We start from the raw sequence: 144,179 nt of genomic DNA on the forward strand, positions 1-144,179 counted from the left end.
CACTTAGTTATTTTTGTTTTTGTTGCCTGGGCTTTGGGGGTCAAGTATTAAAAAAAAATTGTCCAGACAAATGTATGATAGTTTTTCTTTTAGGTTTTCTTCAAATAGTTCTAAAGTTTCAGCTTTTATGTTTAAGTCTTTAATCAATTTTAAGTTAATTTTCTTATGTTGTGTGAGATGAGTCCAATTTTATTCTTTTGCATATGGATATCCAGTTTTTCCAGCCCCACTTCTTGAGAAGACTATTCTTTTCCCATTTGTATATTCTTGGCACCTTTGTGGGAGATCAATTAACTGAAGATGTGTGACTGTAGATGTGTGGGTTTATTTCTGAGTTCCCTATTTTGTTGTATTGGTTGATGTGTTGGTTTTTAGGCCAGTAGCATGCTGTTTCAACTACTATCACTTTATAGTATAGTTTGAAATATGGTAGTGTAATGCCTTCAGCTTTGTTCTTTTTGCTCATGATTGCCTTGCCTATTTGCATTTTTATGGTTCCATATGAATTTTAGAATTTTTTTTCTTAATCTTTAAAAAAGATATTGGAATTTTTATAGGGATTATATTGAATATGTAGTATGGAAATTTTAACAATATTTATTTTTCCAGTCTATGAACAGATATATCTTTCTATTTATGTTTATCTTCTTCCATTTCTTTAATGGCTAACAGATATTAAAAATTCTTGACATTGTTAATCATTAGGGAAATGAAAAATTAAAACCACAGTGAGATAGTGCCTCATACCTATTAGAATGACTCTCATCAGAAAGAGGAAAGAAAACAAGTGTTGGCAAGCAAGTGGATCAAAGGGAATCCTTGTACAATGTTGCTGGAAATGTAAATTAATATAACTGTTGTGGAAAAGAGTGTGGAGATCCCTGAAAAAAACTAAAAATAGAAGTACCTATGATCCCTTGATCCCACTTCTGTCTGGGAATTTAATACCCCCAAAATTTGAAATCAATATGTGGAAGACATGTCTGCAATCCAGTGTTCATTGCACAGTATTCACAGTAGCCATATTATGGACTCAGGCATCCATCAAAGGATAAATGCGTAAATATGTGGTATATATGCAAAATGTCATACTATTAAACCTCAAAGACCTAAAGACAGAAATATCATTTGACCTAGAAATCCCATTACCGGGTATATACCCAAAGGAATATAAATCAACTTTAAAATAAGGAAAAAATTCTGCCATTTGCAACAATATCGATGGAGTTGGAGAACATTCTGCTAAGTGAAATATGACAAACACAGCGAGAAAAATACCACATGTTCTCCCTGATATTGGAGTCAAGACAGTCAAAACTGTCTTGACCTCATACAAGCAAAGACTGGAAGGTGGTTATCAAAGGCTAGGAGGTGGGGAGAATAGGGAGATGATAGTCAAAGAGTAAAAAGCCTCAGTTAGGAGGAATATATTTAATTTTTTAGATCAATATCACAGTATGTTAAATATAGCTGGACATTTCAATATTGCTAAACTACAACTTGTCTATATTCAGTAAAAAAACAGATCTGTGTTTGAGATTGAATCTTGCCAAATAGCCTCTTGAGATTTCATCCCCCGCCCCTGCCTTTGTTTTTTTTTTTTTTCCATCCACAACATAGTTCTTGACTCTTCCTGCCCTAGGACACCTAGTTTAACCCTTTGGATTGGTAAATAGAAACAAACACAGCGTAACCTCTTACTGGTCTGAGCAAGAACACTAAATCAGGAAAAAATCATTTAGGCCAGGCTAACAAGAACAATTAGGACATACGCTTAATCCCTGGAATATTGAATGTCTTACCATCCTAGAGAAACTTTTCTTCCTTCCCCTCATGCTGAGGCACATGCAATAATTTCATAACATGGTTTAAGTTCATTTACATTAATTATTTTGAGTCTGAAAAATAATGTAAACTTCGTTCTAACACATTTATTGTCAAGCAATGGAGGATAACTTTGCTTGAGTAGCTTTTGTCTCTTTTTTCTTAATTGATTGAAGTGAAAAAAAAAAAAACAAACTTGTTTTTCAGACTTCCCACTACTTAGCGTGTTCAATGGAAAAAACAATCTACAGGACAAAACCAAGAGTCAAATGTTACCTCATTCTGAATTTTTTACTCTTCATGCTTTTATATTGAAGAGTCATGGCTTGGACAAGTATACCCATAGCATCAGGGGTACTGGAAGTAAAATAAATTGTCAGGAGATGCTGAATGCTAATGTTCTCTGCTGTTGAGACTTTATATAGGTTATTTCTCAGAATACTAGGTATCATAGCAGAGTTGGGTTTGCGGGGTCAGTACTGAGTACTTGAGGGTTAATCTGGTAGCTCCATGATTTCTAGGTATAAAATGATTCTATCTTAAATCATGTAACCAAGGACTGCATAATTATTTCAATATAATGATATTTAAGACATGAGTTTATTATACTATACTTATTGTTCAGCTGGTAAAACAAATTTAACATCTTCTCTAAATAATAATTTGAAAATGTCTTTCTAATAAATCAAACTAAACCATATCAACATTTTGTGAAAATTTATATTTATATGTATTCCATCAAAGTAGCATCCCTAATTAGATGAATGATGGACTGAATAACCAATTTTATTGTTAATGTTTCATTTTGACATCCCATTCCATTTATTTCAATTATGATATTTTATGTATATTGTGAATTATTTGTATGATATATTAGCTCATGCATTTTTAACAAGACAAATTGTGCTGAAAAGAGCAAGTATTTTATAAAAATTTCCTAAAATAAGGGCAGAAATTCTGACATAAATATACATTTTTTTTTTGAGGAAAATCAACACTTTTAATTTTGGTTTGTAATTCTTAAGACAATGTTTGTATTAGCTGTTAAGAGATCAAAACAACATTTAAGAATTACCCAATGTAATTGAATACAGTAGTCAGATATTTATAGAATACATTAATTTTTATTGGTAACATGAAATTTGCCAACTGGGAAGTCAAACACAAACAATTTGTTAAAATTATAAATATTTAAATAAGGCATTAAAGTGTGAAATAAAAGAAAGAAAGAAGTGATTGTATTTCTCATATGATTGTCTTTTTGGTTTGTAAAATTGTATTTCTCTTTTTCACGAATTTTAGCTTTTCATACAAAGAAAATATGAATAAAAAATAAATCAATTCTTTTGAAATGAAAATATTCTCAATAAGTGGCTTGGTCATTTCATATATGATATTTGCATGTGTAGGTATATGTATTATTAACAAAGTAAATAATTTATGCTATTATCATTATTAGTTAACATTATCTTGTTAAGAACAGTGCATTAAAAGAATAAAAGTAAATATGAGCTATAATAATAGAACAAAGTTTGTATAAATATTACTTTTTATATAGGTAATTATTACCAGAATTTTTAAAAAGAGAGTCTATCATAAATTTATTTAAATTACTAAGGAAGCAATCTATCACAAATCTGTCCAAATTGCAAGACAAGTTTGAAATTGTGATATATCGTTAAAAAGACCACAATTTTTGCTATCCCTGTCGGAATATCCTTTGCAATGTGACTTTGCAGCTTCTTCCTTGAATAGGTGGGGTCTGTTTTCTTACCCTTTCTGTCAGGGCTTTGTTAGATGACTAGATTTAACCAATGATTTATGAGCAAATGCGACACATGCAAAAGACTTGAAAAGCGTTTCACATTGTATCAGTTCTCTCTTGCTGCTTTTGTGATAGCCTGCTGGATGGTGGGAGGTACTAGGCAAAGTTAGCCCTGTTGACCGTCTGATATTTGTTACCAGGGATATAAGTTAGGACATCCTCAAAAATTCAGTCTCATCAGCTGAGCTTGGAGGCCCCAAAAATTGGCCTAATCCAAAATTTAGTATTGCCAGTGTTCTGAATTTTGGAGATTCTCATAGGCTTGTAGTGGTATCCCTTTGTTTTAAATTACATTTTCCTGAATGACATATAATGTGAAGCATTTTTTTCATATGCTTATTTGTCATCAGCAAATCTTCTTTGGTGACATGTCTGTTGTGATCTTTCATTCATTTTTAAGTCAGGTTTTCTGTTTTCTTACCATTTAGTTTTGATCATTTTTTATATATTTTGCATAATAGTCCTTTATCAGGGTCTTTTGCTTCTCTGTATAAACTTTGCAATCAGTGTCTCAATATCCAAAAAACAACTTGATGGAATTTTAAATGGTGTTACATTGAATCTGTAGATCATGTTGGAAGGAACTGACATCTTGACAATATTGAGTCTTTCCATAAATGCAGAATATCTCTCCCTGTATTTAGTTCCTTTTAATTTCTTTTTTTTTTTTTTTTTTTTTTTTTTTGAGACGGAGTCTCGCTCTGTCACCCAGGCTGGAGTGCAGTGGCCTGATCTCAGCTCACTGCAAGCTCCGCCTCCCGGGTTCACGCCATTCTCCTGCCTCAGCCTCCCGAGTAGCTGGGACTACAGGCGCCCGCCACCTCGCCCAGCTAGTTTTTTGTAGTTTTAGTAGAGACGGGGTTTCACTGTGTTCACCAGGATGGTCTCGATCTCCTGACCTCGTGATCCACCTGTCTCGGCCTCCCAAAGTGCTGGGATTACAGGCTTGAGCCACCGCGCCCGGCCTAATTTCATTTGTCACAGTTTTGTAGATTTTCTCATACAAACCTTATACCAATTTTGTTAGATTTATACATATGTATTTAATTTTAAGGGATGCTAAAATAAATGGTAGTATGTTTTTAATTTCAAGTTCAATTTGTTTATGGGTGGCATAAAGGAAAGCCATTAACAATTATATATTAACCTTCTATCCTGAAAACTTGTTATAACCCCTTACTAGCTTCAGGAGTTTCGGGTGTTTTTTTTTTGGTCAGTTCTTTCAGATTTTCTACATAGGTGACCATATTATCTGAAACGGTAAAAGTTTTCTTTCTTCCCAATTTATATACTTTTTATTTATTTTACGTTTCTTATTGCATTAGCCAGGACATCCAGCATTGTGTTGAAAGGAGTAGTGAGAGGGGATATCCTTGCTTTGTTCCTGATCTTAGCAGGAAAGTTTCTAGTTTCTCATCATTAAGTGTGATGTGTTCTTTTTTATTTGTTTGTTTTTTCTAAATGTTCATCAGTTGAAAAAGTTCTCCTCTATTCCTAGTTTGCTAATAGTTTGTCATAAATAGGTATTAGATATTGTCACATGCTTTTTCTGCAACTACTGATATGATTGTGAGCTTTTCTTCACTTTAGCTTGTTGATCTGATGTATTACATGGACTGATATTTGAATGTTGAACCTGCCTTGCACACTTGGGATAAATCGCAGTTGGTTGTGATGTGTAATTCTTTCTATACATTGTTGGATTGCATGTGTTAATATTTTTCAGGGATTTTGCTTCTATGATTATGAGAAATATTGGTGTATATTTTTATTTTCTTGTATTTCTCTGGTTTGGGTATTAGGATTATGTTGGTCTTATAGAATGCGTTAGGAAGTATTGCCTCTGCTTCTATCTTCTGAAAGACATGGTAGAAATTGGTATTACTTCTTACTTAAATGTTGATTAGAATTCACCAGTGAAATGGCCTCATGCTCGCTTGGGCAGTTATCAATTACAGATTCAATTGCTGCAACAGATACAGGCCTATTCATGTTTTTTATTTCTTGTTATGTATATTTTGGCAGACTGTCTTTCAAGGAATTGGTCCACTTGATCTAAATTATTAAATATAGGGGCATAAAGTTGTTTAAAGTATTATTACCCTTGTGATGTCCATGAGATCTTAATTGTACCCCCTTTTTTATTACTGATATTAGTAATATGTGTGATCTTAGTTTTTTTCTCAGTATGGCTAGAGGCTAATTGAGATTAGTGATCTTTGTAAATTGCCATTGTTTGGTTTTGTTGGTATTCTCCATTGACTTACTTTTATAGTTATTGGTTTTTAGTTGATATATTTAGATCATTGGGGTTTAATGTGATTGTGGATATAGTAGGATGCTATTATATTTGTTATTTTTCAATCCATTGCTTTTGTTGTTTGCTCATAATTTTTTTTGTTTTCCACTTATTTTTGCCATTGGTGGTTTATTAAGCATTTTAAAATATAATTACACTTTTTCCTTTTTTAGCATATCATTTATCCTACCTCATTTATGTATTTATTTATTTTGAATAAATTTAAAAGGTACAAGTGCAATTTTGTTACATGCATATACTGCATAGTAATAAAGTCTGAGATTTTAGTGTATCCATCACCTTAATAATATACATCATATTCATTAAGTAATTTCTCATTACCTACCTACCTTTGAACTCCCCACCCTTTCAAGTTTCCAGTGTCTATCACTCCACACTCTATGTCCATATATACACATTATTTTGCCCCCACTTATCAGTGAGAACATGCAGTATTCGCTTTTCAGTTTCTGTGTTATTTCTACAGAAAAATATGTGCAATTAATCTAAATCTTCTTTTAAATAACACTACACTCTTTCGTGGGTAGTGTGAGTACCCTGTAATAGCAAAATATTCCTAATTTCCCCTCTGTTCTCTTTTACTATTGCTGTTATTAATTTTACTTACACTAAAGTATCCATAAATATTATTTTATAGATATATGTATGCATTTTTATGCATAAGCATACAAAATCAAAAACGGTATTGCTATCATTATTTTGAACAAACTGTTAACAACTTTATTAATTAAGAATCATACAAATAAAAGAGTTTTATTTATTTCCATCTATTTCTTTTCTAGATTATTATTCTTTCTTCATGTAAATATATGTTTTGACCTATATCAATTTCCTACTCTCTCAAGAACTTCTTTTAATATTTCTTTCTAGCTATGATTACTGGCAACAAATTCTCTCATTTTGGGGGGTCTGAGGAAGTCTTTATTTCTCCTTCACTTTTGAAAGATAATTTCACAGGACACAGAATTCTGGGTTGATTTTTTTTCCTCTTAACATTAAATACTTCATTTCATTTTGTGTTGTTTACATGTTTTCTAAGGAAAAGTCAGAGCTAATTCTTACTTTGCTCCTTATAGGTAAGATTAATTCTCCCTTTTGGCTTCTTTAAATGTGTGTGTATATATACATATATATTATATTTATATGTATTTATTTTTTTATATATATATGTTACTTTTGAGTCTCTGCAGTTTGAATAGGAATATGTGTTCAAGTGGCTTTGTTGTTGTTTTTTGTTTGTTTGTTTTTACATTTATTCTCCTTGATGTTCCCTGAGATGCCTGTATCTGTGGTTTGCTGTCTTGCATTAATTAGGGAATTCTCAGTCGGTATTGATTCACATATTTCTTCTTTTCCTTTTTCTTTCTTCTTCTTCTGGTATTTTATTACATATGTTATGCATTGTGTTGTTAATCCACCATTCTTGGATATGTATTTGCTCACTTTTTTCTCTTTGCTTTCCAGTTTTGAATGTTTCCATTCTTTTCTTTATTTTTCTTTTTTTTGTTTGTTTTTACCTTAAGTTACAGGATACAAGTGCAGAATGTGTAGGTTTGTTTCTATTCTTATAACCTGTATCTCAGAGATTCTTCAGTCATGTATGGTCTATTAATGAATCTATCATAGGTACTCTTCCTTTCATTACAATGTTTTGATCTCTAGAAATTTTATTATTCTTTCTTCTATTTTTATTTTCTTCATGTACCTTGCCCATTTGTTCTTATATGCTGTCTACATCATTCTTTAGCACCCTTAATAGATAAATTATAGCTGTTTTCAATTTCCAGTCTGATAATTTCAATAACTGTCATATTCAAGTCTAAATCTGATACTTGCTGTGTCTCTTCAAACTGTGTGTGTGTGTGTGTGTGTGTGTGTGTGTGTTTCAATGCCTTGTAATTTTTTCTTAGTAGTCGGACATGATAAGGAACTGTGATAAGTAGGCCTTTTATAATGTGGCAAAATATGGGAGGACAGGAAGCATTTTATAGTCCTGTGAATAGGTCTAAGTCTTTTAGTGTATTTGTTCCCTTGGCTGTGAACCTCACAAGTGTCTCTGTGTGTTTCTCCCACCTTAGGTGGGACAGATAGACTGGTGTGGGCTGATATTAGGTATTTCCTTCCCTTGTGTGGCAGGCTAGCATCATCTAGGGTTGGGTATTTCTTTTCCCACGTGTCTGTTAGGTTGAAACAACCCCAGTACATTAGACTCTGGTAATATAATTTCTCTTGAGGGCAGATCTGGTTACAAACAAAAATCAGAATGTTCCAGCATATTTCTAAATGGTTGTTTTCCCTGTCCCTTTGTGGAAAGAATGAGGAGATTTTTCATCTCAATTTCACTGTGAGAATCTAGTAGAGCCTTAGGAGATGAAATTTACAAAAATGGGGAAAACTTCTGTTTTTTTTTTTTTTTTTTTTTTTGTGCAGACTTGTTCACAAGGAACATCCCACAGTTCCTCGATGACAGTTGAGCTTTTTCTACTGCATTACTGAGCTACCATGGAGGTTTCTGCTGGGAATTTTCTGCCTTTGTAAAGTGTGATTTATTCTGTGTCTGCCTGTCTGCCTGTCAACTCAGGAGAGGACAGTGGTTTGCCCTATAACTTCACTTCTCTGAAGGACCTAAGAAGAGACATTTATTTTTTAATTTGTTCAGCATTATACTTGTGGTTAGAAAAGAATGGTGACTTCCAATATAATTACATGCTGGGCTGGAAACTAGAAAACCCACACACCATTTTTTTTTTTTACCAGTTCAGAAGCTATACCTTTAAACAAAGTTTTAAAACGAGTTTTAATACTTGGATAAGTTTGCCTTGATATCATTTCAATTCAGTGAATGTAAGAGCCATGTAAATAATGAAATCAATCATTTTCAAATTTATACAGACACATTTAGGTAAAAGAGACATGATCAACCTTGACAAGTCACTTTCATAAATTCATTCTAAAACACAAGTTAAATAAATAAGTTGCTCTATATGTATTTCCATTGATGAAAGCTTTTGATAAAACATAATAAATACTTTAATATCCTTGGGTGGCTCCTATTTTGTGGCAAATGTAAAATATATTTGAGAAATGTTCCTTTGTGTACCACTATAACTTCTGTTGGTTAAAGTTTTTTAAAAAATCATTGAGTTTACATAAATCGACATTTCAAGTTCACAATTCTCTTTGCAGTCTTATCTGTGTGATTAATTACCACATGTTAAAACAGAACTATTTGCAGTTAAAAGTGATACAATGCTTTTATATTTTTAAATAGTAGTTCCTATGTTTAGCCTGTATGAGGAAGACTGAGTTAGTGACATTTAAATACATGCTCACCTTACTCACCTTCTTTGAAAATTGGTCATTGTCTGCATAGAAATTTGATAATTATTAGTCACTGGGGAATCTGGGCAGCCTTGAGTCACTCTCCCACTCCCAACGTTAGCTTCCAGAGTGATTCTCTCCTGAGTAGCAGAATCCACCCTTTCATTATATTTATTTTAAGAATATGGCATCTATTCCTGTTGGTTTTTATTGGAAATTCTTAGGAAGACATAATAAAATATAATATGACAATAAAAATACTACAACAAAAAAATACAAAATAAATTTCAGTATAAGAACTATTTACAAACCATTTTACATTGTATTAGGTATTGCATATAATCTAGAAAAGTTTTAAAGTATACAGGAGGATATATGTAGGTTATATGCAAATACTATGCCATTTTACATGAGGGACTTGAGCATCTATGAATTGTTGTATCCGTGGGTGGTTCTCAAACCATTTATCTGCATATACCAAGGGAAGAGTGTACCATGAAATTTTATAAAGATATTAACTAGAGAAACAACCAAACAAAAAGAACTTAAGCTCTTTGTGTGATTTCTTTAAGAATCTTTCTCTAGGCCGGGCGCGGTGGCTCAAGCCTGTAATCCCAGCACTTTGGGAGGCCGAGACGGGCGGATCACTAGGTCAGGAGATCGAGACCATCCTGGTTAACACGGTGAAACCCCGTCTCTACTAAAAAAAAAAAAAAAAAAAAAAAATACAAAATACTAGCCGGGCGAGGTGGCGGGCGCCTGTAGTCCCAGCTACTCAGGAGGCTGAGACAGGAGAATGGCCCGAACCCGGGAGGCGGAGCTTGCAGTGAGCTGAGATCCGGCCACTGCACTCCAGCCTGGGCGACAGAGCAAGACTCCGTCTCAAAAAAAAAAAAAAAAGAATCTTTCTCTAAGATAAAAGGCATACAAATATTGTTCAATAGACTTTCGATATTGCAGACAAATATTGCCATGTAAGTTATTAAGTTTTATATATATATATTCAAAATATGTGAATTCATAAAATATAATTTTATATAATGTATAAATGTAGCTCAATGGTTGTATTTAACATCATTTCAAAAGACAAACAGTAATTTTAAAACATCTTTTTTAAATAGTTCATTGTATATTTCAATGCAATGTCACATTTCATACTCTGGCCAATGCTATGAACCAACAGGCATTATGAAATCCCTTTTTTCTCTTAAATTAAAATAATATCTGACATTGTAGAGAATATTATAAATAATAAAACAAATGTCTATTTTAAATACTAATTTTTTGTAATACTCTCCATTCACTACACTTCAATTTTATGCATAGCATAACATTTAAAAGCAAACCTCAAAATGCATAATGTAATATTAATTCTATAAAATATTTATACTAATACAATTGCTGTAGATATTTATGTATTTCTTTTACTTTTGCAGGTTTTTTTCCAATTTTCAGATATGTTTTTAAATAACATAATTTATCTCATTGTTCTGAAAAACATAATCACAAGCTATTTAGTTTTTTAGAAACATACACAATATCTTCGTTCATAAAAATTTACTTAATGTTTGTTGTATAAAGTTTCACTGATACAGAGCTGTGCTTTAACAGGAAATTGTTTCATACATTTTAATATTTCAGGCAATTCTTAAGTCTAAGGAAAGTGTATATATATATTTATTTCTTGCAGTCACACGTGAGTCTTTAAAAATACATTGAGAAATATAGTTATGAGTAATATCTAGTTTATCTTGAAGCAAATCAGTTTATTAAAAATATAAATTTCTATTTACATCATATTTCTAACATGCTGGAAATAACAAACTATTCTTAAAGTAATTTTCAACCACAAAACCTATCATTTATTTTATTAAATTCTTAATGACTAAATAACTGTTATTACAGAAATCTCAATGAATATTACTGATACATTATTAATGAATTTACCAACAGTGAAAGGAATTTTGTAATTTGATCATATCATGACATTAGAGAAATAAAGTCGGACTTTTTCCTAGAGAGAGAGAACAAGATAAAGAACAAAAGAGAGAGAAACCTCCTTACCTTAATTACCCTCAGCCCAGCTTTTTCCAAACACATTTATAAGTCTATATTTACCAAACCATTCTTTTTGACACACTTAGAAAAATATAAATCTTCATTTTCCTCTTGCCTGATTTATAAAAGAAAACAAAAATACAGCTTCATGCTTCTATTATATTATCAACATTTAGTAATTTAACTTATTGTAAGAGGAATTACCCATGGTGCATCTACACCGTCTTTATAAATTTTTTCAGCCGTGTTTATCCTTCAACAGACAATCAACTAGCAGCTTTAAACTAACTGGGGATTTGTCATCCACCAATAGCCACCATTCATTTTAAATAAGAGAAGCTTCCCTTTGGTCTGAATTGCGTTTCTTCTTCCACAGAGATGACATTTTTCCACATACTAGATAGATTGCTCAGGTTGTATCAAAGAGAAGCAATTCATCTGTGACAAGCCAAGATCCACAATACAGTTAAGAATCTCACCACTTGCCTCCAATCCAGTAAGAAATGTTGGGTTTATCCTTCATGGATGGAGAACAAAGAAAGTAACTGACCCATGAAATAAGAAACATAGCTGAATAACTTCGGATGGCAAAGGACAAAAGTTGTCTACTGGGTATCACAGAACTTTGAAACATATAACGGTATAGTGCAGTGAGGGAGGCGGGACATCCAAGATGCATGAATCAATCCAAAAAGTATGGTCTAATTTTTACATAAGAGTAGTATAATTAAAATGAAAATGGTTGTCACTAAGATTCTTTTAAAATAATAATTTATTTTTATGAATTTATTTTAAATTTTTACACATACTTTTTTTTTTTTTTTTTTTTGAGACGGAGTCTCGCTCTGTCGCCCAGACTGGAGTGCAGTGGCGCGATCTCGGCTCACTGCAAGCCCCGCCTCCCGGGTTCACGCCATTCTCCTGCCTCAGCCTCCGGAGTAGCTGGGACTACAGGCGCCCGCCACCACGCCCGGCTAATTTCTTTTTGTATTTTTAGTAGAGACAGGGTTTCACCGTGTTAGCCAGGATGGTCTCGATCTCCTGACCTCGTGATCCGCCCGCCTCGGCCTCCCAAAGTGCTGGGATTACAGGCTTGAGCCACCGCGCCCGGCCAACACATACTTTCATCTGAACTAGAACAAATATACATTTACCTGTGTAGCATTATGAATATGAAAATAAGTATTCTTGAAATTTTTAAATATGTGACCTGTCTGTGTATTTAATTACCTGCCTAAACAAAATAAGAAACATTAATATTATTTACAGTGTTAACATATCTGATGCTTTTGAAGTAGCGAGGAATACCTCAATGGTTTTATTTATAAAATGTTTAATTTTTAGAAAAACATTATTCAGTAGTTACCATTTTATCCATATTTGACAGTTGAGGAAACTGAGAGATAGAATATTGGATTAAATTTGCCAGGTCACTAAGCCAGTACACTGTGGAGACAGAGATTTCAAATTCTGAGAGACTGAAACCACAACACATACATTTAACACTCTAATATGTCACACCTTAGTTTGACTATTGACAAAAATTCATTTCTTGGCCAAATTTTAAACTTCTGAGATGTCTTCTAGACCCATCTGTGTGCTTCCTTATAAAATCTAGTTTTAACAAAGAACCTCACTAAATCAGTTTAACAAGAACTCCCCACCTTTAATATCTGATCATCTGAATATCTGATCAGGTTCATCATCCTCCGCTGTCCTCTAGGCGCTTTCTGATCCCCTGGCTGGTTTTCGACAAGAATTCCGTAAGTCAGTTTAGCCAGAAACCCCTTGCCCTCGATATTTTCTCTCTGCAATTTTCCCTCTAATGAATCCCAATCTGCTCCTTGGCTATAATTTTTTACCTGCCCAAGCTGTATTCAGAGTTAAACCCAATCCCTATCCTCCTCTGCAGGACCCCTTTAGAGTGGTCTTTGTTGATCCTAAAGAAAATCTGCCTTCCTTTACTAGGATAATGGAATATTTAATTATATTTAATATATGTTCAAGTATAATTGAATATATTTTCTTAACACAACCATCTATTCTCGAGTTAAAACAAATAATAAAAAATATTACTTAGTCTACATTTGTGCCGATAAAAAAAATCCAGTATACAGGATACTCTTAGAAAAATATGTAGCACCAACGAATTCTCAGTAAGTAAGTGTTGCAAGGAAATGAAATAAAACAAAAGAAAATAAATGACTGGATAAAAACTCAGAAAAATTAAGATTAACTATTTTTAATAAGTTTGATGATTTTGGTGGCTCATGTATCAAGGTGATATTTTATTCAATTTCTGAACAGCTCTGGTAGCTAGAATTGCTTATTTTGAAACAAATCTGGTTTCTGTAATTTACCTCAATAATCATAGTTCTGTCCTCTATTTTCATGCAAGCCTTTCCTGAAATTTGAAGAAGGATGTTGTTTTTATTTCCAATATGGATTTGTTTAGGGTACCTCATTCCACTCTTACTTGTAATTTGCTGCATTTTGACCATGTACATTTACTTCCACTTGTCAAAAGATATTAACTTTCTGATGTGTATTCATGCATTTATGTAGCTATGAACTTTGATTACATTTTATATGCAATCAGATTATATATTGAAATCTTCCATATTAAGAAATAAATATTACCGGCTTTCCAGAAAGCCCCCTTATGCACCATTTTAATCATCAGCCTATTCCAAAAATAAACACTATTAAAAAAAAAAAAATAGTGACAGGATCCCATTCTATTGCCCAAGCTGTACTGTAGTGTGGTGCAAGCAAAACTCACTCCTGGGCTCAAGCGATCCTCCCACCTCAGCCTCCTGAGGGCTACAGGTGTGTGCCACCATGCCTAGCTAATTTTTATTTTTATTTTTAATTTAAGAGCTGCAGTATCACTATGTTAACCAGGTTGTTCTTGAACTCCTGGTTTCAAGTGAGCCTCTCCCACTTAGGGCTCCCAAAGCACTGGGATTATAGGTGTGAGCCACCATGCATGGTCATAAACACTTTAAATTCCAACACCATAGATTTATCTTTTGCCTGTTTTTTAACTCTGTGTGTGTGTGTGTGTGTGTGTGTGTGTGTGTGTGTGGTGTCACTATTTTGTGTCTGGTTTATTTAGCTAAACTTTTTAAGATTAAGTCGTTGTTAAATTGTTTTAGTTAGTAATAATTCACTTACTTTCATTGCCATATAATATTTCAATACATATATCATCATTAATGTAACCATTCTGCTGGTTGTGGGTACTGAATTTTCTCTTAATTGTGAGTATGAAAAATGGTTCCATTAATATTTTTGACTTGTCTTTTGCTGAATATGTGAATACATTATTTCGGAAGTTTTTCTGTTTTTTTTTTTTTTTTTTTTTTTTTTTTTTTGAGACAGAGTCTTACTCTGTAGCCCAGGCTGGAGTGCAGTGGCGTGATCTTGGCTCACTACAAGCTCCCACTCCCTGGTTCCTGCCATTCTCCTTTCTCAGCCTCCCAAGTAGCTGGGACTACAGGCGCCTGCCACCGCATCCGGGTAGTTTTGTTTTGTTTTGTTTTGTTTTATATTTTTAGTAGAGACGGGATTTCACCGTGTTAGCCAGGATGGTCTCAATCTCCTGACCTCGTGATCTGCCCATCTCAGCCTCCCAAAATGCTGGGATTATAAGCGTGAGCCACCATGCACAGTCAGATATTTTTCTTGATATAAACTAAACAGTTAAATTTCTGACTCATAGTGTTTGTATAAGTTCACCTTTTACCAACAGCAGAATATAACAGCTACGCTTGTTAGACATTCTCTTAAACACTTAGTTCCATTGTCTTATTTTTCATTATAGATGTTTTGCAGCATGAGTTATGATAGGTACCACATATAAGGTTTAATTTATTTTTTCCTAGTGGCTAATGGAGTTGAGTAACTTTTCATGTTTCTATTGAGCTTTTTGAAGCCCTGTTCTATAAAGGGTCATTTCAAATTTTTTACCAATTTTTATATGATTTTTTTTCCTCTTCTAGATTGGCAAAACTTTTTTTGTATATGTTGTATACATTTATCAAATGTATGTGTTACAAATGTCTCCTCTCTTTTAATGGTGTCTTTAAGGCAAACCGATTCTTAATCTGAATATAGTTTACTATTCATGTTTTTCCTGTAGAGGTAACAGTTATTTGTGTTCTATTAAAAATATTTGCCTATTTCACTTTAACTCATCAAAGGCAATATTCATGGATCCATATAGTTAAAAAATTATTATGCTTTATATGACTTTAAAGCAGAAATTGCAATTTGGTGGTGATATCAAGCTTCTTTATGAAACAGCATTGATTAGTTCCCTACTACTTACTAATTTCAAATTTTGAGCTAAGCGTAGGAACACAACACTTTATCTTTAAAAAGTTCGAGAAAATATTTCTTCCCTTTGATAGAGTATACATTTCAAATTAGCCAACCAATGAATTTTTTTTTTTTTTTTTCCAGACAGAGTCGGGCTCTGTCACCCAGGCTGAAGTGCAGTGACGCAATCTTGGCTCACTGCAAGCTTACCTCCCAGAGTCACACTATTCTCCTGCCTCAGTCTCCTGAGTAGCTGGGATTACAGGCATCCGCCACCAAGCCCAGCTAATCTTTTTATATTTTTATTAGAGATGGGGCTTCACCGTGTTAGCCAGGATGGTCTCGATCTCCTGACCTCATGATCCACCCATCTCGGCCTCCCAAAGTACTGGGTTTACAGGCGTGAGCCACCGTGCCCAGCCCCAACGACTTTTTAATATGTAACATTACAATGAAAGGTGAAGAAAGCCTTCAGAGAAATTAGAAGTAAGACGTTTACTTTCTATTCTATTTTACCCCCTAATTTTTGTGTTGCCTTCTTAAAATGTCTCAGTGTTTTTGCTTTTCAGTTCCCCATCAACAACCAAAGGAACTAAGCTAGTTAAGTTCACCTCTACACAAGTTTGATCAGATTGACTAGTTGGTAGACACAGAGCTCCTGTGTCCTCTACAGTATGTGACGTTTTACTGAATTTTGAGAAATGCAATTAGGAGCCAGTGTGGTTAATTTAAAAATATCTCATGGTAGCTCTAATGTTAAACTAAAGAGGTAATCTTAAAATCATGTGCTTGTAAAATCACATATGTAGTCCAATAATGCAATGTAGCCCCTTAAGCTTGTGCTTTTAGCAAGCTTGACCTTAGAGAGTAAGTAGATTTTATGAAAACTTGTGTATTTAGGCCGGGCGCGGTGGCTCAAGCCTGTAATCCCAGCACTTTGGGAGGCCGAGGCGGGTGGATCACGAGGTCAGGAGATCGAGACCATCCTGGCTAACATGGTGAAACCCCGTCTCTACTAAAAATACAAAAAACTAGCCGGGCGTGGTGGCGGGTGCCTGTAGTCCCAGCTACTCGGAGGCTGAGGCAGGAGAATGGCGTGAACCTGGGAGGCGGAGCTTGCAGTGAGCCGAGATCGCGCCACTGCACTCCAGCCTGGGTGACACAGCGCGAGACTCCGTCTCAAAAAAAAAAAAAAAAAGAAAACTTGTGTATTTAAATGAATATGTATATGAGTGCATTTATTTTTCAAAAAAGTCCATAAACTCCAATTATGAGAGTGTATGATTCATGCCATATACATTACAAGCAACTGTCCTTGAAGAATTGTTCTTTTAAAAATAACGTTAAAAACTGCACTGAGTAAATATGACATGCTGTTAGTTGTAGGAGGCTGTTTATGATCACTGTCCTGCTGATACAATTCTATCTTTTTCCATTTCTACTCTCAGACTGAACCATTTTTGTAGAGTGATAACAAATATTAAGAGATACCAAATAGCATTTCTTAATTGAATCTCCAGTATTTTAATATTTCAGCTTTGTGAGTTTCTGGTAACTGAAAGCAGTGTTTTTCCCAACAGTAACTATTATTAAACCCTTTGTTATATATTAAGTTTAAAGAAAATTATTAAATTGGAAAATGCAGAATATCCACCGATGCTGCTCAGATAATTACCTTTCTCTGTACTTCGGTTATCATTTTATGATGATTAACACTGAAATGCAAAGGTAAGGAGGGAAAGTAGTGACTCAGCCTGTTCCTGTCTTTGTTTATCCTAGGACTATACATTTGGTTTTAAAATATTAGTAATAAACACATGTATGATAGTAAAGTAAGACTTTAAAGTTGAGGACTCTGGGAGTAGGATTTATGGACATTCTGCAACTTTTATGTAAATCCAAAAGTATGCTTAAATTTAAAAAGATATATTACAAAAAAAAAAAATAGAACTATCGTCAAAGACAATCTCTTGTAAAACGTCATTGTGTAAAATTAAGATTCCATGGCTGAAGTTGTGCAAGGATATGGGAAATGGAAGGACCGGGGATGTTATCAGAACACATGATGAGAATTATCTCAAAACAACTTATGTGGATCTTTTCAATTCTCAAGTTAGAATATTCTATAGATGAAAGAAATGTTAAGAGAAAAAAATGGAATGATTTGCCTTATGCATGTGGTTCATTTGTTGTCTGATAGGATTTACTGTATTCATCTTTTTTCATAAATGTATAAAATGTATGTTGAACTCTTAGCATTTTGTGCAAGAAAGCCAGTGGTTAGATAAACCAAGCCCATCCCTGCTTTAAGGAACATAAAATTAGTGGGAACCTAGGAAATCATAAAGTAAGCATGTAACCACAGGTAAATTTGCATCATGGTGTGTATGAGAAGAATGTATTCAGGGAAATAAAAATGTATAGGTGGTATAGAAGAGATGGAGTTTTTCCTATTATAGAAGACCATAAAATTTCCTTTGAGGAAGGTTAATAAGGATCTTATTGTGTTACAGACAGCTTTGCTCAATGATGTGGAAAGAGTTGAAAGTGGACTTCCAAGGTGCCTCAATCCATTAAGGGCTGGCCCCAAACAGAGTAAAGAAAAAAATATCCTCTCAGTCAGCAGAGCATCGAGCAGTTCATTTCACTGCCTCTCTCTCCAACCCCCCTCCTTTTTTGAGACAGCCTGTAATCCCAGCACTTTGGGAGGCCGAGACAGGCGGATCACGAGGTCAGGAGATCGAGACCATCCTGGCTAACACGGTGAAACCCTGTCTCTACTAAAAAATACAAAAAACTAGCCGGGCGAGGTGGCAGGCGCCTGTAGTCCCAGCTACTCGGGAGGCTGAGGCAGGAGAATGGCCTAAACCCGGGAGGCGGAGCTTGCAGTGAGCTGAGATCCGACCACTGCACCCCAGCCTGGGCGACAGAGCAAGACTCTGTCTCAAAAAAAAAAAAAAAAAAAAGAGAGACAGTCTGAATATACGCTACAAAATAGTAATATCTTGGTAATAATTTAGGAAATAATCTGGAACTAAATATGGTAGATTTTTAAAAAAGGTATGTGAGTGGCTCTCTTGAAATTGATCCAAAGTCTTAAAATATGTGTACCAGTGTAAACTAGTGATACTTTGTATCACTTTCAGGGGAGGAGTCCTGCTCCTCCAGGAGCTACAGTCTCAAGGATGTCAGTCCACTCTGTGGTTCAAAGTCACCAAGAAAGACACCACTCACACAGGCATTGGATGGAAAGGGATTGGATGGAACAACATTCTACTCGAGGATGATCAGATCAAGATTAGCTACAATGGTATCTGTTGGTTTCCCACAGCCAGCGATTCTCATTCCACAGCTCACATAGAATGATAGTCTCCAAGCGCTGCCTCATTCTGCAGGTGAGGGACCCTACCTCCCGTCCAGAATGGTTGTAGTAGTGGGATTGGCCAGGAGCCATATGGCACACATGCTTAAGCAGAACAAAAGATACACATTGAGTCTGAAACAGGAAGAGATATTCCCACACATAAACTCAGCACAAGGTATGAGAGCTCTTCTTTACTGTGTAAGAATGTTCCAGGCTCAAGGCCCATTCTCATGTGTCCCAGCAGGGTTTGAATATCACTGCCTGCATGACTGCCTATCTGAGATTCATGTAAATGCGTTCCAAAGTCCTTACTGCAGAAGAGGTTCTTCATAATTTGTCTTATGTATATCAGTCAGCTTCTTTCTTTCACAATCCAAGGGGTTACTCAAAGGGTTCATGAACTCTGTGGACAGGTTTGCTGAAGGACTGTATATGAGCTCAATGTTTTGTACTTTCCTCCATAAAGTTTGGCCTGTGAATTTCCTATTCTAGGTGCCTATTACAGAACTCAATGTAAGACATCATAACCTAAAGGGGTTAGTCACTTTCTTGAAAGCAGTGCGTCGATGACATTGGGTAAATTCCGTTATAGAAGTAGGAAATGAGGGGATGAAAAAATAATCTGTATCACTGGTAATGCACATATTGTACATTTAATTTTCTTAATTTCATGTGTTGCTGCTTGCAGTCCCACCATCCGAGGCATTCCACCCATAAAGAGTAGAATTCAGAATGAAAAATGTAAAGCAATATGCTGATTCTCATGGGTTAAATGGTTTTACTGTTTTATGTCACAAACCAGAAGCAGCTGAATGTACAGAATGATAAGTGGTCTTCTGAAAACTTGGAGGTAGTGGCATCTAAAGAAAGAAGTATCTTTCAAGGTGAAAAGTGTTGAGTGGCGACTGAGTTATTGGCAGCCAATCTGTATGGATCTGCAGCAACCTCAATTCTTGCTTCCTCAGAAGAAAGAAATTGACCGATGGGCATAAGGCAGAAAAAGAGTCCAAAGCAAGTTTCAAAGCAGGCATGGACATTTATTTAAAAGCTTTAGGCCAGGAATGAAAGAAAAGAAGGTACCTACTTAGAAGCGACCCAAATGTGCACCTTGGAGGTCAAGTGTCCCATTTATCCTTGAACCTAGGACTTTATATGCCTGCCTACTTCCGGCATCTCAAGCCCTTTTCCCTTAATTCTTCCCTTAGGGTGAGCTGCTGGCCTGTGCGGTGCCCTCCTTGAACTTGGGAGGTGAGCATGCACAGTGTGTTGAAGAAGTTATACCCATGCTTACTGGAGGCTTTCTTCCTTTATCTGGTGGAATGCCCCTGGAAGTTCATGGGCTGCCATTTTGTCTCTTAATGCGCGTGCTCAAGCTCACTTGCCCTGAGAACTTGTTGGGAGCTGCTGATTACCAATTTCAAGTGTTTTTATCTTTTGGGAAATTGCATCTTCCTGGCACTGGCTGACATCAATTATCATTTTAGTGTGACAACTGCCAGACCATCAAGAAATGGTCTCTCCCTGGTGCCAGCTGTGACCAACTATCATTTTGGAGAGGCAATACAACAGCTGCTGAACCATCACCTGCTGGTCATCTGACATTCCTGGAGGGTGGGGGTGGGGGTGGGGGCAGGGGGCGGGGTGGGGGTGGGGGTGGGGGCGGGGGCGGGGGCGGGGTGGGGGGCCCTCCTGCCCGGCTCATGTCTGACTAGCTCCTAACATAACAAAAGTACTGTCCTGCAGGAAATTTCTTACACTCTTAAGTCAATATATTGTTCAATTACTTTCGTCACCAGAATGCAAAGAGATTGGAAGCAAGAGGATGGCACTACTCATAACTACGCTTCGTGATCTACTAGCACATTTTGGCATATTTCTCATTCTCATCAGGCCTGCTTATTTAGATTTTTTTAAATATCAAAACCAGAATTCGGAGATGGATAACACCAGATATTGCTACTTGTTTTTGCTGCCTTTTGTTGTTTTGTTGTAGTTATTGTTGCTTGGTTGTTTCACTTTTATTTTTACTGGAGAAGCCTTCATGCCAATGAGAAACCATTCAAAAATGGGTCATTGACCGGGCACAGTGGCTCACGCCTGTAACCCCAGCACTATGGGAGACTGAGGCAGGTGGATCACCTGAGGTTGAGAGTTTGAGACCAGCCTGGACAACATGGAGAAACGCCATCTCTACTAGAAATACAAAATTAGTTGGGTGGGGTGGCGCATGCCTGTAATCCCAGCTACTCAGGAGGCTAAGGCCGGAGAATCACTTGAACCCAGAATGCGCAGATTGCATGAGCTGAGATTCCACCATTGCACTACAGCCTGGGTGACAAGAGCGAAACTCTGTCTCAAAAAAAAAAAAAAAAAAATCCTAAAAATTATTACCCTGTGCTTCATAAGTCTACAACCTTTACCAAATATGCACTAACAGAATTCAATTAGAGTCCATGGTAGGAAGTCTATTTTTGCATGTAAAAGATGTGGTCATAATGTTCGTAAAATTTAAAATATCAGTAAACTAAATTAATCTCAGCTCAGAAAAGTTAAGCTAGGTTGAATTGGAGTCATTTCACAAACTGAAAAATTATGAATCTATCAGCCACACAGTATGTATGAGTTAACAACATGTTTAAGTGAAATCTTTTTCGGTAATAATATCCACCCTCAAGTAGGGCCACTGGTACTCAATGGGCCTCAATCGTTCCTTAATTAAGGCATTTGCAAACTTAATTTGGACTCGTGTAGATGAATTTGGCATTGTGGGAAATCTTCCTGAGAGTGGTATGAGAAATTGAATCTCCAGCCAAGAAAGACAAAACCTCTGTGATGGGTAATTAAAAAGTGAACCTGACAATGTGTTGAACAATATAGAAACAGTGGATCAGATAGCCTTCTGCATGAACATGGGCATGTCAACACACTGTTCTGTTTATTAGGCACTAAAGCCCAACGTGCCTCTGACAGCAAGAATGGAGGCCAGGCTTTTCTCTATAAATAAAATTCACAGAGCATAATGGAGAGCGAGATTCATGCCTAATAGCATAAAAAGTTCAGGCAATTTCAGAATAGTTACAGACTGAAATCTCTGGATCCTCCAGCAACTTGGATAGTGTGAATTTGGGCTGATTGACACTGAATGGGTAGACACGCCTGAGGAATAATGCAAAGGACTTCATTTAAAATTATGTAGATCTAATTATGGTTTATCCAGAGATATCTAAAGAGTGAGGATTCCATAGTGCTTGGTTATAAGTAGTGTTCTGTTGACCTCATGTTTTATTGCCTTTTCCAGGGTTTTTTTTCTGTCTCAGCTCTATTTTCATGACATGAAGAAAGCTATGATTAAGGTATTTTAAAATTTTATTATTTTATTATTCCCACACTTATGTATACAGCCAATAGTCTCTCTCTCTCTTTCTCTGTGTGTGTGTGTGTGTGTGTGTGTACCCAATTGATACTGATAAGTTCACTTCTGAATGGAATGTTCACTCTTTTGGGAAAGCCATTTGAAAATATAGAGTAACAGCCTGAAAAGAATAACTAAAATATTTTGATTTAACAATATATACTTCAAAAACTTTGCATGAGTTAGTGAGTTTCCTCCTTGTAACAATCCTGTGAAATGGGAACTACTTTATTCCATTTTATAGTAAAGATAAAGGTTGAGCTGTTTGTCCAAGCTCACACACTTAGCTGGCGGAGATAGAGTAAGGAATGACACCCTCCAACTGACTCCTTAGTGTGAATTTAACCTCCATGCTATACAGCTTTATGAATTTTGCAATAAACATTCACTTTTAGAAATCTTTCTTGTATTGAAATTCATTATAATATTAATTACGTAAGATATATTTATGACGTAATATATACTATTATCTCAAATACTAAAACAGAAAAAAATCCTGGAGATGTATTAACTATGACTGTTGCTGGGTGACTGTATTCTAGTGAATTTATTCTTTGTACTTTTGTGCACTTTCTATGTCTTCTCCTCTGGTACACGTATATTATTTCATAAGGGACAAAACACAAAAATGCTTTTACCTATTGCTTTATGACTTAGTTCAGTCTAGCTAAAATATTAATTACCTTTGATGGCTGTAGAGAGGATGGTGGGAACTTTTGACATCTTCTGTTGTTTTTAAGTAGTTTTATAATACCAAGAACAAAATGACTTATGTAACTAGGCTCTTAATAAATGCTAGCGAAAGGGATAATTTTGCTGTAATAGATAACTGTGGCCAGCTGTGCACTGTTTATTTTCAAGGTGAACCACATTGTGTAAGCCCAACTTGCCTAGTTGGTGAAAACATTATAAGTATAGAGTTATTGTTTGGGAGTGACTCTCATCAACCAGTTAAGAGACGGTCCTGAGGTTGTATTTGTAAGTATGATAATAACTTGAGTCTTTATCAGATAACAAATGCAGTGTTTTTGCTTCCATGATTTATTTTCCTGATAACATTATTAACATTTTTCATGCAGAAACAGAATTTGCAAGCACATTACATTTTGTAAGTTTTCCAGATTGTTATAAATATTCTATTAATTATTGTGAACTGATACAGTGCTATGTGAATCCATGAATAAAACATGCTTTAGGATAACGTAAAAGGATAAATTATGAGGAAATTTAAGTTGACATGTTCAAAATTAGATGCATAACACTCATCGTGTTTCAGTCAGCTATTTCTACTCAGCATATGTATAAATAATAATCTAAAGACAGTTGTAATCTTTTCTAGGAAACATTGCACTAGAAGTTTTATTGAAAAGTCTATACTAAATGTGTTAATAAACGTGTTTAAATTCAATTGAATTCTAATGATGTAAATATTGTGTTAATATGTACAGGAAATTATAATGAAATAGAATTTGTAGCTATCAAATTATAATTACAAAAACATCAAAAAATGTTATTAAATTGAACTAAGCTTAATTTTTCTTTCACCTAGAAAGTAACTAGTGACTAATGCATTCCATAAAAGTACACTCTGCCTTGAGAAATTTAAAGAGTTTTACTAAATGTCTGCCATACATAAAAAATATTTATTGAGGCCAGGCACGGAGGCTCACGTCTGTAATCACAACACTTTGGGAGGCCGAAGCGGGCAGATCATGAGGTCAGGAGATCAAGACCATCCTGGCTAACACAGTGAAACCCCGTCTCTACTAAAAATACAAAAATAAAATTAGCCTGGTGTGGTGGCAGGCGCCTGTAGTCCCAGCTACTCTGGAGGCTGAGGTGGGAGAATAGCATGAACCCAGGAGGTGGAGGTTGCAGTGAGCTGAGATCATGCCACTGCATTCCAGCCTGGGTGACAGAGAAAGACTCCGTCTCAAACAAAAAAAAAGAAAAGATTTTTTTTTGTCTCCACATTCCTGAAAATATTAGGTATAACTAAACACCAATTTTTAGCCGTCTCCCAGAAAAGAGACAAAAAATTACCCAGTATTTCATGGCTTTCTTTTTTTTCATTATTTATAATTGATTTATGTATTCAACTAAAAAAGGATTAAGCACTTACTGTGTAGTAGGCCAAATACTACATGTTGGAGACAAATCAGGATCCAAAATATGCAAACCCCTTATGTCAGTTCTTTGGCTTGGAGATGTGCTATTTTAAAATTGTTTCTTCTTTTATGAATAGATTTATTTTTAAAATAATATAGTTATGGTTTATAAATGGTTAAAAAATAGTTTCTAAACTTTATTTCTTTGTAAAGTCTTTACTTTCACTTAAATATTTAAAATGCCTAGAAAAACCCTTGGTAGAAATATTTCAGCATGTTAAATATATCATTATGTTAAAAATTATATATCTATTGGTACTTTATCAAAAATTTTTATCTTAATTTGGGTTTGTGTTTTATCAAAATGCCTTTTAACATGTAGGCATTTGGGCAAATCTTTATTTTATAAGGTATGATTATTAAACTATAGTTTTATTTTCTTCTCTAAACCCCTCTCAAGACTGCTATGTTGGCCAATACATTCACCAATTAATTTTTTTTTTTTTTTTTTTTTTGAGATAGAGTCTCTCTCTGTTGCCTGGCTGAAGTGCAGTGGTGCGATCTCAGCTCACTGCAACCTCTGCATCCCGGGTTCAAGCGATTCTTCTGTCTCAGCCTCCAGACTAGCTGGGACTACAGACACGCACCACCACTCCCAGCTAATTTTTGTATTTTTTTTTTTTAGTAGAGATGGGGTTTCACCATGTTGGCCAGGATGGTCTTGATCTCTTGACCTAGTGATCCACCTGCCTTGGCTTCCCAAAGTGCTGGAATTACAGGCGTGAGCCACCGCGCCCAGCCTCCCAATTAAATATTTATTACAGGCCTATTTTGTTTGTATTATTGTTGCTGATGATGTTGTTTTATTATGCATTAGCCTCTAATTTTAGGAACTTTTATTAAAGAATAAAAATGTTTTCAAAATGTTTCAATTTCAATAATGAATTAGCTAGCCATTGCTGTAAAACAAAGTCTCCTAAATATCAGTAACTTAAAACAATTCCTAACAATTACATATAAGTCAAAAGATCACATACACAGCTCTTGAAAATTTCTACTCAGTTCTCTTAGAAGCTGGCAATTAACTGTGGGTCATGTAAATGGTCCTGTTGATTTTGTCTGGACTCTCTTAAATTTTGTGTTGGTAAGCTGGCTGATCTGGAATAATCCCAGTTGAGGCTGCTGGATTCTTCACATAGTGCCAGACAGAATACTTTCCAGTTCATCTATGTTTTTGTATGAACAAAACAGGTACTGTTTTTCTCTCTTTGGGCACTGAGTTTCAGAAGTTTTGCTATGCAGCAACCACTGCATCAGAAATTGTTCTAGTGTGGGATGCTGCCATAACAAAACATCTAAAATATTTGGCATTCACTTCATAACTTTTAGTGGACAGAAGTTGAAAAATGCAGCAAAGTCTGTCAGTAGTGAAGGCTGTAAAACGGCAAGGGAAATGTTATTGGAGGATGATAAAATGGTAACCTCTGGCATGCAGTAGCAAAGCAACTGGCACAACTACAACCAGAAAAGTTGAAACATGGAAACTATATGAAATGAACATTTGAGTTTGACTATGGGAATGCCCATGTAAAATATTTAAAATGTCAGCTAATTGCTCCTAGCTGTGTCTGATAATTGCAAGAAAGAGATGAGCCTGAAGATGATGGCCAGTTTGTACTTACAATGTAAAAGAAATATAAAGAGGTCAGGTCTTATTAGGTTAGAAAATAGTTTCTCATTTGCAGCTTCTCAATCCCCCCTCAAGGGCAGAAAATATTTCTTAACATTTAATTTGAAAATCACTTAACATAGTGCCTTGTGTATACAGTAATAGAACCTCAGTTAGTAATTTTTAAAGAAATTAATGTAATGAGTCCAGACTTCAGTTTTTTAACTCCAAAAGGTGAAAATGGAAGCAAGACTGGAAGAGAATTTTTTCAAGTCTCTTCAAATATGTAAGACATAATTCTAGCTTGTGAATGCAAAAATGTCTTGGCTTTTCATTTTGGCTTTGTCTCTTCTGGAACTTCATTCATTCACTCATTCATGCACTTTTTCAATAGACGTTTATTAGGACTTTCTAGTATAAAGTGGTCAGGATAGAAAAACATGTAAAATTCAACAGCTTGGTATTATGCCTAGTGTATTCTAAAAGAGAGAGAGACAATCATGCTGTAAGAGCTCAGACAGAAAATTGAATCTCTAGCTGTGCTTCTGAGTGTCAGAGCAGAGCTAAATCATACATTCAGTGCAATCACTGAATCCCCCAAAGAGGACTATGTCAAGCTAGAATACTGTGTGCGTTTTCATCTTAAACTTTTATTCAACTTTGCCTTAGAATCCATACATAAATATACAAGTAGACTTTGCTATAAATATAATTTTTAAAATTAAAAAAAATAATTGTGACCGTTTTTAAGTCATAGCAGTGTGGAAAAACATGCAGAAAAAAATTTACTTTGGGAATAAATAAATATATCATGCAGGAAGTAATATCTGTGTTCAATTTTGTAGCATGTAGTAACATGCAGAAAGTAGAGCATAAATATATGTTAGTTACTGTAAGTACCATTGTATATGTTAGGAAGCTGAAGGAGAGAGAAGATAAGCATATAGTAGAAGAAAACAGAATAAAAGGTAGAGTCTGGATTTAAACTGGAAGTAAGATTCAGGAACCTTCTCATAAGGTATAAAGCTAAACTATTTTTTTTATTGATCAACAGAGTGTATTCATCTTGTATGCAATAAAAACCTATTCAAGATTTTGAGCTGGGATAGAACACAATTACATTTGCATTTAGAGCAGCTGAAAGATAAGAAAATCAATGAGAATAATTATGCAAAGTTAAAGAAAACAAACATGAGTATTTGTATCAAAGACAGATTTCACACAGTTTTCTTCCTTTTTTTTTTTTTTTTCTTTTTTAGAGGGGTGACAATTTGGGCAGTAAACAAAGATTTCTAGTCATAGGCTTCTATAAGACAGGTAAAGACTAGCACCACTCCCCAAATAGTGAAGCACAAGAGGACAAAGAGTTATGAAGAAAAGAAGGGCTCAGTTTTGGAGACACTGCATTTGAAAACTGAAAGTATCAGACCATGACTGAAGGAAAGACAAAAATACAGAGACATCAGCTTGGCATGTGACCACTTTGGCTCTAGTAGCATTTCATGCTTTGTAAGAGGTACAATGAGAGGCCAACTGAAACTACATATGTCTACACTTTAAAATGTAGGGTAGCCGGGCGCGGTGGCTCAAGCCTGTAATCCCAGCACTTTGGGAGGCCGAGACGGGCGGATCACGAGGTCAGGAGATCGAGACCATCCTAGCTAACACGGTGAAACCCCGTCTCTACTAAAAAATACAAAAAACTAGCTGGGCGAGGTGGCGGGTGCCTGTAGTCCCAGCTACTCGGGAGGCTGAGGCAGGAGAATGGCGTAAACCCGGGAGGCGGAGCTTGCAGTGAGCTGAGATCCGGCTACTGCACTCCAGCCTGGGCGACAGAGCGAGACTCCGTCTCAAAAAAAAAAAAAAAAAAAAAAAAAAAAAAAAGTAGGGTGAGCCAGAAGTAAAATATATCTGCTTTCAAAATCTCTAGCCATGTGTTTAGATTAAAATGATAATCTATTGTTAGTGACACGAAGTAAATGACAGAATAAAATAATTCTCTTAGGAGAGATTTTAAAAACCCTATACATCAAACATTGCTTTTCTAAAAATAAATTTAAACCATAATGTCTAGCATCCAGCCAAAATAATGAGGACCTTTAGTCTACAAGTCAACATAAATAGGAAACAAAAGACAGGATAAACAATAGAAGAATTCAACAGGAAAATTTTTACATTTATCAGACACATACTATAAAACAATCATGCTTTTATTTAGAGTGCGATAGAAGTCAAACTGCAAAATTTTGGCAGAAACCTGGAAACTCTGAAAATTGACAAAGACTTTGAAAAAAAAAGAGAAAATATACATCATTGGGAAATTACCTAAAATTTAAGGAAAATAAAAAGAACCATCTTCACAAATTTGTGTGTCACCTTTGTGCAGCAGGTCAGTTAATCTTCCCTGTGCATTGCAAATGTTACTGTGTGTGCTGTCAAAGCAAGTACAAAAGAATAATCTTAACATTAAGAGAGAGAGAAAAAATAGATTAACATCGTAGGAACAAGTCACTGAAAGCTGATTTTTCAACAGCAACAATGGAAACTGAGGAAGAGTTAAATATCTTCCATTTGTTGATATAACATAATAGCCAATTAAAAATTCTATGCTCACTAAATTTAATTAAGACTAACATGAAATAAAGGCATTTTTCTGACTTGTGAAATAGAGTTGTGTCTTTGCACTTACACAGTGCTGGAATTTTCTTTGAGGAAAGTGTTTAATAAAAATGTTAATTTATGTTACATACAAGATAATTTTTAGATTTTTTTTTCTTGGTAAATTTTAACTTTCAACTAATTTGTAAATTTCATCTGAAATTTCAAATTTATTGGCAAAAATTATTCATAATATCCATCAATGTTCTTTCATTAACTGTAAAACCTATATGGATATCTCCTATTTTGTTCAAGATATTGATAATTTGTTTTCTCTCTTTTGTTTCTAGATCGGTCTTGGGAGGTTGTGTAATATCATTCTACAGCTGCAAAATTTTACTTTACTGATATCCTCTACAGATTATTTGTTTTCTATCTCAATGCTTTCTCATTTAAAAATTTTTTTCCTGCTGTTTTTCTTTAAACTTGAACTTCTCATCTTATTTCTGACTTTTAAGCTGACATTATTGATATTCAAGCTTCACTTACTTCTAACATAGGCACTTAAAGCCACAAATTTCTATCACCTGTTTCTTTACTTAAAATAAAGATATTATTAAGTGCATACAAAATTTGATTATATCTTCTTGTTGAAATGACCGTTTTATAATTATGAAATAGTTCTCTTTAATGTTTGTCACATTTACTTTTCTGAAGGACCGCTTGGTCTTTTTTGTAATAAAGACATGTCAGTTGGTTTGTATATGTTTGCTTCCAACCTACAGCATTTCATTATTTAACAGGTATTCTTCAGGCAGTAAGTAGTTGCATTTATTTTTAATTCAATCTCATAATATGTGTTTTGGTTGAAGTAGTACTGAATCCATTTACATTTAATTCAATTATTTACGTATTTTGGTTTAGGTCGGCTATTTTATCACTTGTTTTCTCTATGTTCTGTTTTCTTCCTCTGTGGTTGATGCTGTTGTTTTTAGGTGTTGTTTTGTTGTTTTCTCCTTTCCTATCATTTTTTTCTCCTTCTGCATTAATCAGGTTTTGGTTATTCAACTTTCTCCTTTACTAATATTTATCATAATTGTTAGTATAACCATATTTAGCAAATGCCTTGTAAATTACCAAATGTATGTATATCTAATTTATCTTAAATGTATTATCTTATTATATTAAAAAATACAACAATTTCTATTTATTTCTCAGTGTTGCTATTTTTGTCATTTTACTTCTAAACGTATTATAAACTCTACGAGATATTTCTATTGTTTTGTTTATTTGTTTTTTGAGGTGGAGTCTTGGCTCTAGCTCTGTCACTCAGGCTGGAGAGAAGTGGCACCATCTGGGCCCTCTGCAACCTCTGCCTCCTGGGTTCAAACTATTTTCCTGCCTTGGTCTCCCGAGTAGCTGGGATTACAGGCATGAACCACCTCACCCAGTTAATTTTTGTATTTTTAGTAGAGACGGGGTTTCATCATGTTGGCCATGCTGCTCTTGAACACCTGACATTAAGTGATCCACCTGCCTTGGCCTCCCAAAGTGCTGGGATTAAAGGTGTGAGCCACCACACCCAGCCTTGCTGTTTTTTAAAATGTAAACAGCTAATATATTTTGATATTTACTCAATTATTTTATCCTTTCCAGAGTGGTGTATTTCTTTTTACCTCTCCATTCTTATACTAAATCATTATTTTTTAACTTGAAAACATGTTTACTATTTCTTGTAAAGGAAGAAAACTGTTTAATAATTTCCTCAGCTTTGTTAGAAAATATTCTTACTTTAAGTTTTGAAGATAATTCAAAATAATTCTCCCAGTTATAATTGTGAAGGCATCATTCTATTTTTTTGTGTCTTGCATTGTTTCTGTTAAAAGTTAGTGATTCTTACTGTTTTCTCTAGCTGCTTTTAGAGATTTTCTCATTGTCTTTGATGTTTGTTAGTATTGTAATAGTCATTTTGTTTGTAATTGTGATTGATATGGTTTGGCTCTGTGTCCCCACCCAAATCTCATCTGGAATTGTAATCCCCACGTGTGGAGGGAGGGAAATGATTGGATTACGGAGGCAGTTTCCCTTATGCTGTTCTCCTAATAGTGAGTGAATTCTCATGAGATCTGATGGTTTTAGAAATGGTAGTTTTCCCTGTGCTCTCACAGGTTCTCTTTCTCGCCTGCACCTTTTAAGACATGCCTGCTTCCTCTTTCCCCATTATTGTAAGTTTCCGGAGGCTCCCCTAGCCCTGTGGAATTGTGAGTCAATTAACCCTCTTTCCTTTATAAATTACCCAGTCTTGGGAAGATCTTTGTAACACTGTGATAACAAACTAATACAGTGATTTTATTTGTTTTTGAAATACACTGAACTTCTTGAATCTGTTGATTTTAAAAAATAAAATATAGAACTCTCTTGACTATTATTTCTCAAAATAATGCTCTGTCTCATTATCTTTGCTTCTCCTCTGGGAATCCAATTACAAGTAGATTTGATTTACTTCTTTTCTTTCTTTTATACTGTTTCATATTTTTCAATTTTTATTTTTGTATTTCCCATTCTTTTTTATTTATTTTGTATATTTTTGCAACTCACCACTTTCTTTCAACATTTCTTTTACTATTTCAATTTGCTATTTTTATTTTCTTTACCGAGTTTGTTTTTATATCCAGCAATAATATATTGACTTTTGTTTTTTAAATATATATTATACTTTATTATATATTCCATCTTATCATTTATTTTGTACATCTTTCCTTTCTTTTAAACATTATTGGCTAACTGTAATGTCTGGATCACCTCTGGGTTTCTTTATGTTTATTATTTTAAATTTTCATTATCAATCACTTTATTCTGATTTTCTGCATATGTTATAACTTATTAATCAACATTGTTGAAAATATATTTTAGAGGCCTTTCTATAAATATTTTTGGCTTATTTTTTCCTGGCAGATAAATTACTGGAAATTCTCATTAATTCTACCAATGCCTTGTTATGTATTTTTTTTTTTTTTTAAGGAAATATGAAAGAGTTTTTTATGTGATTGGTTTATGGTTTATTTGCTTTTTTAACCCCCAATAGAAAATAGCCTTTACTTCTAGGGTATAAATGTAATGCACCCTCAAATGAGTGTCTGGGGTGCTTGAGGGATCTCTGCTCTGGCTAAGACCAAACCCCTGCTATATTCCACTCTCTGTGCCATTGCTCAAATCTTCTCAGGTGCATTCCGACCAGCAGCTGCTCTCTACCAGTCTCTTCAAGTGTCACTATGTGCACATGTAGTTCAAAAGGCAAAAAAAAATCTGAAAATAAAAGGAAAATTATCTTAGTCTTCTGGATTTCCTTCTCCTTGGCTTCTCGCATCTGGTACCTGAACCCCAATCTGAAGCCACCTCAACTGTCTGAAATTTGATGTTTGCTTTCTTTGCGTGGGAAGATTATTTATATTTGCTCCTCTCTCCCTGCATTTAAGCCAGGAAATATTCCTTAGAGAAGCTGAGACAAATATTTGACTGACCCAAATTGCCTCGATTATTTCAAGGATACAACCTGGCATTTCTTACTCCCTAAAACTAACAAAAAGAATTTTCCTTTTATTTTTTTTTTATTTTTTATTATTTTTATTTTTTTTTTGAGATGGAGTCTCACTCTGTCACCAGGCTGGAGTGCAGTGGCACGATCTCAGCTCACTGCAATCTCTGCCTCCCGGGTTCAAGCAATTCCCCTGCCTTAGCCTCCTGAGTAGCGGGGACTATAGGGATGCAACACCACACCTAGCTAATTTTTTGTATTTTAGTAGAGGTGTTGTTTCACCATGTCGGCCAGATGGTCTCGATCACCTGACCTTGTGATCCGCCCGCCTCGGTCTCCCGAAGTGCTGGGATTACAGGCATAAGTCACCGCATCCAGCCAGAATTTTCCTTTTACTATATGCTCAATTTAAGTTTCATGTCTGTGTGAAGCAGAAAGATAAGTTTAAAATAGCTAGTCTATGACTAGAACAAAAATCTGTGAGGCTTTCTTTGGATTAATCGATCTCTAGTTTGGAAGTAACACAAGTACTTTTAATGACCTCACAAATACATTGCTATATTGTTTTAAATATTCTTATTAATGTTTTCTTTTTTAAAAATTTTTCTTTCTCTTATTTTGTTTCCAGTAGATTTCTAGCACTTTTAATCTTAATAAAATAGATCAGTTCAACACAAGTGTTTCAGTCTCTCAAAAAACAGGCTCCTCTACATTCTAGGCAGCGTCTGAAAAGCTAAATGTTTACTTTTCCTCTATAACTTCCCCTTTCTTCCATATCTAGACTTAAATTTCTACATGTAAGAATATTTTTAAAAAAGTAATTAACTTACTTTTTGAACTCTAATGGAACTTGGTCCTTAGTTATGCGTTCATTGTAAATATAGTGTCAGAGTTTGGGTCTCTCATGGCACTTTCATTTATTTCATTTATTTTTCACAAGAATCAAAACTTATTTGGTATTTTATGTTCCTGCTTTATTTGAATCCAAATAGGTTCATATATGTTTTTTGATTTAGACTTCACAATAGTTACCATAAAATTTAGTTATTTTTAAAAAAGAAATATGCCGGGCACAGTGGCTCATGCCTGTAATCCCAGCACTTTGGGAGACAGAGGCAGGTGGATCACTAAGTCAGGATTTTGAGCCCAGCCTGACCACAAGGGTGAAATCCTGTCTCTACTAAAAATACAAAAATTAGCCAGGTGTGGTGGTGCGCACCTGTAATCCCAGCTACTCAAGGGGCTGAGGCAGAATTGCTTAAACCCGGGAGGCAGAGGTTTCAGGGAGTCCAGATCGCGCAACTGCACTCCAGCCTGGGCGACAGAGCAAGACACCATCTAATATATATTCATATAAAATACCTTTTCCTATTTAAAAAAAAGTTATTATTTTTGTCTTCAAAAAATAAGACTTTATTAGACATCATACAGTATAAGACTTGTCCTATAAAAAGAAAAACTTCTCTACAGTTTAAAACTTTTTATGTATGTATTACCAACTAAACTCTACAATTTTTACATTTTTTAATTAAATACTTTTTTTTTTAATTTTGCTAGATCATTGAACTTTGATACTTTGTCTTTTTAAAACTTAGACTTGGCATAACATTTTGCAATAATATTGTTCTTTATTTGCTTTTTGGTTTTCAACTTATAGTAATTTATTGTTAATAGAGAACACGTAGTAAAATAATTAACTTATTAAAAATGTTCTTCCTAAAAAATATTACTGTACACATCCAATAAATTTTTATGTGCGATGGTCTCACTCCCAGAGAGAAGATTTTCTAGTCCAATATCCAGGTCTAAGAAGGTTTTACGTATGCTCTACTTACTGCCTAATTCTCTGGAACTATTGAAGAATGAAGCATACAATATATTCTAAATTTCAAACTGCATTATCATCATATTTGTTTTACTTAAACTCTAATAATAAGTTTCACCTTTGACGCCTGAAATTATTAAAATGGGCTTCCATCATGCCAATCTCAACCTCTCAATATGTCTGGCATTTGCAGTATTTTTCTGAGATATTTAAGAAGAATCATCTGGATAGTATTTTGTTTATCAGAGCCTCAATGAATATATACATAAATTTTTGGTTAATACAGGCCCTTAATCTCTAAATACAAGTACTAAAATATGGTTTTATTTTTTTGGCTCAACTTTTATAGTTCAGATAGCCCAGGATTGGAAAGACCTGTTGATGTTTATTACTGTTTTATTCTCTTAGTTCTTGCTTACTTGTTTTTTTTTTTTTTTCCCCAAACTGAACCTATGTTCTAAAATTCTGAAATGAATTTTTTTCATTCTAGTATGAAGAGGGTTTAATTTGAATTTTTTTTTTTTTGCATGTGATCAGGATATGTAAAAACACACTTCGAGTTTGTACATATAATCTCCAGCTAAAAATAAAAATTAAATATTAATAGTTTTAGTATTATTGTGTCGAATTTTCTGAAAGTATATATATCATCAATGTCTTCTATAAATCTATGATTTTTTATTTCCTCTTGTTTTTATTTCTATCAGCCACAATATATATTAATAAATTAGGCTGTATCTCTAACCTATTATCATATTCTGTTTTCCTTTTCTCCAAATAAATTATTAGTAAGTATATTTTCGCTTACTATTAAAAATGTTGGCCAGGCTCAGTGGCTCATGCCTATAATCCCAGCACTTCGGGAGGCCGAGGAGGACAGATCATGAGGTCAGGAGTTCGAGTCGAGACCAGCCTGACCAACATGGTGAAACACCATCTCTACTAAAAATACAAAAATTAGCCAGGCATGGTGGCACCTGCCTGTAATCCCAGCTACTCAGGAGGCTGAGGCAGGAGAATCACTTGAACCCAGGAGGTAGTGGTTGCAGTGAGGCGAGATTGCGCCACTGCACTCCAGTCTGGGTGACAGAGCAAGACTTTGTCTCAAACAAACAAACAAACAAACAAAAAAGTAAATAGTTTATCAGTTGTCCATTTTTACAATATTTCCCACTCTACATGTTACTAGTATAATACATGTTTACAAGGATTTTAGAGAATCTTTTTAATTGTCAATTTGAGCTATTATTTATTGGCTTTTTTTTCAAGTGGTTATAGATTTTGTATTTGCCCATGTTTAATAAGCTTTACAACACTGGCATCAGAGAACATGAGTTATTTAATTTTTCTTTTTATTTTTTACATTGACACCTAAAACATGTTTTTCTCATTTATAACATTGAGTTATCAATATATATTCTTTTCATTTACTTTATTAATTTTATTACTGATAACTTTACAACTTCTTATTTATATATATTTTATAATATATATACAAAACCTTTTCAGTTTCCCAAAGTAAATATATATTGAATGTATATTAACTATTACACCATTTTCTATTATTAAATAAATATTTTGGAAACAACTGAATAGTAAACACATTTTCATTCTAAATTATATATCTCAGTGTTACAAATAAACTAAATCAGGGCATTCTTAGATAGACATAAAGAAGAGTACAGTGTTTACTACTATAGCAAACAAGGAGATATTTAAAAACAACAAAAATATTTAAATTAATTATAATATCAAAATATTTAAAAGAAGTATTTGCTTTAAGCAACAACAGTTGAAGATAAAACAAAATTTGTTACATATGTTATCAGGATGTTGTTGTACCATCTAATAATTGCTGCATTAATTTAAGAGTAGTCGTTTTAGTTTTCAATCTTATAAATTGTATTCTTAATGCAAAATTTAGGTAAATATGTTTTCATGGAAATTACCTAGAAATTTTATAACAGATATTTTTCAAAATAGGATAGAGTTGTTCTTCATTAAATGTATAAACTTTACATGTGTAATTGAAATTAGACCAGAGTTCAGTAAAAATCAGTGCCAAATTATTAAAACATCAAGAATATTATTTTTAAAATTTCACTTTAAATTAAGATGAAATTAAACTACTGCCATAATTTTTAGAAATTAGTTTCTTATTTATTGTTTCTATAAACATAGATTTGTTGGACATCAATTTGTAACATGAATACATTAAATGTTTCTTTCCACCTCTACAAATTAAAGAGAAAATAATGTAGATAAATTATGCCAATAAAGTTAAATTAATATGCTAGTTGAATTTTAAAGAATATAACAAGGTGATTAAAATGTAAAATGAGATAAATTATGTTAACATAAAAAATATAAGTGCAATGCACGAATACTATAGAATATTGATATACCAAAATAAACACTAAGAAAGAGAGCTAAATTATTTATAACACTATAAAGCTATATTGGGCTCAAATATACGATGGAAAAATAATACTGTAATCCGTTATTGTGGAATTAAATGTCAGTGAAAACCATTAGATTGTAGCTTAATTTTTCTAGGTCATAATTCAAAACACAACAATTTTGCATATTAAGCCTACATAAATAACACTGTAGTTATTGGTCTGAAAATTATACCGTGTTACTAAATGGGTTTGATATTAAATTACCTACACAGTATGACCACACAAAACTAATCTACCACAAAAACTCAAGTTGCTATGATTCAGAGAAACTAAAAGGAAAAAGGTACTTTTTAAAGTCATTTTTGGCTCATTTTACAAATAAAGGAATAAAAAATCCACAAAAATATTTGATTAACATACATTGTAACTTGTTTGTAAAGATAACCTGATTTCTGCTTTTGTCCCTATTGTGAGGAAAAAAAAAAAAAAAGACAGGATTTACTCAGTATGCTGGTGCTCTCCACTGAGACCTCTTTTGTAAAAGTTTTACAACTTTTGGTCCTGATTTCCTCCCCCCAAAAAAGAAAGCAATGGGGCTAAACCTCCATTGCATGGAAATCCACACAAGAATGGCTAATCTAGTGAAAGTACCAGCCTGTGGCTCAGTATCTACCTTCTAATATTATTTAATTATTACTCCTATGTGAACAAGGCTAGTCCTTAATTTTTCTTCCACAAGAAAGCCTCAATGGAGAACATTAGCATAGGATGCAACCATTCAAAGAAAGCAGACCATACAGTCTCTACGGATACAGAGAGATTACAAAGGTGTCCTGTTTGTGCTGTTATAACAAAATATCTGAGACCGGATAATTTATAAAAAGCAGAAATTAGTTTTCTTACAGTTCTGGAGGCTGCAAAGGTCAGTCAAGGCACTGGCATGTTTGGTTGTCTAGTCAGGGCTGCTGTCTGATCCCAAGATGCTTGGCTGGTGCGTTCTTTGTAGGGAAAGGGTACTGTGTCCCCACAAGGCAGAGATAGAAGGACAAGAAAGCTGAGTGCAGAGTGAAGCCTCTTTCATAAGAACCTTCCCATTCACAAGGGTGAAGCGCCCATGACTGAATTAAAAAATAAGGAGCATATTGAAGTTCAATTTAAAAATTATTTTAAAATATAGTGTTAAGTGTGAGTAAACATGCCTATTCCTGCACCAATAATAGAAAACCTAAGGCTTCATGCTTATAGAAATTCATCAGATGAGGCCATGATCCTAGATAAGAAAGATGAAGCTTTAAAATAAATGCCACCAAAAGGCCAAACATATGCTTACAACTACCACAGACAGAGTACAAAGGTTTTTGTTTGTTTGTTTCTTTGGGTGTGTGTATGTGTGTGTGTGTGTCTGTGTGTGTATTTTCTTACTGTCTAGTTCCTTGCTTTAAAAGTTTGGGTAGGGACAAGAGGGAAAAAAAAGAAAAAAAAAACTCAACTAAACGTTTGTGGCAAAACCCTATGTTTAAGCAAATTTAGCAATTTACACTCACACTATATCTTTGGTTCAGCAGCTTCAACCTAGAATATAATGTGTATGAACTGATAATATCTCTGGTTCACCTAGTAGAATTGAAACAAAAATAAACGTAGTATATAGAGACAATGTCTCATATCATTTCAAAAATTCATTTATTTTAGGATCTATTGCTAGAGAATTACTGTGTTCCCTTTGAAGATGTCATAATATTTTGCTTTTTCATAGTTCTAGTATTATTACACTGATTTCTTCACACCTGAAGAAACAGTCACTTCTTATTTTTCAATTTACTTTCATTGGGGCAGGACTCTTTTTTCCAGGCTGTGACTAGGACGTATGTTGATGGAGGTCATTTGGCTTTGCTTCTAGGGTGCTTCAGTGGCGAATATTCAGTGTGGTTTTCTTGATTATAAATAGCCTTGGGGCCACGGCATTCTCAAATGCCAGTTGTAGTAGTCGTATACTGGGCAGGTGAGTGGGCTCACAGCCTCCTGTGTAGCTGGGAAGATGTGGGTTATGGTAGTAGCAGAGAGCAGAGGTAGTAAGAAGCTTGTGTTTTTCCCAAGCACTGTGCACTTCTGTCAGCAGATGTGATGGACTGTGCAGGCTGACTTCCAGGCCTGTAGGTAGCACTTGCAGGTGAGAGCCAACTGCAGCAGTGACAGTGGGTTTACGCTCGACCTTTGTTAACCAGATGGGGTACTTGGGTGTCCCAGGTCATAGGTTGGCCCATGGAATACTCAGTGGTTCAGAGGTCCTATGCTCGGCCTCTGAGGTGTAGGGCAAAGGTGGGAATCAATGAAGCTGGCAGGGCTAAGCCAGAAAAGCCTGCACTTGGAACCTGCGATAGCAGAAGCAAGTGCCAACCCAGAGGGGTGTGAGGCTCCACAGGCAAGTGAGCAAGAGTTGGACCCATTTGACTCTCACACTCTGGAGCAAGTGGAGCTCCCTTCCACAGCGCAACCGCAAAGTTCATGTCAAACCTCACTCAATTAGCACGGATAATAGCGCTCTAAAGATAAATAAATCATCCCAAGTCAGAACACAGGAAGTGCTTATCCTCAGTAAATAAGACTGCCAACACAATCAACAGCCAAATTATTCACAGCAACAAATTTCAAATTAAAGTAGTTTAGACAGATTTAAAAATAAATATATATGCATACATAAAATATCCATTATGGGGGCCACATTATGAAAAAAAAAAGCATTGAAACATTTAGAAATAAGAAAAATGAAACTTAAATAACATAATTTTATATCCGTATATATTTATGTTGAGTAGATTAGCCATTGAGATTAAAATGAAATGGCTATATAACGTAGAAAGTTAGGTTAATCTATAGATAATTAGGAAAAAGAAAGATATGAAGAAGTCATTCATAATAAAGCATGAAGTGATTAAACAGCTGCAATATATAAAACAGAGGTAATTCAAAATAGAATCCAAAATGATACAGGTCAACATATTTCAGATTTCCCAGAAAATGATATTGCTTTGGGGACACAATATTCAAACGAACAAAGTTAGACCATTTTCTGGAATTGCAAATGGGCAGAAATGCTCAAATTCAGGGAGCATAAGGAAGATAATTCACTCCGAGATTTTACACTGCCCCAGCAAATGCAAATTAGTACATCTGTAGATAAAACATATCTAAAATGTAGATTTCTCAGCCTCTGTTTCAGTCATGGGTATTTACGTGATTAGATTTCAGTTTAATTCGACGTAAGCATATCTGATGTGGTCAATTTTCAGAGTATCTGCAAATTAAAGAAAAGCTGCTTGCTCGTGAGTTCTTCTTTGCTCCCTTTCTGTGGTCTGCAATGTGATTGCGGCAGTGAGCACCTTTCACCTTGAATGCAGAAATTAGAGTAAAAATGAGATCAGTGTCCTAGGGGATAACAGAGCAACAAGAAAATAGGGACCAAGGTCCCTGCATAACCAAATAGAAACAGAGCTTTCCTATTAGCCTGGGTCAGCGTGGAAACAGATTACCACACATAAGCCAAAACCGTGAGATCTTTTTGTAATAACATCTTGGTATTTACTATCATACAGATTTTAGGTACTCTAAGACATTCATATTGTTTCATCGTTTGAGGAGAAAACAATAGCGAAAGGGAGAGAAAGAGGGAGAGGGTAATGAGTGGGTAAAGTCATAGGAGAGGGGAGAGACAGAAGTTTAGACTGTCAAATTGTCTTATGAAAATTTTTTATTTATAAAAAAAAATAAAGTGAGAGAATATCAGCTTAGAGAATCCAAATACATTGCAGCTATGTGAAATTTATAAGTTACTCCCAGAAAACGTAAAGACTAAAAACATTAAAATTAAAGGTTGGAAAAATATACAACCAACAAGCAAAATTACTACTAGCCAAAAAATATTCTGAAAATGATATGAACAAAAATTGACTGAAACAAGCAAACCTAAATGGCTAGCAAACATAAAAAGTGTCAATTTTGCTAGTAGTTATTGGGAAATAAAATTGACATATATGTACATGTATGTGTATTTTATATATATGCATAAATGTATATATTCATAGATGTATATATCAACCTTTAATAATTAAACTAGTAGAAATTTTAAGAAGAGAAAGCCTTGGCAAATAAACATTTATAATACATATTGTTATAAACATTATAGAAAGAAATCTGCCAGTGTCTATTTAAATAAAAGTCTATAAACATACTAACCCAACAATTCCACTATTAAAGCTCATCTGTGTCGATATATCCATATAGCAAAATAATAAATTGTGTCTTGTTAAAAAACAGGATTCAGGTACATAAGTTGCTAGGGCTGCCATAACAAAGTACCACAGACTGAGTGGCTTTAAGAATGGCCTTTTGGCCTAGAGTGGTGTCTCACGCCTGTAATCCCAGCACTTTGGGAGGCCAAGGAGGGCAGATCACAAGGTCAGGAGATCAAGACCATCCTGTCCAATATGGTGAAACCTCATCTCTACTAAAAATATGGAAAAATTAGCTAGGCGTGGTAGCCTGTGCCTGTAGTCCTAGCTACTTGGGGAGGTGGAGGAAGGAGAATTGCCTGAATCTGGGAGGCGGGGGCTGCAGTGAGTGGAGATCGCGCCACTGCATTCCATCCTGGTGACAGGGCAAGACTCTGTCTCAAAAAAAAAAAAAATTAATTAAATTAAAAAATGAATAAAAAATAAAAAGAATGGCCTTTTATTTTCTCACAGTTCAGGAGGCTATAAGTCCAATATCAAGATGTCAGCAGAGCTGGTTTCTTTCTGAGACTTCTGTCCTTGGCTTGTAGGTGGCTCTCATTTTACATGGTCTGCCCTGTGTACATATCTGTGTCCTAATCTTCCGTTTATATAAGGACACCAGTGATTAGATTAGAACCCACTCTAATGACCTCATTTAACTTAATTACTCTTTGAAAAACTCTTTCTCCAACTACAGTCACATCTTGAGGTAGTGAGGGTAAGAACTCCAACACATAAACTTTACGGGGACATAATTTAATCCATAACAACATGGATGGCTATTCTACTGTAATTTTAGTAATAAAAATGCAGAAAAATTCTGAATTACCATTAATAGAGAAATCATTATGTAATATTGTAAGTCATCTATAATAATTACATAACTTTAAAATATGATTTTATTAGTTTATATCAACGTGTATGGATATTCATAATATGCTACGGTCTGGATATTTTTGCCCTCCAAATCTTATGTTGGAATGGAATATCCAGTTTTGGAGGTGGGGCTTGATGGGAGGTGATTGGATCGTGGGGCAGTTTCTCATGGTTTAACACCATCCTCCTTGGTGTTGTCAGGGAGAAAGTGAGTTCCTGTGAGATCTGGTGGTTTGAAATTGTGTGGCACCTCCTCCCTCTCTTCCTTGTTCCGACTCTCACCATGTGACGTGCTGGCTTTCCCATTTCCCTCTCCTATCATTAGAGGACATTTCCAGAAGTGGATGCTGACACTGTGTTTCCTGTTTAGCCTGCAGAGCTTTGAGCCAATTCAGCTTCTTTTTTTTTCTTTTTTAATAAATTGGCCAGTCTCAAGTTTTTCTTTACTACAATTCAAAATTGGCCTAATGTATTTGGTCAGGAGTAAAATGCAATGACGCTATTTTCCTAAAAGGGGACATTTTTCCATTTTGCTTGCTAGAACTTAATTTGATTATTTCTTTTTTTGCTATTGAGTTGAGATCCTTTTATATTTTGGGTATTACCTCCTTCTTAGATGTATATTTTGCAAATGGTTTTCTAGAAGGGGAATCTGTGGATTTTCTATTATGCCAATTGATCTTTTTGATGTACAGAAGCTTCTCAGTTTGATGCAATCTCCTTTATCTATTTTTTTTTTTTAATTTGGTTGCCCATGCTTTTGGGGGCATATTGAAAGAAAAAAGTCATTACTTGGTCCAGTGTCATAAAGTTTTTTCCCCTATGTTTTCGTCTAGGAGTTTTACTGTTTCAGGTTCTACATTTAAGTTTTTATTTCTGTTTGACTTCATTTTTGTGTATAGAGTAAGATAAGGGTACACTTTTAATCCTCTGCATGTAGACATTCAGTTTTTCCAGCACCAGTTATTGAAGAGACTATGTTTTTCCTATTGTATGCTCTTGCCTTTTTTTGAGGAAAATTAGTTGACCTTAAATGCATGGATTTATTTCTGGGTTGTCTATCCTGTTCCATTGGCTGATATGTCAGTTTTTATGCCAGTATCATGCTATTTTGATTACTATAGTTTTGTAACATATTTTAAAATCATTTATTGTAATACCTCTAGCTTTGCTTTTCAAAGAGTTAAAATTATCACAGGATTTAGTTATTGAAGATCAAAGAATTGTGATGAAATTGACAATGGTATATAGTTATACTGTGGTATAAATGTATAAAACTTAAGGCATGAAGAAACAAAGCATAGTGCACGTCTCCTTGGAAATAAGGTCCTGTAGTGGGAGGAAAGAAAATGAAAACAACATCCAAGGCAAGATTGAACTACTCATGGTCAGTATCTTATTCAAAATTCACCAATTAGGTAAATGTTTATATATCAACTATTACATCATGAGTGAGGACAAAGTAGAAACCAGAATTCTCAGGCAGTGGAGATTCTGCCAAAAAGTAACATAACATCAGGAGTAGAAAAGAGGTAATCACTTTCATCAACATTTACTTATGAAAGATCATGAATCAAGAGTCATTTATGAGATTTATGTACATGTGAACATATCTGCATTATTGAAGAATAGTACATTTTAAAATATAGTAATATCAAATATTTGAATATTCAATTGAATACATTCTTCCTGTTGATTTTACATATATATTCTATATTTTGGATCAATATTTTCTGTCACCTTAGGTGTAGTTATAGAAAGCTACACTATTTGGAAATATAGAGCAATCAATATCATTCTATGCTATCAAAACAGATATGAAAAAGCTTAAGGACATTTCGAAATGATAATAAACTAAAAAGTAATGCTACAACAAAATATGAGCATCACCTATTGGGCAAAATCACTGGCTTTCACTAGTTTATTTCAGGTTCGCCTCTTTGGGTCTTCATTTCCTTATAAAGGCTTTTATGCTGAGTAAAATATATACAATTGACCCTTGAATAATGTGGATATTAGGGGCGTTGACCCTCCACACAGTTTGAAATACATGCATAACTTTTGATTCCCCCCAAAATTAACTACTAATATCCTACTGCTGACTGGAAGCCTTACTGATAATATAAATAGTTAATTAACACATACACACATACTTCGTACATTGTATGCATTATATACTGTATTCTTTTTTTATTTAATTTTTTTTTTTTTGAGATGGAATCTCTCTCTCTTGTCAGGATGGAGTGCAGTGGCACAACAATCTCGGCTCACTGCAACCTCAGACTCCCTGGTTCAAGTGATTTTCCTGCTTCAGCCTCCCGAGTAGCTGGGGCTACAGGCGCCTGCCACCATACCAAGCTAATTTTTGTATTTGTAATAGAGACGGGTTTCACCATGTTGGCCAGGATGGTCTCTATCTCCTGACATCTTGATCAGCCCAACTCTGCCTCCCAAAGTGCTGGTATTATAGGCTTGAGCTACCGCCCCTGGACTACATACTGTATTCTTACAAGAAAGTAAGAGAGAAAAGAAAATGTTATTAAGAAAGTCATAAAGAAGAGAAAATATATTTACTAATCATTAAGTGGAAGTAGGTCATCACAAAGGTCTTGTTCCCATCGCATTTGCACTCCATTAACATCTGAAAATGTGTTTTATTTGGTTAATCACAGAGTGATTCAGCATTCATTATCATATAATATGATCTTTTAGTGGTCTTATTTTTATTGTTTCAGCAATCTTCCATTGACTAGAGTTATTAGGCAAAAATTCCTCAACCAATCCCCTGAATTCCAAATTTAAATATTCTTACTCAAATTACGTAGCAACAACTCTGTTATCCCCCATAACCTAAATCAGTAACACTAATCAATAAAATAAACTCCTCTGCCGGTTGATTCAGCGATACTAGTGTTCTAAAGTGGTCAGGGACTGACTTAGCTTCTAATTCATCAAAACTATGACCGTCTTTCCTATGGAAGCAATTCTTTACTGGAAAATAAAATCTCCAAAGCAATGGAGCCAAAGGTTTTGGGGATCAGCAAAAATTGCATCATGTAGGGTTTGTAATTGCACCTTACTATATTGGTCTCTGAAGTTCTGTACCTAGACTGTGAGAAAGACTGCAAAATATATTGCCCTAAAATTTAAAGCATTTGCCACAGAGTATAGAGGTGTACCTCAGCTTTACAGCATGTGATTTTCCAGGCAATACCATAAGTTTTTGGTGAGCTTTCCAATCATCCACCCAACTGGCTCTGGGTGATGACTACTGAATTCCATGGCTGCGAACCTATTGCTATATTTTCTTTGCTGAGGAATATGCCCACTGATGAGAGGCAATCCTGTGTAGGATACCATGGAAAAAGAGAAGGCATTGAGGAAACTCATCAATGGTGATGCTGGGCAGACATACTGCATGTATGTCCATCAAAGTTCAGAAAATGAACTATCCTCCTCCATCATAGGAGGATCGTAACAAAAACAACCTGGAAACACTAGTTGACTGATAATCCTAGACAATTATGTCATACTGGGGGTTTAGCATTGTCCCAAGAATGTTTGGATTTTGGTGAGGTTTTAACCAGATCAGCAGAGGCTTTAACCAGATCAGCTTTTGAGACTGTGGGCAGGCTCTTTTCTTGTCATCATGGCTACTTTGTTCATGGAACCTCTAAGGCATATTTAGAATGACCAGAGAAAGAGACTGACTGTTATCCATCGGATAGGCCGCCTTAGTCATCTAATTACTGAGAACTTTTACCACCTTGGAGGCTCGCTGTTTGCATTCATTTGTAATCAAAATATCTTCCCACTCAGTGTCTATCAGCGCCTGTTCTAAGAAGTCTATCTACAGATATCCTTGTTACCAACTTTCCAATGCTATTTATTTTTTAATACCGGTTTCCAGCAGTTTCTTGCATACAATGGATATGTTTTGTGTTATCCTTGTGTATACTCTTGTTTCTTCATGTGTTAACTAGGGACCTTAGGAAGCAGAGAAAAAGTCAGTAAATTAACAGCTAATTGACTTATAAGCCACTTGCTAAGGAAGTTTACATTAAGCTTCTGGACTTTCTATATCCAAGTCTTCTATATGCAATCGTAAATTTGTAACTAAATTCTGCTCTGCATGATGCATTTGATGATTCACTGAATCAAAAAAAAAAACCCAGGACATGATGATCAGCACACCTCTTATTCAAGGTCCTACTCAAAACTGTCAGCTTCAGGAATTATCCAATAAATGCATTGAAAAAGCATGACTTGAGATGATGTTTCTTAATCTAACTGTAACCAGCAAAAACTTTTTCATTGGTCAAACAGAATGGATAATTGTATCTTGCTCATTTTCGAAGAAACATCTTTACATGCTTTGACCACTTATCCCTAGAAACTTAACCATCCCCTGGAATTGATCCAAGTTTATGTCTCACCCTTCATTGCACAGTTACATTACTAAGACACATAAGGTGTTTACAAGCTCATATTTATTATATCTAATTAGCATAATGCCATCAACATAATATCCAATGGAATCTTCTGTGGGATTTGATCATTATAATTTTTTTCCCAGATTGTATTGTGCAGCAGCAACATATTGACTTAGTCATGAAACAAGATAACGTCTTTTTCCTGTTTGAATGGTATTATTTTTAAATGCAAACTGCTTGATATTTTTCTTATTGATGGGAAAGGCAAGGAAGAATCTGTAGCAATTCTTGCACCAAGTGCTATGTTGATTTGCTCGAGTAAAGTTACTATATCTGGAAAGAAAACTCTGATGGACATCACAACCTAATTTAGCCTGTAACCCTCTATAGTTATTATGCATTATTCGATTGGTTTCTGTGCCAGACAATCAAACAAGTTAAATGGGAGATGTAGGAATCAATACCCCTGCATCTCTGAGGTGCTTGATGATAAAAATAATCTCTTCAGATCCTCAGAGATGAAATGGTTCTTCAATTTACTATTTTTTTTTCCCAGGAGTACGTAGTTCCGGAGACTTCAGTGTAGCTCTTTCTGCCGTAATACACTTTACTCCATATATTGAAACCAGTATGGAAATCCTTCTAATTTATTTATTTATGATTTTGAAAATAACACACAATTTACCATCAGTCACACTGGACTTTTGTTAAATTTTCCTGGACCACCTTTCTTTGTATTACCTAATGTCTGTAAATCTCTTGTTTCACTAGTGAGCCAGAGTGGAATTGGGTCTCCGGGAAGCAGTGCAAGTTCAGAGCCAACATATGATATTCTCTGAAAGTTACAGGTAATTCTTATTTCCTTGCACACGAGCCACAGGTCTGTCTTAGGAATGCTTGGGGAAGGGTTCACAGATTACACCTATGACCATGTTGTAAGATTCCCTTTATATATTTTCCTCCCTCTCAGTTAAAGGGCTCCTCTTATATAAACCAACATCTGGAAACTGTATAAGAGGTTTAGCATCTCATGGTTTTCACTTGAGTGAAGGTTCTGGATTTCTGTACTAGACTTTTTCCTTCTATACATATCGAGTAGCACCTTAGCAGCCTGCTCATCTCTGACTTTTCTAGAGACACATAATTTGTTTGATGACCACTATAGATAGCACTCCATTTCTCCTTGTCTCTGATAAATCATTGCCATCTGATCCCTAAGACCCTTCTTTTTTCACTGAGCTAGAGGAACTCAATTCTACTCAGAGCTTGCTACCATCATTTCCAGCCCATAGGTGACATTTATAAGCTTTTCTTTTTCTTTTTCTTCTTCTTCTTTTTTTTTTTTTTTTTTTTTTTTTTTTTTGAGACAGCATCTTGCTCTGTCACCCAGGCTGGAGTGCAGCAATCTTGGCTTACTGCAGCCTATGCCTTCTGGGCTCCTCCCAAGCAGCTGGGATTACAGGCATGTACCACCATGCCCAGCTATTATTTTCGTATTTTAGTAGAGACGGGGTTTTGCCATGTTGGCCAGGCTGGTCTTGAACTAGAATCAAGTCATTCATCAACCTTGGCTTTTCAGTGATATCCTTTCCCCTCTTCTGCCAAATTTTAAATGTCTTGGTGAAAGTACCATCTTCTGGTTCCTCTGTGTGGTATCAGTGGATAATATTTCTACTATTCCCAGGTTAGTGGGGGATAAAGTGAAGGTCAAAATAAGATTGTGGGACTTAGTTGAAGTATTAATAGTTTTCCTTCTTCTCATATGGGAATTTATGGAAAGTAAAGAGTAAAACTGTTTATTTTTTAGTATTCTCAATTGAAATGTAAATAACCCTGAAATATGCTACACAGTGTTCCTGAAATGTGGTCCAGGCACCACTTGTATCAAAATTATCTGGAGGCAGATATTAGAACTGAAGCATCCTCGGCCTCATACAGATACAATTGAGTCAAATGCCCCAGAGGAAATATCTGATAATATCCATTTTAACAAAACTTTAGATGGCAGTCATGCATACCAAAATCTGAGATGCCACAATATGGAGGTAGTTAGAATAAACATAATTTAGAATTATACTATCATTAAACAAAGTATATGGGAGGCCATTGTTTTGGACTGAGCTCCAGAACTAGGCCCCAACAGACCTGACCAAACCAAAATATAGTCACTCAAGCTAAATGCCAAACAAGCAAAGGAAACTTTAAGAAAGCAGGTAAGTCCCATAACAGATCAGTTTTATTTTATTTTATTTTTTCTGAAAACAGGAGATTCAGATCTACCTGATTCAGCATAAAAAGGAAGTTCTCTCTGCTTTCACCCTTACAAAAATCAAGTAACCTGAAGTAACTTGATTTTATTCAATCAACTACTTTTCTATTGTTCTATCTCCTTAACTCATCTTACAAAAGCCACTTTTCTGCTCTTGTTCGTTGAAAGATCTCATTCTATGCTTTAGAATGGAGGCTGCCCCAATTAATAAATTAAGAATAAAAGCCAATTAGATTTATAACAGTTTGTTTTAATTTTGTTTTGAAATATTCACAACAGATTCTCATCGTGTATCAGGAAAAAAGAGACATAAGAAAGAAAAGAGAGGTGCCATGTTGTATTTATAATAACTCCCTTTTCCTTTGGTTCATAAAACAATGTCTAAATGTTTGCATTAAATAGCCTGCACAGTATGCTACTTTCCAGTAATCACATATTTTTCTGTTTGCTTTGGTTTGCATTTCACCTCTAAACTCTTCTTGCAATTTAATTGCCCTTGTAAGAGTATTGGAAAGTAAGACATTTAAGAGAGATTTAGTCCATGAAGGGTCTACTGTTATAATTAGATTAATGCCTTTATTGGGAGAATGAGTTATTTAGAAGTGAGTTCCTGATAAAAGGATGGAGTTTGTCTTGATTCCTCTCTCTGGCTTCTGTGCTCACTTGCACTTCCACCGTGGGCTAACACAGAAAGAAGGCCCTCACCAGATACCAACACCATGCTCTTGGACTTCCCAGCCTCCAGAACTCTGAGCCAAATAAACTTTTTTAATTTGTAAATTATCCAGTCTGTGATATTCTGTTATAGAAACAGAAAACAAACAAAGACACTACTTTTAACCTCAACTATCATAATGGTTGGAGAACATTTGCTAAGTTCTTTATTAACACAGGACTAGGACCTCTTAAAATGGTAATTGACAGCTATCTTGAAGTGAGACTGGACCTAAATAACTCCCAGTAGGGATGGATTTGATAATTGTTAGGTACGGCTTAGTAACCCCCCACTTAAACATGCTTCCTGAAATCCAAGTCCCTTCAAAATGAGCTTCTTCCACTCAAATCTTTGTCTCACAGACTATTTCTAGGTTAGTACAATTTAAAACAAGAAAATATTAACTATATGAGCTTGGTTATTTTTAGTGTTTGGACAGGATGTGGGAAAGTTAAGTTTACTATTAGAATTTAAAATAGCTTAGTCTTTTCTCCCTACATTAATATTAAAAGCATCCAGCTCAAGGAAGAAAAAATTAGAATTCATTTAACATAAAACAAATCAGTTAAAGAATTGCAAATCCTTTGTTTAACAGAGTAAGCACTGTATAAGAATCAGTGATGAGGCTGGAAATAGGGGAAAATTATTTACTGCAATGAAGAGGTTGATTTGAGGGATTACTTTAGAATTAGGGCTAAGGTTAGGCCAGGCATGGTGGCTCACAGCTGTAATCCCAGCACTTTGTGAGGCCAAAGAGAGCAGATCACTAGGTCAAGAGTTGGAGACCAGCCTAGTCAACACAGTGAAACCCAATCTCTCCTAAAAATACAAAAATTAGCTGGACATGGTGGTGCATGCCTTTAATCCCAGCTACTCGTGAGGCTGAGTCAGGAGAATTACTTGAACCCAGGAGGCGGAGGTTTCAGTGAACTGAGATGGCACCATCGCACTCCAGCCTGGGCAACAGTGTGAGACTCCTCAAAAAAAAAAAAAAAAAAGAAAGAAAGAAAGAAAGAAAAGAAAAAGAATTAGGACTAAGGTTAAATTTAATTCCAAGTTTTTTCTAAGGTAATAACAGTGCTCATACAATCTTTGAGAACTTATGCCACTAAGATTTTACATATGAAAAATTTGACCTTCCAGTTCTAAATTAGCAAACATTTTAAAGTCAAAGCAAACTTAGGGAACATGGTAACCATGAATTATTCATGGAAACAAATGACAACATTGAATCTTGAATATTGAAGTCTTGTTAACAATACTCTGTTACTGTTTCCACATTAACAAAAAATCTAGAATTAAGATCTCTTGAAAATTGACCACTGGTGAACATTAAAGTAAGGTGCATGTAGGAAAAAAATAAAAATAAAATAATTAAACATTGATCATGTGACAAAAAGGGGAATGGATGAGGTAAACAGAATATAATGTGTTTACTTTGTTTGTTTTAATCTGGAAGTCAACGGATAATGTAAGATAGAATTGTAATTATTTTAAAAATTAAGTACAAGATGATACTGCCTGTCATTTTTTCTCATTATTACAGAAGATTATTCTAGAACTAATAACTCTTGTGGAGAAATATTTACTTTAAGTTCTTAAATTTACATCAATTTCTGCCAAATTCAATGAAATTTAATGTATTCTGTTTATCACAGTTTAAAAAAAAGCACTGAGTTTTAACTCCTGTCATCCTATTTTTACAAATAGGGAGATATGAAATTTTGTACCACAAAAATGACAATTATTTCTCAGTGGGAGTATTCCTGGGCTTTTTTTCTTTTCCCATTCTTTACTTACGTATTTCTTAATATATTCAAAATGAGCATGCGTATCTTTTAAAAAGCCACAGCATTATTATTACCCTATTTAAAAATTAATAAGAAACTTTAATATGTAACTCTATAGTTTTTACAATAGAGTAAGATAATATATTAGAATAACAATTGTGTCCCTGTTTTTCACCATCATAAAATAATCTGAAACACATACTAATTTATAGGGTCAATCACACATAAATTTCTTTTTTCTAAACTCTATATTTATTTTAAATCATATGTCATATTTTAGTTTCAGTGTTTTACCAATATGCTTTTATCCATATTCAGTCATACAGGCATTCATGGCAAATTTGTGACCTCATAATCATTCTTCTGCTCTCAGCTTTCCCATGTGTTTCAGATCCTAGATAGACATAGCTACTGTTGATGTCATCGGACATTATGTGCAGTAGATCACCATCTTGAACTAGAAATACAGAATTCTACTTTTTTTGCTATAATTAGATAATCTTCAGTCCCTGGAGTTTACAAAGCTGTGTCTGTTATTCTTGAAAATCTTGTGTCATTTCCAGAATAAATGAAAGGATTGCTGCCATTGTAGAAATACCACTACTGTTCACTTCAGCCACTAACCACCTAACTTTCATACTGCTTACGGCACCAGCACCCATTCAAGGCACTAACCACCTCCCACTACAAAAAAGCACTCATTCCATTCAAACGGCAATTTTCCCTGTAAGTTTATAATCAAACACAATCACCATCATTCACACTGCCCTCCTTAATTTCTGCTATTCACTATCCATTCCCCCAACAGCCACTCTTAAAATCTGCGATCTGTCTTTAGTTTCCATCTGTCCTTTATTTTCTTATCCTCTTGCTGTATCCTCTTTCTTATCCTCTTGCCTTTCTCATTGGTGAGTTCATAAATAACACCTCTCTGATATTTATCAAGAAGGCTTTTACAAAGACACAATAATTTATACACCTTCAACAATTTTGTGTGAGTGTGGCATTCACTTGAATTTCCATCATCATGTTCATTAAACACATTTGTGACCCTCAGTTATACAGACACATCCAAATGGATCTTCTCAACTCGTTCTTGAGTAAAGTACAGTTTTAGCGATGATGGTCTGAACTAAGGGGTTAATATTTTCCTTTCGTTTTTTTTTTTTTTTTTTAATGTTATATATTGCTTTGAAACACTAAAAGAACAGAATTTTTGTCCATCTTATAGCAACTATCGTTCTGTGGAATGGAAAACCAATGAACACTGAACTGAAGAGTTTTATAAAATTGTATATGCTCTGTTTCCACATACATGAAGGTTTAATATAATGTTTATAATATATCTTTTTCAAATACAAAATCTATTTGCTATCTTTATTATGAAAATCCAAGACCATATTAATCACATCTTTGGGTTTTATAATTTTACTTGAACTTTGACCTGAGAATTGTTTGAGTTATTTAACTAAACGCTACTTTTGTTAAATTCTATCACATGGAAATTCATTTAATGCATTTATAAATGCTCAATTAATGTGGGAACCTTATTTCCCTTAAGTATTGTATTAGTAGCTTCCACCTTATGGGAAATTTATTGCTTACTTCTGCCACTATTAATTTTATAGCAAATTAATATTAAGCTATTATTTTATTCTAAAATAAAGTAACTTTTTTTATAATTTGTGAACCATCATAATAAATTGCATGGAAATTAGAGTGCATAACATTTACTCCAGTGAAAATTTCTTGTTGCTGAATGGAGATTTCAAGTATGTGTCTGATAATATTTTACATGATCACTTTAAACTAATTTCTATAATTTCTTTACAGATCTTTTGCACCAAGCAAACAATCTGTAGACCATTTATTACAGTGTTTTACATTGCAATTAACCTCACAAAGGTGTAAAATGTGAATAAAGAAGAAAAGTTAGTGTTCCTTAATTAGATTTTAAATCACATATAATAATACTTTTTAAATGTTCCCTATTCAGAGAAACAATGAGCAGAAAATATATGAAAAATATCATTTAGGTTCTTGTTTGAAAAATAATAAAATAAATTATTATAATGAAACCTTTTTATTATTTTTTCACTTTGGTCTGTAAGTTATTTTACGTTTCTGAAACAAAATATTGAGTATTAGGCAAGTGTTAAATCTTAAGTTGTGGATATAGAATAAGTTATAAATTGGCTATCTGTTGCTGCAAAATGAAAGACCCCAAAATTTAACTTAAATTAGCAAATATTTATTATCCTCAGATTTTGGGTGTTAGGAATCCAGGTGTACCTCAGCTGGATGTTTCTGACTCAAGGTCATCATAAGGTTGCAGACATGGCTTCAGCTGGGACTGTATCTGAAGACATATTTACTTACTGGCCTGGTGGCTGATGCCTCAGTTTCCTGCCGTCGACTCTCTCCATAGGGATGCCTTGAGTGTTCTGAAGACATGGTGGTTGCTTTCCCCAAAGTGATAATGAGAGAGAGAACAACAGAGAGAGAGAGAGAGACAGACAGGGAGATAGAGAAACAAGATGGGAACTTCAGTCTTCAAAATCTAATCTGATAGGTGACATTGACCACCTCTCTGTTTTATTAGAGTATGTTTAGAATAGACACTTAACTATGATTGAGAAAAAATGTGGTCATAACACCTGGCAATATATCACTTTGCCTCCATTTGCTTTGTCTATTTGTATCATGCAATCCATTTATTTACCTTGAGCTAAAAATAATAACAGAATATAGACTCAGTTTGAATGTGACATTTATCAGGAATGCACTAATTTACTAAATCTTCTTGGCTAGTGAAGTGGGCTTGCTTTCTTCAATAGTGTGTTTTAAAATAGTTTTTATTTGAATGAAATATATGTGGCATATAATTGCCATTTAACTATTTTTAAGTACAGTTCAGTGTTATTAAGTATATTCACGATGTTGTGCAACCATCACCACTATCTATGTACAAAATGTTTACATTATTCCAAACAGAAATACTACAGCCATTAAGCATTAACTCTGCATTCCCTGTTTCTCCAGACTCTAGTAAGCTCTAAACTTCTTTCTATGAACTGGCCATTTAAACTATTTCATTTAAATAGAATTATATTTGTCCTATTGTGTCTAGCTTCACTTAGCATAATGTTTTTGAAGATCCATGTTGCAACATGTATCAGAATCTATTTTTTTTATTGTTGAATGCCATTTCATTGTGCATACACACCACACTTTATTTATCCATTCATCGCTCCTTGGGTTGTTTCCACTTTTCAGCTTTTGTGAATAGTACTATAATAAACATACAAGTGTCTGTTTGAGTCTCTGTTTTCAATTATTTATAGTGTATATACCTATGAATGGAATTACTGTGATACATGGTAATTCTGTTCACTATTTTTTAGCACTCCCAGACTTTTTCACAGCAGTTACACTGTTTTACATTCCCATCAACAATGAAGGAAGGTTCCAATTTCTTCATAGCTTAATAGTGATTATTCTCCATTTTCTTTTTCTTTCTTTTTTTTTTTTTTTTTTTTTTTTTTTTGAGACGGAGTCTCGCTCTGCCGCCCAGGCTGGAGTGCAGTGGCTGGCTGGATCTCAGCTCACTGCAAGCTCCGCCTCCCGGGTTTACGCCATTCTCCTGCCTCAGCCTCCCGAGTAGCTGGGACTACAGGCGCCCGCCACCTCGCCCGGCTAGTTTTTTGTATTTTTTAGTAGAGACGGGGTTTCACTGTGTTAGCCAGGATGGTCTTGATCTCCTGACCTCGTGATCCGCCCGTCTCGGCCTCCCAAAGTGCTGGGATTACAGGCTTGAGCCACCGCGCCCGGCCTCTCCATTTTCAAAAATTATCTTCAACCTGGTAAGTATGGCATGATACATCAGAGAGGTTTTGATATGTATTTCCATAATGACTAATGATGTTGAGCATTTTAATGTGCTTATAGGCTATTTACATAGCTTCTTTAAAAAAATGTCTATTCAAGTACTTTGCCATTTTTAATTAGATTGTTATTGGTGTTGAGTTGAAGGGATTCTTTGTACAATCTGGATGGATCATTATCTCATCAAATATATGGTTTGCAAATTTTTCTTCATTTTGTAAGTTTTTTTTTTTGTACTTTCTTCATAATGTTCTTTAATTTGCAAGTAATTTTTGTTTGTTGTCTTTTATAAAGCCCTATTTATTTGTTTTTTCTTTTGTTGCTCATGCTTTTGTCATATCTAAAAATCTATTGTCAAATTCAAAGTAATTAATATTTACCTCTGTATTGTCTCCTAACAGTTTTAGGGTTAGCTCTTGTATTTAGGTGACTGATGCATTTTAAGTGAATTTTCATATATGTTTGAAATAGGAGTCTAGTTTTATTATTTTGCATGTGACTATCTCGTGGCCCTAACATCATTTGTTGAAGAGGCTGTTAATTTGCCATTGAATGATTTTGATACCTTTGTCAAAAATAAATATGCCATAGATGTATGAGTTTGTTTTCTATATGTCTTATACATTTTCCATCCTTCATTTCCTCCATTACTGCTGTATTTGATATTTAGTAGTTTTATTTTCAGTGAACCATAGTTTTCCTTTCAATCATTTTCTGTATGCCTTTTAGATTTTCCCTTAAGGTTACCACATGTGTTACATTTAATACCCTAAATTTATGACAATCTAGTTCAAACTGATACCAACTTAATTTCAATAACATAAAACATTCTGTACATATAAAGTCTCATACATCCCACACTTACATTGTTATAATCTGTCTTTATTCATTTTTCACACAACAGCATTAATTTTATATAATTTGTTATGTATCTCTCTTTTAAAATCTGTAGGAAAGAAAAGTAGAGTTATAAACCAAAAATACAATAATACTGGTTTTGCATTGGTCCACATATTTATCTTTACCAGAGGTTCTTATTTCTTCATATGGCATTGAATTACTGTTCGGTGCCCTTTCATTTATTTATTTATTTATTTATTTATTTATTTATTTATTTATTTTTGAGATGGAGTCTCCCTCTGTCACCCAAGCTGGAGTGCGGTGGAGCAATCTCGACTCAATGCAAGCTCCGCCTCCCGGGTTCACGCCATTCTCCTGCCTCAGCCTCCTGAGTAGCTGGGACTACAGGCGACCGCCACCACGCCTGGCTAAGTTTTTGTATTTTTAGTAGAGACGGGGTTTCACCATGTTAGCCAGGATAGTCTCGATCTCCTGACCTCATGATCTGCCCGCCTCAGCCTCCCAAAGTGCTGGGATTACAGGCGTTAGCCACCGTGCCCGGCCTCAGTGCCCTTTTATTTTAACCTGAAGGACTCCCTTTGGCATCCCTCGTGTGGCAGTTCCAGTGATAATGAATTCTCTCAGCTTTTGTTTATTTTGAAATGTCTTAATTTTATCCAATTTTCCCAAATTAAAATTTTTGGTAGATAAATTTTTTCAGTAATTTACATATATCACCATATTGTCTTCTTGCCTTCGGGGTTTCTGCTGATAAATTGCTGTTAATCTTATTGAGAATCTTTTGTATGTGATGAGTTGTTCCTCTTTTACTCCTTTCAAGTTTGTTTGTAAATTTGATGAGTCTCTCGAAATCATCCCATTTATGTTTCTTGGTTGTAGATTCATGTCTTTATTAAATTTGGGAGTTTTCAGCTATTATCACATCATATTTCTTCCCCCATCCTTTGTCTTCTGGGCTTCCCATAATGCATTTGTTGGTGCCCTGGTGGTGCTCTATAATCCCCTTACGTTCTGTTCAGTTTTTCACCCCTTTTTTCTTTCTTCTTCTCTGAATTAATCATTTCATTTGTATTATCTTCAAGTACACTGATTTTTTTTGCTTAATTATTGTGCTTTTTAGCTCCAGAATTTCTGATTGTTTCTTTGTTATAATTTATATTTCTTAATATTCTTATTTTGTATATATACTATTTCCCTGATTTCCCATAGTTATTTGTTAATGTTTCTTTTAATGTTTAGAATTTAGCAAAATTAACAGTTGTTTTTTGTTTTAAAAATTTTATGTATTTAATTATTTATAACTGACTAATAAGGTTGTATACATTTATGCTGTGCCATATGATGCTTTCATATATATATACACATTTTAGAATGGCTATATCAGGTTTATTAACAGATCCATTGCAAGAGTTATTTTCAAGTTATTGTTTTGTAAGTCCAAAATTTTGACTTCATTAGAGTAAATCAACATTTTTCATTACTTTGAATCAGCATATTTTTCTGTTACTTTGTACACCTTGTGATATTTTTGTTAAAAAGTGGACATTTGAATATTATAATGAGATAATATTAGAAATTAGATTTTCTCCCTTCCCCAGAGTTTGCTGTTATTTTGTTGTCATTTGTGGTTGTTTCAATCGAAAGCTATAGTAGACAATTTGCTTAGTGTCTTTTTCAAACTCTTTTTCTAAAGGCTCTATCCCTTGTATGCAGTCAAAAAAGTCCCTGTGCCTTAGTTGGTGTCTACCCAGTGTTTTAACAGAGATTTCCTTTGAAAGAGAATGTCAGCAGCTAAAACCAGCCAACCAACCAAAAAAACACTTGTCCGAGTCTGAAGGGGGTGCTCCTTCAGCACTTAACCAGGCTTGTACTGGGACTAAGAATCAACTAAAAATGACAGGTTTGTGTCTTCCTAGATTTTTCTAAGCATTTTGTCTTTCTCTGGGTCTCAGCACGGTCTTCAAAATTTCTCCTCATATGAACGTGCTTTTGAATGTCTTAGCTTCCCAAAGGAACTCTTTCTAGCTTTTACTCCCAAGCTACAGGTAGTCTATCGTATGTTTCAGCGTACTCTTTGCCACGAGAGTCTGCAGGTTATTGGGTTGGCTTGCAGTGTTTTTGAGTAATGTCCAGTACTTGCTTCCTGGCCTGGATTCTAAATTTGTTGAAACAGATGTGAGTGCCTTACATCACTCCCTCAAGTGGCTTTCATACAAGTGAGAATACACACACAGAATAATTTGCAAATAGAGTCTGTTCTGGTTCCTCCACAACCAGAGACCAGAGTTTTACTCTGGTAATGTGGACATCTCTCTTCAAGAGTGCTGCCATGCCCAAGGGATTTGAAACAAGGAGAGTAAAAACATCACAAATATTTTCTATATTTGTTGTTTGTTTTTATTTTTATTTTATTTTATTTTATTTTGCTGTTTTTCTTAACATTTATTTTAGATACAGGGTACACATGCAGATTTGTTACATGGGAATATTGCATGATGTTGACGTTGGGAGGACAGATACTGACACTCTGATCATGAGCGTAGTCCCCAATAGGTAGTATCTTTGAATCCACACACTCCCCATCCCCCATAGTAGTCCTGAATGACTACTGTTCCCATATTTATGTCCATGTATATTCAATGTTTAGCTACCACTTATAAGTGAGAACATGTAGTATTTGGTTTTCCGTTTCTGCATTAATTTGCACAGAATTATGACCTCCAGCCCCATTCATGTTGCTGCAAAAGACATGATTTCATTCTTTCATGGCTGTATAGTATTCCATGGTGTATATGTACCACATCATCTTTAGCTAATCTATCATTGGTGGGCACCTGGGTTGATTACATGTCTTTGCTATTGTGAATAGCACAGGAATGAACACACAAGCACATGTGTCTTTTTGGTAAAATGGTTTATTTTCTTTGGGTATATATTGAATATGAGATTGCTGGGTCAAATGGTAGCTCTATTTTAAGTTACATGAGAAATCTTCACGCTGCTTTTCACAGTGGCTGTACTAATTTTCATTCCCATCAAGAGAGTATAGTGTTACATTTTCTCCCAAGCCTCACCGGCATCTGTTGTTCTTTTAATAATAGCAATTCTGACTGGTGTGAGATGGTATTTGTGGTTTTGGTTTGCATTTTTCTAATGATTAGTGATGCTAAGCAGATTTTCATATGTTCGTTGGCCCCTTATATGTCTTTTTTTTTCTTTTTTGAGAAGGGTTTGTTAGTATCCTTTGTCCATTTTTTAATGGGATTATTTGGTTTTTACTTATTAATTTGTTTAAGTAACCTACAAAATCAGGATATTATACCTTTGTCACGTGCATGGTTTGCAAATATCTTCTCCCATTCTGAGTTGTCTGTTTGCTCTGTTGATAGTTTATTTTTCTGTTCAGAAGATTTTTAGCTTAATTAGGTGCTACTTTATTTTTGGTTTTGTTGTAATTTCTTTCAGAGACTTAGTTAAAAATTCCTTGCCAAGACTGATGTCGAGAAAAGTATTTCTTAGGTTGTCTTCCAGGATTTTTATGGTTCGAGGTTTTACATTTAAATCTTTAATCCATTTTGAATTAATTTTTTATATGGCAAAAGGAAGGGGTGCAGCTTCAATCTTCTGCATATGACTAGCCAGTTATCTCAGCACCATTTATTGAATAGGGAGTCCTTTCCCCAATGCTTATTTTCATCAGCCTTGTTATAGATCAGATGATTGTAGGTGTGTGACTTTATTTTCCAGTCTTCTATTCTGTTCCATTTTTCTCTGTGCCTGTTTTTGTACTGGTACAAACTGTTTTGATTACTCTGGCTTTATACTGCAGTTTAAAGTAAGGTAGTGCAATGCCTCTGGCTTTGTTCTGTTTGCTTAGGATTGCTTTCACAATTCAGGCTCTTTTTTGGTTCCATATGAATTTTAGCATACTTATTTTTTCTAATTCTGTGAAGAATGACATTGCTATTTTGATAGTAATATCATTGAATCTGTAAATTGCTGTGGGCAGCATGGCCATTTTTATTATATTGATTCTTCCAATCCATGAGCATGAAATGTTTTTCCATCTATTTGTGTCATCTCTGATTTTTCTCAGCAGTGCTTGATAGTTCTCCATGTGGAGATCTTTCAACTCGTTGGTTAGCCGTATTCCTAGGTGTTTTATTTTCTTTGTGGCTATTGTAAGAGGGATTGCTTTCCTGATTTCACTCTCAGTTGTTGTTGAGTAGAAATGCTACTGATTATTGTTCCTTAGTTTTGTATCCGGAAACTTTACTGAATCCAAATTGTTTATCAATACTAGTAACCTTATGTCAGAGTCTCTAGGATTTTCTAGATCCAAAATCGTATCATCAATTAAGAGAGAGAGTTTGACTTCTTTTCTTATTTAGATATCTTTTGCATCTTTCTTTTGCCTGACTGCTCTGTCTAGGAATTTCAGTACTGTATTGAGTAAGAATGATGTGAGTGGGCATCTTTATCTTGCTCCAGTTCTCAAGGGGAGTGCTTCCAGCTTTTGTCCATTCAGTAGGATGTTTACTGTGGGTTTGTCATAGATGGCTCTTATTATTTTGAAGTGTATTTCTTTGATGACTAGCTTTTTGAGGATTTTGTCATGAAGGGATGTTGAATTCTATCAAATACCTTTTCTGCATCTATTGAGATGATCATATGATTTTTGTTTTTGGTTCTGTTTATGCGATAAATCACATTTATTAATTTGTGTATGTCGAATCAGCTTTGTATTTTGGAATAATGCCGAAATGCTTATTTTTGGCATTTTGATTGTGGTGTGTTAACTTTTTGATTTGCTGCTGGATTCAATTTGCTAGTATTTTGTTGAGGACTTTTGCATAGATAATCATGGGAGATATTGGTCTGATGTTTTCTTTTTTGTTGTGTCTCTGCCAAATTTTGCATAAAGCTGATGTTGGCTTCATAGAATGAATTAGCAAGGGGTCCTTGTCCTCAATTTTTTGGAATAGCTGCTGTAGAGTTGGTGTTAGCTTTTCTTTGTATGTCTGGTGGAATTTGGCTATGAATCCATCTGGCCCAGGGTTTCCTTTTGTTGGTAGATTCTTCATTACTGATTCAGTTACAGAAGTTAATATTGGTCTATTCAGGGTTTCAAACTCTTCCTGATCCAATCTGGGTAGAATGTATGCTCCCAGGAATTTATTCATTTCCTCTAGATTTTTGAATTTTTGAGCATACAGTCGTTCATAGTGGTATCTGAGGATCTTCTGTGTTTCTGAGTGATTAGTTGTAATACCATCTTTGTCATTACTGATTGTGCTTACTTGGATCTTCTCTTTGTCTTTGTTAATCAAGCCAGGGGGTCTCTATCAATCTTATTTGTCTTTTCAAATCACCAATTCTTGTTTTCATCGATCTTTTATGAGGATTTTTGCATCTCAATTTCAGTAAGTTCTCTAATTTTAGTTATTTATTTTTTCTTGCTAGCTTCAGAGTTGGTTTGGTTTTTTTTTTTTTTCCTCCTAGATTCTTCAGGTGCAAACTTAGATTGTTAATTTGAGACATTTCTAACTTCTTGATAAAAGCATTCAGGACTATAAACTTTCCCCTTGGTACTGCTTTAGCTACATCTCAGATATTTTTGTAAGTTGTGTCTCTAGTTTTATTAATTTCAAAGAATTTTTTATTTCTGCCTTAATTTTGATGTTCACCCAGGAATTATTCAGGCATAAGTTTCTAAATTTCCGTGTATTCGTGTTGTTTTGAGAAATCTTCTTGCTGTTAACTTCAATTTTTGTTGTGCTGTGTTCAAGAGTGTACATGGTGTGATTTCAGGCTTTTTAATTTATGGAGGTTTGCTTTATGACTGAGCATAAAGCAAACCTTAAAACATGATCTTAAAACATGTTCCATGTGCAGGTTTGAAGAATGTCTATTCTGTGGTTGTTGGATGGAGTTTTATTATGTCCAATTGGTCAAGTGTTGAGTTTAAGTCCAGAGATTCTTTTTTTTTTTTTCTTTTTTTGACTTGATGGTCTGCTGAATGCTGTCAGCAGGGTGTTGAAGTCTCACAACATTATTTGTGGTTGTCTTAAGTCCTTTTTTATGCCAAGAAAAAGTTGTTTTATAAATCTGGGTGCTCCAATGTTGCGTGCATATATATTGGGGGTAAAGCTTCTTATTGGATTGCATTCTTTATCATCATGTAATGCTCTTCAATGTGCTTAATTTTTATTGACTTAAGTTGCATTTTATCTGACAGAAAAATAATGCTTTCTGTTTTATTTTGTTTTACATTTGCGTGGAAGGTCTCACTCTACCCTTTTACTTTTTGCTTGTGGGTTTTTTTACATGTGTGATGGGTCTCTGCAAGACAAAAGATAGTTGAGTCTTTGTCTTTTTATCCAGCCTTGCCACTCTGTGCCTTTTAAATGGGGGATTTAGCACATTTCTATTCAAAGTTAGTGTTGATATGTGTGATATTAATCCTGTAGTGTTGTTAGCTGGTATTTATGTAGGCTTGATTGTGTAGTTCTTCTATAGTGCCTGTGAGCTATGTGCTTAAGCGTGCTTTGTGGTAGCAGATGTGGTTCTTTTGACTTCATTCTTATCACTCTCTTAAAGTCCTCCTGTATGGCTCGTTTAATTGAAATATGTTTTTTCAACATCTGCTTGCCAGAGAAGGATTTTATTTCTTCTTCACTTATGAAGATAAATTTGGCAGGATATGAAATTATCGATTGGAATTTTCTTTGTTTAAGAACACTAGAAATAGGCCCCCAGTCTCTTCTGATTTGTAAGGTTCTTGCTGAGAAGTATACTGTTAGCCTGATGAGGTTCCCTCTGTAGGTGACTTGCCTGTTCTCTCTAACTACTTTTAAGATTTGTTGATTGACCTTGGTGATTATGATGACTATGTGCCTTGGGGATGACTGTGTTGTATATTATCTGGTCAAGACTGTCTGTATTTCTTGGATTTGTGTATGAACTCCTCAAGTTTAATTAGATAAATTTTCACGGACTATAGCGTCAGATGTGTTACATTTTCCCAGTTGTTTTTTTCTCTCCTTCTCTCTCAGGAATGCCAGTGAGTCACAGATTTTGTCTCTTTATATAATCGCACATTTCTCGGAGGTTTTGTTTATGTTTCTTCATTCTTTTTTCTTTATTTTTGTATGACTGAGTTGACTTGAAGAACTGGTCTTTGAGCTCTGTTATTTTTTCCTTAGCTTGGTCTATTCTGCTGTTAGTACTTCCAGTTGTATTATGAAATTCTTATAATGTATTTTTCAGCTCAAGAATTTCAGTTTGGCTCTTTCTTAAAATGAGAATTTCATCTTTCAGCTTTGAATCATTTTACTAGATTGTTTGGTTTCCTTGGATTAAATTTTAGCTTTCTCTTAGATTTCAATGAGCTTCCTTGCCATCCAGATTCCAAATTCTATGTCTGTCCTTTCGGACAGTTCAGACTGGTTAAGAACCGTTGTTGGGGAGCTCATGGGCTTGTTTAGATTTAAGGCGACATTCTAGCTTTTTGAATTGCCAGAGTTCTTATATAGGGCTTTGTTGTAGAATGTTTGCTATTGGTTTTGCAGGGGGGACATTCTAAAGTGATCTCTGGTGTAGCTTCAGCTGTGATCCAGTAGATGGCTCTTGAGAGCAATGGGCAGTAGATAGGCTTTTACTGAGCCATGTGGTTCCTTCATGTATCTTTGAGTTTACAATTGTGTTCTCTGGTGTGAGGGCAAGAGAGGTGACTCCATTACCTGATCAGCTTGTGGGCGTTAGGGGAGCCGCCTCTCATCACTGTCACTGTGTCCACTATTTTGTTGTTGTAGTTAGGTCTGTTGGGCCACAGGACTCCCTTGGGGGAGAGATCTGGTAAGGAAATAGGGTATACCCTTACTAGACCTACCCTGTGGAGAAAGGCAGGGCTAGGTCCCATGCCAGTCCTCTCAGTTTTCTGAGAGTGTGGGCTCCTGCTCTATTCAAGTGTCAATCACCAATTACATCTTGAGACTCCTGAGTCACAGGCCACAGCCCTGGGACACAGGATCTGCTTGTAGCTCCCTCCTATGGATGCCTGTGGTTGGGTTCTGGGGGTGGTATGGGGTCTGAGGTGTTCCTAGGCTGCCAGAACACATGCGAGTGGAGCAAAACACCCAGCCTGGGCAGCAGAGGCTGCACTGTGTACACACTCCTATAGAGTGGCCAGGCAGGGGCCCCAGGAGGGACTGGTGGGCAAGTCGTCCTGCAGGACAGAAATGCCTCAGTCCCACAGGGAAGCAGACCCTGCTTTCTCCCTAGCAGTTAGCTAGCTCCAGAGCCTCTCGGGGGGAGCCAGGTGCCCCTGAAAAGTGAGTGCTTATAGCCGGCTCCACCAGAGCTTCCCCATGCTCAAACATTCCCAGCTCTGTGCCTGCTCCAGCTCTGTTTCTGTCTTATATCAAGGAAGACCCCTCTACCAGCTCCCACATTTGTTGGGGGTATGGGGTCCTCTTCAGCTGGGATCCCAGAGATCTGTGGCAAATGTGAGCAGTTTTCCATCCATGTCAATCACCTCTTTCCCAGGTGTCATTCTGGGGCAGAAACCAGAGGTAACATTCAGGCACCCCCCAAAGAGTTCTCCTCTGCCTCCCTCTTCAGCCTCAGTGACGGCATCGTTTCTCCATCCACATTCAGCATTGTCTCCCTAAAGATCAGTTCAAATTATGTTGGTGTAATTGAAATTGTGGTCTGTCTATGGGAGCAGCATTTTCTGGCTGCATCCAGTCAACCATCGTGGAAAAAGACATTTTCAACAGTTTTGAAATTGCCTTTTTCTCAACTCAGTATTTACTTGGTTACTGTAAACCTTTCTAGAGTTCTGCCAGAGCTGGTTCTGACTGTTTCTGCATGTTTTTCAATATTTCTTTGGGAGGAATATGAGCTTGGAGCGTCTACTGCAATGTTATGCGTGAATCACTCACACCATTACTTTTTCCACATGCTTTTGGTCACACATACCAACCCTAGGACATAATTAAAAGGGACTATGTGAGAGTGTTAACACCAGGAGTCAGGGAGGAGAGCAGTGACCCCCTCTTAGTGACCTGTGGGCTCCACCAAGCACGGACATAAAGGAAAATCTTGAGTTCCTTCAGGGGAAATTCCAGGGAGCTGACTAGCCTTGAAAAGTAAATAAGCAACTTGATAAATAAGAAGATAATAGTAACTTAAAACAATAGTATAAAGTCTTAGAGTCATGTGAATATATGGTTCCCTGTAGAAACTAAAGATAACATCCTAACATATATCTCTGGGTTGTTACTCAGAAACGGGGACTTCCACCAAATAGGTCTACTGGCATGTAAACCTCAAAGGGGAACTGAGGACTGAACTCTGATCACCATTCTTTTTTTAAAATGTCTTCCTGAGGGACCTGGGGGAGGTGACATCCCCAGGCCAGAACTAACATTCTGTTAATTCCAAATTTTTAGGCAAAGCTTTGCCTCCTGAACCAAATTCAAATCATAAAATATTTGAATCGACCTAGGAACTGTGGGATCCCACTTCAAAATCTCTCTTCCTTTTAGGCCAAAACCAGTGTCTAACTTCTATGTGTTGATTTACAATTTTGCTGTAACTTCTGTTTTCCTGAAATTTACCCTTCCTTTATAAACACTTGCATGCACACCATTGGAGAGGTCAGGAGCTAGGTGTTAGCTGCCTGGTCCTCCTTGCTTGATGCCCTGCAAATAATCAACTTTCTTTGTGTGGCCGCAAACGTTGGTATAGATATCTGGTCTTACTGCACTGGGCAAGTGGACCCCAGTTCAGTTCTATAGTACCATCACAAGTTAATTTTAACTTGTGTAGGTAACACTAAGAGAAAGAAGACTAGTTAAACAAAGCTATTAAGCACAAAAAGTAAAACAAATAAACAAACAAAAAACCCTGGAGACATTGATAGCTCAAACTCATTCACCATCTTCCAGTCCCCAAGATCTCTAGGCTACACCTCCCATTAGCCAAAGATATGCTGAAGCCTGAGGAAAAATGAGCTGGGTTGATGTCATTCACAAAGTCCTGCTTCCAAAGACACAGTTCAAAGTGGAGGAGGATGGATGCTGGATCAGAATGGGTAAAAGGAAAATAGCATAGTTTAAGTTGACTTTCATACATTCAGTAGAAGAAAATGTAATGAAACAATAAAAAACAAATAAAAATAGAGTAGCATAGGCAAAAAAAAAAAAAAAAAAAAAAGCCAGGTGAGGTTAAATAAGAAATATGTGACTTAAACTCCTCTATGATAAAGTTGGACCATTTACTTGCCTCTTCCAGGCAAGTAAATTTTGATCAGCTAAATGAATGGTAATGTTATAAAGGAACAGAAAATTTACTGAGGTACAGCATTACTATTCCCAGTACAGTGGCCAAGAAGATGTTCCTAGTGTCAGTCGTCACACAGAAAACTGCAATTTATTGAACACTTCAATTTTACAAAAAATAGAGGACAAGTTTAATAAAACTACATCTTATAGCATCCCATAATGGCTGTTGCCAAAGGTATTTCAATAAAACCATTCTAAGGAGGCTGAAATAAAGTACTTTATGTTTGCAGCCTCAGCTGTTCTGATGTGATCTAGGGATAGATTACGTAGAATGGATAAACTGCATGCCCCAAAGGTTACATCAAAAAGGTTGTATTTTCTGCAAAGCACCAAGGAATTGGCACTTATGCTTCCTGATAGGTACTTGGGGTGCAGATAAATGATGTTGCAGGTCATATTAAGGGCCAGGTGATATTTCTTGCAACTCTCCAGCCACCTATGTTCCCTTCCATGCTTCTTCATGAACCTCTTTCTTCCTGGCTTTTAAAATTAGTGTTTTCCTGGGATTTCTTTCTGCCCCATTTATCTTTACAATGTGTGCATGCCATACATGAACAATGTAATCAATTTTTATATTATCAATTTTTTATGTGATGATGACTCCCAAATGGACTTGCAACCTATCCTGATTTTTTTCTTGAGCTCCAGACTTCAACATTCCATTTACGTACTGGACACCTCCATTTGAGTGTTTTAACTTTGATGTGGTTCTAGCATTGTGGATAAGTCTATTTTTTTGGATTGCCCACAGATGATCAATCTCTACACCTGTATTGCTATTTTATTATTTTACAGCCACTAAGATCATAATTTCATACTTACCAGAATTCTCTTAATATACTTCCTCTGCGTTTCTGTAAGCACAATTAAAATCATTATTATTGACTGTGAGACAACATGGAAAAAAAAGTCTTCTTCAGTTTCTCAGAGACAGGTTGGCCATCAGTCTAAACAGAGGCATATTGGCTACCAGTCTAAATAGGTTTTGTTTCTGTGTTGTTTCGTTTTGCTTTGTTTTTGGTCTGAGCATTTATCGAAGTTCTGAGGATCCTGTTACAAATAACCTGGTGTGGCTTTCTTTGTATCTTTTTGAATAATGATCTTTCTATATTTTTCTTCTAACCTCCAGCCAAAAGGAAATGTTTCTTTATCACTGAAGGCAATGGTCTTGACTTAAAGCTGCCTCATGAGAGTCTACTTTTGCCAAGTACTCAGAGGTCGTTCCAATGGCCTATCCACCTCCCCACTTCGTTTCAGAGACCTAAACTTTGGAGTGGGGAGCCTAAGCACGTCAATTTGTTTGGGGAAGACTAGAAAGAGGAGTACTCCTTCCTTCAATGTCAATGACCAGGTGAATGTGTCTGTGTCCTTTCTCCTTATCTCTATAATCTAAGCCAATTTTTCACAACACTAAACACACTATTGAATTGTCTGGTGAGTTTTTGTTCCTAATACACAGAGATGAGATTTGCTGATCTAGACTGTGTACTTTTACTTGGACATCTGCTCTCAGAAATATACTTGGCTTTTCTATTCCTTCTACAATTTGCTCAAAAATTATCTTCTCATTGAGTCCTACCCATATCACCATGCAAAAATAATTGTCATCCTCGGCACCTTCGTGGTACCCTCTCTATCCTCTCTCTGAACAGTCATGTATCTGCCTCAATGCGTCACACAGTCAGTATTCTCTAGGACACTGCTGGGCCTCTTTGGGACTACGAGGATGCTTGACACTAGATAGACTCAAGGCACTGAGTACCTGTGATTTCTGTCTCCTTATCCAGTTTAAGGATTATTTTGTTAATCTTAAGAGGGACTTTTCTCTTCAGCTTTTAAAAACTACTACTACCTTTACCCAATAGTGTTCTTTCCCATAAGTTTTCTTATGGCTTGAATATTTGGGAATTGATAGCCTAAAGGTGTTATTAACCATGTCTCTTTTTTTGATGCTCTATGTACTGACAATGAGAAATTAAATATAAAGCTATCTTTTTCAATGGAAGAAAAAGGCAAGACACACTGATAAACACATACCCATACTATTTCAAAATATTATTCATCCACATATACGTGTAATACTGAATATAAATAGATGGATTCATTCGTTGATACAGAATGTTAAAACATGTTCAATATCAGATTGTGTTGCCTAAATAGTGTGACCCATATGGGTCTTTAATTAAGAAATTCTACATTGTAATATATAAAGAGGTAACTATATACATTTAAACATTATTTAGAAATATTCCTTATGAAAGAGAAGATAATGTATCGGTGAGAAGCATTACTTTATACAGTGTGTTAGGCTAATGTATGCAGAAGGGACCATGACTGTAGGCAAACAAATTGCTAAGGACCACAGAATACCATTAAGATTAGTCTAGCAATAAATCATCCTGTTACTGTGTTGTCCGGAGCTGCGCGCCCCGGCCATAGCAAATAATAATTAATGATTAAACGCCCGAGCTCTATTCCTTTCCACCTTCTACCTCCTCCCTAGATTTGTTGTTTCTCTTTTGTATCAATACCTCATAATAGATGGCGCTCTTCCTGCTTCTTCTTCACTTGTTTTTCCCCCGCGGCCGGGAAAATTGTTACTTTGTAGCACAGGCACCATCCCGTGCCCGGGAAAATTACCAACTGACAGCGCAGGTGCAACATGACGTTTGACCAGAGAAACCAATACCTACTTGGTCACGCCCTCTGCCATGAGATCATCTCCGCCTCTGGCCCAACCCCTTCCCCTCCAAGTGTATATAAGGCACTGCATTACCGCCATTAAACGAGACTTGATCAGAGCACTGTCTTGTCTCCATTTCTCGTGTCTCTTGTCCCCAAAATTCCCACTCCCTCCTCCAGGGCCTGCTCTGACTATCCCGAGGGCCGGGATACTGTGTGGTAAAAATTCCAAAGCCCAGACAGAAAGTAATCTGTACTATTGAAAGATTGTACTTTTGGGCACTCGTTGGAAAGCTGGGAAAGTTGTGTTCTCCCATGCCATACAGAACTACCATTCCACAAATTTACTAAGGGAATCATGCTCTAGAATCTGCCTTTATTACTAGATCTATCTAAATTACCTCTGTCCTATGTAGATTCACAATTTCTTGCTATCTTAGGGAGTTATAGGTGATTAGAAGAATGAAGGGTGAATGGGAAACTATAATTATGTCAGTATTAAATTTATGAACTCCTAGGTATCGACTTTCAATATTTAAATATTAGTTTTATATGTCGTGGCAATCTTATTATTACCTCATATGTTACCTACTTATTTATTTATTTAATGCTTTTAGGCAGTCCATGTCAAGCGATGCCCAAAGGATTTCTAAATTATTAAATTATGCCTAGATTTTCAAGGGGCCATGTCAGCTAGTAGAAAGAAATTCCTCTTTCAAGAATTAGGACATTTCACTACATTTTAAATAAGATAGACTGAAAGAAGCATGGTCAGCAGATGCTTAGGTCTATAGTTTGATCTAGACAGCTAGAAAAATAAATGACATACAATCATGAATATAAAAGATACATAATCAAAACATTTAATAACTGAACATTATAAATAACAGTATATATACTACAGAAAATAATGAATATTTTAAAATATAATATTTACATTCAAGGAGAAGATAAATATTACTAAGATGAACAGGATAAGGTCAATTTCATCCTAAATGTTTTGCATAACATGCATCTAGAAAGCCAAGGCTATTAGGTTTAGGATAAAATTTGTCTCATCAGATCCTGTAAATAGGATTAACTCAAGGAGTGGAGAAATTGGAAGGAACAACCTGCACAACTATTTCAAACTCAGTTGCCAACCTTACCACAGTCTTTTTGGTGTCATTCTGTGGTCTATTCCAATGGTTTTAAATGGTACTGTGCACAAAAATCTCTCTCTATATTTTGTAAAGACAGATTTTCATGCCTCGCATCCAGATGTGCTAATGTAGTAAGCCAAGGAATCTGTATCATTTAAAATAAATAAAGGCTTTTGATATATAAAAACATACCTAGCAAGGTAAAACAGTAAAACAAATATAATGTTAAAACACAAGCAGCTACCAAAATATCAAAAACTCTCTAAAAATCTTCACATGCATACATGTCTAACATGTCTGAATATCTATAAATGGATGTATAGATATATAGATTAATACATTTGTAAAGAATACAGGGTGCAACAATTCCATTAAGACCCATGTATTTAAATATTAAATTTAAAATTAGACAAAGTTAAGAGTAATTCTGAATTTCAGACATATATGTATACAACACAGCTTTAAAATTATTTATATATCAAATTGTAATAAAAAATTACTGTATGTTTAAAGATAGTATGGTTGGAATCTGACTTTAACAAACATCTTCTGAAATGTTTGTATAAGGATAATGCTGGCCTAGAATTAGTTGAGTAGAATTCTCTCCTCTTCCATTATTTATTTATTTATTTATTTATTTTTGAGATGGAGTCTTGCTCTGCCGCCCAGGCTGGAGTGCAGTGGCCGGATCTCAGCTCACTGCAAGCTCCGCCTCCCGGGTCTGCGCCATTCTCCTGCCTCAGCCTCCCGAGTAGCTGGGACTACAGGCGCCCGCCATCACGCCCGGCTAATTTTTCTTTTGTGTTTTTAGTAGAGATGGGGTTTCACGAAATCTTCTTTTTTTTTTTTTTTTTTTTTTTTTCTTTTTTAAGTTCCAGGATATATCTGCAGAATGTGCAGATTTGTTAGATAGGTATACATGTGCCACGGTGGTTTGCTGCACCTATCAACCCATCATTTAAGTTTTAATCCCTGCATGCATTACATAGTTGTCCTAATGCTCTCCCTCCCCTTGTCCCTCATTGCTCAACAGACCCCAGTTTGTGTTGTTCCCTTCCCTGTGTCCATGTGTTCTCCTTGTTCAACTACCACTTATGAGTAGAACATGCTGTGTTTGGTTTTCTGTTCCTATTTTAATTTGCTGAGAATGATGGCGTCCAGCTTCATCCATGTTCCTGCAAAGGACATGGTACAATTTGACCAAGCAAACCCATTGCTGGGTATATACTCGAAAAATTATAAATCATTCTACTATAAAGAAACATGCATATGTATGTTTATTGCAGCACTATTTACAATAGCAAAGACTTGGAACCAACCCAAATGCCCATCAATGATAGAATGATTAAAGAAAATGTGACACATACACACCATGGAATACTCTTCAATTCTGTGAAATAGCTGGATAAGAATTGGTGTTAGTTCTCTGAAAGTTCAATAAAATTCAGCTATAATGCTATCTTGTCCTGAGCCTTTTTATTACTGATCCAATCTCATTCCTTGCTATTGGTCTGTTCAAGTTTTCTATTTCTTCTTGATTCAATATGGATAAGTCATATGTATCTAGAAATTTATTCATTTCCTCTTGGTCTTCCAGTTTCTTTCTTAGTATACAGTTTTTCATAGTAGTCTCTGATGAATTTTGTGGATTTCTGTGGTATCAGTGGTAAATTAATCTGTTTAAACTTCTCGCCTATATGTGTGTTTACATGTCATACTGACTTTTTTTTAGGCAGCACCTAGCGGAATTATTTTTTTAAGTTCATTTAATGAGTCTGTATCTTTTAAGAGGAAAGCATTATTTGTTTACATTCAAAGTTATTATTGATGTAAGTGAGCTTATTCCTGTCATTTTATTAATTGATTTGTTTGTTTTGTATATCATTTGTTCCTTTATCTCTTCTTACCGTTGTGGTTTGTTAGTTTTCTGTAACAGTATAATTTAAATATTTTTCACTCCTTGTTTGCTTTACCAGTGGGTTTTATATTTTAATGTTTTTCATGATGGTAAATATCATTCTTTCACTTTTGGGTGTGGGACTCCCTTAACCATTTATTGGAGGGCTGATCTGATGGTGATAAATTCTCTCAACTTTTGTTTTTCTGAGAAAGAATGAGTAGAACGTCATCCTTCATCTATGAATGATAACTTTATGAGTATTATATCCTTGACTGGAAGTTTTTATTTTTCTTTCAGCACTTTGTGAGGTTGAAATTCTCTCCTGATCTGTGAGGTTTCTGCTGAGAAAACTATGCTAGTCTGATGCGAGTTTGTTTACAAATGACTATGTGCTTTTCTCATGCTTTGTTTAGACTTCTCTCTTTGTCTTTGATTTTGTCATTTTGATTATAATATGCTATAGAAAAGACCTTTTTGAATTGTATCTACTTCAGAACTTCTGGGCTTCCTGTATCTGGATGCAGTTCATGTTGGCTTTGATTGTGGTTGTATACAATAGCATGTCTTCCATTTGATTTTTTTGGCAATAACAGAATCAGTGGTGACTGATTTCCTCAGTGGCTTAAGATGCAGTTGCTACTGGAGGCTGTAGTGACTGGGATAACAGTTGGACCCCTTTGATGGCTCTGATGGATCAAGTATAACTGTCCTTGGCACCCAGGGTGGTGTACACTGACACTGGTGTTAGCAGGGGCAGGCAGGCCAATTCTTGAACCTCCCAGCAGCTTTGTCAGATGCAGAAAATGGTAGCAGTGGGCTGGACAGATGGGAAAGTTCTCATGCCCCTGGGTAATAGGTGTGGCATGTGTGATGACAGTAGCAATGTTGGAACAACCCTAAAGGCCCCAAGTGGTTCACAATGGTGTTGGTGGTGGTTGTAATGGGTGGGGTAAGCCAGTTTCCAGGTTCAAGTGTGGCAAGTGTAGATGGGTATCAGGTATGTTGGCAGAGGCCTGTTGAATGGGTCCAAGCTCAGGCAGCTGAGAGATGTTCTCAGGTGCCAATGTGGTGGACTGGACTGGGCAATCTCCAGGCTCTGGACAGTGTGCCCAGGTAGCGGGGGGAGTGAAATTAGGCCAAGAAGACCTGCCCTCAGGTCCCCTGATAGCAGATACAGAAACTTTCTGTGTTACGCAGGTGCAGGGCAATCTCGAGGCCACCGGCAGAATGCTTGACAGAGGCAGCAGCTGTGCCTGTAGCCCTTCTGTTGGGGAAGACAGAGTTGCTTTCAGTGGGAACAACTGTAGGCAGTCATCTGGGGGGTACACTTCACTCGAGCTCTGACCCTTAAAGTGGCAGCTGCTTAGGATTTGAGGGTTTGTGGGACACCCTGTAGGCCCCCTCTCCAGAGTGATCCTATTACATTTTCTCCAGGCAGCTCCCCGTGTTGATTTCAGGGCCCAACTGGGTCAAAGGGCTCTCCCATGGATAGGATAGCATGGTGAAAATAGAGAACACCGAGAATCTCCCTTTCCCCCTACTTGGAGTCTCTCCAAGCCCCCAACCAATCCCAGCCAAGCAGTCGCTTTGCTTTCCTATCTTTCCTTGACTTAGGTGTTCCCTGTCACTTTGATGAATTCCAGTGTCCTCTCTTAGGTGATCTATTTTAAGTGTGTAGTTATCTACTCACTATTTTGGTTCTCTTTGTGGAAGAGCAAGTACCAGATGTATCTAGTCAACAATCTTGAAGATCCTTTCCCACATTATATATATTTAGAGTTAAATATTCATACCTTTAGTCCACACTATGTTCAGCAGGAATGGTTAAAAAGATGCAATAAAATTCAAGAGTACATAATAAGATCAAAGTCGTATGCTTTATGGAGAATAGTGTGCCATAGACAAATTATCCTGAAAATATATCCTCTTCTACCTCTTACAGGACCAGCTCAAAAACCCCATATACCCCACTTCTAGACATCCTTTTACTTAGAATTCATAAGATCACTGCAATTCTATGAGCACATTATATAATCTCTACAGATTTCTAAGATTTATATGTATTGTATATGATATACAGATATATCATATATATATGTGATTTCTTAATCAGAAAAGAATTAATTTCTCAATTTTTATTATCATGTATGAGGGCTGAGCACCGTGACTCACACCTCTAATCCCAGAACTTTGGGAGGTCGAGGCGGGTGGATAACTTGAGGTCAGGAGTTTGAGACCAGCCAGACCAACATGGCAAAACCCTATCTCTACTAAAAATACAAAAATTAACTAGGAATCATGGTGTGTGCCTGTAGTCCTAGCTACTTGAGAGGCTGAGGCAGGAGAATTGCTTGAACCCGGGAGGTGGAGGTTGCAGTGAGCTGAGATTGTGCCACTGCACTCCAGCCTGGGTGACAGAGCGAGATTCCATCTCAAAAAAGAAACAAAAACAAAAACAAACAAACCACCACCACAACAAAATATATATATATGTATATATATGAAAGACACTCACTTATTCATTTAATAATGTCCTTATGATACATAACAGATGATGACAAACATATTTTCTGTTCAGTCTTCATGACACTCGCAGTCTAACTGGGAAAAGAAACACTAAACAAACACTTATTAAAAAACATCAATTCCAACTATATTAACTGTCACAAAAGAGAGTACAAAATGAGCAATAAAATGCCATATCTAAGGAATCAAGGAAGGCATTCCTAGTAGGCTGACACTTAGAGTGACCTACAAAGATTAAATAAAAGGTACCATAAGGAAAAGAGAAGAGAATGGACCTTTAAGAAAAAAACAATCCTCTGAATTTATATAAAAAACATATCCCGTGTTTATAACACAAAAAAATATATTGTGGATAATAGCATTTCTCTTCTTATTTTTTAATTTGATCATATGTCATTACAGACTTGTATGATTGCTTCTCACAAGTCCCATTCAAAGATACTCTTTATGTTCCAGACTCCCCCCAAAATGTGGTATGTCAGACAGGTCTTCAATGCATGGAGACAACCACACAAAAATGCAATTTTTTTATTAAGAAACCTCCACACTTTTAAACTCAGTATAATATAGGTTATTGAAGACTAAGTCAATCAGGCCGACTGAGAAAAACAAGTCTTTTGTGAACCTTGAAGAGAAATAATGTGTGCAAATAACAACTCAACCTAGTCAACTATACCTATATATTAAGGATGTATGCTGAATATATCAAGAATGATAATGGAGAAAAGCCAAAGAGAGAGAAAGTGAAAGATGGGGGAGGGGGTGGAGAGAGAGAGAGAGAGAGAGAGAGAGAGAGAGACATTATTAGTTTGTAACAATCCAGTTTAAACATTTAATGTATACACAGAAAGTGTATTTGAGTATTTTTTGGCTCAATAAAATTACAACATCACTGAATAGTCAGTATGCTTCAAGGGTTAAGAGCATGGATTTTTCTAATTAGACATATTTCTGCTCTTTGCTTCATTACACATGAGCAGTGTGACCGTAAGCAAGTTACTTTAATCAAAATGATCTTCATCAGTAAATTGAGAAAAATATTAGATCGCACAAGAAATAAGCCTTATAAGAACTAAATGTAAATCGATTAGGATGGTTCCCTTCACAAATGTACTCAATATGTGCTACATAAAAAATGCATTTGGTGTAATTAAATATCACCTAAAGTGCTGAATACAATTTCTCTGGTGCATTAATATAATTCAATGTATTATTCCTTTATTCTTGGATATTTTGGGTATTTACTTTGATGGTAGATATAAAAAAAAAAAATGAATGCCATAGTGATCCTGAGGAATTAATCCTATATTTATGGCTGTTTACAAAGAGTAGTTGATGAACTATAGTATATGACATTTTTAGGCTTCTAATACATATTGAAAGGTATAAAAAAGAACAGCTAGATTACTGCTCATTCTGCCTTTAATGATGTCGAACAGTATTCATTTAAACATTTCTTTCCTAACCTTGAATATTCATGTTCCTTCTGTGTCTAATTTAAGTTTTCTAGTTTTATAGATGAGAATGATACCCCATAGTTGTAATTTAAAATTTTTGGAACAGTAATAAGTTGAACGTGTTCCCAAAAGTACCATTTGAAATTTGATGAGACATTTAAAAAAATAGCATGTTGTTATTATGCTCTATGTAGATGGAGTTCAATAGACATAGTTCTTATGTTGTACTACTTGATTGCCACCTTAAAAACTAATTACTTTTTGTTTATACTTCTTCTTCTTAGATTACAATAAATCATGCCATTCACACAAGTTCGTACACGTATTTAATTGCTTCTTTGAAAGGTTTGGCAGATACATCAAGCCAGTTCATTAATGCACAGATGATTCCTTCACATTAAGAAAGACACATTGGAGCACCATAAATGTCAAGGCAGTTATTACGCACAAAAAGCATAAAATGGCAACCATCAAAAGGTGAGCCCTTATTCAGTAGAGATCAAAAATAAAACTGCAGTAATTCCTTTGTGTAATAATGGAGAAATATTAGATTATTTTAAGGTCATGCGAGGAGAATCTTTCATTTGTCAACTCTGTCCCTTTGAGGAAGGATTTTTTGTGTGTGTGTATGTGTGTGTGTGTGTGTGTGTGTGTGTGTGTCACGATTCTGTTCACACATCAGTCTGCGAGGAACAGCAGGTTTTACCATTATAATTCATTTGTTTGGATTCTTTTATCCAGATATTTACTGAGTTCACATTATTTCCATGAACATTTATATGAGTCTCCTTCTCTTTAATAATTAAGAGTTTACTAGAAAGAATAAAAATCTCAATGTTGTTATATTTTTAAAAAACATTTTAAAATACACTAATAGCAATTTAAAAAGGGTTAAACATGGGGGTCTGGAAATTCATAATCACTACTAGCTCTGAATTCTAACATAGTGGAGTCAATATATAACAATATTTCATTTGACATTAGAAAACTTTCTAATTATTTCTCAAGTGTTTAAGCAGTCATTTAAACATTCATATGTTTATTAGCTATGTGATCTGACTTTAACCAAACAAGAAATGAAATTAAATTACATGTAAATAGATAATTACAATGTACCTACTCTTACTTTATCTTGTATCGTGGATACCAGCTCAGTCACAGCAGAATAGGGCAACAGTCAGAGTTGCAAGGACCCCTATCCTAGATACTATTTTGAGACACACTCTGGGCCATAAAGGAACCCACTGCCTTATAGGGAAGAGCCCAGTCCTGGCAGGATCCATCACCTGCTGACTAAAGAGGCTTTGGGGCCTGAATAACCAGCAGTGATAAAGGTAGTATACTGTGGGCCTTGGGTGAAACTCTGAGACTGGCTGGCTTCAGGTATGAGGTCGGCCACAGTGCAGTAGAGCATTAAGCAGGCTCTTGGGGTCCCCAATTCCAGGTCTTTTCTTTTGGAAGACATTTCTGAACCTGCCATGGGCCACAGGAGAGCTCACAGACCTGAAGGGTGAGTCCCAGGTCAGGCAGCATTCACCACAAGCTGACTAAAGAGCTCTTGGGCCTTAGGGGAACATTGACACTAGCCTGGCAGTGCTCTCTGTGGGCCTGTGATGATGGTGGCATGGGGTGAAATTTCTCTGCCTGTAAAAAGGGGAACGAAGAATGAAAAGGACTACATTTCATGGTTTGAGTGACAGCTTGGCTGCAGTACAACAGAATACCAGAAAGACTTGTAGTATTTTTGACTCCAGTCCGTGGCTCCCTGATGTCATATCTGGACCTACCTGGGGCCTGGGGGAACTTATCACCCTCAAGGGGAGGGCACACATGCTGGCCTCACCACCTGCTGATTGTAGAAACAGAGGACATTGAACAAATATAGTTAGTATCCAGGTATTGGTTACAGCAGGCCTTAGGCAAAAACTCAGTACTGTGCTTCCTTCAGGTCTAACCCAGCAGAGTTCCAGTGGTGGTGGCCACAGGGGTGCTTGTGTCACCCTACTCTCAGCTCCAGGTGGCAGAGAGAGAGAGAGAGAGAGAGAGAAAGAGAGAGAGAGAGAGAGAGAGAGAGAGAGAGAGACTCCACTTGCTTGAGAGAAAGTATGAGGAAAAAAAAAAAAGAGTCTTTTCCTGGTAATTCAGATAATTCTTCCAGATCTTACCCAAGACCAACGAAGTAGCACATCTATAAGTCTGCAAGAACTGCAGCATTACTGAGCTTAGGGTACCCTCTAATGCAGATATGGCTTAGATTACAACACCCAGGTCTTTTCAAATACCTGGAAAACCTTACCAAGAGAGATAAGTGCAAACAAGTTCAGACTGTGAAGACTGCAGCAAACACCTAACCCTTCAATGCACCGACACAAATACCTACAAGCATCACGACCATCCAGGAAAACATGACCTCATCAAATGACCTAAATAAGGAACCAGGGACCAGTCCTGGAGAAAGAGAGATATGGAACCTTTCAAACAGAAAATTCAAATAGCTCTTTTGAGGAACCACAAGTAAATTCATGATAATACAAAGAAGAAATTAAGAATCTTCTCATATAAGTTTAACCGGGAGATTGAAATAACTTTTTAAAATCAGGCAGAAATTCTGGAGTTAAAACATGCAATTGACATGCTGAAGAATGCATTAGTCTTTTCATAACAGAATTGTTCAATCAGAACAATGAATCAGTGAGCCTGAAGACAGACTATCTGAAAGTACACAGTCAGAGGACACAAAAGAAAAAAGAACACAAAGCAGTGAAACTTTCCTATAGGGTCTAAACAATAGCACCAAAAGGGCATACTTAAGAGTTATTGACCTTAAAGAGGAGGTAACGAAAGAGATAAGGGGAAAAAGTTTATTCAAAGGGATAATTACAGAGAACTTCCCAAACCTAGAGAAAGATATCAATATCTGCGTATAAGAAGGTTATAGAACATGAAGCAGATTAACCCACAGAAGTCAACCTCAAGGCATTTAATAATTAAACCCTGAAAGGTCAGGGATATAGAAAGAATCCTAAAAGCAGCAAGAGAAAAAGCATAAATAACATACAGTGGAACTCCAATATGTCTCATGAAGACTTTCCGGTGGAAACCTTATAGGTCAGGAGAGAGTGGCATGAAATATTTAAAGTGCTGATGGAAAAAAAAAAAAACAACTTTTACCTTAGAATAATGTTGTCAGTGAAAATACTGTGCAAACATGAAGGAGAAATAAAGAACAAACAAATGAAAACTGAGTTATTTCATCAGCCTCAGACCTGTTACAAGAAATGCTAATGAGAGTACCTCAATGAGAAATAAAATAACATTAATAAGTAATAAGAACTCACCTGAAGGTACAAAACTTACTGCTAATAGTAAATACACAGAAAAACACAGAACATTATAACATTGTAAGTTGATGTGTAGACTATCTTTAACAAATCAAAAGCAATACCTACAACAACTGTTAAAGACATGGACAGTACAATAAGATATACATAGAAACACAAAGCATTAAAACATAGGGTGACAAAGTTACAATAGAGTTTTATTAGTGGTTTTTTTTTTTTCTTGTTTGTTTGTATATGTAGACAGTGTTAAGTTGTTCTCATATTTAAATAACGGGTTCTAAGATAGTATTTGTTAACCTCATGGTAACTTCAAATCAAAAATCATAGAAATACACAAAAGTTGAAAAGAAATTAAATTATACCACCAGAGAAAATTATCTTCACTAAAAGAAAGGAGAAAGGAAAGAAGAAAGAGAAGACCACAAAACAATCAAAAAACAAAATAACAAAATGGTAGGAGTATGCCCTTACTTATCAATAATAAATTGCATGTAAGTGTACCAAATTGCCAATCAAAAGGTGTAAAGTGGCTGAATGAATAAACAAACAAGGTCCATTGATCTGCTGTCTACAAGAAACACACTTCACCTATAAAGACAAACATAGACTGAAAATAATGGTATGGAAAAAAGTACTGCATGCCAGTGGAAACCAAAAGTGAGCTGGAGTCGCTGTTCTTAGACAAAATGGATTTCAAGACAAAAACTATAAGAAAAGACAAAGAAGGTCACTATACAATGATAAAGGGGTCAATTCAGCGAGAGGATATAACAATTGTAAATATATTTCACCCAACAGTAGAACACCAAGATATATAAAGCAAATATTATCACACTTAAAGAGGGAGACAGACCCCGAATCAGTAACAGCTGGAAACTTCAACACCCCCCTTTCAGCATCGGACAGATATTCCAGACAGAAAAGCAATAGAGTAAAAACAGACTTAACCTGCACTATAGACCAAATGGACCTAATAAATATTTACAGAACATTTCCTCAAATGGCTGCAGGATACACATTCTTTTCCTCAGCATATAGATCATTCTCAAGGAAAGATCATATGTTAGTTATGTATTAAGACAAGAATTAAAACAATCAAAAAATTGAAATAATGCATCTTCCCTGATCACAATGAAATAAAACTAGCAATTAACAACCAGAGAAATTTTCGAAACTATACAAACACATGGAAATGAAACAATATGCTCCTGAATGACAAATGAGTGAATGAAGAATTTAAAAAGGAAATGAAAAATGTCTTGAAACAATTGATATAAAATACAACATACCAAAACCTATGGGATACAGTAAAAACAGTACTAGAAGGGAAGTTTATAGCTATAAGTGCCTACATCAAAAAAAGAAAAAAAATCAAATTAAAAACCTAACAACGAACCTTAAAGAACTAGTAAAGCAAGAGCAAGAGCAAACCAAACCTGAATTTAGCAGAGGAAAAAAATAAAGAAAAATCAGAGCAGAAATAAAGTTTAAGTGACAAAAACAACACAAACATAAATGAAACAAGTTTTTTTTTTTTTTGAAAAGTAAGTAAAATTGACAAACCTTTAGCCAGACTAACTGAAAAGAGAGTGAGAGAGAGCCCAAATAAATAAAATCAGAGGTGAAAAACAGGACATTATGAATGATACCACAGAAACTCAAAGGACCATTTGTGGCTACTGTGAGCAATTATTTGCCAGTCATCTGGAAAATATGGAAGAAATGAATAAATTCCTAGACATATATATTCTACCAAGGCTGAACCATGAGGAAATCCAAAATCTGAACAGACAAAATATAGGTAACAGCATTGACATTATAATAAAAGTCTCCCAGCAAAGAAAAGTCTAGGATCCAATAGCTTCACTGCTGAAATCTACCAAACATATAAAGAAGAACTAACACAAATTCTACTTCAGCTATTCTGAAAAATAGAGAAGTGAATACTTCCAAAGTCATTATATGAGGCCAGTATATACCCTGATACCAAAACCAGACAAAGTCATATCAGAAAGAGAAAACTATAAGCCATTATCACTGATAAATATTGATGTAACACATTATCAACAAGATACTAGCAAACCAAATTCAATAATACACTAAAAAGATCGTTCATTATGACCAAATGAGATTTATCCAAGGGAGGCAAAGATGGTTCAACATAAGCAAATCAATCAATGTGATACATCATATCAGCAGAACGAAGGACAAAGTCATATGATCATTACAATTGAGGCTGAAAAAAGCATTTGATAAAATTCAACATTTCTTCTGGATAAATAACCTAAAAAACCTGGCTATATAAGAAACATATGTCAACATAACAGACACCATATATGACAGAATTATAGCTGGTTATATGCTGAATGAGGAAAAACTGAAAGCCTTATGATCATTGCAATTGAGGCTGAAAGGGCATTTAATAGAATTCAACATTTCTTCTAGATAGATACCATTAAAAACTTGGTATATGTCAACATAATAGAATCTGTATGTGACAGACCCATAACTAGTTTCATACTGAATGAGGAAAAACTGAAACCTCTCTTCTAAGATCAGAAGCATGAAAAGGATGCTCATTTTCAACACTATTACTCACCGTAATACTGGAAGTGCTAGCTAGAGCAATCAGACATGAGGAAGAAATAAAGGGCACTCAAATTGGAAAGGAAGAAGTCAAATTATCCTTGTTTGCAGATAATATGATCTTATATTTGGAAAAATCTGAAGATTCCATTCAAAAATCTATTAGAACTGAAGAACGAATTCAGTAAAGTTGCAGGATACAAAATCAACATACAAAAATCAGTAACATTTCTATATGCCAACAGTGAACAATCTGAAAAAGGAATCAATAAATATCATTTACAATAGCTACAAACAAAATACCTAAGAATTAAGCAAAGAAATGAAAGGTATCTACAATGAAAACTATAAAACACTGATGCAAGCAATTGAAGAAGACAAAGAAATGGAAAGATAGGTTGTGTTCATGAATTAGAGGACTCAATATAGTTAAAATGTCCGTACTAACCAAAGGAATCTACAAATGTAATGCAATCCCAATCAAATTACCAATGAGATTCTTCACAGAAATAGAGAAAAAGAAAATTCTAAATTTTACAGGAAACCACAAAAGACCCAGCATAGCCAGAGCTATTCTTAATAAAAAAAACAAGACTGGAGGAATCACATTACCTGACTTTAAATTATACTACAGAGGTATGGTAACCAAAATGGCATGGTACTGGCATAAAAACAGACATAGAGATAAGTGGAACGGAATGGAGAACCTAGAAATGAATCCATAAATTTACAGTGAACTCATTTTTGACAAAAGTGCCAAGAACATACATTAGGGAGAGAACAGTCTCTTCGATAAATTGTGCTGGGCAAACTAAATATCTATATAGAAAAAAATGAAACTACATTCATATATTTTGCTGTGTATGAAAGTCAAATTAAATTGGATTAAAGACTTAAATTTAAGTCTTTAAACTATGGAACTACTACTACAAAACATTGAGGAAACTCTCCAGGACATAGAAGTGGACGAAGGCTTCTGTAGTAATACCCCACAAGAACAAGCAAGCAAAGCAAACCTGAACAAATCGATTACATCAAGTTAAAAGGCTTCTCTGCACAGCAAAAGAAACAATTGACAAAATATAGACACAGCCCACAGAATGGGAGAAAATATTTGCAAACTACCTATCAGATAAGGGATTAATAACCGGAATATATAAGGAGTTCAAACAACTCTATAGGAAAAAATCTAATAATCTAAGTAAAAATTGAAAAAAAACCTGAATAGACATTTCTCAAAAGAAGACATACAAATGAAAATAGGTATATGAAAAGTGCCTCAACATCACTGATCATCAGAAAAATGCAAATCAAAACTGCAATGAGATATAATCTCATTCCAGTTAAAATGTCTTTTATCCAAAAGTTAAGAATATCAAATGCTGGTGAAAATATGGAGAAAAGGAACCCCTGGTATACTGTTGGTGGAAATATAAGTTAGTACAACCACTGTAGGAAACAGTTTGGAGGTTCCACAAAAATCTAGAGCTACTATATGATCCAGCCATGTCACTGCTAGTGATATATTCAAAATAAAGAATCCAGTATATTGAAGAGACCTTCATGGCAGTCCCTCCCATCACAGACCTGGAGATGTAGGAGGGAAAAATAGTTTCCTTGGCCAGGCCCAGGGACCCACAGCTCTATGAATCCTCCAGACATGGTGCTCTGCATCCCAGCTGCTTCAGCTCCAGCTGTGACTCAAAGGGGCCAATGTACAGCTCAGACCGTGGCTTCACAGGGTGCAAGCCCCAAGCCTTGGCAGCTTACATGTGATGTTAGGCCTACGGGTGCACAGAAGTCAAGAATTGAGGTTTGAGAATCTCTGCCTAGATTTCTGAGGATGGATGGAAATGCCTGTCTGTCCAGGCAGAAGTTTGGTGCAGGGACAGAACCCTCATAGAGAACCTCTGCTGGGGCAATGCAGAAGGGAAATGTGGGATTGGAATTTCCACAAGGAGTCTCCACTGGGGCACTCCCTACTGGGGCTATGAGAAGACAACCACCATCCTCCAGCCCACAGAATGATAGATAACCGATAACTTGCACCATGCACCTGGAAAAGTTACAGACACTCAATGCCAGCCCATGAAAGTAACCAGGAGGGGGGTTGTACCCTGCAAAATCACAGGAGTGGAGCTGCCCAAGACTGTGGGAACACCCCTACTGAATCATCATCACCTGGATGTGAGACATGGACCCAAAGGAGATTGTTTCAGAGCTTTAAGATTTGACTGCCCCACTGGATTTTGGACTTGCATGAGGCCTACATAGCCCCTGCATTTTGGCCAGTTTCTCCTATTTGAAATGCATGTTTTTACCAAAAGCCTGTACCTCCATTGTATCTAGGAAGTAACTAACTTGATTTTGATTTTACAGGTTCATAGCCAAAGGGACTTGCCTTGTTTCAGTTGAGGCTTTGGACTTGGAACTTTGAGGTGAGGCTGAAATGATTTAAGATCTTGCGGGACTCTTGGAAGGCCAAGATTGTGTTTTAAACTGTGAGGACATGAGATTTGGGAGTGGCCAGGGTTGGAATTATATAGTTTGGCTGTGTACCTACCCAAATCTCATCTTGAATTTTAGTTCCTGTATTCCCCACACGTCATGAGTGGAACCAAGTGGAGTTAACTGAATCATGGAGGTGATTTTCCTCATGCTGTTCTCCATGATAGTAATGAGTTAGTTCTCACAAGGTCTGATGGCTTTATAAGGGCTTCCACTTTCGCTGGGCACTTACTTTTCCTCTTTGTCACCATGTGAAGAAGGACATGTTTGCTTCCCTTTCCACCAGGATTGTAAGTTTCCTAAGGTCTTCCCAGCCTTGTGGAATGCTGAGTCAATTACACCATTTTCTATTTTTAAATTACCCAGTCTAAGGGTATAGCAGTATGAGAATGTACTAATCCACATAGAAATGATACTGAGTATTTAAAATAATTTCTTAAAATTTTTCTTATGATGATGAATAACTGACTTTTATAACAAAGAAGCCGTTCATGCTCAATTGTACAAAAGCATAATCTAAGCATTACTTTTCCCTTGTCACTCTATACACTATTTAAGTACTTTTGACTTTGTCCTAAGTATACTGCCGTGTAATGACATAAGATGACTTAATTTTCAGAATATTTGTTCCCATTTAAACCACTAAGTAAATGTTCTTTGTACAGCTGCTCTTGACCTCACTTGATCTTTACTTTGCTCAGAAGTAATCATAAAGTCAAAAGCAAACTTGCCTGTGGGCACTGAATTTATTCATTTACCTTTCTAATATAATGGTCATTTGTGTGATTCAAAATGCATTATATTGAATTTTATTAGGTTAGGATTTAAAAATCAAATATAACACTATCTTTTAATGAATTCACAAATGCAAGAGAATAGGTCACTTGCAGAATCCCATAGATACTTCAGAAGTGATGATTCTTTATTTGAAAAACACTTGATTTATCATATTGTGTGTGGAGTTGAATGTGATGTCCTTCCTACAGACTTACAATAAATGGTACTGGGCTGAAAAGTCTTACACAACCAAGCACATTTCAGTCAAATCATCAAATTAATTGCCTTTTGCCTTTAATATGCCTTCACTGATAACAGCAAAGAAAGAATGAAGCTTATTTTGTAAGACTTACCCTCCAGGAGATGAGATCAAAAGAAAAAATGAATGAAAGTTAATTCAATGGCACATAAAATAAAGCAATTACATTTTTTCAAGGAGTAATCTGTAAAGTTTGAAGTGCTAACAGGATCACTGTGGTGACTAAGTTAAAATCCATATTAGACTACTTAAAGTACTTTCATTGGATGGCTAAAGCAGTGTCATAAGTACAGGGGAAACTGACACATCATTAGACAGAAGTTAGATAAACTTCCTACCACATGGGTAGACTAGAACAGTCACAGAAATTTCACTGAACTTCTCAGAAAAGTGAAATCATTACATTTTTCTAGCATCATGCAAAATACAACTCAAAGTGAATTTATCAATACCTGAATAAAACATGACCTAAAATGAAACAATTTAAATATTATATAACATCTGAAAAATGTGTCAGATAACTCAATAAACATAAAGCTAAAACATTAAAGCTAATAAAAAAAAAAAAGTTTCTGGATTATACAGCTACGGGTAATGTTTTCCATATGTTCTAAAGCCATTCTACATTTTATCACAATAATATTGAACCAGTGTGGATGTCAGACTCTGCATTAAATCTCTCTGATTTCTTTATGAGAACCTGGTAGGGTTGGGCTATTCTAGCCTCAGGTGATTGGTGTTGGTCAAGTAATTTGCATAGGTCATCAGAAAGCGAAAGTGTTGTGGATCAAGATAAAACATGTAAGAACCAAACATGATGTGCCATCTTCTTTCTCTCCACCAGAATAACCAGCAATGTTGCAGAAATTATCTGCTGTATCACCCTGGTCCCAACTTGCAGAAGATGGGAAGCAGAGCTCCCAGCCTGCCCAAGATGAACGTGTGGTATAGACAAGAAATATACCTTTGTTCTTTTAAGCTTCTGAGATTTTGGATGTGTTTGTTTCTTACCAAACCACATATCCAAAGTTACTAATTGATGCAATTTGTATTCAGAAAGAAACTCATTTACAGCTATTTTTATTCTAAATAATTTCTAAAATGTCCACTTTATTAATTTTGATATATCCAACAAATAATCTAGATACCAAGTTTGAATCATATTTATTTTGTCAAATAACACATATATTTTATAAATTACATACAAAAACTGTAGCAATCTTATTTTGTTGGGGTGATCAGACCCAACACCAGGCTGTGGGGGTTACAAAGTATGGCGGAGTCAAAGGAATGAGAAAAGACAAGTTTAAGAGTGCATAAAGTGGGACCAGGGGGCCAACGCTAGTACGGAGGCTGCAAAGGCCTTGAGCTCTGGAAGCCTGCACTATTTATTGGTGATCAAACAAAAAAGCAGGTGGTGAGGATATGGGGGTTGAAAGAAACTGGTATATCAAGTGCATGATCTACAGCTGTGACGGTTTAGCATTTTCTTTGCAGCATATGGAACATGTTCTGCTACTTGAGATAATGGGAAACATGTTCTTCTAGTTTAAGATACAATTGATCTATGAGACTGGGAGTGCTAGAAGCAAGGAGCCAGCAAGTCTAGACACATTCTTCAAAGGCCACAAGGGGTTTTAGACCCCGGACCCTGGACATGTTCCAAGACTTTTACATTATGTCAGACATGCAAGCCCTGCCTCAACTTTTTTCCCAACACTCAGCTTTTCCACAACATGCCCCCTTTTCTTTTTTGTAAAACTGCCACAGCTATCATTGCTTGTTCTTGATGGTGGCTTTCTCTCCAGAGGCAGCTTCCACATCTGCAGACTAAAAGGAGATAGTACAAGCACTTAATTATTAGAACAAAATTTGCAAGTGTAGAGCTTCCAATGGCCTTAATCCATTTCAGAGGATTGATTGCAGACAACTCATTGGTTGCCTTGTTCAAAATATCAGTTCCAGGGAGCAGGGCTTTTTTCCCAACACTCAGCTTTTCCCCAACATATTTTTTTTTGTTATTTATCTCAAAAACACATTTTCCTGATTCTCCTTTGGAAAATCAGATCACATTAAGAATATAATAACATTATTCTTTATAGTCATTTTAGGTTTTATCATTGTTTGAATATTTATAAATAAGAAATAAATCAAAATTAACAAGAAGCTAACCACTAGTTTTAGAAAATGCTGAATTTGATATTTGTTTATAGTTTGAGACAGACGGAGGTCTATTGTTATTAATAGTATTTATTTTATCTGACACAAATAATTTTGAATCAAGACTTTAAATCATGTCTTAATAAGAAAATACTAAATACTGAGAAGTTATTATTAATTAAATATTCCAAAATAGTTGGAGTGTTAACTACAATATAAACAGTATTGAGATTATAAATATAAAATTAAAATTACATTTAAAGTCAAGTTCTGAAAGCAATTACAACCAAAGTCTTTATACTTATGTCTATAAATAGTTCACATAATATATTTGCTGACAAAGACAATCATGATTATTAAACAGGTAAAAAGAATGCTATTTTTCATTTACTTCTGTGGAAACCACACACACAAACACATTCTACTTAGAAGTAAGAGTAACAAAACACTGAACAAAATCTGGGTTATATCTTCATTTACTTAAGTATAAATAAACTGAAAAATGTGCTACAGAGCTCACACAGAACATCATTATTGCCTGGGAAAAGGGATAAAGAGTCTTCTAACATCCTGTTTTTCTCTAGTTTAGAAATACAGAATCCAAGCCAACAGAAAAGGAAGCAATTACAGGTTACATGTTCTCAGGTTGGGGATATTTACCCAACCTTTTTATTCATTCAGCTGAATGAAACAAAGTATAAATGAAAGTGAGAAGCAGCATACACAATTCAGAGAAATAGAGTACCTGTATTCACAGCCTCAGAAGCATTTCATAGTGAAAATTATAATTCCAAAATATTGATTCTTATTAGCAAAAAACAAAACTACAAAGACTTTAAATTCACTCAAAGAATGATATAATATCATAAACACCTTGGGAACAAAACAGAGATTTATTGCTCCAATCCTAACCTAAAATATAATGTTTCTATGAAATTCAATTTTAATAAGCTTATCAAGTGATTACATATCTAGAAGATTGTGTCTTCACTGGTCTAGAAACTATCATACTTTACAGAACTCCTGTGAAGATAGAAAAGGAGCTTCCTGCTTTGTGCAATAAACGAACCTAAAGATTTATATATATCAGAAGAGAAAAATGTAAAAATGGTAAATACGGGATGTAAATGTAAAAATACACAACCTAGCCGGGCGCGGTGGCTCAAGCCTGTAATCCCAGCACTTTGGGAGGCCGAGGCGGGCGGATCACAAGGTCAGGAGATCGAGACCACAGTGAAACCCCGTCTCTACTAAAAATACAAAAAATTAGCCGGGCGCGGTGGCGGGCGCCTGTAGTCCCAGCTACTCAGGAGGCTGAGGCAGGAGAATGGCGGGAACCCGGGAGGCGGAGCTTGCAGTGAGCCGAGATCGCGCCACTGCACTCCAGCCTGGGCAACAGCGTGAGACTCCGTCTCAAAAAAAAAAAAAAAAAAAAAAAATACACAACCTAGAAATTGCAGACGTCTTACGATGAAATAATCAAATTAAACACAAACAATCATAGAAATAAGTACTTTCTGGTTAAGAAAATGTGTCAGACTTATTTGTAATAATGCAACTGTATAAGAAATAGAAGGTTTCAATTAAAACTTAAAATACATCAATCAAGGTATTTCAAGTTATGATGTTTCATGATTCTATATAGTTCTCAAAAGTCCTTCTGAGAGACAGCAAGAGCTCAGCTGAAAGTTTGGGAATGGTGAACTTGTATTCTTGGTAATCTTTTTAACTTTCATTTTTTAAGTTCAGGAATATGTGTACAGGTTTATTACATAGGTAAGCTTGTGTCATAGAGGATTGCTGTACAGATTATTTTGTCAGCCATGTATTAAGCCTGGTACCCATTAGTTATTTTTCCTGATTCTCCCTCTCCTCCCACCCTATACCTTCCGATAAGCCCCAGTGTGTGTTGTGCCCCTCTATATGTCCATGTGTTCTCCTTCTTCTAACCTATTCTAAGTGAGGACATAAGGCATTTGATTTTCCACTCCTGTGTCAGTTTCCTAAGGATAATGGCCTTCAACTCCATCCACGTCTGTGCAAAGGACATGATCTCATTCTTTTTCATGACTGCCTAGTATTCCATGGTGTGTGTGTGTGTGTGTGTGTGTGTGTGTGTGTGTGTGTATATATTTCTTTATCCAGTCTATTATTGATTGGCATTTAGGTTGATTCCATGTCTTTGCTATTGTGAATAGTGTTGCAATGAGCATATGTGTCCATGTGTCTTTATAAGACAATGATTTAAATTCATTTGGATACATACCTAGTTCTTTATAGATTGCTGGGTCAAATGGTACTTCTGTCTTTAGGTATTTCAGGAATCACCACACTGTCTTCCACAATGGTTAAACTAAAGGCTTCTACACAGCAAAAGAAACTATCAACAGAGTAAACAGATAACCTACAGAATAGGAGAATTTTTTTTGCAAACCATGCATCCAGCAAAGGTCTAATATCCAGCATCTATAAAGAACTTAAAGAAAATTACACACAAAAAAACAAAAAACAAAAATAATGAGGGCAAATGACATGAAGAGTCACTTTTCAAAAGAAGACGTATACTTAGTCAACAATTGCGTGAAAAAAAAGTTCAACATCACTGATCATTAGAGAAATGCAAATTAAAACCACAGTAAGATACTAGCCCACACCAGTCAGAATGGCTACTATCAAAAACTTAAAAAATAACAGATGCTGGAGAGGTTGTGGAGAAAAAGAAACACTTATATGCTGTTAGTGAGAGTGTCAATCTAATATCAGTATTTTTTGTTTGTTTGTTTGTGTGTGTGTGTGTGTGTGTGTTTGTTTGTTTGAGACGGAGTCTTGCTCTGTCACCCAGGCTGGAGTGCAGTGGCCGGATTTCAGCTCACTGCAAGCTCCGCCTCCCAGGTTTAGGCCATTCTCCTGCCTCAGCCTCCCGAGTAGCTGGAACTACAGGTGCCCGCCACCTTGCCTGGCTAGTTTTTTGTATTTTTTAGTAGAGACGGGGTTTCACCGTGTTAGCCAGGATGGTCTCGATCTCCTGACCTCGTGATCCACCCGTCTCGGCCTCCCAAAGTGCTGGGATTACAGTATTACTGGTGTTTTTATTTAGAATAGGACTGAGCTATAACCTGTTATAGGAATATTCATATTGCAGGGAAAGTACTTTGTAAAATTTCTCTCACCTAGTTTTCAAGTATATTTGCATTTAACAAAATGCAGTTATATTCATTATTATTATTGTTAAAATCATTCGTGTATAGCAAGTTTATAATAAGGTCTTACATACAAACAGGAGTCTTATGAAATATGTATAATGGCAATCAGGAAATTTGGTCAGTGAAGACAATCTGGTCTCTTTTGTCATGAGGTCTTTAGATGTTTCTATTTTAATTTTGTCTGACTGTGAACTCACACAATCTATAAGAAGGTAATAATTTGCTCCTTATTACTATTGAATAAGTCTGTAATAAAAGACCAGGTAAAGAATAACTGCTATGATTTTATGGAGAGAGTATTGTGAGGAATAAGCTTGTTACCTGAGCTTAAGAGCATGAAGGTAAAACACAAGGGCAATGAACTCTGGCCTCAAGTTGGCGTGCATTCATATTTCAATATAATTTATTATTTTAGGATGTTGTATTTTATAGGATAAAGGTAAAGTTTTGTGAACATTTGTAGTCATTAAGAACAGTGTGCGTGTTACTTTGGTTGAGCTTGTTTGATCTTTGTCCTCTCATTAACCTCTTTTCATATTTATTCACTTGTGTAGCAAATGATGGTTTCATAATTTATTTTTCACTCCCTTTTATCTGGCCACTTGAGAAAAAATTAGGTCAGAGAAGACAGTTAAGCTTTTGAAGTTGTTATAATAGGATAGAGTTTGACAGGTGAAAAAACCAAGGGAGGCCTAATTCAAATTCACAGAGTATCTGACTAAAGCAAAATAATAGGTCTAGCAGAGAAGAATCCAAACTAGTAACTGAATATCTTGGCAATACATATGTTAGGCTATGATTTAAATTGTAGATGCCCTGAAGGAATTAGATCATCAGTATGTACTTGTTTGAACACTGGTCATTCCATTTGAGTCAACTTTGAGAATATAATATTAAAATTATACAGGAGACCAAAAATACACCCGAGTTAAAAAGGTATTTAAAAAGTACAAAATTCTTAAAGTCATCTGTCAGTCACTCATAGGAGTAATGACTCCTATATATCTGAATAATATCTTTCATTTCTATATTTTGGCATCTTTAACATGTGTATGTACAGTCATATCTATTAGTTTTTGTTATAAAAAATGATGCTAAAACCTAGTGGCTTAATGTTAGAACAGTATTTTCCCCCACCAATATGTTGATCATTTGAGCACTATAAGCAATCAGTCAGGTCTAAGTGATCTCATTTTGGCTTACTCACATGTATGTGGTTAGCTGATGGGTTACTTGAGACTGGATTGCCTCCAGCAGATTCATTTGCATATCTAGTGTTTGCTTAAGTATTAGCTAGTAAGGTCAAGTGCCTGGATGTGGATGTCTTACCATAAGATTCTATCAGCCTAACCTGAACAGCAAAGTTCCAAGGCGGCTAGGAGAAATGAGTAAGGTCTTCTGACACATGGGTTCAGAATTGGCAAACTGCCATTTTGGCTGCAATGTGTTGGCCAAAGCAAGCCACAAGATCAGTGCATATTTAACCTTTCTCTTAATGTGATGAATTTCAAATTTAAATTATAAGAAACTGTGGATATAGAGTATTCACATTGTGTAATTGTATGTGTAGGTGTGTTTTGTCCATGTATGTATATGTGTGTGTATCTATATCTGTATCTATGAGCACATGTAGTTGTGTTCCTTGTAAATAAGTTGATAATGATATAGGATGGAAAGAAAAAAAAACAGCCTTCTCCTCCCTCTTTTGTTAATATACAACTTTAAGTGTTGACTTAGAACACAACTATGCCAGTTAATGTCATGTTAACCAGGAGTTTTGGGCAGATGCTAAAGGTCACACTGTCAAAAATTCACAAATACAAAATAGTAATAGACATCTCTCAGGATAAGATTTCTAATCATAGAAATGATCAATATTTGCTTATCTGGGTCTCTCTAAATACCTTTCCTACCCAATACAAGTATTTTCAATGTAGTGGCTATTTGGGGGAGCAGAGGGTAAGTTAAGAGACATGACATGTTGTGAGTTACTATAATTTGGAAGTCAGGCTTTGGCTGTAGGGTAGACTGAGTATACAATTGGTGCTATTTCTCCAATGCTATTTGTATCCACATGTTTTACAAAGTAACCGTGCAGCTTCTGTGTTCACTGTGGTGAAGTCTATTTTCATACCCTCTGTGCCTTGTGACCTCTTTTGTCCAATGGAATGGAACATAAATTACACTGTGACAATTCTGAGTCTAGTACTCAGTAGACTATGTATCTTTCCATTCTCTTAGGACCGTTGCCTCCACTGTGTGAAAGATCTAACCTGCCCTGCTGGAGGATGAGAAATCACAGGGATGAGTGTCAACTCTGTTCAGCTTTCCCAGGTGAAGCCCAAGACTTGTGAAAGAGTCAGGCTAAGATTAACACAACTGACTATGGATGCATAAAGAATCCTAGTCCATCCATAGAATTGTGAGTGAAGAAAGTTGTGTTTTAAGGAACTAGGTGTTGGATGTACTTTATGAGCAGCAATGGCTAACTGACACTGACACTGTTAGGAACGTTGATCTACTGCAAAGTGTCTTCAACAGTTATACTAACCAAGTTATGTTGTATAAAATTCCTATGGTCTACAGTTAAAAGAGAAGATGATAAACATGACAAAATTAATAAAAATATAATCTTAACGGTGTATTTATACATGGTAAATTTTAAAATTACTAGTGCCTAAAGAAATATTTTTATGAAATGATTGCTAATGAACTAATGTATATTAATTAAATATAAAATTACCAAAATGTTTCATGACTCTGTGAAGAAGACAGTAAAAATAAACTTCATTATTATATTTTCCAACTTATACTTAAGAGATATTTAAAATATTATCATCAAATTAAGTTTATACAAGGCAGGATGTCTTCTGATTTCTTACTAATATTAAAAATAAACTCTATCATTAATTTACTTTGATTTAAATAACTTGTGATGATTTTATTATTGTTACAGGATAATTCTCATAAAATGTGTCATTATAGTACATGATTCTCTATTTTTTAAATAATCTATATTATTAAATTATTTTTACAAATGATAAAACCTATAATGTGACACAAATTTAAATTAATAATTTTGGTAGTTTTAAAACAGAGTGGAACATATTCTATTAACAGCTACAGACAGTTTACATAAAAATTCAGGATATAGGCAGGGCGCGGCAGCTCACGCCTGTAATCCCAGCCCTTTGGGAGGTGGGTGGATCACTTGAGGTCAGGAGTTCAAGAGTAGCCTGGCTAACATGGTGAAACCCTGTCTCTACTAAAAATGCAAAAAAATTAGCTGGTCATGGTGGCGTACGTTGGTTATCCCAGCTACTAGGAAGGCTGAGGCAGGTGAATCACTTGAACCCAGAAGGTGGAAGTTGCAGTGAGCCAAGTTCATGCCACTGTACTCCAGCCTGGGTGACAGAGTGAGACTTCTTCGACTTAAAAAAAAAAAAAAAAAGAAAAAAAGAAAAAAGAAAGAAATAGGATATAAACTTTGAATGATAATTTTTGATTATATATGTGTGTGTGTGTGTATATTTGATGGATACTCTTAGAGATTTACATTTCAAGGAGGCTATTTTGAACTATTTACTATTTGTACTGTGTTCTTCACAACTAGGTGTGACTACCTAGCAATCAGAAGACAAAGTAAAGAAAAGAGTAACTACCTAATACTATGTAGGATAATTCTAGTTTTTTTTTTCCTTTTTTTCTTTTTTATTTTGAGATACAGTCTTGGTCTGTTGCTCAGACTAGAGTGCAGTCGTGCAATCTCAGCTCACTGCAACATCCGCCTCCTGAGTTCAAGCAATTCTCCTGCCTCAGCCTCCCGGGTAGCTGGGATTACAGGTATATACCACCTCATCCGGCCAAACTTTGCATTTTCAATAGAGACAGGGTTTCACCATGTTGGCCGGGCTCGTCTTGAACTCCTAACCTCAAGCGATCCACCTGCCTCAGCCTCCCAAAGTGTGGAGATTACGGGCATGAGCCACCATGCCCAGCCTGAATAATTTTAGTTTTAAGTACTAACTTAAGTGTATTAGGTACAGTGCAATTTTTCTGTATCTTTGAAATCAAATTATTCAATTAATCTCTTTCTCGCCGGGATTCTTTTTAATAAATAGAAGTTTAATATTAAATTTTCCCAGTTTTGGTACAGAGAATTTAGGTAATCAGAAAATGTGTCAAATATTATAAGCACTTTTTAACATTCACAAAATACTTTCAATTTGTGGCCCAAAACACCACCAAATAGTGTGGGCTTAGGTAAAAGCCAAATACATACTGGTCAGACTCCTTCCATTGACCCTTCCCCCTTGATCTTCTAAGTGACAGTCCCCTCTTTTATTCTATCATAGGAAATTTAATAAAAGCAGTCACTTTTCCTCTTAGAGAATTTGCCAGCAACATTGGACGAGATTGTATTTATAAAGGACCATGGAAAGAAAATACTGAGTTGAACAGAAGTCATATTCAAATGGCTTATACAGTGTGGGAAAAATAATAAAATGTGTTGAATTAATGCTTTCATATCTCAAATTTGGTTTATTATTTCACATATGGAGCAACACATAAAGCTCCTTTAAGTAACAGTTACACACTGATATATGATTCATGTTCTGTACGATTTTATTAAATTTGTCTTTCATTTTTCATTATTCAGTACTTCACTAAGACACAGGTATATCTCTGTCCTGAGCTATGCGCCTCAGCAGCCTTGCTCTTTGGAGAACCTTTGAAATTTCTAAGTTTTCTGTAGTGTGTGAGATCTTCTGGCATTATCAGGGGTGGTCTGGTCTACATTTCTCGTAGTGCTTTCTCTGTCTCATTCCTTCCATCTTCCACTGATAAAGAGTTGAACCAGCTACCCTGGAATCTGCAGGATTTTCATCATCATGATCATTTTATGGCTCCATGGTCAGTTCCAAACCTTCAGAGGATGGCTTGGCAAGGAATACATTCTCAGGTCATAGCAGAATTTTCAAAGTGGGATCATGGTGTTTTTCATGGGCTGCCAGAGTGATGCTGCAACAATGACTTTGAGTGAAGCGAAATTATTACACACAGAGAACATCCATAGGAAAAATTTGCCACCAACCCAAAGCACACACTAGAGGAGACAGTGCTGTTAATTTTCCACATTTTCAACCATGACTTTTTTTTTTTTTTCCAACCATGACTTTTACTGGAAAATGATTATAGAAACATAAAACAAGAGTATAATAACAAAATAGCAAAAGTGTTAATAATTTTAAATTGGTTTTAGAGATATGGGACTAAAACAATTGTGAAATAAAACTCAAATATAACTGAGTTTAGGGACCCCAACACCATTAGAAGCCATTTACATGTTAGTTCACTTCTTGAATGTATTTTTCAATACAAACACAACTATGTGTATATCAAGGCTCACATACTCAAAGCTTCTTGTTAGAATAAGAAAGAGACCCTCTTCTTCTTATGTACTCTATCTTTACTTGTGTATATACCCATTTATGCTCAATCATTGTGCAAAAGCTCAAGCATCGAGAGTGTGTGACACTGAACCTGACATCCTTTAATGACATATTTGGAATGGACAGAATGGTCAATTCCTCTAAAAGAAGAAGCACTCGCCAAACTAATAAACTTACTCAACAAATATTTATATAATAAGAGTGAAAAGAATAGTATAAATTATGAATACATATTCAAAAATAATTTCAGAAGCAGTTCACACTTTTTGTATAGATATGATTTCCAGTTGAACAATACTGTAGTGTGTAAAACAGCTAAACATCCTTCAATCATCAGACTGAAGTACAATTCTGAATACAGAATTATGAAATCTTGGTCCTTATTTCAACTCTTCATTAATTTGCTTGGCTAGTTAGATAAAGTCTTTAGGTTTGTTGGAGTTGAGCTTCTTCACTTCTAAAGCAAAGCCTTCGATTAGGTCTTCAAATATTCTGAAAGAAGTGGGAACAGGGACTATACTGCATCCCCCTTTATCGCTTTTTATTGTTTTTTTATATGGCGCGCACTCCTTTATTGCTTTTCACACCTGCCTAGTTCATAAGAAGCCTTCAGAAAATGTCATCTGTTTTTTGTTTTGTTTTGTTTTGTTTTGTTTTGTTTTCAGTAGAGACTGTGTTTCGCCATGTTACCCAGGATGGTCTCAATCTTCTGACCTCATGATCCACCCGCCTCAGCCTCCCAAAGCGCTGGGATTACAGTCGTGAGCCCCCGCGCCCGGCCAGAAAATGTCATTTTTGTAACCAGACTGAAAACACATTAAACTATATAATTTGTATTTCTAAATACATGACAAACCCTCTCTACTATTGCTTTAAACCATATTGTAATGATAGAAATAGATAAACACTTAAGATCTAATAAAAATGGCATGTAACTTGAAAATAGCAAAAGTGTTAATAATTTTAAATTGGTTTTAGAGATATGGGACTATAGATTTGTCTTTTCTGGACATTATAAATTGATTCACACACAATATATGCGTGACTTACTTTTTTCATTTTTAAAAATAAGTTCACATTTTAGTGACTGGCTTTAATTTACTTATGATAATATTTTCAACATTCATCCATGTTTGAGCATCTATTTATACTTCATTCCTTTTTACTGGCAGATAATTCTCTACTTCACTGAATGAAGATACAACAGTCTACTGAACCATTTATAAGCTGATGGACTTTTGATTTGTTTACACTATTGAGAAACTACAAATAACGTTGTTATAAACATTTGTGTAAAAGATTGTGTGCAGACAAGTGTTTCTATTTCTCTGGAATGAATACCTTGCAGTAAAATTTTGCTAGGCCATATAGTAATTCTACTTAATGTTTGGAGTACTACCAGAATTTTTTTAAGTAGCTGCACTATCTTATATTCTAACTGTTAATATATGTATTGAATTTATCCTCATCTTCACCAACACATGTTAAGATCCGTCTTGTTAATTATGGTCATCTTATTGAGCATGAAGCAGTATTTCATTGTGCCTTTCATAATAAATGATGTAGAACACATTTTCATGTACTTTTTGTTCATTTATGTTTCTTCTTTGGTGAAATATATACTCAGAATTTTTAACGTTGTTGAAATCTAATTTATTCATAATTTCCTTTTGTTACTTGCACTTTTGATGTTTTATCTAAAGAAGCCTTCACCTAAATCAAGTTCACAAAGGATTACTTCAATATTTTCTTCCAAAAATTTTATAACTTTAGCTTTGGCTTAACAATATTGTCTTCTGACCCATAACATGAGATGTGATTACAAACATAGGTTTGTAATTTCTTTCACAATTGTTTTGTATGGTTATACAATAGATTGTCTGACTTTTGTTAAACATATTTCTAACTTTTTTATTTCCCAGTGCAGAAAATGAAACTGGACCCCCTACCTATCATCATCATATACAAAAATTAACTCAAGGTGAATTAAATACTTAAATGTAAGGTCCACAATTATAAAAATTCTTGAAGTAAAACCTAAGAAATACCTTTCTCAATATCTATGTTGGGAAAGAATTTAGGGCTGAGTCCCCACAGGTAATTGCAACAAAAACAAAAATTGACAGGTGGGAACTAAGTAAACTAAAGAGCTTCTGCATAGAAAAAGAAACTATCAACAGAGTAAGTAGACCACCTACAGAATGTGAAAAAAAATCATAAATTATGATCCAACAAAGGACTAATACCCAGATTCTATAAGAAACTTAAACAAATCATTAAGCAAAAAACAACCCCATTAAAAGTGGGCAAAGGACAAGAACAGACACTTTTCAAAAGAAGACATATAAGCAGTCAACAAAGATGAAAAAATATTCAATGTAATTAATCATCAAGGAAATGCAAATCAAAACCACAATAAGATATCTTCTCACGGCAGTCAGAATCATTTTTGTACAGTCAAAAAGTAATAGGTATTGACAAGTCTGTGAAGAAAATGGGACACATATACACTGTTGGTGGAAATGTCAATTAGTTCAGCCATTGTGGAGAATTAAGATTGAACTACCGCTTGACCCAACAATCCTATTACGGAGTATATACTCAAAGGGAGCTGAATCATTTTACCAAAAAGACACATGTCCCCATATAGTCATGGCAGCACTATTCACAATAGAAAAAGAAAATATGGAATCAACACATCAACAGTGTATTTGATAAAGAAAATGTGGTACATATACACTATGGAGTATTACACAGCCATAAAAAATAAAATTATGTCTTTTGCAGCTACATAGATGCTGCTGGAGACCATTATGCTAAGCAAACTATTGCAAAAACAGAAAGCCAAATACCGCATGTCCTCACTTATAAGTGAGAACTACACCTTGGGTACCTACAGACATACCGATAGAAATAATAGACATTGGGGAACACAAGAAGAGTGGAGGGAGGGGGAAAGGTTTGAAAAACTACCTATTGGGTCCTATGCTCAGTACTTGGGTGACCAATTCAATCATACTCAAAATCTCAGCATTACTGAAATATACCTTTGTAACAAATCTGCATATGTATGGCCTGATTCTAAAATAAAAGTTGAAAAAAAACTGAAATTGACTAAATAATTGTAGCTTAATGTAAATTTACTGATAGTTTAGGCATACAATTGATTTCTTTATGTTGAAATTATATAAGCTTACTTAACTCCTATATTAATTCTAATAGTTGCTTTTATTGTAGTGGATTCCTAGGAATGTTTTCATATATAAGACTATTGTCTGCAAATAGATGTGGTTTTATTTCTTTCTTTCTAATCTGAAACTGTTTCCTTTAATATTCTTGCATCTATACCCAAGTTAGAACCTCCGATAAAATGTTAAATAAAATAAGTGAGAGTAGACATTCTATTCTTGTTTCTGACCTTAGGAAGAAAGCATTCAGTCTTTCACCATTAAATATGATATGAACTGTGGCTTTTTTGTATATAAGAGCCTAAGATACTTTCCTGTACTGCTAGTATGTAGAACACATATTTTAATCAGAGGGGTTTTGTATTTTGTCTAGTGTTTTTTTTTTCTGCAGCTACTGAGATGATCACATGGTTTTCTTTATTATATTTTTATAATAATTAATCAATTTTCAGATATTAAACCTGGGATAAATGCCATATAGTCATGTTGTACAACCCTTTTTTATTACTAAATTCTGTTTGCTAATATTTTGCTGAGGATTTTTATGCTCAATTCATGAGGATCTGTCTGGTTTTCTTTTTTTCTTGTGATTTATTTCTGTAGTTTTGATAAGGGTAATACTGGCCTTATTAATACAGTAGGAGTTATTCCCTCCTTGTCTATTTTTTAGAAAGTTTGTGAGGATTTGGAATACATTTCTTTAGATATATTTTTTAGAACTTACCACTGAAGGCATCTGGGTCTGGAGCTTTCTCCTTGGTAAGTTTTTGAATGACTAATTTAATCACTTGATTAGTTATTAGGGCTATTTATAAGTTCTGTTTCCTCTTGAGGAAATTTCGTAGTATGTATATTTGTGTTTCTATTCTATTCAACTCAGTTTATTTAATTTATTGGCAAATATTGTTAATAGTATATTTTTACACTCTTTTATTTCTGGAAACTCAGTAGAAATTACTTTTATTACTAATTTTGGTAATTTGAATATTCACTCTTTTCATCTTGGACAGTCTAACCAAGTTTCTAAATATTGTCACTCACTTCATAAAAACAACTTTTGTTGTTTTTAATTTTCTCTACTGTTTTTCTGTGCTTTCTTTGATTATTCTTCACTCTAACTATTATTATTACCTTTGTTTCTGTTTGCTTTAGGTTTAATTTGCTTTTTATTCCAGTGTCTTAAGATGAAAGAAAAGGTTACTGATTTAAGATATTTCTTTTTGATTAGTATAGGAAATTAATACTATAAATTTTCCTCTCAGCATTGTTTTAGTGGCATTCCATATGTGTTGGCATAATGTGCCTTAATTATAATTCATCTCAAAGTATTTTTGAAATTTACGGTGATTTCTTTCTCGCTCTATTGATTATTTAGAAGTGTGAGACTTAATTTCTACATATTTTTTAAATTTCCAAATTTTTTATTATTTATTTTAATTTTATACTCCTTACTGTGTATGGAGAATTTACTCTGTATGATACCAGTATTAAAGTTTTTTATATGGCCCAGCAGATGTTCTAGCATAAAGAATCCTCAATATACACTTGAGATGAATATTTATTCTGTTGTTTTTGGGTGGCATGTTCTTGTTCTATAGATGTCTATTGGGTCAAGTTGCATTAGTTGTAGTCATTATTTTCCAAACATATAATAGCTGAGCCTCCAAGCTGTTTTAAATAAATGAACCTGGCTTACTGTTTTAGTCAGGTCTCACACTGCTATAAGGAGTACCTTAGGGGCTTCCATGAAATCCTCTGACATGCACTAGAGACATTTTCCTTATTGTCTTGACAACTAACATTGGGCTCCTCATTACTTAATGCAAATTTCTGCAGGCAGCTTGAATTCCTCCCCAGAATATGGGTTTTTCTTTTCTACCACATGGTCAGGCTGCAACTTTTCCAAACCTTTATGAACTGCTTCCCTTTTAAACATAAGTTTTAATTTCAAGTCATCTCTTTGTGGATTGATATAACTGAACACTTTTACAATAATCCAAGTCACTTCTTGAATGCTTTGCTTTTTATACATTTCTTCTACCAGATACCTTAACTCATCTCTCTCAAGTTCAAAGTTCCACAGATCTCTAGTGTAGGGGAAAACCACCACCAGTCTCTTTGCTAAAGCATAACATGAGGGTCTTTACTCCATTTCCCAATAAGTTCCTCATCCAAACTTTCCTACATCTTTTTTTTTTTTTTTTTTTTTTTTTTTTTTTTTTTTTTTTTTTCCTGAGCCCTCCAAACTGTTACAATGTCTGCCCATTACCCAGTTCCAAAGTCGCTTCCACATTTTCGGGTTATACTTATAGCAGTGCCACACTCTCTTAGTACCAATTTTCTGTATTAGTCCAATTTCACAGTGCTGTAAAGAATACCTGAAGGCCAGGTGCAGTGGCTCACGTGTGTAATTCCAGCACTTTGGGAGGCTGAGGTGGGTGGATCAAGAAGTCAGGAGATCTAGACCATTCTGGCCAACATGGTGAAATCCTGTCTTTACTAAAAATACAAAAATTAGCTGGGTGTGGTGGCATGAGCCTGTAGTCCCAGCTACTCAGGAGGCTGAAGCAGGAGAATCGCTTGAACCCAGGAGGCAGAGGTTGCAGTGAGCCAAGATTGTGCCACTGCACTCCAGCCTGGGCAACAGAGCAGGATTCCGCCTTGGAAAAAAAAAAAAAAAGAATATCTGAGACTGGGTAATTTTTAAAGGAAGAGGTTTAACTGACTCACAGTTTCGCCTGGGGAGGCCTCAGGAAGCTTACAATGATGGTGGAAGGCAAAAGAGGAAGCAAGCATCTTCTTCACAAGGCAGCAGGAGAGAGAGAGTGTACAGGGGAATTTGCCACTTACAAAACCATCAGATCTCATGAAATCTCAGTCACTATCACGAAAACAGCATGGGGAAAACCACCCCCACGATCCATTCACCTCCTACCAGGTCCTTCCCTCAACACCTTGGGATTACAATTTGAGATGAGATTTGGGTGGGAACACAGATCTAAACTATATTACTTGCAAATTACAATTGATTGTGAATGACTAGGAACAAAATCTTTCAAATGTAGTAATGAGTGTGTGTGTGTGTGTGAATGTGTGTGTGTGTAAATAATATAGTTTTAACTAACATTTGCTTAATTTAATTTCATTTATGACTTGATTTGTTGGACCAATTTTCTATTCTTTAGCAACCTAGGTTTTGAAGCTGCCCTGGAAGAGCTTTGTGATACATACGTTCCCTGTTTTTCCTCACTTTTTTACCCTGCCCGCCTTTACACTCAACAGCGAGAACACCTGATGCTAATGTGTTTTTGATGACAGGTTTAATAGTTACAGATAAATATAAAAGATAAATAGTTTCCAAATAGAGGAGAAAAGGCTAATATTTTATTTACATTACTGCCCTGTGTTGTTAGGTGTGATTACAGATGAGAGAAACTTGATTTGCCCAAGTTATCAGAGCTACTAAGTGACAGAATAGACTGGAACACACAATTCTACAAGTGTATGTCAATTTTTAATAAAATTACCATAATCCACATTTAACAGACATTCACAGATGATACTGTCTTATTTATTTACTTCTTAAAACTTAATCTCAGCAAAGAAACATAGAAGTTCCATATATTTTTGAACACCGTCGATTTTCATACACACCGACAACTTAATAGTAGCTTTTCAGTGTACAAAAACAGTATAAAACAGGATAAAAATATGAATTCAATAAGATATTGGGGAAAATGTCAACTGAAACTGAACAAATATTGTCTTCTTTGGTAATTAGATGAGAATTCCAATTACTAAAAAGTTACATAGACTTAAAAATTTTTTAAAGTAGATTTTATATAATGCAAATGCTTTCTTTTTAATTAAATAAATCAAAACCCAAATAAAGCATATCACTAGCTTATCATTTAATATATAATACCCCTGATTAGAGGATAATTTTCTTTAGCTCTAATTCAGAAGCTTTTATTCTCCAGTAGTGCAGGAGACATCGAGGAAATACAGGCTTAACAAACATTATAAAATTTAAATCTCTTTTAGGTCCTCTGCTATACAAAGCTACCACTGCACTTTTCCTTTTAAAATAGACTTCTTTTATGATTACTTCACTGATTAAGAGAACTTTCCAATAAGTTACACTTTCACAAAACACATCTGTCTTTTAAAATATTTACCTCTTTTAGTAGAAGATAGACCATTATACTAAAGTTGATTGCCATCTAAAGCATTGTATACTGAAAGATAGGTAGATAACAGTCTGTTTTCCTAGGAAGGGAAACAAAAACAATCTCTTATTCTAAAAATAAGCTTTATAAGATCTTTAAATATTGATTTTATTTGCTCCAAAATAGTAAATTTCTTTATTTATGTATTTATTTATTTTATTTTATGTATTATTATCATTTTTTGAGACCGAGTCTAGCTCTGTCTCCAGGCTGGAGTGTAGTGGTGTGATCTCAGCTCACTACAACCTCCGCCTCCAGAATTCAAGTGATTCTCCTGCCTCAGCCTCTTGAGAAGGTGGGACTACAGGCACCTGCCACCACGCCCAACTAATTTTTGTATTTTTAGAAGAGACAGGGTTTCACCATTTTGGCCAGGATGGTTTCCATCTCTTGACCTCGTGATCCACCAGCTTCAGATCAAAATGCTGGGATTAAAGGCATGAGCCACTATGCCTGGCCAAATAGTAAATTTCAATATGCTATCTGTGAATTCATTCCAATTTTAAGGTTGTACAACTCGAATAAGATAGAGTCAAAAGAAAAATCTCAGAAATGATGCCTGATGAATATTGTTTCCTGAACTACTGGCAGAAATTTCAAATATCTTACCCACTTAAAGCTACTTATCCTTTCTTTATTATGCTAATCCATAAATTTTTTTCTGCTTATTTTTCCTTCATGCAACTCTATAAAACAAAAATTTAAAAAATAAAAACAAAACAAAACAAGACACATAAAACCCTCCAGGTAGTAAGAATGAAATTATTGGAGTGGTTATGCAGTTTGGAATATATGTTTTTTAAATTATTTGACTACTTGAAATTGATGAGTCAATAAAGATAGCAGATAAATTTATTATTAATATTACATTTAAGATTCTAAACTTACTGGATCAGATCATAAATAGTATCAAATAGAACATATTCTATATAATTGAATTTACATAAAATAGTTATGTAATTTTCTTATTGTGATCCAGAAAATACATTAACAAATGACATTCTCTGAATTAAATTTATTCTATAGAGTGACACTTTCATTTCAAATGAAGATCTGATCTTGATGTTTAGATATAATTGAGAAGATATATTAATTAATTTATGACATAACTAAAGACAGTTTAAGACTAACTTATACTTTTTCTCTGAGCACCCGTAACTTTTTCAGGCCCAACATTTGAAAATTTTGTGGGCCCACTGAATTGTTATAATCTTAATCCTAGAAAATGACAATTAATGAAATACATCTTAAGCTAAACTGGCTATAAATATGTTTAATGATTTAGAATATTTTTATATTTCAGTGTCTAGCATGTTAAATTGTTTTCAATTGATAAATATCATATTGTATCAGGACAAGCCGCAGACAAAACCCCTCAGAGACCGAGTTAAAGAAGGAAGGGCTTTATTCAGCTGGGAACTCCGAGTGAGCAATTCCTGTCCCTTTTAAGGGCTCACAACTCTAAGGGGGTCCGTGTGAGAGAGTCATGTTAGATTGAGCAAGCAGGAGGTACGTGACTGGGGTCTGCATGCACAAGTAATTAGAACAGAACAGAACAGAACAGAACAGGGATTTTCACAGTGCTTTTCTTTACAATGTCTGTAAACTATAGATAACATAACTGATTAGGTCAGGGGTCTATCTTTAACTACCAGGCCCAGGGTGTGGCGCCGGGCTGTCTGCTTATGGATTCCATTTCTGCCTTTTAGTTTTTACTTCTTCTTTCTTTGGAGGCAGAAATTGGCTATAAGGCAATATGAGGGGTGGTCTCCTCCCTTAATCTGAGCTATTCAAAATTGCCTATTAAAAGCAATTTATCATATTGTAAACTTGCACGTATTTTGTATTATTATTTTCACTTTTTTCAGTGAAATTTTGCTTCATATATGTTTTCTGGTAGGGATGAAAGCTACAATATTACTGGGAAATTGCGTAGTAAATATTACACAAAAGATTAGCTTTGAGGAATATTTTATTTGTAGTCTTGATTTTCCAAAGCTTTCATTGATCCATCCAACAGCAATACATCTTTTCAATGCAATGTTATTATAGAAGGTATTTTTGATATTTTCCCCAATATGTAGAAATTCCTCAGATCTTTAGTTATCATAGCATAACATATTCAAGATCTTACATTAACTTAGACTCACAGAAAGTTTTGAACAGATACAAATATTTGATAATGACTTTGATTCTGGAGAACAAACACAATGTCTAAGAGGTATTGTAAAATTAGAACAATCAAGTTTTGACTAAGTCGTTTCCTTTACTAACTCTTGGATCTTCAGGAAATTAATAGCCTTAGTTTCCATATTTATAACTAGGGATGTCAATATCCTTACTATTAGAATTTTGTGAGATTTAAAATATGATTTTTGTGAAGTGCTGAGCTTGGGATCTGACACACCTAGTATCACATAAAAGTGGCTTATTTTTACCAATTCTACAATATATTTAAATAAATTATTGAAACCATAAGACTTTTGTTCCCCTCATACAGTACCACATTGTACTACAGAAAGTTAAAATACAGATTTCAAATGCTTACCTCTGGTTCAGAAACTCAGTCAAAACTAATCAGATGCATCACAGTTTCTGCCAGGAGCAGATTACCACGATGTTGTGACTCCATTCAGGCAACCTACTCCTCCTGCATACATAGCATACACAACTAACTAATGTTTTCCCTAGAATAACTGAATAAAAATCTTATTCTACTTAGATGGCACAGAATGCCTTGAGTATTTTAAGCAATGTATTAAAATGATCCCTTAGTAAGGTATGACCAAGAGTCTTTAACATTCCTCTCAGCTTGACTAAACTTTACATAGGATTTTTCTGGCCTCTAGGCCAGACCTCCCTCTCACCCTATTCCTGACAGAATCCAGATGAACTAACCACAGAGGTCACTCCCCTCCCTTTACTTAGAACATTTATTTTAGCAGATGTGTAACGCAAGTTCTTTCTCTGCCTCTTTAAGTATGCAAATGTTTTTAAAGGCCTCTTGCCAATTTTACAACCCAAGAATGTCTTTCTCAAAAACATGTGAGCCATTCCTTTGAAATGTAATCATGAAAGAAGACAGCATTTCCCATTCTTCCTGGGAGGATAGGAGGCATCTTGCTCAAAGTTGTAATATTAGCTCCTGTTATGACAATAAAAGAAAGTTTACTTTTATTTTTGGTGAGGCCAATTAGAAAACACAAATGGCCTATGATCCCCCTCACCACAGCTCTTAAAACTCCGCCATAATTTGACTTTTAATAAACTCCCTTTATGTCCATGAAGTTCAGACTGAGTTCTTGTCTCTCTTCCCTATTGCAATCGTTTTCTGTGAAGTCTTCCTTACCTGAATAACTTTGGTGCAATTTTGTGCTTTGACAGCTGTATAATAATTCACTCTCTCTCACTGGCAGGGAATTAGAGTCCCATTTTGTGTAATAATCAACAAGCTGCATTTTTTTCACCTTCACCAATTAGATAAGCAAACAGCTTCTATATCACTTTGTTTACTCGTACAGAAGGTAAAATTATATACGAAATATGCACAAATATGAGATAATCGTCCATATGTATATGTTCTTATGTGCTTTGTCTATTTGTGTTTCTTGTGTTGTGAAATGAATATTGATCTTCCATTTTTCTATGGTGCTGTTCATCCTAGACTAATTACAGTGTTTTTTACACAGTATGTATCTCAATTTTTATCATGAATTGTAGATTTCCTTAATTTTTCATTTGACATTTAATTATATTTGTAGTTCCTATTAGAGTACAAAAGTTGATGTAAGTTGTTTTTTCTTTTTAAGACTAAAATATACACTTACTGCTCATCTATTTAGCTATGCTTATAACTTGATCTTGACACCGTAGTTTTATTTTATTATATTTACACTAATCACACCAGTTTATTTTTTGAGTGTATTTGTACCATACTGTTTATTGTCATGCATCTGTATTTTTTTCATAGATTTTACAAATTTTTATTTTGCAATCATTTTATTTATTCCCTTATTCATTTTCCAACCTGCTTATTCAAGTTCAGGATCACTCCCAGAGCCTATCCTCAGGGCACAAGGTGATAAATCAGCCCTGATCAGGATTCCATCCCATTGCAGAGTGTGCTTACACAGACCTCCCAGTCGCTCAGATTGGAAACAGGCAGACACATTCCACTGAACCTAAAGTATGCAGCTTTGGTATACTGAAGGAAACTAGAAAAGCTGGAAAAAACCCACCCGGACATGGAGAGAGCATGCAAGCACTCACAGACACTGGTCTTGCCAGAAATAAATTATTATTATTTTTTTTATCAAAACCATTCTAAAGTTATTCTAAAACACATATCCAAAAACACATTAAGTCTTCAATCCACTTTGAGTTAATTTTTGTATATGGCAATAGGTAGGAGTTCAGTTTCATTCTTCTGCTCATGTTTAGCCAGTTTTCCTGGCACTATATATTGACTAGGGAATCCTTTTCCCATTGCTTGTTTTTGTCAACTTCTCCTAAGATCAGTTGGTTATAGGTGTGCGATTTTGTTTCTGCATTCTCTATTATGTTCCCATTGGTTTATGTGTCTATTTTTTGTAGCAGTACCATGCTGTTTTAGTTACTATAGACTTGTAGTATAGCTTGAAGTCAGTTAATGTGATGTCTGGCTTTGTTTTTTTGCTTAGAATTTCTTTGGCTTTCAAAGCTCTTTTTAGCTCCATACGAATTGAAGAATTTTTTTGTTCTAATTCTGTGAAAAACAACACTGGTAATTTGATAAGGATAGCATTGAATCTGTAGATTTCTTCGGGTAGTATGGGCATTTTATAATGTTGATTTTTCAATCTATGAGCATAATTTTTTATTTTTAATGTATCATATATGATTTCCTTCAGCAGCATTCTGTAGTTGTCCTTACATTGTTCTTTCTCCTCCTTGAATAGATGTATTCCTAAGGTTTTTTAAAAATTCGTTTCTTGTGGCCATTGTAAAAATAATTGTGTTTCTGATTTGGCTCTCAGTTTGAACATTTTTCATGTATAGAAATGCTACTGACTTTTGTAGGTTGATTTTGTATCCTGAAACATTACTACAGCCATTCATCAGATCTAGAAGCATTTTGGATAAGTTCTTCATGGTTTTCTAGGAAAAGAATCATATTTTCAGTGAAGAGTGATAACTTTAATTTTTCTTTTTTTATATGGATGCCATTTTTAGGGGGAATGCTTCCAGTGTTTGCCCATTCAGTATGGTATCGTCTGTTAGTTTGTCATAGATGACTCTTATTACTTTGAAGTATGTTCCTTCAATTTCTAGTCTGTTGAGGGTTTTTTTTTTTTTTTTTTTTTTTTTTTAATCATGAAGGGATATTGGATTTTATCAAAGGCTTTTTCTACATCTATTGAGATGATCACATGGTTTATGTTTTTAATTATTTTTATGTAATGTACCACATAAAGTCTACTTGATGGTGCTGAATTAACTTTTTAATGTACTGCTAGATTTGTTTTACTAGAATTCAATTTTGGGGGGTTGCATCTCTGTTCATCTGTGGAGGTTCAATCAGGCTGGTGGGAAAAATATTAAAGATAGTTATAGTAATACCAGCAAACCCTCCTGGAAAGCCTGAGAGTTATGCATAGCTTCAGATTGTCTGGTTAAAGGCAGTCAGAGTCTCTTTGCCAGAGCCAGAGAGCTTAAGGAGCAAAATACAAAAGAATGTAGAGTAGTTTATCTAACTTGTTTTCCCAAGACTAACCTTTTATTTGCCACAGATGCTTAATTGCTTTCTACAGGGGAAGTCCACAATGTCAATTACTCTATAGTAGTGTTGACTCAAGCCTTTGTCAATTGATCTTTACTGAATAAATGCGAGTCTTGCTGGCTGGTCCGGGGCCTTGGTCACAACTGTTTACAGCACTCTGTGTGGAGTCTGTAAGTGACAGGATGCTCAGTTGAACTGGCAAAGCAGATTATCTGTGTGTCAGTGTACTTTATTCATTCGTTGTTGAGTCCGGGTCTGTGGGACAGACCCTTGCATTCCTCAGGGATGGTAGGCTATACCTTTATTTTTTTCAATGTAATTTTGTCATATTGTGATATCAGGATGATACTGGTTTTATAGAATGTGTAAGGGAGGAATACCTCCTTCTTGATTTTCTGGAAATATTTTCAGTAGAATTGGCTCCAGATCTTTTTTGTACATTTGATAGAATTAGGCTATGAATCCATCTGGTCTAGAGTTTTGTTGGCTCAGTTTTTACTATTGTTATTACTGATTCAACTTCAGAACTTGTTATTTGTGATGGTTAATATTAACTGTCACTTGATTGGATTGAAGGATACAAAGTATTATTCCTGGGTGTGTCTGTGAAGGTGTTGCCAGCAGTGATTAACATTTGAGTCAGTGAATGGGGTGACACAGATCCACCCTTAATTTGACTGGGTACCGTTTAATCAGCTGTCAGCACCGCTAGGGTAAAAGCAAGCAGAGGAATGTGGAAGGACTAGACTGGCTAAGTCTTCTGGCCTCCATCTTTCTCCTATGCTGAATGCTTCCTGCCCTCTAACATCAGACACCAAGTTGTTCAGCTTTTGGACTCTTGGACCTACACCAGTGATTTGCCAGGGGCGCTCGGGCCTTCTGCAACAAACTGAAGGCTGTACTGTTGGTTTCCCTACTTTTGAGGTTTGGGAACTCCAACTGCCTTCCTTGCTCCTCAGCTTGCAGATGAGCTATTGTGGTACTTCACCTTGTGATCACATGAGTCAATATTCCTTAATAAACTCGCTTTTATATATACATCTTTTCTATTAGTCCTATCCCTCTAGAGAACTGTGACTAATACATTATTGCTGTCTTAAGGGTTTCAAGTTATTCCTAATCCCATCTCAGGTGGTTGTGTCTTTCTAGGAATTTATCCATTTCTTCTAGTTTTTCTAGTTTCTGCACATAGAGGTGTTCATAATAGCCTCTGAGGACCTTTTGCATTTCTGTGGGATTGGTTGTATGTCTCCTTTGTCATTTCTAATTGTGGTTATTCAGATCTTATCTCTTTTTGTTGTTGTTAATCTAGCTATCTAGCTAAGGGTCTATCAATCTTGTTTAGCTATACAAAGAACCAAGTTTTCATTTCATCAATTCAATGTATTGTTTTTTAAGTTTCAGTTTCATTTAGTTCTCCTTTTATTTTAGTTAATTCTTTCTTCTGCTAGCTTTGTGATTATTGCTTTGTTTATATGTACCTTTAGGTGCGATGTTAGATTGTTAATTTGATGTATCTTCTGGATGTAAGCATTTAGTGCTATATATACTTTTCTCTTAACACTGTTTTAGCTGCATCACAGAGGTTTGGGTATGCTGTGTCTCCATTTTCATTTGTTTTAAAACAATTTTTGATTGCAGGTTTTATTTCATTGTTTACACTAAAGTCTTTCAGGAGCAAGTCTTTCAGTGTTCATGTAATTGTGTAGTTTTGAAAGTTCCTCTTGGTATATTTTTATTCCAATGTGGTCCGAGAATATGCTTGGTATGATTTTTTTTTTTTTTTAATTTAGAGAGATTTATGCCCAAGCATAATCATGTCAATTTAAAGCAGATTTTTATATTGGCCAAGTTCATTCAAATGACTGGCCATTTTATCAAGTGGCTTCCTCTTTATTGATAGCTAACTAATTATTCATCTTGATTTATATTGTTTTCAGCAAAGAAAAATAAATGATCCTTAACTTTTAATAAAGTTTATATTTTGTTTTCGTCATATTTCAGTTTTTGTATTTTCATATTTACTATATGTACTACTTTACTAACTAGAATGCGGGTGGGTGTACTTTTTCTTTATAGAAAATCATTTTAAAAGCTACATTTCAGTTAAAAATAAATTTTGATTAATGCAATTTATCCATTGTACTGAGAAATGAGTTGTTATAGTGAGCCTATCTTTGTGGCCTATGGAATAAAAGAATAAATCCAAATAATATTTGTTTTAAAATTTTATAACAGGTTTTAATGGTAGAATTATGTATCTATAATTTCAGAGTGCTAGAATACAGTCTGTGTGTTAGTGTTCAAATTATTTAATGTTGAATAATTTTGGTTTTAATAAATGTATTAACTTGACCTTATTTTTAACCCTTTTAACCCATGCTCAAAACTTATAATATATAATAAAGCAATTCTAACAAAATTATAACAAAATAAATATACTACTACTTTAATATGGTCTTAAGTAATCTCCAAGCATTTTAAATTGTTCTTATTATTTGCATTTATTATTCATTTTATGAAAAAAATTGTCTCAGAATATCATGCTTTTACTAACTTTTCTTCCAATTTAAATAATATATTTTGTTTCCATGATGATATTTCTCTAATAAATCTTTAGTTCTTGAAGATTATGGTGATTATTGGGTTTAATGTTACTCAGACAACATTTTGCTGTATAAATAACTACAATTGAATAATTGGAAATATTTTTATTTTGCACGTTATCATGAGCATATGACATTAATTTTTTATACTATCTTCCTTCATGTTTAATGGATATTTCTAAGGCTAATTATCACTTTTCTATATTCAGTGGAAAGAATACATATGAAGATAAAAGCACAATGTGATATTTATGAGATGTCAGCGCACTATAAATATAGAAATTCTCTAATTATTCCAGAAATATTCATGAAAATTTCATTGCTTTCCTAAGAATTTGACTTAATTGAACAAAAATGATTATCCTTGCCATAAATTAATATTTGAGAGAGTTGAATTTGCCTCAGTAGCAATGTACTATCTACTTGAGGTTAAAGTCCTGCGAGAGGCATTTTAATATTTAGTTATTATATGATTGATTCTCCACAAGTTACTTACAGGAGTGTGAAAGTTATATCTTTGGGTGTATAATGCTTCCATTACATTATTTTAATATTGTTGTGGTTAACCATATCATCAACAGTTTGGCAAATTAAATTTGTATATCAAAAAAAATGTTTTGAGGCAAATAGAACTATAGGTTGGGAGTGGATTATATTTTAAGTCATTAGCACAATGTCAGATATCTTGTATATAATCCATTCTAAGAAGACAGTATTTTTCACAGAAACACACAAGTATATTGTACATGGGAAACTCCACATTTTTAAAATATTTCCAAAGTTAAGAAGATTGGCTTCCTGAGCACAAGTCATTATCCTGTAAATGCCAGGACAACTGAAATTTTCAACATTAGCAAGAATTATTTGGGATGAGGCTTCTCTTATAAAAGTTCACAGTTTCTTTGTTGGCTTGTAAATGTATCATTTTTCTTAGAAGTAAATTATTGTATGGCATTGATATTGTGCAATATATATAGAACCAATGCCTATTGTTCCTTGAATACTGCTAACTAGACGGTTTGACATGCATTAATAATTTCAGAAAGTAGACAAATACAAAACAAGCACTTTTTTTGGTCCTATTTCTTTCCAATATGCCTAGGTTAGGTTCCTATCAATGCCAGTAGGGATAAATCATCTAGGGCCAACCTTGAAGTAATTTGAGAAGTACTTTTCCAAAGCCAGGCAGTATTATTACCATCAGGTTTTTCTGAACCATGCCTGATTTAAAAGAATGAGATAAGGATAAAATAGTAGATAATTAGATAATAAGGTTGATAAAATGAGATACCAAGTTTGGAATACAATGAAAGCCCAGTCAATGTCTGAATGAAAGATGGGCAAGGAAAAATTGTAAAGACTAGATAAGACATAGACAAATAGAGAGGGATGGGGCCAACCCCAAAACAATATCTTAGCTTGCATGTGATATCTGTCCCACCAGATTGATAAGGTCTGAATTGAGGCACTTCCATTTTAGCAATTCAAAGTTTGTCATGCCGTTCTATAACCACCACATTCACGAAGCTTCTGCGTTCTGAGTCAGGTACCTAAGCAATGTAGCTACAGTCTATTGTCCCCCAGTTGTTATTAATTATGTCCAGTCCTCTTTTGCCTTCACATTTTATATTACTTCATTTCTTAGATGTTCACTTTTCCCAAGTTTCTTAGCTTTACACTCAAAGATATTGTCCTGGAGATATCATCAGTCAATAAGAGTGCTCTTTTTCTTTCTACTTAATGAACCAATGAATCACTGCATGCCAGGCTTTGTTTCCTCCAGTTTGGATTGTTTATGTTGTGTCCAGATCTACTGCTTCACCAACGTGCTCCTGCTGTGTGATCTCTCCCCTTTGTTAAATCCTAGACCCTAGTTTTATCTTGAGTACACTGGCTGCTCCCTTGGCAGCTCAGATTGTTTGATAGTGAGGTTATTTGAAACCATTTTAATACTATATTGTCTATACAGCATGCACATGTTATGCGTAAGTCTTACTCCTTACTATGAAGAAGAGATGGCTTTTAAATAAAAATGGATTGCACTAAATTGCAACATAGCTGCAGCTCAGGAAAGAAAAAAAAGGGAGATCAGAGATACCACTGAGAGCTCCACTGATGTATAAATAATGATAGTGTAAAATTCACTCTAAAAGCTAGAAAATAGCCCTAGAACATTCATGATCATAAGATGATCATCAATGAGGATATGGTATAATTTGAAAATAATGTACACACTATAAGTTTAAGTTATGGGGCTTCAAGGCAATTTTAAATGTTGGTTTAGTTACATATATTTAGGTGAAGGCATGTGTCATTGTTTCACATAGCTCTCAATTATATGATACAATTTATCATAGTAGTTATGAGAATGGACGTGGAGTCAGATAGACTTAGATTTGGATCTGCTTCCTATTTGCTCCAAAAATTTGAATGATACACTAATTTCCATAATTTTAAATTCCTTGTCCAGAAAATAGAATTTTGATACCTCACTATATGAGTCAAGGTTTATTGTTGAAAACAACAGAAACAAAGTTTGGAAGATTTCTACAAAAATGAGTTTAGCACAAGGATTTAGAGTTGTTCGAGTTGAGCATTTCTGAGCCAGGAACATCACTTTAAAGCGCGAGGTTGAATAAGTTTGATTAGAATTTGAAGGCTGCTTGCTGCAGAGCAGGAATGATTGGCGCAAGCACAGCTGACACTGCTGGAGCTGAAAACTGGATTGGCTTCTGGCACTGTTTCCACTGCTACTTACAATCCCATGTTTCTCATATACTTTCATTAAAATAAAACTTGATAGTGCTCAAAACAATGGCAATTCAAAGGAAGAAAACATGTTGTAGCAAAAGCAAAGATATCTCACCAACTAAGGCTTTCTTCTGGCTTATTAAATTATCTATATCTTTTATTTCTCCACCTATCTAAATTGTGTTTCTCAATATTGCTGTAGATGGGCCAATATCTCTACAAATGTCCTTAAGTGATTCAGAAACATAGCAGCAATAAAAATATTTTGTGGGGTCTCAGAAGCTGAAAATCTATCTTAGTGGATTTGGGATTTTCTTTGGGCTAAGCATTTTCTGTTTGTGTGTTACGTTCTCTAATTTGAAAGAAACATGATCACTATTTTAAATTTCAGATTGAGAGTTTTCTGCTTGAATTCTTTTTACTCACTTTAATATGAACTATAACAAGGGATTATTTATGGGCAAAACAAGAAGTGAGAGATTTACAACATGGTTAGACAGTGGTTAAGAATCATAATGTTGCAAAAATCTAATATTTGAAGTTACAAGTGTTTTAGTTTGATTTTCAACTTACACTTTTGAATCAGTAGATCATGAAATATGATAAGTATTGTTATGATTACTAAATTTCATGGGGTCATCTTTTATTATAGAAAGAGCATAAAATATTAGATTGGTGCAAAAGTAATTTATATGTGTAAAATACCTACCACTAATGTTTAGTTTTTAAAAGGAATAAAAAAAAAACATATATTGTTTATATGTGTAACTAATATCCATTGTTTAATGGATATTTTGATATCTAAGTTTTTATTTTCTACGTGAGCCAGCATGTCTAATGATTAAGGTCATGAGCTTTAATCTGTGTTGGAATGGATGCTCAGTCACTTGAATTGTGTAACATTGGAAAGTTGTCCTATCACAGAGGCTGTTTATTTTCCTATTTAATAAAATAATAGCACAGAACTCATAGAGCAATGATTCAACCAATGTAGCCACAGGAAATATCCTGTGATTTTGTTGAAATGATTCCTGAACCCAATTCTAAAGATTTTAATTTTGTAGATAAGGAATATTTCCCTGAATTTATATTTTTCACAAAAATTTTAGGTGATTTTAATGCACTTGGTCTGCAGACCACACTTAAAAAAATGTCATTTTAAAAATGATATTTCACTTAAAGGCAGTTAGAAGAAAATTACGTGAAAAAATTCAAAAAAGTGTTTTTATTATAACAACCTACAGAGTGAATATATCTACGTGTATTGGCAATATTTGATTGTCACTTTAACTACTACTCTTTATTTTTTCTAAAATTTCATACACTAGATCAAAGTGAGAGGTGAAGCCAGCTGGACTTCCTGGGTCCAATGGGGACTTGGGGAACATTTCTGCTAGCTAAAGGTTTGTAAATGCACCAATCAGCACTCTGTAAAAACACACCAATCAGCGGTCTGTGTCTAGCTAAAGGTTTTTAAATGCACCAATCAGCACTCTGTAAAATGGACCAATGAGGACTCTGTAAAATGGACCAATCAGCTCTCTGTAAAATGGACCAATCAGCTCTCTGTAAAATGGACCAATCATCAGAATGTAGCTAGAGCCAAATAAGGGAATAAAAGCTGGTTATGGGAGCCGGCAGTGGCCATCGTGCCCACGCCCCCTTCCACACTGTGGAATCTTTGTTGTTTCACTCTTCACAGTAAGTCTTGCTGCTGCTCACTCTTTCAGTTTGTAACACTCACTGCAAGCGTCTACAGCTTCATTCCTGAAGTCAGCCAGACCACAAACCCACCAGAAGGAAGAAACTCTGGACATATCTGAACATCTGAAGGAACAAACTCTGGACACACGATCTTTAAGAGCTGTAACACTCCCTGTGAGGGTCTATGGCTTCATTCTTGAAGTCAACAAGACCAAGAACCCACCAGAAGGAACAAATTCCAGACACAAAGGTTTAGCCTTCTGCTGTTTCATCAGTCAAAAATGTTTCTATTTGATTTGTTACCACATTTTTAAGAATTGCCAAAGATAATGGTAGATATTTATGGCTAACTCACCTTTAATAATTTTAGGTTTCATAAAAAACAGATTTTAATGTTATGATTATAAAATGACAGAAAACTTTTAACACCAATACAATGAGTAATCTTGTATAGAATAAGCAAATCTAAAGTTTGAGTCTAAGTTTTGAACAAAAAATCCTAATTAAGTTTAAAACGAAATGCAGATTCATTCTCATTGGATAAAACCACTATACCCAAAATAGAAGAAAATATGAAAGCCTTATAACATTGATGTTAATAATGGACATTACATTGCATTTTTAGAAGGTGACTGAGTATGAATATAATTACAGAACATTTCAATTTTTGCTCTATAGTCCTTCATATGGAAATTTTTATTTTTCACATTTCAAATTAAGCTTGACAAAAAATTCCCACACTATTATAAGTTCATCTTTAACATTTATAAGTGAAATTGGCTTAAAATCTTTTTGGAACAATGTTGATTGTTTTTCAAATAGCTTTGATGTCGACCCCTTTTAAAATATTTAGGAACTGGATTGTTAAAGTTCCTGGATCAGCTTTCTTTTCTTTAGTAGTACATCTGTAATACTGTTTCCTGTATCTTATGGGATAATACAGCTTTGAAAAAGAGATAAGTTTTGACAAGTGGAAGGAGTTTTCTGGTCACCTGAAGAATAGATTTCCCACTTCTAATTAATCACATGTCAGCTGCTAGGCATGTGTAATTAATGGCACATACCCCCAAGGGTGTAATGTGTAAACACCTTGCTTATCTAGTTAGAGAAATATTAGCATGCTGTTGATCACTGCAAATAAGAGTACTTTGCTAAGTCTGCCTTTAACTATTAAAGGCAGTCTATTACCTCATATCAATAAGAAAACAGCAAAGGTATTAGATGGAAATTTAAAAATATAGAATGATGCAGCATAAATGTGTTTGCATATATATTCATATTATATTAAGATGAAATAAACTTTACTTCAGTGTTTTGTTTTACTATCAGCATGGCATAAACAAACACACGGGCAATGGGAAAAATCCATTTAATCTATGATTAAAAAGGGAATAAAGATGTAAAAAAATAGCTGCTGTAACTACTGTTAGCTACAAAGTTTAAGAAAACTAGTTAATTTATCTGAATCATCACTTTTTCACAAATGTAAAAGAGAGAAGTATAATTTCAATGGTAAAGATATTTACAAATATGTTTGACTAGCTGTTCATCAGTTTAACCTGAAGCAACAGATACTATTGACATGTTATACCACTGTTTCTTGCCAAAACAAAATGCAAGTTTAAAAGAAACAGGCTGTAAAATATGTACAGCACTCTTGAAACTATAACTTACATTTATGATTATTGGAAGTCATGAAAAATAATTTATCTATAGACAGTTGTTGGTTTGCTGTCAACCCTTCCCTCTATTTTTGGAGAGTAGAGAATTTGTTCCCAGACTCAGGACTAAAGGCAGAAGCTTAAGATGCCTCGCTCAGAAAACAGAAAACAGGATACAAGACTGCTGCAGCTGCGCTTGGGGCATCCAGTTTAACACCTGACAGATGATTTTAAAGTTTGAGAAAGCATATTTATTGGCTTAAGAAAAGCCAAGGGGATATGGCAACAGTAGGGGAGGAAATATCTTTACCCTGTGATTTAATCCCACTACTGTGGTTGTGCAATAGACTCACTGCATTTAAATTGAGTTTTGTTTCCAAAATAGAGTTTTTGTCCTTTCATTTTGAGCTACCCAAATGGGCCCTGAAAATTTTGCTCCCCAAGATACTTTAAATCCTGTTGTTGTAGTTTGCTCCAGAGTGAAAAATGGTAGCTGCTCTACTGATAAATTATATAATTGCAGTTACACATTTGAACAATACATCTGGTTATCTCTCAAGGAATTTTCTCACATTTTTCTCATAGATTAATTTAAAGCAAAAACATACTGAAAATAATTATTAGTAATATAAATTGCACAAAACTAAAATTTAGTTTCTAAAATTGCAGCCCATAAAATGCTATTTATTAAAAACTGGTGAAAATATAAATTTTCATTTTAAAATGTAGGTTATAAAAGTTGATCCAGGGAAATTGATTTGGGAAACAATTTATAAAACTCATATTGCAATATTATTGTCTTATTTTGGGAAAAACAATGGCAATATGTATATGGAAAATAATTATTTAACATGGATGCTAATGTAGGTTAAATTAGATTACTGCATGTTGGAAGTATGTTTAGTGTTCTATACAGAAAATCAGCTACTAAAAGCTATTAAATAAATGGGCAATAAACGGTTAATAATCAATGCTTTATAATAAAAAATTAATCAATGTGTAATTTTTTGCATATTTTATTTTTAATCATAAATATAAAAATATTTGGATCAAAATATTATGTTCATAATACTGGGTTCCAATCAGCAATATAGGAAAAAAGTACAGACAAAACTACATGGTTAAAACATTTATGTCTTCTATACAAATAATCTAAAAATTATTTAAGCAATAGTAAATACTCCACAATGTTGCTTTGGTTGACTCATTCCTTCCATTCAATTCTTGTTAGAATCCCAAAGATGCAGTTGCAAAAAAAGTGATTCTGACTTTCTAACTTTATTTCAATCCCCTCCTGTAAAAAAATAATTTTTCCTTTATGTAAACATTTTAAATATCTTTCTGTATTCATATGATCCCCATGAGCCTAGTATTTTTCACTTCTGAGCTCAGATATTATAAAGCAGAGTTTCTATCTTTTTATGCTTAGTGAAGCTCAAAGTCCAGAATTTAAAATGCAACAATTACCTGACTTTTTGAACTCTATGCTTAGAAATTCTGTTATTTCTGACTTGAAACAAGATATTATGAAACTGATGGCTCACTGGAAAAACAAATTCCTTCTCCATATGCCAAGCATAAAATTCTGTTTCTTCCCATTAGATGTTTGAAACATTACCTTTTGTGTTTTTTGTTTGCAACAATCTTTTTGGATATTGTATGGTTCAAAATATCATCTGCACTTAATGTAAGATGGAGAAAAGATTTTCTTCAATATTGTGTGACTTATTCAATGAATATACATTCCTATAAAAAAGTTATTTTTATTATTTGCTAATGGCTCAGTACAATGGTGAAAATTATGATGATGAAAATATACCAATAAACAAAATCATTTTCTGCATAAAGCAATTAGCCTTTCTCCACTTGTAGCAAAATGCACTCTCAATTTGCATATTTTATTTACCAGTTTTATACCAGTTGTGAATGGTTTACCCCATGTTCAGAGAACAGTTCATGAGGAGTCTTGTTTCGCATACCATTTTGCCTCAAAGTTCAGAAGTACAGTCTGGATTTCTACAAAGTGTGCTTGGGCAATGGAATAAATTCTGAGATGAAGTATTGTTAGGTGGCCCTTCCTACACCACCTAGTAACATCAGTATCATAGACAATGATTTGGAACTAAATAAGGTCTGTCTAAGTTGATCAAAATCTGACATCATGTATGTAATTAATTCCTAAAAAATGAATATGACTGTCTTATTCTGTTTGATAATCAGTAGACATTATCAAGCAAGGAGATAAATGCAAAAAGAAATGAAAGGTAGATCTAAGTCTGCATTAAGATATGGGTCACATAAACATTAAAGTACTTAGCACTGACTAAGAAGCAAACCCAATTTCATTCTTGTTTGCTATGATGGTTAATACTGAGTGTCAACTTGATTGGATTGAGGATACAAAGCATTGATCCTGGGTGGGTTTGTGAGGGTGTTCACAAAGGAGATTAACATCTGAGTCAGTGGGCTAGGAAAGGCAAACCCACCCTTAATCTGGGTGGGCACTATCTAATCAACTGCCAGTTCAGCCAGATTATAAAGCAAGCAGAAGAACGTGAAAAGACTAGACTGGCTTAGCCTCCTAGCCTACATCTTTCTCTGTGTCCCTCTAGAAAACCCTGACTATTACAGATTTTGGTACGAGAAGTGGTTTTAGAGGAACAGAATATTAAGGATGGAGTTCTTTCATAGTTTGGGGGTTTCTGGAGTTGACTGTTTAATATGATAAGACCCCAAAATGCTAATGACTCTACTTCTAATAGTATGGAGAATGCTAATAGTCCTTGGGATTAACTGTTTGGAGAGTTATGCAAAATAAATGCATTCAACATCTGGTTCACCGTTTGTGAGTCACTGGCAAGGAGCTCAGTGACTTTATACATAATACTTTTGACTATATGTGGAGAATGAAGGAACACAATGAAGTTGGTTGGTTGCTCCCAAGTTCATTGCACAAAATGATGAAAGAAAATGATGAACTCAAGGATTCTAACTCCTGGCTTCCAAAGCAGATACTGAGTCTCAAATCTCGTAAAATTGCCCTTAATGAGAGTCTTAACCTCCTGTAGAGAAAAAGCTGAAATTATGAAAAAGCAGACACAAGCTCTTGTCATTCGAGTTGCTGACCTGCAATAAAAGGTGCATGCACAGCCTTGACAGGTATCTACTGATAAAGTGAGGTCATTAATTGGAAAAGAATGAGACCCTACAACTTGGAATGGAGACATGTGGGAGGACTCTAATGAAGCTGGGGACACTGATTTTGTAAGCTCTGATGAGCCTTTTTTGCCAGAAGAAACAGATTCCACATTCCCAGAAGTGGCAACATACCCTCCCCAACCCACACTGCCATCAGCCTTTCCACCTTTGTCTGAGGAGATAAACCCTGTGCTGCCTGAGGCAACAGTGATGACCTCCCCATAGGCAGTTGCCTATCAAGATAATGTTGATTCTCAAGACACACCCCCAACACTGCTGTTTACTTCTAGCCCTATAACTAGACTAAAGTCCTGGCAGGTCCCTAGAGGTGAGGTTCAGAGTGTGACCCATGAGGAGGTGGACTACACTGTAAAAGAACTGCTAGAGTTCTCTAATTTATATAAACAGAAATCTGGAGAAAGACATGGGAATGGGTATTAAGGGTGTGGAATAATGGTGGAAGGAACATAGAGTTGGATCAGGCTGAATTTATTGATTTGGGCCCACTAAGTAGAGACTCTGCATTTAATGTTACAGTTTGGGGAGTTAAAAAGAGGTTCTAATAGTTTATTTGCTTGGTTAGTTTAAATATGGATCAAAAGATGGCCTACTGTGAGCTAACTGAAAATGCCTGATCTCCCTTGGATTAATGTAGAGGAAGGAATCCAAAGGCTTAGGGATATTGGGATGGTGGAGTAAATTAGTCACCGTAGACATACTCATCCAAGCTGGAATGGTCCAGAAGACATACTCTTGACCAATGCTTTGTGAAATAGATTTGTGAGGGCAGCAACTGCGTCTTTGAAAAACCCTGTAATTACTCTTTTCTGTATGCCAGAAGAAACCGTGAAAACCACAGTCATACAACTACAAAATTGAAATACAATGGGAATAATTGGATCTTGAGGTGGCAGGGGCTAAGTGGCAGCTCTCAATCATCAAAGACAAGGTGGGTGTAGCTACCATAATGGACAGCAGAGGCAAAGCAGCAATCAGAATAGCCTGACTCGTCTAGAGCTTTGGCATTGTCTAATTAATCACAGTGTTCCTAGAAGTGAAATTGATAGGAAGCCTCCTGAATTCCTATTTAATTTATATAAGCAGAAAACTTCCAGGTCAAATGTACAAAAGACTAACTTGAATTATAAAAGCAGAGAATCATGGACCCCAATCAATTTTCAGACTTGAGCCAGTTTACAGATGCAAAACCCCTTGAATGAAGGAGAGGGTGGGTCCCCATGAAGAAGGACCCCACTACACTGCAGACAATTTATGCTGCATATCTTTCTCCCATCATTCCCCAAGAGCAACTCTGGTCTTATGCCAGGATAACTGTGCATTGGGGAAAGGGAAATGATCAGACATTTCAGGGAATACCTGGAGTGGTTCTGAGCTGACACTGATTCCAGGAGACCCAAAATGTCATTGTGGTTCTCCAGTTAAAGTAGGAGCTTATGAAGGTCTGGCAATTAATGGAGTTTTAGCTCAGTTTTGACTTACAGTAGGATCAGTGGGTCCCTGGACTCACCCTGTGGTCATTTCCCCAGTGTCAGAATACATAATTGCCATAGACATACTTAGCAGCTGGCAGAACCCCTATATTGGCTCTCTGACTAGTAGGGTAATGGTTATTACATGATAAAGGCCAAATAGAAACCATTACAGTTGCCACTTCTTAGAAAAATAGTGAATCAAAAACAACATTGCATCATTGGAGTGATTGCAGAGATTAGTGCCACCATCGAAAACTTGAAGGACACAGGGGTGGTGATTCCCACCACATCCATGTTCAGCTCTCCTATTTGGCCTGTGGAGAAGACAGATGGATCTTGAAGAATGGCAGTGGATTATTGTGAGCTTCACCAAGTGGTGACTCCAAATGCTGAACCAATGTGGTTTCATTGTTTGAGAAAGTTACCACATATCCTGGTACCTGGTATGCATCTACTGATTTGGCAAATGCCTTTTTCTCTAATTCTGTCTGTAAGGCCTACCATAAGCAATTTGCCTTCAGTTGTCAAGGGCAGCAATATACCTTTATTGTCCTTCCTCAGGGGTATATTAAATCTCTGGTTTTGTGTCATAATGTTATTGGCAGATATCTTGATTGCTTTTCACTTCCACAAGATACCATACTGGCCCATTACATTGATGACATTATGCTGATTGGAGCCAGTGAACAAGAGGTAGCAAACACACTAGACTTATTTGTGAGACATGTGTGTGCCAGAGGATGGGAAATACACTAAAATCCAGGAAACATCTACCTCAGTAAAATTTCTAGGGGTCCAGTAGTGTGGGGCCTGTTGAGATATTCCATCTAAGGTGAGGGGTAAGTTGATGCATTTGGCCCCTCCAAAACCAAAACAGAGGCACAACACTTAGTGAGCCTATTGGGATTTTGGAGTCAACACATTACTCATTTGGTTGTGTTACTTTGGCCCATTTATTGAGTGACCTGAAAGGCTGCAAGTTTTAAGTAGGGTCCAGAACAAGAGAAAGCTCTGCAATAGGTCCAAACTACTGTGAAAACTGCTCTGCCACTTGGGCTAATGACCCAGCAGATTCAATGGTGCTTGAGGTGTCAGTGGCAGATAGGGATACTGTTTGGAACCTTTGTCAGGCCCCTATAGATGAATCACAGTGGAGATCTCTAGGATTTTGGAGCAAGGCCCTGCCATCTTCTGCAGATAATTACTCTCATTTTGAGAGAAAGCTCATGGTGTGTTACTGGAATTTGGTGGAAGCTGAACTTTTGACTATGGGTCATCAAGTCACCATGTGACCTGAACTGCCTACCGTGAACTGGGTACTTTCTGACCCATTAGCCATAAAGTAGGTCATGCACAGCAGCATTCCATCATCAAATGGAAGTGGCATATATGTGATTATGCTTGAGCAAGCCCTTAAGGCTCAAGTAAATTACATGAGGAAGTGATTCAAAATGCCCATGGTCTTCACTCCTGCCACCCTGCCTTCTCTCCCCCAGCTTGCACTGATGGCTTCATGGGGCGTTCTCTATGATCAACTGACAGAAAGAAGAGAATACTAGGGCTCGATTCATAGATGGTTCTGCACGATATGCAGGCACCACTTAAAAGTGAACACCTGCAGCACTACAGCCCCTTTCTAGGACATTCCTGAAGGACAGTGGTGAAGGGAAACCTTCCCAGTAGGCAGAACTTCGACCAATGCACCTGCTTGTGCACTTTGAATGGAAGAAGAAATGTCCAAATGTGCAATTATATACTGATTCATGGATTGTAGCCAGTGGTTTGGCTGGCTGATAAGGGATTTGGAAGAAGCATGATTGGAAAATTGATGACAAAGAAGTTTGGGGAAGAGGTATGTGAATGGACCTCTCTGAGGGGTAAAAAATTGTGAAGGTATTTGTATCCCATATGGGTGCTCACCAATGGGAGACCTCAGCAGAGGATAATTTTAATAATCAACTGGATGGAATGACTGATTCTGTGGACACCACTCAATCTCTTTTCCCAAGCCAACTCTGTCATCACCTAATGGGACCATGAACAAAGTGACCATGGCGGCAGGGATGGAGGTTACACATAGGTTCAGCAACATGGACTTCCACTCACCAAGGCTGACCTGGCTACAGCCACTTCTGCATGCCCAATTTCCTAGCAACAGAGACCCACACTGAGCCCTTGATATGGTACCATTCCTAGAGGGGATTAGCCAGATGCGTGGTGGCAGCTTGATTATTTTGGACCACTTCCATCTTGGAAAAAGCAGAGGTTTGTCTTCACTGGAATATACATTTATTCCAGTATGGATTTGCCTATCCTGCATGCAATGCTTCTGCCAAGACTACCATCCCTGGACTAATGGAATGCCTTATCCACCATCATGGTATTGCACATAGCATTGCCTCTGACCAAGGCACTCACTTTATGGCTAAAGAAGTGTGGCAGTGGACTCATGCTCATGGAATTCACTGGTCTTACCATGTTTCCCATCATCCTAAAGCAGCTGGGTTGATGGAACTGTGGAATGGCCTTTGGAAGTGTCAAGTACAACAAGAACTAGGTGACAATACTTTGCAAGACTGAGGCAAAGTTCTCCAGAAGGCCGTGTATACTCTGAATCCACGTGCAAAATATGGCGTTGTTTCTCCCATAGCCAGGATTCATGGGTCTAGGAATAAAGGAGTGGAAATGGAAGTGCCAGCACTCACCATCACCCTTAGTGATCCACTAGCAACATTTTTGCTTCCTGTTTCTGCGACATTATGTTCTGCTAGCCTAGAGGTCTTAGTTCCATATGGAGGAACACTGCCACCAAAAGACACAACAATTGCATTAAACTGGAAGTTAAGATTGCCACCTGGACACTTTGGGCTCCTCCTGCCTTTAAGTCAACAGGCTGAGAAGGGGTTTACAGTGTTGACTGGGGTGACTGACCCAGACCATCAAGACAATATCAGTCTGCTACTCCACAATGGAGTTAAGGAGCAGTATGCATGGAATACAAGAGATCCCTTGGAGGGTCTCTTAGTATTACTATGCCCTGTGATTAAGGTCAATGAGAAACTACAACAGCCCAATCCAGGCATGACTATAATGATCCAGACCCTTCAGAAATGGTTTGGGGCACTTCATCAGGAAAAAGCAAACAAACAAACAAACAAAATCCCATGATCGGCTGAGGTGCTTGCTGAAGGTAAAGGTAATAGAAAATGTGTAATAGAAGAAAGTAGTAATCTATGCCACCTATGACCACATGACAATTTGCAGAAATGGAGACTGTAATTGTCATGAATATTTCCTTTTTATTTTGTTAAAAACATGTTTGTGCATATATACAATGGCACTAAGAAAATATCTTCATGTTATTTCCTTTATTTCTTTATCATGTGAAGTAAGATTTATTGACTTTATATCAGCATTTAAGTGTTGTTAACTTTATGTAATAGCATCTGGTTTGGGGATTGGTAGATTTTCACTTGTAGGAAAGATAGTTGTATTATAGTAGGCATAATTATGACCTTATTATTGTCCTTATTTAAAGATTATATATCATCTCAGGAGATGTGTATGGGTTCACGTTGACAAGAGGTGGACTTGTGATAGTTAATACTGAGTGTCAACTTGATTAGATGAAGGATGGAAAGTATTGATCCTGGATGTGTCTCTGAGGGTGTCGTCAAAGGAGATTTACATTTGAGTCAGCGGGCTGAGAAAGGAAGACCCAGCCTTCATCTGGGTAGGCACCATCTAATCAGCTGCTAGCGCAACCAGAATAAAAAGCACGCAGAAGAACGCAAAAGACTAGACTGGCTTAGTCTTCCAGCCTACATCTTTCTCCCATGCTGGATGCTTCCTGCCCTCAAACATCAGACTCCAAGTTCTTCAGCTTCGGGACTCAGGCTGGCTTCCTTGCTCCTCAGCTTTCAGACAACCTATTGTAGGACCTTGTGATTGTGTGAGTTAATACTCCTTAACAAACACACCTCTCTCTATATATAAATATATATCCTATTCTTTCTGCCCCTCTAGAGAGCCCTGATGAATACATTTATATTTATTAAAGTTAAAAATTGTACTTTTAAATAAAATTCCTGTTAATGATTTTTCTTTTTCTAAAAAGTAATTCAAATGCATTTGAAGTAAATGAAAATTAATCCTTTTTGCCCAAGACGCTAAGTCAAACCTTCAAGAGGTAAGTAAATAAATAGAAAACTCTTAGGACTTTCAGTGGATTCTCAGAAGGAAAGATAAATGATAGATGATGATGATGATGATGATAGATAGATAGATAGATAGATAGATAGATAGATATGACAGACTGTAAGAGCAAATACAAATTAAAAATAGGAGGATTAATTTTTCTTATTGGAAATAAAGAGACTTCCCCCCTCCCATTTACTAGAGAATTTACTTTAGAAACATAATACTTCTAAGTTCTTTCTCTGTCTCTTTCTCAAGGACTTGAAAACCATCTCTCTGAAATGTCACCATCAAGGATGATAGTGCCGCTATCTCCCAGTTCCTGTGACAGGTAGGGGCCTACGTTCTGCAGGCACCCTCCTCAAGTTGCAACACTTCTCCTGTCATAAATATATGAGAAGTTTATTTTTCCTGTGCATAAATCCAATTAGCAAACGCAGATGGCCTCCTGAATTACCAGGTGCATCTAAGACAAACTATGTGTGACAAATGTTGCTGTCAAGTACTCTTAACTTGAGCACTAGTTGTGTTTATGCTGAGAACATGTATGTAATGGGCTGTATTTGCCTGCCTATATAAAAGGGAGAGGTATCTTTCTGTCTTTGTAATCTCTTATCACATTCTGGTTTACTGTTTATTCAATAATAAAACTGTTTCCTTTCTTTTTTGTTTTTGTGAGGAGGTTTCCTCAGTTGGCAGGAGATTAGTTTCTATTTATATTTCCCCAGCAATGTGCATATAAGTATAGGTGTGATTATGTGAGATGATACTGTACACATGGATCTAATCATCAAAAAACATGTACGTTTCAGACAGTACTTGGCTCTGAAGATATAACGGTAACAAAAAAGACAAAATCCTTATTAAACTACATATGTTCTAGAGAAAACAGACCCAAAATAAAATATGTAATAGTACATGGATAGCAATAAGTACATGGAGAAAAAATAAAACAGGGAATAAAGAGAGACAGGGATTGCCTCATTTGACTGTTAGAAATTGTAAATGGTGTGGTCAGAATCTGGCTCACTGAGAAATGTGGTATTTGAGGAAGACTTAAATGAAGAGAGACATATACAGACATGTCTAGTAGAAGTAAATATCAAGCAGAGAGAAGATTGTCAAGAACCTGAGGTAGGCATGCCTAGCGTCCTTGACAAATAGTAAGGCTAGGAGAGACAAGGGAAAGACAGAGATACTGGGAGGGAATAGAGGCAAATTTAATGTGGCATTGTTGCTGAAATGCTTATACCAATTTAAGTTCTTAAAACAGTGTTTAGGAGATTCTTAAAATTCCTCTTTCCTATCATTGACATAAGGATAGTGTTGAATGATAGTCCCTAAATAGAAATTGTATCATTTTTGTTTGTTTCACCAACCTATTTGGGGAAAATCACATTTTTATGGCTTTTATAAAATCAAGTTTGAGCACATTTTATAGATATTTTGGGTTTGTATAATTCTTCTACATGTTTGTTTGAAGACTTTGTTCATGTTCATTTATCTATTGAGAATCTGACTTCTTACTTAATCACAAAGAAAAATATTAAGAGGTGGGAATTATCAGACACTGACCAAAACATTAGGTGTTTTCTGATATTTGAAATATCAAAAAGGAACTGTGCAAATTCTATATTATTCATTTGCATTTTCAATCTATATTCTCTGTATATTTTCTGTAAATAAAGTTGGTGTTTAAATTTTAATTTAAAATAGGCTAATTAGCATGTGTTAAGTTTAGTTTGATAATTGTCCTTGGGTTTCTGGACAAGTTGCTAATATTTAGATTAATTTTAATAGTGATTAATTGTCTCTGAAATTATCTTTTTGGTTGAAAATAGTTGTTCACAAGGAGAAAGCTCTGATGGTTAATCACCAGCCACAAACACCTGTGAACTTTTTTTTCACTTTTAAGAACAGCAAAAGCAGTAGACCTCGCATACCCACGCTAGGAAAGAATTAAAATGAGGACAATCAGCCTATTTCTTCGGATGAACAGGAAACCACCATTTTTCAAACCAGTTAACAAAACAATATTTCTGTCTAACTTTTTACTTTTACCTCAACTTTGGGGCTTCCTCATCCATAAAGAAAAATACACACACACACACATACATACAAATATATATATATATATATATAGGCATGACAGTTTTTACTCTGCTGTTCTGATGAAACTCCCAATGCATTAGGTTTTACAACATTACACCTAGATACTCACTGTATGTAATTAATGCACAATGTTTTTGAAACTCTTGTTAACACATCGTCTCTCACTTGGGACTTGCTGGCCTACCCTGTACTACCCACCATTGCATAGCTCAGAAGGATGGCAGATAGATGTAAAAATTCCAGAAGGGAGTTTTCTCAAAAGAACATTTTGTTTGTAAGTGGTACCATTTGAGTTACAATAAAGCATTCTTGATTTTGCTGATCTGGTATTTACTACCCTTTCACAAAATCAAAGAAGTCTGTGTCAATTTCCTTGTCAAATATCATTGCAACATATATACATGGCATGCATGCTGCCACGGCATATTTGTGGCATGTATGTTAGAGGCTTGATTTTTACAGACAATTGGGTTTTTGATATGAAATCAATGATAGACCAAGCCCACCCTAATTTAAACATGGAGAAACAAAGTACAATGAACAGAGTTCTCAGCATCCTAAGATGTATGAAAAAATATATAGCAGTGATGAGGTCCAGGACAAGAGAAGTAAGGAGTTATCTCAATGCAATGGTAGAAATATTTAGTGTATTCCACTGGAAGAGTTCAAGTTCTCCTGCATGGTTGAGTTTAATTTGTGTAAACCATCAATATTGAGTCCTTTTTCTTGGGAACCACAGCACAAGTAATAGAAACTTGAGCTTGATTTAGCATTAGTGAAACAGAATGTGTCATATGTATATACATTTATAATAAGAAACATGGGATATTTCAATAAATATTTCACTTGTATTGTCTACTAAAATAATGTGTTAATTGTAAAAGATAGGGTAGGACAAATAATTTTTCTCTATAACCCCTGACTGACTTTGTCCCCTATAGCTCTTTCTCCCACCACCTCCTGGACAAACGTGTAGCCTTAACTGTTCCTCTTACCCTCTTGACAATATCTAAATTGCCAATGATGCTAAGCCGTAAGGTCGGATTCTCCCTCTTCCAAGAACCATCCTTGACTAACTATTCTCCAAAACTAGCAAAACTTTGGCTTACTTAATCCTGCTAATACCCTATAAATCTTTCCTACATCTGTGCCCAAATTGGAACTATCTTGTAGAATCTTCAAACAAAAGCTTTTACTTTCTTCCACATAAAAATAAAAACAATTTAAAGTTTTTATTTAGAAAACTAATATTTAAATAATCAAAACATAGAAATAATAATACAAAATGTAAATCTTACATGTGAAGAGTGTATGGAAGTCCTCTACTTGAGTGCTGCGAAATCTTATTTTGAAATAGACAAAGACAATTTGTAATTCCAGGGTATTAACTATTATGCTGATTTGTGTTTCATTTTCAGAATAGAAATTACCTAGAGCTATCATTCTGCACTATTCTGAAGTTCATTGCCACATGAAAATAAAGGGTTGTTGATATGTTAAACAAACAACAACAACAAAAACAAAGCAAAAAAACCTGACATGTCTACCACATGATCCACATGATCTTATATCCAAGGTCATATTATGGAAATATTTTTAATTAGTGTTAAATCTTTCTTTTTCATATTTCCCAGCAGAAACCTGTTTGAGCTTTTCTTGTCAAAAAGCATTGTTGATGATATCTGGTTTCAGCCAATTGCTTTCAAGCTACTCATACACTTCCAAATATATCATTTGAAATTTGTCTCAAAATTGAATATGCATATAATTCACATTATATGGGATTCTTATCAAATTGAAGATATGATTTTGCAAGTCTAGGTGTATCTCAATTTTCTGCATTTCTAACAAATTTCCAAATGATATCAATGCTTCTAGAGCACCAGCCTTATTTTTAAGGCTTTACATGGCCAGAATTATTCAGCTCAATTTCACATATATGCTCCTATAATTCATGTCCCAGTATTCTAGTAGGCATCTGATAACCTGCTTCCTCACCATATTCTCTTTTGCCCAGCTTCATCTGCCTTCCTGATAGTTTCCATTTTCCTACGGGTTTTCATGCCTTCTTCCATTTACATCTACTATTGATGTTTGTGTAATGTGATATCTCCCCTTAACAAACTGGAAATTTCTTATTTCACACTGAGATAGTTATATTTGCATCTGTATATGCATAGAATACTATACCTCATTTTTATCATCATGCATTGTACTAGTCAGTTCCTTGACCAGGAATGTCTGAATTAATTCTAGTATTCTTCAAATTTAGGAAAACATTTGGTATAAATAAGCGACGATAACTTAAACATTTATATTTAAATTTTTACTAGTTTATGTGTTTACTAAATAAAAAAGAAAGTGAAGAGAGAAAATGGAAATGGGATCATAGATACGGAAAAAAATGGAGTTTGTTATTTTTAAGTATACCCTACAAATGCTCATTTTCAATATTACCTAAAGTGTCTAAAGTTATTTTTACCCTGAGTTGTCTAGGTATTATGTGATATTAGTCTCCATAGTTAGATTTTACCCTGACTCCACATTTCAACTCTGTTTTTCTATTAGCTCAGGGAATGTTCAAGCTATCTTATGAAATAGGGATAGATGAATTAAAGGGACCCATGGACTTTGATAATAAAGAAGAATAACAAGCTTGCACAAGAACAGTAATAGACTTGCTCAAAATCAAATCTGCATTTTAATAAGATCCATTTTAATAACTTCAATACAATGTGAATTGAAGTTGATGGTGACAGCCAATCATTTTATGGTGGTCATTCATCTTCCACAATTTCAGTGCTCTTCCTGCTTCAGAAAATGAGGGGAAATTCCTCTTGGGAAGATGAAGAGATTCACCAAATGAAATAAGTTGAATTGAAGAAAATATAATGGAATGCAGTTTCCACATGCCTCTAAAAATGATCATTTCACATACCATTGCCAGGTGAAACCGCACAGTTACCACCTATGCATCTAAATTTCTGTCTGCTTCTCATCATAAAATTGCTCTTTATTTCTCCAAAAATATTTTGTTGACTATTGTCTTATATTATTAAAAGTGACAGTTTGAAAATCAGGTTAACTACAGAATTGAGGACATTATGGTCAACTTTCACTCCTCGTTTGAGGACTGTTTTCCTCTTGCCCTTGTGTTTCAAACACCTTGCCAAACCGCATTCTTTCTGAACAAGGAAGCATGTTGAGAGAAATCACCTGTGAAGTATAATAAAATGATCTTTAAATGCATGCAAACACCCAATAATCTTTGTTTCTCAAGTCTGCTCCCGGAAAGCTATTAACTGGAAATGAAACAGATTTAGACATTTAAAAAAAAAATAGCACTAAGCATCCAGTGTTTAGATTCTTGAACTAGATGTCAGTTTATTGCTCTTTCAAATTTCTCTGCTACTGACAACAACAAAGCATACAGATTTGAAAAACATTTATTTAGGTATTAACTGTATTCTTACAAAGTCAATGACACAAGAATCTATACAATAACAAAAGAATTTCTGCCTTGGTAAAAATAAAATATGCTTTTTTCAATGCAAATAATGTAAATGTTTGCCACAAGAAACCATTGAATTGCTTCTCTCTAAGCAGCAGGGCTTAGTACAGAAACATGATTTTAGCTTCTAATATTGCATTATGCATTTTTGTCATGTATATTATAATGTTAAACTTATACAATGAAATCATAAAATATATCATTTAATTGTCAATGTATCGTTAATTTTAAATTTATAAAGTTGTTTTATTGAGTTTTTACCTTCTTTTGTCATTTCCATTAAATAAAGGGACAAACAACGGAATTTCGAGAGGGACATATTTAAATCTTGGCATTGCTCATTTATTCTTGGGCAATCTAATTTTAATCTTTAATTCTCATTTTACTCATCTGTGAAATGAACATATGATTACACACAGAATATTTGTTTGGATTAAACAAGCTAATGAATGTAAAACATCTAGTAAAATGTTTATTTTAGGGGCTTTCTAAAATAGCACTTGGTGTTATTACTATTACTTTTACTATTAAATGTATTTTCATGATTATTAAAATTCACAAGCACTGTTCAAGGTCTTTCAGATATTTTGATAAACTTGATCGATAAGCTTACCCTTCAAAGTCATAATAGAGCAGTAGTTTACTATTCAAAGTCATAATAGAACAGTGGTTTAAAGAATGGATGCTGATATCAAGCATGTATTCAAATTTCAAGTACTCTATATGTTAGTTCAAATTTTCAGTCTGTATTTTCTCAACTGCGTGCATTTATACATATATGATCACGTCATAACACTTTTTGGCATGGAATTAATTTGAAACTAACACGGAAAAATTTAGGATAGAACATAAAGTACTGTTTCTCTTGCCTCTCTCTCGTATTGTGAGAGATATATTGTCCTATTCAAAAGCTGAGAATAATGACTTCATTTCTCCTCCTTGTTTTTTATATACTACACTGTTCTTCCAGGTAAGTCACAAAACGTGGTTAGGCTTCGCTCTCCCTCTAGTAAAGTGATCTCCATCTTCTAGATGAAGATACACAAAATTCCCACAAATGTGGCAAGGTTATGGCTTGATTGTGGCAAGGTTATGGCTTGATTATAGCAATGCAAATTTTTTATTCAAATAATGTCTGAATGTTTGTCTGCTGAGGTCACTGGGCACACAGATGATATATGAAAGCAACATCTGATGTGGATGCTGGGCTCCCCACTGGCAAACTTCTAGGTAGGCACCTTCTACATAGCTGATGCACCTCCTGGGCACTTGTAAAATGTTCCATAAAAATGCCACCCTATTGATTTACTAGAACTATTTGTCCTGCATCCCATTATTTTACACCTCTTCAGGGTTAAAGATCTTTCTTTCTGGACATTTTTCAGCTTATTAGCTACAATCCATCTACGCCGCTCTACCAAAGCCCTACGCTGATCTCCTGTCTATCGTCTGACTGATATCCAATCAGGAGAAAATTTAACATATAAAATTAGAGTCCAACCACAGCTAATATGCAACCTGTAAGCTAATGGTACTAGACATTTAAATATCTAGTGTTAGCATTACTAAATGTTAAAATATTGACATTATCAGATATTAAGATATCAAAACTCTTCCATACTTGCTATGTGGCCACTACCCCTTAAATACTGCTTGTCTCTTCTGCTGCTGTAGAATCTCACCTGGAAACCCCTGCCTCCAAATATCCCCATGATCCAGAAACTAAATGATTAATGCTTGGCCCAGTAGTGGCTTTCTAGGATTTTATGCCAATGCCATGGCCAGTATCTGTGATTGACTATTTCATGTACTCTAAGCGGTATCATTGTTAACTTCTAACAGAGGAGGGAAATGAGATGTCAGAGGTTATGGACGTTACAGAGCTTTGCTTCAAATCTGGTCAGCCCTGCATGCCTTACTCCCAACCAGTAGTACTGCCTGCCTGGCCAGAAGAATCCATTTTAATCTAACTAAATATAACATTCTTATTAACAATTTTGTGACTTAATTCACAATAAAGATATGGAATATATACTACTCTTAGGCCTTGTTTTAAGCATTATAGCAACATTATGCAATTTTTAGCTTAGCAGCCAGTAGAAGCTTTCACATAATAATGAAAATCATTGATGTTAAAAGTAATTCTCTACATATCAAAAGTAAAAGACCTATTTATATCAATAAATAAGAAGTCATTGGAAGAGTTTGATGTTATTTTCTAGGAAACACTGTGGTCTAGATACGTGCACTGCTCTGAAAAAGACAACTGCATTAATAATTTAAAAGCAAAACAAAACAAACAAAATAAACACCTCAGCAAGCATTTGTAAGATATATACAATTTTCAGAACTATTTTTGAAAGATTTAGTAAACAGCATGCACTAAACACAACTTTGATAAGCAGCTTTACATATATATTTACATATTGATCTACATTAGAAATTAAATGTTATGTGAGTACATATTATACGGTGTTTTAAAATACTTTGCTAAATATCATTCTGGAAGTATTAAAAAACAAAGCCTCCATCCATGCTAGGAGGGCTCTATTTAGAACAAGAATGGCCTAGATGCTTCTCAAGAAGAAGTTGGTAATGCAATTTTCCCCAGAATATGTTGTGTTATTATTATATTAATTTGTATATTATAGTATATACCAAAGGTATTTCTTATAATACCTCAATGAAAATATTGTTTCTCTGTCAAAATAACTTAAATATGCTTTTCCTGCTGCATTTGTTTCATTGGTTCTTCTTTAGTCATGTTACTATTTAATGTTTCTGCCTTCTCCCAAAATTCATATGCGGAAGCTTAATCCCCAGTGGAATAGTATTAAGACATGAGGTCTTCAGTAGTTGATTAGATCCTCATGAATGGGATTTGCTCCTTATAAAAGAGGTCCAAGGAGGATGCTCTAAGAATGCATTATCTGTGAGGGAAGGGCTCTTACCAGACATTAAAACTGACAGTACTCTGATCTTGGAACTCCCAACCTCTAGAACTGTAAGAAAAAATGTTTGTTGTTGATAAGCCACCCAGCTTCTGGTATCTTTGTTATATCATCCCCAAAAGACTAAGCCAACTCAATGAATGAATGGATGTGATAACATAGTTCTTCCACATGTGTCCATCTTTTTCAAGTTGCTTCACACCATGCTCCTCCTCACTGCATTCCACATCCGAGTGCTCAACACTCTGATTTTCCAACCTTCCTGACTCCCACCCATTCTATATTCCCCTCACTCTGACTCCTTTAGGAATTCTAATGACTTGAATTTTTGGATGTTTATTAATTGATTTCTGATGATAGTGTACTGATACTTTGAACTTTTTTTTTTTTTTTTTTAGAACTTTTAGGTTCAGGAATACATGCACAGGTTTGTTATATAGGTTAACTGCAGGTCACAGGGGTTTGGTGTACATATTATTTTGTCACCAGGTAATAAACATAGTGGCCAATAAGTATTTTTTCCTGATCCTCTCTCTCCTCCTACCTTCTGCCCTGGTATCTCTTGTTCCCCTCTTTGTGTTCATCTGTTCTCTCTGTTTGGCTCCCAGTTATAATGAGAACACGCAGTACTTGGTTTTCTGTTCCTGTATTAGTTTGCTTAGGATAATGTTGTCCACCTCCCTCTATGTCGCTACAAAGGACATGTTCTCTTCCTTTTTTATGGCTGTATAGCATTCTATGGTGTATATATACCACAGTTTCTCTAGCTAGTCTACTGTTGATAGGCATTCAGGTTGATTCCATGTCTTTGCTATTGTGAATAGTGCTGCAATGAATACACACATGCATGTGTCTTTATGGTCATTTTTAGCAGCTGTAAATAAAATGCCCTCCTTGCTAACTCTCTGAGCCTATTTATTTATTTGTTTATTTATTTATTTACTTGAGACTGAGTCTTGTTCTGTCACCCAGACTGGAGTGCAGTGGCACAATCTCAGCTCGCTGCAACCTCCGCCTCCTGGGGTCAAGTGGTCCTCCTGCCTCAGTCTCCCAAGTAGCTGGGATTACAAGCACATGCCACCACGTCCAACTAATTTCTGCATTTTTAGTAGAGACAGGGTTTCACCATGTTGGCCAGACTGGTCTCGAACACCTGACCTCAAGTGATCCACCTACCTCGGCCTCCCAAAGTGCTGGGATTATAGGCACGAGCCACCACACCCGGCCCCTCAGCTCATTTATTTATGATTTCCACATTCACATTGTCACAAAGATCAGTTTGATATATATACATATCATAAAAACAGCAGAAAAAATAAGTTTTCAAATTAGTAAAACTTGTTTGAAACTGAAACAACAAACTGTAACTATGACGTAAAAGTAAGATGTTCTCTGCTCCAGAGAAAAACTAGGAATGGAGTCTGAGAGTCCTCAACTCTCAAATCTTTGACTGGGTCTTTGGTGAATGCTAGAGACTAAATCGTGTGCACCCAAAATTCATATGCTGGAGTTCTAACTCCCAGTAGTTGTGACTGTATTCAAAGATAGAGTCTTTAATAAAATAATTATGTTAAACAAGGTAATATGGTTGGGTCCTGATCCCTCATGACTGGTGTTTTTATAAAAGGAAATTAGGACACGGACGTATTCTTATGAAGATGATGTGTATTATTCACATGCTGCTATAATAGAATAACACAGACCAGGAAGGTTAAACAACTGAAATTTACTTTCTCATAGTTCTGGAGGCTAGACGTTCAAGATCAAGAATCTATTAGACTTGGTTTATGATAAGGCCCCTCTTTCTGGCTTATAGATAACTGCCTTCTTACTATGTCCTCACATGACTTCTTCTCTGTATGTGTGGAGAGAGATCTCTGGTACTACTTCTTTGTCTTATAAGAATTCCTATCTCGTCATGTTAGGGTCCCATCTTTATGACCTCATATAAACTTAATTAGTTTTCTAAATCTTCTATCACCAAATATAGTCACATTAGAGATTGGAGCTTCAACATATAAATTTTGAAGATACAATTTAGTCCAAACACTATGTGAAGACACAAAGTAGGCATCTACCAGGCAAGGAGGGAAACCTCAGAAGAAATCAACCCTACTGACACCTTAATCTCACATTTCTGCCCTAACCAACTGTGAACGAATAAGTTGCTATTTTTTTTTTAAAGCTGTGTTAATATGGATTTTTTCCTATAGAGTATGATATTTTGTCATCTTCAAAATATTGTTTCCTGGTAAGTGACTGTCTCTTTCAGGCTTAACCAGTTGATAGAGATGGCAAAGACCTTGGATATGACCTGCCTTCTTATGCCAGTAAAGCAATCCCAAGTGTATCTCTACAACTACACTCTTTATCTAAATCTCACACACTAAGATAATATTTTCCCTGCCTTAAATTATTCCAAAGCCAGCTCTCAGGCAACTAGAGACCACCTCTAATTGAGGTGGAGGCCGCTTTATCAAGGTTACTCATTTGAGTCCCTCCCTAGGCACCACTGCCAAGCCTTCTTATGGGGCCCAGAGAAGAAGTACAGACACTTCTCTCCAACGTGTCTCAGTCCTCAGAAATTTCCAGTTCCCAGCCTTTTCCCTTCTTCCTTTCTATGGCCTCTACAGTCAACAAATTGGAAATAGCTTTTTGTTCAGAGATCTCTTGACAGTGAGACAATTGTCTCTGTCTGCACTGATACACATGACATTTGCTTAGTGCAGAACTGTGGTGAAAATGGAACATTTGAGGAGTCAATACCTTTTCCTGTTTAGTCTCTTGCTTTTATACTATGGCAAAAAGCAATTAAAGGCTCAACTATTACTTTGATTTGAGCTTATTGTTTTAATGGACTGACAACTTGTCACAATTTGACAATTGTCGTGGTTGGACAATTTGCCTGAAACGTGACCTTTCGGTTCTCTCAGGCGCACCTCAGCTCTTGACAATAAAAAGAAAGATACAAGAAATATGTGACTCAAGCTTCGGACACATTTTCATCCCTGGTGCAAATAAAGAGTCACAATTTGGAAGAAGAAATTAGAGGTAAATGTCTAAGCCTTCTACTTGTGAAGTTGCTCTCTTCATTCTGAGGCAGTTGCCTTGAAAATCATTTGTACATGTCAGTTAGTATTTCTGGTCGAAAGTAATAAATGCAGCTCTGGCTAATGATCCAGTCGATTAAACTTTTTACTAAATTAAAAAAATAGGAAACTTATAAAACCTTTAGTAGACTTAATTTAATAGCAAGTGTTCCCAGACAACAATGGTTGCTGCTGATCTGGTGAGTACACTGGTCTGATCAGGATATGTACTTGCTGCCACCAAGGAATGGTTACTAAAAGTTTGCACCACTGTCTCTCTTGCTCCACGATTCCTACCTTGTAATTATTATAACTGCCGCAAACCCTAAGCAGAGAGAGAGAGAGAAAAAGAGCAAGAGAGATGAGCTGTCAGTACTTTCCTGCTTCTGATACCAGATTCTTCGTCAAAGTCAAGAGAAAATGTGTCTAATGTATGGCATCTAGGAGTTTATGTAACAGGTAGATAGGCATGAGTAGACCAGGAGATGGCTTTCCCCACTTACCAGGAATGTCAGGTGATGGTTGGGCAATGATCACATTGCCCCTCTTAAAGTGGTAAGTTGGCGGCTGGTGTCAGAAAGAGGCCATTTCTTGATGGTCCACACCTGTTGCATTAAAGTGTTAATTGAACGCAGATGTCAGGGAGAAACAACTTCCTGGGCACGTGCATTAAGAGACAAAATAGCGGAGCATGATCTTCCGGGGGCACTCCAAGGGAAAAGGGAAGAAAGCCTCAGATGGGCATGCATACAACTTCCTAAACACACTGCATGTGCTCACCTCTCAAGTGTAAAGAGACACTACACATGTGGTTGGCCCATCCTCAGGGAAGAATCAGTGGAAAGGGGCCAGCCTATAAGTGCTAGGATCAAAGTTAAACATTGCACTTGACCCTCACATGCCCATTTGGGTCTCTTCCAAGCATAGTTTCCCCCCTGTCTGAAGACATTTTAAATAAATGTACACTCCTATTCTGAAAATTGCCTTGGTCCCGTTTTTTTTTTTTTTTTTTTTTTTTTGCCTTATTCCCTTAATCAAATTATTTCTCCTGAAGAGGCAAGAATTGAGGTTGCTGCAGACTTGTATGAATTTGCCACCGGTAACTTGGATACCTTCCACCAGTTACATTTAAGGCATACAACTGGGCATTCATAGTACTCAGGGGCCTTGCAGTGGTATGATTAAAATCACAGATTCTGATGCTGCACTGCCCATCTACCACACTAAAAAGCTGTCTGGACTTCTGCAAGTTTCTTAACCTCTCTGTACCTCAGACTCCTCATCTGTACAAAAAAGAATGTAGTGGTCACCTCACAGGATTTTTTTTTTTTTGAAGAATAAATAATTTTAAGTATATAAAACACTTAATACATGAAACACGACTGCATTATTTTTACTCATTAATTTTAAATTGCAAGAGAGAAAAGGAGAAATGATTATCAAGCATTATTTGTTCCTATGAGGATGAGGTGGGATTTTGATGTAAGCAAAACACAAACGACAAGGAATTCTCCAAGTACAAAATGACAGGTATGTAACCTCTGGGTAACTAAAATAAAATCTTTACCCTAAGAGGCTAGGAAATAATGCACTTAATGTGAGAATTAATGTGATTAAAAATTTGGTGATTATTTATGTAGTTCTCATGTAATCACCGGGGGCAGAATTGCTTGTGACTTGTGCTCTGTGGAGATTAAAGATGAAATACATGAGTGGAGGTCTCTTAAAAGGTCACACTCCAAGTCTTATTTCTTCATTCTACTGTCAACAGTCAGAAATCCATCCCAGATTCATGAGATACATGGATTGAGACCAGGTGATTCTGGCATAGAGGAATAGGTTGTAGGAGAAAGTATGAAACCTGGAGAAAGCTGATGAGGACAAATCAACGCATAAAAGTAAGAGTGAGGGAATTTGAAATGACAGAACAGGCAAAGTCCACCTGCAGCAATGCTTTGGTGCTTCCACTTTGTTTCTGTCTCTTGATTAATGCACCCAATTCTTCACTTCTCTCAGGGCTTTGTCAGGGGAATAGAGAAAAATGTGCTGCTCTTTGATTCCTGGGGTGAGATTATTTCAGACTGGTAAATGCAGCTTTATACTGTTTAAATTTCTGTATGATATTTGTTTTGTTTAAATTTGATAACAAAACATACAGGTAGAGAATGTGTTTCATTCCTCGGTGTATGTCTTAGTCCTCTTGGGCAGCTTTAAGAAAATTTCATACACTCAGTGACTTATAAACAACAGAAATGTATCCCTCATAATTCTCCAGGCTGGGAAGTCCAACTTTGAGGCACAATCAGATCCATTGCCTTGTGGGGGCCCAACTTCTAGATTATAGATGGTTCCTTCTGGCTGCGTCCTCGCATAGGGAAAACAATGAGGAGTTTCTCTTAAGCATTTTTTTAATAAGAAGACTAATCTCATTTACAAATGCTCCACACTGATGACCTAAATGCCCCTAAAGGTCCCACTTACTAATATCATTCCCTTAACTGTAAAGATTTTAATATATGAAGTCAGTCAGCGGGGCGGGCATCAACATTTTAAATACAGCAATGTGTATAGTAAAGTTGAGGAAAACATTAACCCAAATAGAGGGAAATAAAGTATTATTTTGGAAAGTATGAAGTAAAATGCACTAGTATTGTTATTTCATTCAAAAAATACCATGCTAATTATGTATACATGATTGGATTTATTTATATTCTTAGTAATAACAAACTTTTGTCCTTAAACTTGGCCCAGAAATTGCTCACAATAAGCAACAATTTCTTAAACATACGCTTACACAACAAAACTGAACAAGATAATACAAACACTTAAACATTAATATTGGCATATTTCCTCTCAATTGTCTCAGGGAACTCTAAAATCGAATGAAAAGAGAGACATTTAACAAAATTTGAGCATGAAAAATGCATGGTGAAACTTTAAGGGCACAAACATTTGTATATTATATTCAAAATGTCACTTAATGCAAATTATAATGACAATATCAACAGAAAATAACAGTGAAATGCCTTCAAAAGAGCCAAAGGCCTTCAGATTGAAGTTAACTCTATTATGTCTTTGAAAAGTATTGTAGTATTCTTGAAAAGTCACTGCAAAAAAATACCACTGAAGAATTCATTCAGAATAAATCTAAAATCGAATGACTTGATATGAAGCCATCAAACATACATACATGTATGTCACCCTAAGAATTTGGCCGGGCGCGGTGGCTCAAGCCTGTAATCCCAGCACTTTGGGAGGCCGAGACGGGCGGATCACGAGGTCAGGAGATCGAGACCATCCTGGCTAACACGGTGAAACCCCGTCTCTACTAAGAAATACAAAAAAAAAAAAACTAGCCGGGCGAGGTGGCAGGCGCCTGTAGTCCCAGCTACTCGGGAGGCTGAGGCTGGAGAATGGCTGAACCCGGGAGGCGGAGCTTGCAGTGAGCTGAGATCCGGCCACTGCACTCCAGCCTGGGCTACAGAGCGAGACTCCGTCTCAAAAAAAAAAAAAATAAATAAATAAAAAATAAAAAAAGAATTATAGATACAAAAGAAAATATATTTCTATATTTATTAAATGATAAATATCTTAAAAGGAATAAAAAATAAAGATCTAAACTCAAAAGTAAAAAAAAAAAGATTTATTAGTGGATGTAAGAGGGCATTAAAAATGAGAAATATTGTAAGGTATATTCAATTCCACAAAAATTTCAGTTTGCTTTTTGTCCTTTAGTGATGATTTTGTACAACTGAATTGCAATAGTCATTTAAGTTCATTACTAAGCTTAGTAAATTGTGAAAATAGAGAAGATCTGACAACAAAAACACAATATCTTTTTAAAAAATATACATATTTTATAATGTAAGCTTCTTTCCATATAGCTGAACTTATAAATAATGCTTTATCTGGATTTTTCTCCAAAGAGTCTGTTAAACATTTCCATGTTTTAGCTGGGTTAAAAACACAGAATTTTACATTACATACTAAATTTTATTGAGTTATATGCTAATATACTTAATCACAATTATATTGCTGAGTATCTGAGTTAATCTTTGTTTATAGCTATGATTACATTTGATTCAGTCTTAAAAGTCATTTAATATTTATATAAATATAAATTTTATGATAAATATTTACTTATATTAGTTTGCAATTTTGTTTTATTTTAAGATAAAGCAGCTTGGGACTACTGCAATTAAAGATACAGCTTTTCTTTTCTTTCTTTTTTTATTATAATTTAAGTTCTGGGATACATGTGCAGAACATGCCGTTTTTGTTACATAGGTATACACGTGCCATGGTGGTTTGCTGCACCCATCAATCCGTCACCTACATTAGGTATTCCTCCTAATGTTATCCCTCCCTTAGCCCACCATCCCCCAACAGGCCCCAGTGTGTGATGTTCCTCCGCCCCCCCCACCCCGTGTTCATGCATTCTCATTATTCAACTCTGATTTATGAGTGAGAACATGTGATGTTTGGTTTTCTGTTCTTGTGATAGTTTGCTGAGAATGATGGTTTCCAGCTTCATCCATGTCCCTGCAAAGGACATGAACTCATCCTTTTTTATGGCTGCATAGTATTCCATGGTATATATGTGCCACATTTTCTTTATCCAGTCTATTATTGATGGGCATTTGGGTTGGCTCTAGGTCTTTGCTATTGTGAATAGTGCTGCAATAAACATACGTGTGCATGTGTCTTTATAGTAGCATGATTTATAATCCTTTGGGTATATACCCAGTAATGGGATTGCTGGATCAAATGGTATTTCTAGTTCTAGATCCTCAAGGAATTGCCACAATGTCTTCCACAATGGTTGAAGTAATTTACACTCCCACCAATAGTGTAAAATAGTTTCTATTTTTCCACATCCTTTCCAGCATCTGTTGTTTCCTGACTTTATAATGATCGCCTTTCTAACTGGCATGAGATGGTATCTCACTGTGGTTTTGATTTGCATTTTTCTAATGACCAGTGATGATGAGCATTTTTTCATATGTCTGTGGCTGCATAAACGTCTTCTTTTGAGAAGTGTTTGTTCATACCCTTCACCCACTTTTTGATGGGGTTGTTTTTTTCTTGTAAATTTGTTTAAGTTCTTTGTAGATTGTGGATATTAGCCCTTTGTCAGACGGATAGATTGCAAACATTTTCTCTCATTCTGTAGGTTGCCTGTTCACTCTGATGATAGTTTCTTTTGCTGTGTAGAAGTTCTTTAGTTTGATTAGATCCCATTTGTCAAATTTGGCTTTTGTTGCCATTGCTTTTCGTGTTTTAGACATGAAGTCTTTGCCCATGCCTACATCCTGAATGGTATTGCCTACGTTTTCTTCTAGGATTTTTATGGTCCTATGCCTTTCTTTTTTTTTTTTTTTAATTTATTTATTATTATTATTATACTTTAAGTTGTAGGGTACATGTGCATAACGTGCAGGTTTGTTACATATGTATACTTGTGCCTTGTTGGTGTGCTGCACCCATCAACTCGTCATTTACATCAGGTATAACTCCCAATGCAATCCCTCCCACCTCCCCCTTCCCCATGACAGGCCCCTGTGTGTGATGTTCCCCTTCCTGAGTCCAAGTGATCTCATTGTTCAGTTCCCACCTGTGAGTGAGAACATGCGGTGTTTGGTTTTCTGTTCTTGTGATAGTTTGCTAAGAATGATGGTTTCCAGCTGCATCCATGTCCCTACAA

General features: G+C 35.3%; 1 long non-coding RNA gene across 2 annotated transcripts; it reads left to right on the forward strand.

The window, feature by feature from the left end:
• The first annotated feature begins 43,218 nt into the window (after positions 1-43,218).
• LOC105472997 (uncharacterized) lies at positions 43,219-92,898 on the forward strand. Of its 2 annotated transcripts, XR_981986.2 has the most exons (6): positions 43,219-43,263; positions 46,936-47,012; positions 76,025-76,217; positions 84,047-84,105; positions 86,056-86,156; positions 92,816-92,898. It is a non-coding gene; the product is annotated as an uncharacterized lncRNA (long non-coding RNA). The 2 variants fall into 2 exon arrangements; XR_981987.2 differs by lacking the exon at positions 92,816-92,898 and having other exon boundaries at positions 86,056-86,194.
• Positions 92,899-144,179: the final 51,281 nt, after the last annotated feature.

This window comes from Macaca nemestrina, chromosome 6 (genome assembly GCF_043159975.1).
Source record: "Macaca nemestrina isolate mMacNem1 chromosome 6, mMacNem.hap1, whole genome shotgun sequence".
Taxonomy (NCBI): Eukaryota; Metazoa; Chordata; class Mammalia; order Primates; family Cercopithecidae; genus Macaca; species Macaca nemestrina.